At 48.7% G+C, this 141,439-nt stretch overlaps 4 protein-coding genes, 1 long non-coding RNA gene and 1 other non-coding gene across 11 annotated transcripts in view; 3 read left to right on the top strand and 3 right to left on the bottom strand.

The window, feature by feature from the left end:
• The window catches only part of PGLYRP1 (peptidoglycan recognition protein 1), a 42,985-nt gene extending 36,742 nt beyond the window's left edge, over positions 1-6,243 (bottom strand). The window contains exons 1-3 of the mRNA XM_041746357.1: positions 6,000-6,243; positions 4,757-4,807; positions 4,399-4,666 (exon numbers count right to left, since the gene is read on the bottom strand). Of these exons, the coding sequence (XP_041602291.1) occupies positions 4,399-4,666; positions 4,757-4,807; positions 6,000-6,024 (344 nt within the window). The 5' untranslated portion in view covers positions 6,025-6,243. The remainder of the gene's footprint in view (positions 1-4,398; positions 4,667-4,756; positions 4,808-5,999) is intronic.
• A 16,293-nt stretch (positions 6,244-22,536) lies between these two features.
• Positions 22,537-22,645, top strand: LOC121485920. The gene has a single exon (XR_005986424.1). It is a non-coding gene; the product is annotated as a U6 spliceosomal RNA (small nuclear RNA).
• A 5,640-nt stretch (positions 22,646-28,285) lies between these two features.
• LOC121485672 (prohibitin-like) lies at positions 28,286-29,289 on the bottom strand. The gene has a single exon (XM_041746364.1). The coding sequence runs from the start codon at positions 29,249-29,251 to the stop codon at positions 28,433-28,435; it is 819 nt and encodes a 272-aa protein (XP_041602298.1). The 5' UTR covers positions 29,252-29,289; the 3' UTR covers positions 28,286-28,432.
• A 50,945-nt stretch (positions 29,290-80,234) lies between these two features.
• HIF3A (hypoxia inducible factor 3 subunit alpha) lies at positions 80,235-110,031 on the top strand. Of its 5 annotated transcripts, XM_041746289.1 has the most exons (15): positions 80,235-80,284; positions 85,228-85,418; positions 86,633-86,778; positions 88,437-88,521; positions 88,813-88,925; positions 89,076-89,284; positions 91,225-91,331; positions 91,543-91,690; positions 95,096-95,214; positions 96,214-96,404; positions 97,536-97,640; positions 101,669-101,940; positions 102,904-103,021; positions 104,406-104,487; positions 106,636-110,031. In XM_041746289.1, the coding sequence occupies exons 1-15, from the start codon at positions 80,259-80,261 to the stop codon at positions 106,731-106,733; spliced, it is 2,010 nt and encodes a 669-aa protein (XP_041602223.1). In that variant the 5' UTR covers positions 80,235-80,258; the 3' UTR covers positions 106,734-110,031. The 5 variants fall into 5 exon arrangements, with proteins under 5 accessions (XP_041602223.1, XP_041602224.1, XP_041602226.1 ...); XM_041746290.1 differs by lacking the exon at positions 86,633-86,778; XM_041746292.1 differs by lacking the exons at positions 80,235-80,284; positions 86,633-86,778 and adding an exon at positions 81,571-81,658.
• Positions 97,968-111,439, bottom strand: LOC121485682. 2 transcript variants are annotated; one of them, XR_005986345.1, is made up of 3 exons: positions 111,411-111,439; positions 105,166-105,322; positions 97,968-101,343 (listed from the first exon to the last, which is right to left on the bottom strand). It is a non-coding gene; the product is annotated as an uncharacterized LOC121485682 (long non-coding RNA). The 2 variants fall into 2 exon arrangements; XR_005986344.1 differs by lacking the exon at positions 111,411-111,439 and adding an exon at positions 108,844-108,916.
• A 69-nt stretch (positions 111,440-111,508) lies between these two features.
• PPP5C (protein phosphatase 5 catalytic subunit) lies at positions 111,509-130,854 on the top strand. The gene is made up of 13 exons (XM_041746323.1): positions 111,509-111,708; positions 117,646-117,887; positions 123,674-123,821; positions 124,525-124,646; positions 125,478-125,543; positions 125,861-125,959; positions 126,773-126,878; positions 127,622-127,764; positions 127,913-128,000; positions 128,817-128,857; positions 128,948-129,126; positions 130,054-130,135; positions 130,330-130,854. Exons 1-13 carry the CDS (start codon positions 111,588-111,590, stop codon positions 130,390-130,392), a joined length of 1,500 nt encoding a protein of 499 aa, XP_041602257.1. The 5' UTR covers positions 111,509-111,587; the 3' UTR covers positions 130,393-130,854.
• The last annotated feature ends 10,585 nt before the right edge of the window (positions 130,855-141,439 follow it).

Here is a 141,439-nt window from a genome sequence, read left to right as displayed (position 1 = left end):
TTTTAAATTGGTCAGAGGAGGATATTTATTAATATTTTATTAAAGAAAAGTGACCAGGAGATTTCCAGGGATTTTTTTTTATCCAGGGACAGGGGAACACCTAGCATCACAAGGGGAAACAAAATGTAAAAAGAGGTGTGAAAACAAAAGCTACTTTGTAATTATATTCCATGAGTCATGCTTTGTTCATTAAAATGATCCCATTTAGGGATCCCTGGGTGGCGCAGCGGTTTGGCGCCTGCCTTTGGCCCAGGGCGCGATCCTGGAGACCCGGGATCGAATCCCACATCGGGCTCCCGGTGCATGGAGCCTGCTTCTCCCTCTGCCTGTGTCTCTGCCTCTCTCTCTCTCTCTCTCTCTCTCTCTCTCTCTGTGACTATCATAGATAAATAAAAATTTAAATAAATAAATAAAATGATCCCATTTAAATGCTTATTCAGCTTTATTGAGGGATGATTGACAAATGTTCATTTGGTATGTTTTAAAGTATTCAATGGCATGATTTTATACACGTATACATTGTGGGATTATTACTGAGATCTAGATAATGAACACATTAGTCACCTTACAAAATTTAACTTTTTTTGTGTGTTGTTGATGTGGGAAACAAAGGCAGAAGAGATATTATTGAATTTCCTTACTGCCTACAGCCCCTGACAAGTCCTTGAAACAGGCAGCTACCTTCCTCCAGGGACTCAGCTGCCTCGATGTTGACACTATGCTAAGGGCAAAAGACAGTCTTAGTCTGACACTCCCCAGGATCCTGTGAGTCTCCTTTAAACATATAGAAATTCCTTTGGAAACTTCCTTTGTCTCTGTCCCACACCCCCCACCAAGATGTATGTTGGCGCTTATACTCCAAGCATTGGCCAACTGTATACATCTGGAGGGTCTCATGACTGAGTTTTTACTAAACATTAATAAATGACCTTTTCCTAACAATAGCCAGCCTCCTCAGGGTCCTGGAAACCTTGTTTGCAAAATGCCTGGGAGGTTTGTGCTGTGGGTAACCCCCTTCCAACTTGAAAGTATATAATCAGTCACCCGTCACAACCCAGTGCAGCTCTTTTCTGCCTACAGGTCCTGTCCCCATGCTTTAATTAAACCACCTTTTATGCACTGAAGATGACTCAAGAATTCTTTGTTGGCCTTTAGCTCTGAACCCCAACACTTTCTACATCATTGTTAGCTTTAAAAATAGACTTGGCCAGTTATTTTATCAGCAGAAGATGGATGTATTGGGAGAATAAAAGAGAACTGCAATCCCGGACAAACAAGCAGTGGTCAAACTACAGGCATCTGGAATTCCAAGTGTGGTGGTTTCTCACTGGAGGAGCTGTTCCCTGGAGGGATGAGGAAAGCAGCTTCCTTCTGCTGGTAACTGGTATCCACGTGCAAGATAAAGTTCATCCAAGGTCAGGTTTCTCTCTTCCTGTTGGGTGTGCAATTGACTGTGAATGGTGGGACGTGAGAACTCCTCCTGCCGGGACCTCCCCACTTAATTTAATTTAATTTAATTTATTTAATTAAATTTTATTTATTTATTCATGAGAGGCGCGCACACACACACACACGCACACACACACACACACAGAGAGAGAGAGAGAGAGAGAGAGAGAGAGAGAGAGAGAGGCACACAGGCAGAGGAAGGAGGCTCCATGCAGGGAGCCTGACATGGGACTTGATCCTGGTTTTCCAGGATCACACCCTGGGCTGAAGGAGGCGCTAAACCGCTGAGCCGCCTGGCCTGCTCTCCCCACTTCATTTTAATGAGATTTGCTATTACTGATTTTCACAATATATATTTATAGTGGGATGATTACTAGATAACATCACCTCACACAAGACCTTTGTGTGTGTGTGTTTTCAGACTGCTTAAGATCTCATAGCAACTTTTAAGTATATAATACCGTATATATTATTAACTGTCGTCACTGTACTGTATGTGAGAGCCTCAGAACTTACTCTTTTTTTTTTTTTTTTTAAGATTTCATTGATTTGAGAGAGCGCATTAGTGGGGCAAGAGGCAGAGGGAGAGGATGAGGCTTGATCCCTGGACCCCAAGATTATGACCTGAGCTGAAGCCAGACGCTTAACCAATTGAGCCACCCAGGTGCCCCTCAGAACTTTTTTTTTTTTTAAGATTTTATTTATTCATGAGAGGCAGAGACACAGGCAGAGGGAGGAGCAGGCTCCATGAAGGGAGCCTAATGTGGGACTCGATCCCGGGACTCCAGGATCATGCCCTGGGCCAAAGGCAGGTGTTAAACCACTGAGCCATACAGGGATCCCCCCTCTCAGAAGTTATATTAGAAAAGTGTGTGGTTTTGACCTCAATCTTCATTTCTGCCTCCTCCCAGCCCATGGCACCCACCATTCTATCTCTGCTTTGTTTCTGTGAAATCAGCTTTTTGTTGTTGTATATTCTACGTATAAGTGATATTCTACGCTATTTGTTTTTCTCTGCTTGGCTTCTTTCATTTAGCATAATGCCTTCCTGGTTCATTGATGTTGTCACAAATGGCAAGATTTCCTCTTTCATGGTTGAATGGTAGTGCGTTGTATTTATGATGTATACCACATTTTCTTTATCTGTTCATCTGTCAATGGGCTTTTAGGTTGTTGGATATGGATATCTTGGCCACTGAATAATGCCACAGCAAACGTGGGTGGGCATCTGTCTCTTCAAGATAGTGATTTTATCTCATTTTGTAGGTAGTTGAAGTTAGAAATAAAAATATCAGTTATTTTACCAGCGCCCTCACCACCCATTTTTTTTTCGGGAACAGAGAATTGGAATCTGACACACATGAGCCCTGGCAAAACCACAGGCAAGTCCAGAAAACAAAGGGGAGACTCATCCTTTACAGAGGAAAGTGGGGAGGTGGGCAAGACTGTTATATAGGAGAGGCCCATTGGAGTAAACTGGGGGTTCTCAGTGCAGAGGCTTCTCATTGACTGCACTGTGACAGTCTCACTGGCTGGGTTCTTGCCAGGACAGAGTCTTCCTCTTGCTGAGGTAGTCATGTAGGCTTCTCCCAGTTAGTTCTGTGAAGGGTTGTGTGTGGTATAACATGAAAGTTTCCCCTTCTGGGCTCCTGACTCCATTTTTTTAAAAAAAGATTTTATTTAGTTATTTGAAAGAGGGGGAGAGAGCACAGTGGGGGAGGAGCAGAGGAAGAGGGAGAAGCAGACTCCCTGCTGAGCAGGATGCCCAATTCAATCCCAGGACCCTGAGATCATGACCTGAGCCGAAGGCAGATAATCAACTGACTGAGTCACCCAGGTGCCCCTCCTGACTCCCTCTTTTGTTTTTAAGATTTTATTTATTTATTCGTGATAGACATAGAGAGAGAGGCAGAGACACAGGCAGAGGGAGAAGCAGGCTCCATGCAGGGAGCCCAATGTAGGACTTGATCCCAGGTCTCCAGGATCAAGCCCTGGGCTGAAGGCAGGCGCTAAACCGCTGAGCCACCCAGGCTGCCCTCCTGACTCCATTTTAAGTGAGGTTGACTTTATTCAGTTTCAGAGGGGATTAAGACAGTAAGAAAATGAAAAGAGAAGTCTTGATTTTATAAATTCATGCAACATGAAGCCATCAGATCTTCTAGAAACAGCTTTCTAAAAATAACTAACTTGGAATAAATATTTTGCATCAGTAAAAAAAAAAACAGCTTTCTAAATTTCACAGGTCTTTGGTTGATTTGTTCTTTTTTTTAATTTATTTTTTCCATTTCAAGATACACATGCAAAATTTTCTAGAAAAGGGTTTTCATCTCATCCTTATATTAATACTAATACCCTAAAACTCAAATCCCAAGCATCTTCCTTACGATGCCTCAGCAGCTCAGGAAGATGGTATCATCCCTGTTTTACAGATGAGGGACTGAGGCACAAGGCAATGTAGGTCGTGAAGGAGTCTCTGAATGTCCCAAGATGGGCAGCACAGGGCCAGCCCACAATCAGCTTCTCTGTTTTCCTACCTACCCTGCCGAGGTGAGGGGGGCTAGTGGTGTAGGTTGGGGTGTCTGCTGGCATGTGGAAAACATCATCACATTTTCATAAGGAGCTCATCTAGAAAGGTTTCCTTCAGCCACAGAGAAAGAAAAATTAGGAAATTATGAGACACCGACAAGGAAAAGAATGGAAAGATTCCAGAAATGGGCAGAGAGAGAACAACAGGACAGGGCTGGGGCAGGAGAGGCAGTCTGGTTGGCTCAGTAACTAGAGTGTGCGGCTCTTGATCTCGGGGTCAGGAGTTCAAGCTCCACACTGGGTGTAGAGATTGCATAAATAAACTTAAAAAATTAAACAGCAGAACAAGGCATCCTCTTATGACCTTCTGTGTCCCTCATCCCTCCTTTCTTCCCTCAGTCATGAGCAGTTAGGGGCCTTTACCTGGGGCAGTTCGTGGAGATAGGGGATGAGAAGCATTGGGACTTGTCACCCAGTACCTTCAACTTCACGACAAACTTCTGGGAGCCGAAGGAGTCAGGACAGCAGAGCTCCATGCAGGGCCAGAAGGTGCAGTTGGGGCCACAGAGACGAGTCCGGTTCAGAGGCAGGACGGTGTCATAGTCACAGCACTGCTCCAGGGGGTTGTAGATCTGATCCCCACACCGGGGAGCAGGCTGGCACAGCCACAGCCCTGAGCCCACGGGGGCACCTGGTGGAGACACTGATGATGTGAGTCCAAGGAGGAACAGATACCCACTTTCCAAGGGCAGCCTCCTCCCTCCTCATTCTTTGTCCTTACCTGTTACTACTTGTGAACACTGGAGGAAGAAGAGTGCTATGCAGACAGGAACTGTGGGAGAAAGAAAAGGGGGCTCTTGCACAGTTCCCAAACTGAATTGCAACATGTGGGGGGCTTCCTGCACACACAACACCAAACAAGTTCCAAGGTATCAGCAGTGTCTGCTAATTCAACTCTATTCTGACACTGTCTGTGCAGAGATAGATTCTAACAGGTTAAGGGCTTAGTCCTACAAGACCATACCCCATAGCACCCCGCAGATGCTAGTTACAAGCCCCAGGCCAGTACCTCTGCTTCTGACCCATCAGCTACAGATTGGAGATTCCAGCAACCTTCTCCTTAGGTTCTTTCAGTTTACTAGAGTGGCTCACAAAACTCAAGGGAACATCTACCTACATTTACTGGTTTATTAAGGGATGTGATAAAAGATAGGAATCAATAGCCAAATGAAAAGATACATAGGGTGAGGTCTGGGGAGGGGTTGTGGACCATCCATCCCCCTCCAGATGCGCCACCCTCATCAGAGCCCATGGATTCACCAATCTGGAAGCCCTCCAAACCCAATCCCTTTGGGTTTTCATGGGGCTTCATTGAAAAATCATGATTGACAAAGTCATTGGCCATTGGCCGATTCAGTGTCTAGCTCCTCTCCCCTCCCTGGAGCTAGGGAAGGTGGGAATAAAAGTTCCACTCCTTCATGCACAGGGTTGGTCCTCCTGGCTACCAGCTCCCATGCTTGGGTGGGGTCCAAAAGTCACCTTCATTATTAAGGCACCCATCTCACCTTTATGGCTCTGAATCATTTTCAGGAATGCTAAAGACCAGATATACCATGGGAAATAGATTTTGGTTATCTCAATGACCAAATAAATATTTCTTATTAATCATATTGCAAGGTGTAACATGGGGTAGAGAAAGTGGTCAAGGGGTCCTCAGGGAAGGCAGATGAGTATGGAAGAGGCCCCAGGTTAGGGGGATTTAAAGGTGTGGATTTTGGTTTCCTCAGCCAGGCCCTGTGTAGCTGCAGCCTGCCAGGCGAGGGGCATTCAGGGAAGACTGAGTCCTCAGCCTTGGCTCCCAGACAGAAGGTTTCTGGATTGTCTAAGAATGGAGCGGTGAGGCAAGATGAGGTGAGATGCTCCTGAGGCGACCAGGGGTGGGGAGGAGATGGGAATGATGTTGAGATTTGGGAGCTGCACTGGGGATGGGGTGAGATGATGCTAGCATTCGGGGTCCTCCTTACCTAAGATGGAGCTTTGTGGTGTCATCGCTTCTGAAGAGGCTCTAGGACAGCGAAGGAGAGAGCGATCAAGTCTGGAATTTCTGTAGGCAGCTGCCCCAACCTTTTGTCACCAGTTTCTGATTGGGCATTCAGATCAGGCCACCCTTCAGCTAGCTCTTCAGATTCTTCAGGAATCACTAGCACATAGTTTCTCTAGGAGGGGACTGGCTGGTCTGCTCAGGAGGTGTGAGCTCCTGAAAGCAAAGTGTTCCTAACTGACTCATTGCTGCTTCCTGGTCTACTCGAGGCTTTCCGTGGCTGCAGCTTGGCCCTAACCCAGCTTGAGGTGCTCAAGAGTTTCCACCTGGGCACTGAATGGAGTGAAGACTCCCTCATAACAACACTCATTCCACATTCCCAGGCTCAGCCCCCCCCCTCCCCCAATTCAGTTTCCCAGCTCGGGCCCAGTGACATACACATCTTGGTTCCCACTCCAAAACTAATTCTCTAAATTAAAAAAGTCTTTAATTTTTTTTTTAATTTTTTATTTATTTATGATAGTCACAGAGAGAGAGAGAGAGGCAGAGACACAGGCGGAGGGAGAAGCAGGCTCCATGCACCCGGAGCCTGATGTGGGATTCGATCCCGGGTCTCCAGGATCGCGCCCTGGGCCAAAGGCAGGCGCCAAACCGCTGCGCCACCCAGGGATCCCCTTAAATTTTTTATTTAAATTCAATTAATTAACATATAGTGTAATTTTAATTGCAGAGAGAGGTCAGTGATTCATTAATCTTATGTAACACCCAGTGCTCATTACACAGTGTGTCCTCCTTAATGCCCATCACCCAGTTACCCCATCCTGCCACCCCTCTTCCCCTCCAGCAACCCTTAGCTTGTCTCCTATCATAAATAGTCTCCTTATGGTTTGTTTCCCTCTCTGATTCCATCTTGTTTCATTTTTTCCTCTCTTCCCCTATGATCCTCTGTTTTGTTTCTTAAATTCCACATGAGTGAAATCATATGATATTTGTCTTTTTCTGATTGCCTTATTTCCCTTACCATAATACATCTAGTTCCATCCACATCATTGCAAATGGCAAGGTTTCTTTTTTTATGGATGAGTAGTATTCCATTGTATATATACCACATCTTTATCCATTCATCTGTCGATGGACATCTAAGTTCTTTTCAGTTTGGCTTGTGGATATTGCTGCTATGAGCATTGGGGTGCAGGTGCGCCTTCAGATCAGATCACTATTTTAAAGATTTTATTTATTTATTCATGAGAGAGAGAGAGAGAGAGAGAGAGAGAGAGGCAGAGACACAGGCAGAGGGAGAAGCAGGCCCCATGCAAGGAGCCCGATGTGGGACTCCCATCCTGGGATTCCATGATCACACCCTGGGCCAAAGGCAGGTGCTAAACCACTGAGCCACCTAGGGATCCCCTGTATCTAAATGCTTCAAGTTTATTTTTTTAGTGATCTCTACGCCCAGTGTGGGGCTTGAACCCATGACCCCAGAGATCAAGAGTCTCACACTCTTCTGCTCTTCCACCTGGGCCAGCCATGAGTACCCTAATCCTCTAAATTTTAAGGTCAGTCATTTGCATAACTAACGTGTCAGCTCAGCCCCCTTTCTGGGCTGACTGCATCCAAGCTGCCTCAGACTTCTCCTGTTCCTCCTCCCCAGGAAATCACCACATTCCCTAGAATCTTAAACCCGTTTCCCCCAAGAGTGCTGTGCGTACTATCTCTCTAGCCAGAGGACTTGATTCCATCCTGGGTCCTCTCTTAACCTTTCCCTCCCTCAGGGTGGGCTCCTTGAGGGAGACCTCTGGCTGCCCTGTCAGCCCTACCTCATCCCCTCTCTTCTCCCACTGGCTCTCTCATTTGCTGTCTGCATTCTCATTCGCCTCTGCTCACGTGGAGCCCCATGTGAGTCCAGACGGGACTAGGTGGGCTGTGGCTCCCAGAGAACTCCAGGCTGGGGCCCTACTGTCCTGCTGCTTGGGCCACAGCAGCTCTGTCTCCTCCATTGTCCCTGATGAGCGCTCACCTCATGTTGTGCTAGCCACACATGAGATGTGGGGACAAATTCTGACTTCCTGTGGCACCATCTAAACTTCATCCCCGGTCTATTTCAAGCGATGCTGCCCCAGCCTTAGGTTTCCAGAATTACTTTTTATTTTTTTAATTTTTTTAAAGGTTTTATTTATTTATGAAAGAGAGAGAGGCAGAGACACAGGCGAGGAAGAAGCAGGCTCCATGCAAAGAGCCTGATGTGGGACTTGATCCTGGGACTCCAGGATCATGCCCTGAGCCAAAGGCAGACGCTCAACCACTGAGCCACCCAGGCATCCCCCAGAATTACTTTAAAGTTAAGATGAAGATTGCTCACTGTCCCCTTCCCCAATGGGAGGGTTTGTCACAGATGAGCTTGTGCTTAGAGTGCAAATGAGGAAAGATTCTTGGGAGATCTCTTTTAAGTGGAGACACCCTCCTCAGTCTGGATTTGCCCAAGGAGGAGCAGCCTTGGCTGGAGAGGGGGGTGGGATGCTGCTTAGGTATTGTGGAGGACATGACAACTGAATCCCTCTTGCTTCCCTATGGCCAGTGTCACAGAGGCCACAATCTGTAGCTGATCTGGAGGTACTTCCCTCTCAGAGTGGGTGGTCTTCGTCTCTTCCATTATCCTCCTTGGATTCAATTCTCCACAGGGTATAGGTTAGATGTTAATACTATCATTATGCATGTGTTGAGAAGGAAGACCTGCCTGCAGTGTTCTAGACGCCAGAACCCACGAGTCGGACAATTGTGTCTGCATGCGCATGCATTTCCAGCGTGGGTACCTTGAATCGCCTGGAGCCAACTGAATAAAAATTCCTATCCCAGTCTCAAGGTTCCAGGATCTATGCCCACCTCACTGATGATGTGGGGAAGGAACACATCCCTTAGCATAAGGTGAGCCCGAGACTCCAGGAGAATGGGACCAGAGCTACCCTTGGCGGGCATTGGGTGCAGTGCAGGGCTGCCTTGAGCGTGGACCAGTAAGGAGCAGCTGCCTTCGGAGAAACTGATATGTGTCTGGGTCCTGATGGTAAACATTAGGCCCATTCATAAAAACACGAGCTGTCAGGTATCTAGAGTGTGCCAAAGGGTTTAGTATCTTTTTAATTTTAATCCTCAAAATCCTGGAAAGAGAGGCTATTATTAACTTCATTTTACAGAGGAGGAAAAGGAGGTAAAGATGCGTGCCTACTGTTATGCAGGTGATAGGGGCATAGTCAAAGAGTCTAACCAGGCCTGGCTACTCTGAAGACAGGTACCCCATCCTCTTCACTCTGGAGTGTCACTATCCCTCAGCCTGCTCTTCCAGCTCGTCTAGGCCCCTTAATTACTCATCACTCACCTGGGAACAAACAGTGCCTCCCTTCTCTCCCCAATAAGGCAGGCAGTGGGATCTTCTGAAGTACCAATATGAACCAGTTCCTCTCCTGCTTATACCTGTCTGGGATCCCCAGGGCCTTAGTCTGGCATTCAGACCCCTCACTGTAGCCTCTAGGCTCTTTGTCATCTAATGTTTGCTGATCTGTCTCTTCTCTGATGGTTTCCACTTGTGCGATACTCTTTTTCTTCTAAGATTTCTCCAAAGCCGGCCTCTCTGCCACTTCAATTTACCATTAAATTTTCATTATGGATTCCAACAATACCTTGCACTTGGCTGGATTAATACCTATCCACTGACCACTCTTTCTATGTCCTGCCCTGTGCTGGGGGCGCAGCAGGGCCCAGGACATCCTTGGTCCTGTCCTTCTGGGGCTCACAGTACATGGGGAAGACAGACTCATCCCAAGACAGTGACAGCCCTGGATGGGTACCATGAGGGAGTCCAGAGGGTCAGAAAAGACTTCTAGAAGAGCCATGGGATTAGCATAAGCAAAGATGTGGGGGTAGAGTAAAGGGGACTTCGGAGATAGACCTCAAAGGTGTTGCGCCAGGTCAGACATTACCCATGGGCTGAACACTCAGTGAGGTTCCAGGGCATGTGGTGGGTACATGGCCTATGTCCAGGCCTGCCAGCTCCAGTCCCCGCTGAAACAGAGTTGACACACCACTGGGAGAGAACGCCAAAAACAAATAAATGAAGCAAAAGCAAGCCAATGATTTAAAAAATCAGATTGTAATAACAGCTAAATGTTGTGCCCAAGATTGCGAATCCGAGAAACCACCTAGGAACTGACACCGATGCAAACACACGAGGGTTTATTTACAAGCTCGAGCTTGGGTCCAAGTATACCCGACACAGCGGAACAGGGACTTGGACCCTGAAGTGGGTTACAGCTGGTTTTTTTTTCAGAAGGGGTGGAGGAATTTCTCAAGTTCTGTTTACATTCTGATGTGGGGCTTTCAAGGGCATTGAGCTCTGTTCTCATTCTAATATGGGACTTTATACCACAGGTGTGGGCTCTGTTGTCTTTCTGATAAGGGATTCTCTGCCAAGGGCAATTCTGAGCTCTGTTGTCTTTCTGATATGGGATTACTTGCCAAGGACATTGAGGACATTCTGCAGTTTTTTCTATAAAGTTCAGCTCTTATTCACAGGGGCCTAAGATGGCTGTACTTGTGCTAATGCTAAACTTGAGGTGGAATGGCCTTGATTTTTCTCGTCCTCTACACTAAGAAGTCACATGAGTGTGGAGAAAGAGCAAGAGAGAGACCTAGGAAGAGACCTAGGAAGCTAACGTTGTGGAGGAAGACATGGACGAGAGAGATCTGAAGAAGCCAGCCATGAAAAGGGAGTTCCAGGCAGGGGGAATGGGAACAGCAAGTGCAGAGTCCCAAAGTCTGGTTTGGCCATGCTGGGATGGCAGCAGGCCAGGGAGCCTGGAGCTAAGGGAGCAAGGGAAGGGGGCAGGGGGGCCACATAGGCCATGGGAAGGAGTAATAATCATTATTGAAGTTTGAGTACTTATACTCCTGGCCTTGCCCAGAGCATTTTACATGCATTACTTCATTGGATGCTCACAATCACTAAAAGGGCAGTACTATTTTGCCTGTATTTGAAAGAGGAGGTCACAGAGACTCAGGTGGGGTTAAGTAATTTGCCCAAGGTCTCACAGTCATGACATGAAAAAGCTGGGATTTATGCTAAGACTTTAGGACCCCACCCCTTGGTTACAATATCCTCAAACCTCAGGAAGCTTTATTGCCTGTTGTTTGTTCACTGTGGTATCCCCAACACCTAGAAGAGGGCCCGGTTCACTGCTCAGGACACATTTGTTAAGGGATTACGTGAACAATGTGCATTTAATAGAGAAGGAAATTAAAGTTGGATACATAAAGGTTTCCAGATGACACAAGGTCATAAAACACTACTAGGATTTAAACTTGGGCCTGCCTTATTCCAAAATCTTGGCTACCCTGTATCCCAGTGGGGAGGCATCATTTCCTCAGGGTAATCCCACTACTGGCAAGGCCCCTCTGGTTCTTCCTCTGGGTAAAGGGCACCACCCAAAGAGGCCTCACCCAAAAGAGGCCTCCTTGGGCCACTGCAAAGGTAAAGGTCGAGGAACAGAGCAGAAGGGCTGAGGCCCCCTCCAGTGACTGCTGTAGGAAGCTGCCAAGAGTGAGAAACTGCAAAACACAGTCCCCTTCCCAGGTGCCACCTCAGACAGGAACCTCTCCCTCCTCGGAGCAGACCATCTGGGAAGACCTGGGAGAGGGGCAATCTGTGGAAGTCCCAGGTCACTAATAATGTGATATCCATTGAAATTCCATTCCTGGAGTTTTTTGTTGTTGTTGTTGTTCAAAATGCTTCACTGGGAGCCCAAGAGTTTTTCAGCTAAAGCAAACAGTATATATGGAGGTAAGGGTTTTAAGCATGAATCTTTTTTTGCGTTAATTCTGATTTAAAAAATACGGCACTGATACATTACTGATCTTGATCGCAGAGGTTTTCTGTGGCACCTTCTTAAATTTTGCTCACAAAGTATATAACATAATTGCTTCTGTTACTGAATTACACTTGTCCTGACCCTGCATGAAGGCATTCTAGAATTATGTTTAAGAACATGAGCTCTAGACTTAGTTTGGATTCAAGTCCTGGTTCTGTTTTTCACTAGCTTTGTGGTCCTGGGCAAGCTGCTTAACTTCACTGTGCTTCACTCAATTTTCTTATCTGTAAGTGTGCTGTAAGAATTAGCACCTAATATAACCGTTTGTTGCAAGAATAAAATAAGATAACATGCATAAGAAAATTTAGGCAATATTTTACACATGTGCTTGATCCATGTTAATCATTAGTATTAGTCTTCAGAAAAAATTTCATGAATTAATTTATTACCTCTTTGCCAGTAGCCAACGTATAGGTAATGTTTTAAGAAATTTGTTGTTTTATTTTATTAAGATTTTATTTATTTGAGAGAGAGAGAGCTCAAGTGAGAGAGAGCACAAGAGGGGTGAGGGGTAGAGGGAGAAGCTGACTCCCCATTGATCAGGGAGCCTGATGCTGGGTTGGATTTGGGGGCTCCAGGATCATGACCTGAACCAGAGGCAGACACTCAACTGACTGAGCCACCCAGGCACCCCTTAATTTGTTTAAACTCTTCTGCCGCTCTTGCATGCTTTTCATTTTTCAGTCACAGTAGTTTTAGACTCTCAGCCTCTTGACAGGCAAATTAATAGTTTAAGGATTTTAAAATTCAGATAACAGATCTTGGCTTACAGTAATAGCACACTAAGTGATTTATTTTTCTTAAGATTTTTTAAAATTTGTTTATTCATAGAGACACAGATAGAGAGAGAGAGAGAGAGAGAGAGGCAGAGACAGAGGGAGAAGCAGGCTCCATGCAGGGAGCCCGACGCGGGACTTGACCCCAGGTCTCCAGGATCACACCCTGGACTGAAGGTGGCGCTAAACCGCCGAGCCACCCGGGCTGCCCACCCTAGGTGATTTAGATCAACCTTCTTGCTGAAGACAACATAAGATGCTGGACAAGGTATAAAAACACTTTAAAAACATCAAGCATCAAAGATCTGATAAATCAATGAGAAATAACTAACCAAGTTCCAGGAGAGGATGACAATTTGAAGAGTAAATCTTGGAATTTGGGGACACCTTTACCCCAGACTCATTTGCCAATTCCAAAGAGCAACACCCCTCTCCCCAAGAGGCTGGACATCCCCCTGAATGTCAGAGTTCAAGGCTGTCTAGGGTGGGGACCGTGGTAAAATTTCTATACTTTTGGTCCACCCAATCCTCATACATTTATTCTGTGGAGTTACTTTTCCCTGTGCCCTAGATGAAATTGAAGGTGAATCTCTATATGTATCTGGATCCTTTCAGGTCATAAAATGCAAGCTATAATTTAAAAAGTTTTATGTAGGGGCCGCTGGGTGGCTCAGTGGTTGAGCATCTGCCTTTGGCTTGGGCCGTGATCCCAGAGTCCTGGGATCGAGTCCTGCATTGGGCTCCCAGAGGGAGCCTGCTTCTCCCTCTGCCTGTGTCTCTGCCTCTTTCTCTTTGTGTCTCTCATGAATAAATAAATATTAAAAATCTTTTAAAAAACCCACCAGTTTTATATAAAGTGTCAAGACTACAAACATGATATTTAAGAACAAAACTTACCCTGTACCACACGGTTCTTCTGTAAGTTGGAAACATGGCTGTGATGGGAACATGGCCATCTCTGCACCTGACTTTATTCCTCCTCCTTCCACGTGTTGCCTGTGGCTTTGGTCTTTGGAAAATGGGGGAGGACAACTTCTTACATGACTGTCACCTTGTGAAGATCTAATAAGGTGTTCATTGATGTCCTATCATGGATGGTTCCCAAAGCTGGGTTCACGAGTGTGTGACCTGCACTTAAAAGGGCTTTGAGCTTGGTTTAATGTTTTGCTGTCATCATTTTGAACTTCTTAATAGGTTTTGAATGGAGGACACCACATTTTTATTTTTCACTGGGCCGTGCAAATTCTGTAGCTAGTTTTGCCCTCACTCTAGGTGCCAAGAGCGCTCACTTGGACTTTCCTTAGTGAGGGCAGATGAATCTTTATTCTGGAAGAGGCCAAGTCCTTTCTCAGCCCCAGGCAGCCAGCTGTGCTGGACTCTGCTGAGTGTCCTCTCATTTGCATGGTCTTCCAGGACTTGGCCTCATGTGTCTGTTTTTATTCATGGGCACATGTCTGGTCTAGAGGGATCACCCCACCCTCCCATCTCTGCTTAGAAATACTTGTGGCTGCAGGGTGCTCAGTGTAGCCTTTTCTTCCGTGGTCCACCGTACAAGTACCTACACAAAAACTTGCTTTTACGTTTTCTAGCTGCAAGTCAGATAGCAATCCACCATGTCCTAGGGGGCATACATTAAGTCCTTGAAGTCAGTGGGCACCTTAAAGTCCCATCTCTAGACTTCAGTGAACAGAGAAGCAACCTGCCAGCCCTTTCGTTTTGGAACTCACACAACACCAAAACGGTCTTCACAATTCCTCCTTCATCCCCAACTTCCTCTTCTTCTATGATCCCAAACTGAATAAATCCTTTTGTGGTTTCCTATCATATTTAAAATAGAATTTGGGGGTGCCTGGGTGGCTCAGTTGGCTAAGTGTCTGCATTCCACTCAGGTCATGATCCCAGGGTCCTGGGATCAAGCCCCGCATGCATTATGCTCCCTGCTCAGCAAGGAGCCTGCTTCTTCCTCTGGCCCCCACTCCCACTTGTGCACTCTCTCTCTCTCTCTCTCTCTCTGTCAAGACAAGATCTTAAAACAAACAAACAAACAAACAAAAACCAAAAAGCCAGAATTCAAATTTTGATCCCTGTCCCAAAGGCTTCTGAGTTTCCTCATACCCATTGCCCCTGACCTTCTCCTACCCTCTGCTCCTCCTTCTCTGACTATTCTGGCCTCCTCCCTACTCCTTATAATATGCCAAGAAAATATACTGATGTGCTGTATGAATTACCACTTGACAACAGCTGTATACATTGAAGAGTTCCTTGGAGTCTGCAATATTGTGTACATTTAGAAGTTTTCCTAATAAAGATATTTGGCCATGTCGGTAATAAGAGCATCCCCATCCGGCAGCCATTGCATGGTAACCCAAATAAGTTCCCGAATATCAAAGACAGAGCAGAGTATATACAACACAGAATAACTGGTCATTAGATGTTAGATGTTGCTGTGACAAGAGTTATTATGATCCCCTCAGCTCCCCATCTGTTGTTAGAAACAGTCAATCCCCAGACAGTATCTTTATCTCAAGAACAAGGAACACCTGGAGCTGGCAGCAGGCCAACCCCTTTCTGCTATGATCTGTGAAGAGAGTCCCCTCGCCACACCCTCACCAACAGAGAGGTCTCTCAGTTTTTCCACAATTCACCACCAGCCAACCAAATGCCACCTCTCTCCATCTCCTGTTCCTCTGCCAGCCCAGTTATCATTGCCTTCTGGGGCTCCCAGACTCCTACCTATAGAACTGAGCAGACAGAGAAAGATCAGAAACCACTCTAGGACTTCTGGTGGCTTAACAGAGGGACATCACACTGAACAGTCAGGCACAGGAGTCTCCCATGGGGAGTGAATTAATGGCAAAAAAAAAAAAAAGAGAGAGAATGTTTATTTTATTTTAAAAGATTTTTATTTATTTATTACAGACACAGAGGGAGAGAGAGAGAGAGGCAGAGAGAGAAGCAGGCTCCCTGTAGGGAGTCCTATGTGGGACTCGATCCCAGGTCTCCAGGATCATGCCTTGGGCCAAAGGCAGGCGCCAAACCACTGAGCCACCCAGGGATCCCGAGATAATGTTTATAAAAATGCACATTTTTGCCACGACTGCGGCCCTCTGTGCCCAGGTTGCAGCTCCATGGGTCCATCAAGCGTCTACCCCCTCATAGCCTGCTGCTTTCCTAAGGTGAGCTCAGGGCCCTTCTGACTGCATTTCCTTCTGGCCTGCATATGTCTTGTGACTCTCAGCTCACCCTCCCCATAATGAGGATCTAGTGCACAGTTTTAGGAGAACTTGGACTTTCCCAATGGACAAGAAAAGGCAAAAGTGTTTCTGCTTTCTGCCCTGCAGGAAACACCAAGGCATAAAAATACAAAAATGACTTGCTCCTTTCTGGAAACATGGGGAGAGATATATGAGAATAGTTATCTTACAAAATTACCCAGCCACACCAGGAAGCCACAAAGCAATAAGGAGACAGTTATTAGAATCAGATGCGTATTATAAACTAAGGGGAGAATGTGAGGAGTTTTCACCCCTGAGGCTGGTGACAGATACATTTTGTTTTCTGCAGTGAAGAGAGGAAGCAAAAAGAAAGGCCCATCGTTCACTTGAAAAGTTTTTCAGTCCACCTGCTCCTGGAATGGTGGGTGGGGACAGTACCTGATTCATCTTAGAACCAGATCTGGCTGCTGCCTCCTCACACAACTTCACTGGAGGGTTGAACCTCAGAGGGAGGAAAGGACGAGTGGATAATGCAGTCATGGGGAGGAGCAGGAGGCAGTAACAGAACTGGGGCCATGTTACCCACCCCCTCAGGAAGATTTCAGATCTTTTACTGGAGCCAGAAGGAACAGAAAACCCTCACGTCATTTTGGGGAAAAAAATGGATTCCTGATATATGTAATTTTTAGTAACACGCAATGTACATGTAGCAAAGTATACAAATCATTAAGAGTATAGCTGGATGAAGTTTTATTGTTTATTTACCCATTCTATAATAGGGGAGGAGAAAATGATTTTTCTTCTGAGTTCTGTGCTGAGATCCCTTTAAGAGAAAGGTTAACAAGAGAAAAACAGAAGTTTACTCAGGTGCACTTCATATGCAAATAGGAAATACCCAGGGGAAAAGTGGGTAACTCTCCAAAGTGACCAGAAATTTCAGGATTAAATACCATCCTGATAGTGAAAGGGGAGGAGGGAGGTAGGCCTGTCAGGGAAGAGTAAATGACTTTTTTAAGATTGATTGATTTTAAAGATTTTATTTACTTATTCATGAGAGACACAGAGAGGCAGAGACACAGGCAGAGGGAGAAACAGGCTCCTCACAGGGAGCCTGATGCAGGACTTGATCCCTGGACCCCAGGATCACGCCCTGAGCCAAAGGCAGATGCTCAACCGCTGAGCCACCCAGGTGTCCCACTCTTGATTTCAGCTCAGGTCATGGTCATGGGATGGAGCCCCAAGTCTGGCTCCGTCCTCAGTGCAGGGTCTGCTTGGGATTCTCTCCTTCTCTCTCTGCCCCTCCCCACATGCTCTCTCTCTCAAATCAATCAATCAATCAATCAATCAATCAATCAATCGTGGGAGCCACCCAGGCGCCTCCTTACTGAGGTTTTTTTTTTTTTTTCCTGAGGGGTTTTGATAGCACATTTGCTAGATGGAAAGCTGCGTGCCAGATACCACACTCTGTCTTGATTTGCTCCGTTAAAGATGTGGAGTATGGCATGGAAGCTGTGGCTGGGGTTCAGTCTGCCTATGTCTGGAAGGTCACTATCCCCTGCTGTTTTCTGTCTGCTTGCTTTTGACAAGAGTCAGAAGATGAACTGCATGAAGACACGATGGTACCTGTTAACCCTGAGTCATTCACATCCTCACCTCTGGGCCTCATATCTGGAAGGCGTTTCTGGAAAAATGTAGTTCCCAGACTCAGAAGGGAGTAGTGGTGGTATCGAGCTGAGCATAGAGAGACTGGTGCAGGCCACCCTACTGAAAAACAAGCATTTTTTCTTTCATAATTATCTTTTATAACCATCTTTAACTTCCAAATGAAGGTAGTGGCAATACCATTTTTTTAAAAAAGATTTCATTTATTTATTCATGAGAGACAGAGAGAGGCAGAAACATAGGCAGAGGGAGAAGTAGGCTCCTCACAGGGAGCATTGTGAAAGCCATCTTGATTCATGAGTCATATATGAAGATACATGGAGTTCTAAGTGCAAGTAGCTTACATGACCAGGATATTAGGAAGTAGGGCTAGAAACTCATCAAATAAACTAATGGCCTTTTCTCGGTACAGCAATAACAGGGTGGATAGCAGAGCAGAAAACAATTACCCGATGGCTAACTCACCTACAAGATAAAATTGGGTAAAATACAAATGGGAAGAAATCTTCAAGACTTCCAAAATCACCCCAATCATCCAATCCAGTACAGATTGGATTTCAGGCAGTTGAATTTAGTGGTGTGGAGGCCGAGAAAATTAAGGCCATTCCACTTTAAGTTCAGCGTAAGCACAAGTACAGCCATCCCAGGCCCCTGTCCCCTGTGATTAAGAGCTGAAATTTACATTACTTCCGTTACAGAAAAAAACAAAAACAAAAACAGTTTACAGCTTAAAGTCCTAGAAAGCCCCATATTAGAATGAGAACAGAGCCCAAGCCAAGGGCAGGAAGCCCCATATTAGAATAAGAACAGAGCTCAATGCCCTTGAAAGCCCCACATCAGAATGTAAACAGAACTTGAGAAATTCCTCCACCCCTTCTGGAGGTCCCCTACACCATCCCATAAAAACTAAGCTGAAACCCACCTCGTGGTCCAAGTCCCTGCACCACTGTGTTGGGTATACTTGGACCCAAGCTCGAGCTTGTAAATAAGCCCTTGTGTGTTTGCAAGGGTGTTGGCTCCTTGGTGGTTTCTTGGATATGTAATCTTGGGCACAACAGTGGATTAACCGAAAGAGAGAGGTATCAGTATTGTCTTGTTTGAATGCCGCATCCATGAAGATATAAAGTAAAGGTCACCACCTCTAAAAACAAAACTAATAAATGACTTCAAAAGCAGAAAGTGGAGTAGATCATTTCAAAGTGGGTACTTGAGGAAATAAATCCATATTGTTGGTAGAGCTGGAAACAGAACAGGAATAAAACTGGGAATAACTGTGCCAGGAAATGCGGGAGCGAGGCATGAGGTCTCCTTTTTCATTTGTACAAATTCATGCCTGTTCCAGTTCTTGAGTTAGCAGAGCCTATGTGTTAAGTCTGCTTTAGAGAGCTTTCTGGTGGGTTCAGATGAGAGGAAGGGAGGGAACACATTCCTTGAATGTGTTGCTGGTGGTTTCCCTGCCTAATTACTTCTGGAAGGATCTCCCTAATTGTGTAAATTAAAAGGTCAGGTTTCCTTAACACTGAATAATCCTTTCTGTTAGATCAGGTTTCCTTAACACTGAATAATCCTTTCTGTTATTTAACACTTGTGTGTGTGTATTGATTTTGTAAACCACAGTAGTTTTGTTTGTGATATTTTCTGTAGGATTTCTATATTCTGTTACACAGGATAATAGCCTAGAGCAGAGTTTCTCAATGGAAGTTTTTTTTGTCCTGCTTAAGTCATTTCTGGCAAAGGTTAGAAAATTTCCTACTCCGTGTGTCTCAAGCCCTCTCATTAATCACGATCAGCCTCGAACTCCTCTTATTGCCCTTGTACTGGTCCTCATTCAACATTTCCTGGGACAGGACTGGAATTACTACTATCCATCCCCTGTCTGGAAGCTGGAAATTTACAGGGCTGAAGAACAACTTCAAATTTAAGATTAATTCCATTAAGAGAATAGTAAGTTCAGGGACACCTGGGTGGCTCAGTCGGTGGAGGGTCTGCCTTGGGCTCAGGTCATGATCCCAGGGTCCTGGGATGAGCCCTGGCTTTGGCCTGCTCGGCTCAGCAGGGAATCTGCTTCTCCCTCTCCCTCTGCCTCGTGCCCCTCCCCGCCCCCCACTTCATGCTCTCTTTCTGGCTCACTCACTCTTTCAAATGAATAAATATCTAAAAAAAAAAAAAAAAAATTAAGTTCCAACAAGGAAAGGGAAAAAGAAAGGGTGGAGAAAAAATAAAAACAACCCAGAAAACCTAAAATAACCCAGAATTTTCAGATCTGGCCCTGGTTTGCCAGGAGCATCATTCAGGAGTGGGCGAGCTCAGCTGTGGATCTGGGGGCAGAGAGGGTCAGAAACTGAGGGAGAGATACTGGCTCCCCAGGTCCTGGCTGCATTCCTCCTCATGACTGGATGCCTGGGAAGTGCTATCCTTCCCTGTGCTCAAAGAAGCACTCTGCTGATGTGTAATGTAATGGTTCCTTGGTCCATGAGCTTAAATAAACCAGAACAGATGTTTCAAAATCCAAGACAGAAAAAAACTGATGAGCCAGAAATTCAAAACTGCTCACAAATAGAAGGTAGTTGATGATGGATTATTTCCAGAACAAGTGTTCTGCAAAGACTCTTGAGAGAGAAATGTCATACCATGGGGGAAAATGCATCAGAGCTTATTTTTATCTAAATGAGGGAGCAAGTGGCAAGTAAAGCAGGCCAATTCAACATCAGCAAGTAGTCAAATGAGTAAATCTCTATCAAAATGATAGAACTAGTCCAATGGCATTTCCAGAAGGGCTTAAAAAAGGATTATCTCCTTGAATAAAAATTGTGAGTTTTCCAAACTGACTTTTATGAACTAAACTACCTAAGGCATAGGGAGCTGTATTGCTTTGCTTGGGTGAAAAAATAGAGAAAAAATTAAGGAAGGAACAAAATAATCATTAATGCCGTTACTCCTCAAAATTTTACAAATTACAACTCATCAAAATGGGAAGAAGGAAGTCCTACAGACAAGCCAAGAAACCAGTATTATTTACAAGGCTCCAAACCAGAAAAAGTTACTGTTGTACTTTGAGGAATGTACCTAGAGCAGAGTGCTTTGGGGGTGGGGGGGGCAGGAGTGCCTAATTTTACTTCTTACAATTTGGTTCATCTTATTATTAGGCTAATCTCACACATTCCTGCCGCTTCACAGAATTGTTTTGGCCTCTACAAGTTGCTGTAAGCCTTCTGGAAGTTAGAGTGGGAGGCTAGTTCTCCCACAGGTCTTGCATTTAGACTCCGTGCAATGCCACTTTTTCAGTTGTGTGGATTAAGAAACTTATAGTCAGGGGCACCTGGGTGGCTCAATTAGTGGAGCATGCGACTTTTTTTATCTCAGGGTCATGCATTTGAGCCCCAGGTTGAGTGTAGAGATTTCTTAAAAATACAGTCTTAAGGGAACACCTGGGTGACTCAGTGGTTGAGCATCTGCCTTTGGCTCAGGGCATGATCCTGGAGGGATTCGAGATCGAGTCCCACTTTGGGCTCCTTGCATGGAGCCTGCTTCTCCCTCTGCCTGTGTCTCTGCCTCTCTTTCTGTGTCTCTTGTGAATAAATAAATAAAATCTCAAAAAAAAAATACAGTCTTAAAACAACTTACAGTCAAGTTGACTAAAGGGAAGCAATCCTTGAAGCTGAGAATTCATCCCAATTTATCATGGTGTTTGATAGTGTTGGATTATAGAATCAGCATGTTGATCATTAGATGTTCAAAAAGAATTCAAGGGGTGTCTGGGTTAAGCATCCAGCTCTTGCAGGTCTTGATCTGAGGGTCATGAGTTCCTGTGTGTCTTTTCTTTTTAAAAACAACCAGAGAGGGACGTCCAGGTGGCTCAATCTGTTGAATGTCCACTCCTTGGTTTTGGCCCAGCTCATGATCCAGTCATGAGATCCAGCCCTGGGTTAGGTTCTGCGCTCCACATGGAGTCTGCTTGGGAGATTCTATCCCTCTCCCTCCTCTACACCCCTAACCCCATGCTCTGTCCTATACATACATACATACATACATACATACTTTAAAAAAAACACAAAAAACCCTGAATAAATAGGTATAAATATAGTTACTGAGGTAAATGCAATATAAGGCAAAGGAAACCAAACCACATTATTATTTAATGAAGTATATAATTCAAAGCTATAATTTGCAGTTGGGGCAAAAGAAGCTCTTCAGATTGCTGAGTCCAATTCCTGAATAAGATCTACTAACATTAACAAGTCTTTAATCTGACAGTGTTTATAAATACAAAAACCTATTCCCGTTTACAGTTAGAAGAAACAAAAACAAAAACAAAACAAAAGTGTAACAAAACTTTAAAAAACTAGGGGCGCCTGGGTGGCTTAGTGGTTGAGTGTCTGCTTTTGGCTTAGGGCATGATCCTGGGGTCCTGGGATTGAGTCCTGTGTCGGGCTTCCAGCACGAAGCCTGCTTCTCCCTCTGCCTGTGTCTCTGCCTCTTTCTGTGAGTCTCTCATGAATAAATAAATAAAATCTTTTAAAAAGACTTTTAAAAACTCTGCCTTAAAAAAATGGGTCATTAAAAAGGATATTGTTACAGAGACATTATTTGCCTGAGTTGGAGAGAGAACATTGTAAGGGGACAGACTTTGGGTCAAGCAGAACACAGTAGTCTAGAAGCTTTCACTAAAGAGAGGTTTCTTTTTGTTGGTTCTCTTCTCTATAGTATAGACTGGACTGCAGTGTAAATTGCAGCATAGGCTGCATTCAGAAGTGGCTTCCAGAAGCTTTCAAGGCTATATATAATCTTCCTTTTGCACATTCCTCAGCAAAACGTGAAGCAGAGACTATACTCTGCCTATACTATACTCTCTGACTATACTCTCATTCTACCGTAACCTTTTCCTGTTGGTCACCTCACACACAAACTTGTGGGGATCGATTAAGTGTAAGCCTTAAAAAAAAAAATCTTGAGTGCTTGCTTTGGCAGCACCTATACTAAAATTAGAACGATACAGAGAAGATTAGTGTGGCCCCTGTGCATGAGGATGACTTGCACGTTCATGAAGCATTCCATATTTTTAATTTTTATTATATTTTTAAAAGATCTTATTTATTTATTCATGAGAGACACAGAGAGAGAGAGAGGCAGAGAGAGGCAGAGACACAGGCAGAAGGAGAAGCAGGCTCCATGCAGGGAGCTGACACAGGACTCGATCCCAGGTCTCCATGACCATGCCCTGGGCCGAAGGCAGACACACCCAATGGCTGAGCCACCCAGGTGTCCATATTTTTTAAAAATTAATTTTGAAATAAATTTAGCCTTAGAATTTCAAAAACGGTCAGAGTTTCCATATACCCTTCATTCAACCTCCCCAAATATGATCCTCTTACATAACCATAGTACAACGATCAGAACTGGGAAATTAATATTAGTGTAATGCTATTAAATAAACTAGAAGCCTTATTCAGATTTCACGAGGTTTTCCACTTGTATCCCTTTTATGTCCCATGATTCAAAATGATGCACTTCCTTATTACGTCTCCTTGGTCTCCTCCAAACTGGCAGCATCTTAGACTTTCCTTGTCTCCTGTGACTTGGACATTTTGAAGAGTAGGTAAGTCATCAGTTCTTTTGTAGAGTGGCTCTCAGTTTGGCGTGGGCACTGAAGTTCTCAATTTCTGGTGAGGAGATCCCAAAATTCATGGGGTTTTTCCTTTGCGTCACGTCAAAGGGCTCATGATGTTGCTGTTAGGTTTAATCACTATTTTAGGTGTTTTCTTTTCCAGATTTCTTCACTATAAAGTTACTATTCACTTTTCCATCACCAGGTAAATTGTGTTCTGCTTGTTTTTAATTTTTTTAAAGATTATTTATTTATTTATTCAGAGAGAGAGAGTGAGAGAGGCAGAGACAGAAGCAGGCTCCATGCAGGGACCCCAACGTGGGACTCGATCCCGGGTCTCCAGGATCACACCCCGGGCTGCAGGAGGCCCTAAACCGCTGCGCCACCAGCCTGCCCTGTGTTCTTCTTGTAAGTCGATTATTACTTGAGTTCTTTGGCTGGTGTGATGGCTCTTTTTTTTTGGGGGGGGGGGGGGGGGATGGCTCTTTTTATGTGTCAACTTGACTGGATCTTGGAAATGCCAGAGTCTTGGTTAAACGTTATTTCCACGTGTATTTGGGAGGGTGTTTCTGGAAGAGATGAGTATTTGAATAGGTAGACTGAGTGAAGCAGATGACCCTCCTCAAGGAACAGGATTTCTCTGGCCTCACCTTTATGATCAAGGACTAGGCAATGCTGTAGGTTGCAGAATTGCCTTGGAGCAGCCAAATGACCTCAGGGATTCTCTCGGGAATGCTGCCCATCTTGCAGTAAGCAGTGGTAAAAGAAAGGGGCTCTTCCAGCTGCTGGCTCAGCTTTAGCTTGGGGTTTAGGACAGCTCCTTTGTTCCAAGAAGCATTGAGAACAAAGACAAAACTCCATCCTTTGTGGAGTAGACTGGAATATAAAGCCCCATGACAGCAGGAGTTTTATTCTACCAGAGTCAGCTACAGAGGTACAGATCCTAATGGCTCCCCAAATAAGTACTTGGAAGTATTATGCATATCATAGGACACCTGATCCATGAACTGGGGTCAGGTAGTATGCGGTGGGTAGGAAGAATTGGGCCTCGGCCATCCTCTCTCCCTTTCTCTGCTCTATACTTAGGGGGAATGATACCTGCAGACTGTTTGCCAGGTTTCAGTGTCAGCTAGCTTTGGGTTTGAGTCAGCTTAAAGGGTGGGGTGGGGAGACATGGGCAGGAGGCTGGAAGAAGAGAAGAGAGAACCAGGGTATTGTGGGGCATCTCAAGTGGGTGGGGGCTGGCAGCTGGTAGCATGGATGCTGAAAGAATTTACCCGAGGAGGAACAAAAGAGATAGAGGTTTATTGAATACGCCACAAGGGATCAGTGAGCAGGATAGCAGAGGAGAGACTGTGTGCCGCGAGGTGGTAGTGAGGGGCTATAGTTATAGGACAGAGTGAGGGAGTTGGGAACAGATGGAATTTTTTCCTTTTTTGATAATCTTAGGGACTGCACCGGGTTGTACTTGGTCAGTTAAGGCCTATGGCTTAATGAACCTGTGCGTGTCTGCTCAGTGGTCACTGTGGGCCTTTTTGCCCTGCTCAGGTTTCCATTGGTCAGGCCTATTGCCTAAAAGCAGCTTCTACAGGTATCTATCTCCCCTGTCCTCCTGCCTTGGCCAGCCCCCATGGCAGGAACTGCACCTCCACCTCCCCAGCCTTAGTCCCCGCCAGTCAGACCTGCTGATTCCAGTTTTCTTTGGTGTTTCCTTCCCTGGGCTCTGAGAGCCTCACCTCTTGCCTTTTCTTTCCAGTAAAGGGGTGGGCATGGCTACTTTTTGCTGCTGACCTGGGGCATCACCACACGATGCCCTGCTCGACCCTCAGTGCCTCCATCCCGTTTGGCCAATTCTCTGTATTAAATTCCTCTGCTGTAAATACTCAAAGTAATTCCTGTTTTCCTGGAGAGAACCTGACTGAAACAGATATCTAGAAAGCCGAGATTCATGAAGCTGGCAGGTGTGGTGACACAATTAAGAATAACGTGTTTAAAAAAAAAAAAAAAGAATAACGTGTTTTAGATAATAGAGTCAAGGTAAATATAATCATTTTGTTTAGAAGCTTACTGGCCACCATGAGCTGGAGATGAGAGCCAGAATTACAGGGTCTCATTTACATACCCTTATGGAGGGAGAGGCTAAGAAACTCAATAACGTCAAAATTTATTTAGAGAACATAGGAGAAGAGACAGGGGTCTGTCAGAATGTGCCTCAGGTCTCCTAGTTGGAGTATAGTGGAGACCTTGGGTTAGGAGAGTAGGTAACCATCAGCTGGAAGCATGAAGGGGAATTGAGAAGAAGGAAGAGCATTACAGTGTCATAGTTTTTTGGTTTTTTTTTTTTAAGATTTATTTATTCATGAGAGACAGAGAGAGAGAGAGAGAGAGAGAGGCAGAGACACAAGCAGAGGGAGAAGCAGGCTCCATGCAGGGAGCCCGATGTGGGACTTGATCCCAGGACTCCAGGATCAGGCCCTGGACTGAAGGCGGTGCCAAACCACTGAGCCCCGGGGGCTGTGTGTGTCTCATAAATAAATAAAATCAATCTGTGTGTGTCTCTCATAAATAAATAAAATCTTAAAAAAAATAAAAAATAATAATTTTAACCAAGAGCAACCCCTTATTAACATATGAGATCAAAAGGGGAAAGACACAGAGGCAGGAATTTCCTGTTGAATCTCTTACTGAGGAATCACTGCAGTATAACATTTAGAAGAGGGTGCCTCTGTCAGGGCCTCTGAGAGAAAATTTACATTCAGAAAGAACCTATCTAGTATGTAATACACTATAACCCTGTTCTGCAAAGATCTCTACTCAATAGGCTGATAAGAGAGGAAGGGGCTGAGAGAAATACATGGTGCTCTGAGGTTGGTGCCAAGATAGGAGCAAACAGAGGGGGGAAACATAGCCAAAAAGAGAAGACAGGACAATTCTGTTGGAGGAATTTTCAGATGCAAGCATCAAGTGTTTGACTTGGGTGCCATCTACTGTGCAGATGATGAGGGACAACACAAGACGTTTCATTTCCCCCACTTTGTCCTGATCTGCATTAGCAAGATTTGTAGATTTTGATCTTTCACAAATTCCATTCTTCCCTATTTATAGTTTCTCCACCTTCTTTGGGAGATTTCAGAGTTGAGAATTTTAACACTAGGAGTTTGGCTTCATTCTATCTTCTTCCCCCCCCCCCCCACCCCTCCCTCCCTTCCTACTTCCCTCCCTCCCTCCCTCCCTCGTCTCTCGCCTCCTTTTTGTAACACACAGTCCTTTGGTGCTACTAGTAAACCCTGCACATTGTTCCTCGCTTGATGTAAATGGATTCCCAGATCCCTGGCAATGAGGGTGGAAGGAGTGGGGCAGCCACACCCATGACTTTGAAGACGGTCTTGGGTGCACTTCTCTTTCCGAGTTTCCCTCAAATGTGTCTTTCAGTTTTTCCTTGTGGACCTCAGATTGTTCTCCTTTATTTTCAATGGTCAGTTCGGGTCCTGTCAGTTTTTCTAGAACAGATTTTTTTAGAATACTTCTGGCTAAGGAGTCCCAAACCTGAATATAGCTCAGAGGCTGGCCATTTAGCTTCTGATGGCACCATTCTCAGAAGACAAGCTTGCATACAGTGTTTTATTAATAGCTACCCAGATAGTACTGTAGCTGCTTGTGCAGCTTCTAATTCCTCTAATTCCTTTGTAGATTTTGCTCATGTTATGAACTCTTTTGCCAAATTTATGAGATCCTCAGACATCCAAAGGTATGAACATTTACCATACACTCAGGGGCCTTCTAGTCAGTGAGCTGTGTTAAAGGGGTCAGTGCATTTAAAATTTTCCAGGTGGGGTGCCTGGGTGGCTCAGTGGTTGAGCATATGCCTTTGGCTCAGGTCATGATCCTGGAGTCCTGGGATTGAGTCCCACACTGGGCTCCCCAGAGGGAGCCTGCTTCTCCCTCTGCCTATGTCTCTGCCTCTTTCTCTGTATCTCTCATGAATAAATAAAATCTTAAAAATAAGTAAATAAAATAAAATTTCCCAGGTGCTAATGGATGGGCAAGTAAAGCTGTAGGAGGCCAGCCACCTTGACTTTAAGGTTTTATAACTTGACACTGGTCAAATTAAGATAAGGGTGATCTCCCATCCTGCAAAGCAGCCATTTGCCTCAGTGAAGCTACTTCCATTTCAGCAGAGAACAATGCAGGACTATAGTCACTTGATGATGTTTAAATAGTATAAGACGGTGATGGTGGGCAACCAATGAAATCAAGGATAGCTTTGATTTTTATTTATTTAAGTAATCTCTAGACCCAATGTAAGGCTCGAACTCACAGCCCCGAGATTAAGAGTCACATGCTCTTCTGATTGAGCAGCTAGGTGCCTCCTAGGATATCTTTGATTTTTTTTTTTTTAATTTCGTTTATTTAGAGAGAAAGGGAGCAGGGGAGGAATTGAGGGAGAGGTAATTTTTTTAAAAGATTTTATTTATTAAAAAATATTTTATTTATTTATTCATGAAAGACACACGGAGAGAGGCAGAGACATAGGCAGAGAGAGGAGCAGGATCCCTATGGGGAGCTGATGTGGGACTTGATCCCAGGACCCTGGGGTTGCGACCTGAACCAAAGGCAGACGCTCAACCACTGAGCCACACCAGCATGCCAAGAGAGAGAGAATCTTGAGCAGACTCAGCACTGAGTGCTGAGCCTGATGCTGTACTTGCTCTCAAGACCCCAAGATCATGACCTGAGCTGAAACTGAGAGTCAGAGGCTTAACCTACTGAGCCACCCAGGTGCCCCTGTATATCTTTGATTTTTAATCTAAAAGTTTATATTTGCCAGTTGTTTTTAAAAGGAAGTTGTTGGAAATAGATACTTACATATATGCACATATATACATAGACATACACATCATACTCACATATATATACTTAAAGTCGATCTTTACATTTTTCCTGGTATTCCTACGCCCCTTATCTTGGGCTTGGATGAGCACTTAACAGTCGACTAAAATCAAATAGGAGTTTTATTGAATTTGATAGACTTAACGTCCTTTATTTCCAATTTTTAAATGATTTTATTTTATTTTTATTATTATTATTATTTTTTAGAGATCTGAAGTGGTTTCACTTTTATTTCCTTCACTTTAAGCCAATCATGAAATTTCACAGTGATTTCTGGGGTGGGGGCAGAAGGATGGTGGTATAAAGAGTCGTCAGGGCTGTGGGGGCCCGAGGACAGGCAGGCCAGGCAGGGCTCACTGAGGCAGCTGCAGGAGCACAGACTGTCCAGCCGGCAGGTAGGTGATGTTCCGAGAGCGTGACAGCTGGTACGTGATGTCCTCTGCAGCCTCCAGCTTGCACGGCTCTATGAGGCCGTCACCCGCTGTGGCGAGTGAGTGGGCAATCAGCTTGGCTGCCTTGGAGTCGCCCTGGGCGGAGATGATGGCTGCCTTCTTCTGCTGCTCAGCTTTTTCCACCACAAATCTGGCTGTCTCTGATTCCTGCTGAGCCACCTGTTTGGCTTCTACTGCTTCTGTGAACTCCTTCCCGAAGGTCAGATGCGTCAAGGACACGTCATCCAGGATGAGCCCAAAGGTTGCTGCTCGCTCTGTAAGGTCATCGCTCACCTGTCTGGAGACCAGCTCTCTCTGGGTGATCAGTTCTCCAGCATCAAAGTGAGCCACCACCGACTTGAGGATCTCTGTAGTGATAGACGGTAGCACCCATTCATCATAGTCCTCCCCGATGCTGGTGAAGATGCGAGGAAGCTGGCTGGCGACTGGTCGGAAAAGGGTGCGCAGGATGCTGTTGACATTCTGTAAATCTTTGCTACCAGTGATTACTGGCACATTACGTGGTCGAGAGCGGCAATCAAAGATAATAGGTTTCTGTACCCAAGGGATGAGAAAGTGAGTCCCTTCTCCTACCACAATGTCCTGTACTCCACGGAACCGGTCAAAGATGACAGCTCTGTGGCCAGCATCCACCTTATACAAGGCAGAATTCACCACTCCTCCTGCAACAGCTAAGGCCAGGCTGAACTTGCCAATGGACTCAAACACTTTGGCAGCCATATCTCCTTCTGTTGGACCCACTCACACCTGCTTCCACTCTGACATCCACATGAATTCCTCAGCCCCAATTTTTAAATGATTTTAAAAGTGAGAAAAGAAAAAAGCCCTCTGCCCTTCCTCCAACATCCAGGAACTGACCTGCACTCCACCCAGGACTTGGTGTTGTCCTGTGAGCATAAAGAACTTTACAGATCATCAACATCAGGCAAGGCCACTCTGTAACTATGATGGAAAAAAAAAATCAGGCCACTCCAGAATCATGGCTGAAGAAAAACACATGAGCATTGCTCAAACCCCAGAAATGACCCCTCTGTCACAGCAAAGTGACTGCTGCTTCTTGGCCAGTTCCAGCTTTAACTTCACTCTGGTCTTGCCTCCTGGATAATATGGAGATCCTCAGTCAGAAAATGCTCCAAGCTTCCTGGCAGCACCCAACCCAGAGCAAGGCCTTGCTTCCTTATCCTCTTTTCAAAATAACCTAACACAGGCCGTATAAATCTCATGTTTAGGCTTATAATACATTTTAATTTCTTATCCTAAGTCCTTCTTAATGCCTTCTTTCTTAGATTCCCACAGTTGCTCACGGTATGTGCCTTCACTGCCGCAACAAACAATAAACTTAACTTGTTCAATCCCAGGTGTGTTCCTGGCATCCTTTGGCTGGCTGGCATTGCCACAAGAAGTGTCTTTCTTGGTCATTCTTCATAAATTTTACCAGTCCTTGAGTTACAAGCAGCTTTGGCATAGCTGGTGTTTTAGCACTAAGAAAGCTTGGATCTTGGGGTGCTTGTGTGGTGCAGTTGGTTAAACATCTGACTCTTGGTTTCAGCTCAGGTCGTGATCTCAGGGACTTGAGGTCAAGCCCTGCATCAGGCTCATCCATTAGCACCTGGGAAATTTTATTTTATTTACTTATTTTTAAGATTTTATTTATTCATGAGAGATACAGAGAAAGAGGCAGAGACATAGGCAGAGGGAGAAGCAGGCTCCTTGAAGGGAGCCCAATGCAGAACTTGATTCCAGGACCCCGGGGTCACAACCTGAGCCAAAGATAGATGCTCAACCACTGAGCCACCCAGGTGTCCCACCTGGGAAATTTTAAATGCACTGACTCCTCTAACACAGCTCACTGACTAGAAGGCCCCTGAGTGTATGGTAAATGTTCATACCTTTGGATGTCTGAGGACCTCATAAATTTGGCAAAAGAGTTCATAACATGAGCAAAATCTATAGTCTAATTCCTCAAGCCCCACATAGGGCTCTGCACCCAGCACAGAGTCTGCTTGGGATTCTCTCTTTCCCTTTGCCCCTCCTGCTCATGTACTCTCTTTCTAAAATAAATGAATAAGTCTTTTTGTTTGTTTGTTTTTAAAGATTTTATTTATTTATTCATGAGAGAGAAAGAGAGAGGGAGAGGCAGAGACACAGGCAGAGGGAGAAGCAGGTCCATGCAGGGAGCCTGACATGGGACTTGGGACTTGATCCTGGGTCTCCAGGATCAGGCCCTGGGCTAGAGGCAGAGCTAAATCGCTGAGCCCCCTGGGGCTGCCCATAAATGAGTAAATCTTGAAAGAAAGGAAGAAAGCAAGCAAGCAAGCTTGGATCTTCATTAGGGGTTTGGAATCTTATTCTCTACTCCTCTTTTCAATCCACTCGAATTATAACACTTGAGAAAAGAGAGAAAATCTCAAAGAATGGAAGAATCTTACCATATTCAAAGGCAAGCTGGTGACTTTTTTAAAAAAAAAATTATTTATTTGAAAGAGAGAAAAGCATGAGTGGGGGGCAGGGCACAGGGAGAGGGAGAAGCAGGCTCCCCACCCAGCAGGGAGCCTGATGAGGGGCTTGATCCCAGGACCCTGGGATTATGCCTGAGAGGAAGGCAGACACTTCACCATCCAGGTGCCCCAAGCCAGTGACTTTGAAGGAAGCCCTTTGTCTGGGACATATTTCCCTTCTCCGTGTTATAGTCTCTAGTTTGGATCATTGTCTGGAGATAGATTTTACAAGCTAGTCAGATCCCAGAAGAGGCATTCACAGTCTAAGGGTATTTCTCCCTCTATTTCTATTTTGTTTTGTATTCTTTGTTATAATACTTGGTCTTATAAAAATGTAGGAAAGGTTGGGCTCTGCGCTCAAATTTTCCTGGAAGCCTTCCTCACATCGTGATTTAGATTACTTGTGTATATCTGTAGAATTTTCCTATTTTTTTTAAATAAGGGAAAGAAGGACCAGTGGACATGTGTGGAGTTGCTCACAGACTAGCCAACAGGGCTCCCCAGCTGTCCTTCCTGGTGTTGTTCCACTTATCACCAGAAGGAGGCGCTGAGTCCCTGAGACCTGCAGCCTGTCCAGGCTCTCTGGTTTCCTAGCAGCCTGGGAAACAACCTGTGCCTACTTGGTCCTCATTTTCATGAAGGAAAAAACCACTCTATTTGAAACGGGAGTCTAGCCAGGCCTATTTCTGGAGAAGAGAGTTTCTAGCTCTTCCAGATGCTGGTGGTGGTAGCTGGTTAAGAATCCACCTTAATCTGTATCAGCCTTCACAGAATACAGACTGTGATTCCTGTAAGACAATAGAAAAGAACCCATATATGTATTTTTTCTTTCACAATTTCTCTCAGGTTTGTTCAGCAAAACGCCTCCTCGGTTGCTGTTACTTCAGGCTGAATGAGGAAGATGGCGAGGGCAGACCGCTGCGGGGGCCTACAGGCAGGTGGGTCGCCTTCATCTCACAATCAGGTGTCTCTGTCCTCAGCCCTCAGGTCAGTTTAGTCAATTGACTAAACTGGCCCTAGTTGTGTGTGTGGTGTATTTATTTACTTATTAATAATTTATCTTGAGCTGAATTTTTTTTTAAGATTTTAAATTTTGAAGTAATCTCTACACCCAACATGGAGCTTGAACTCACCACCCTGATGTCAAGAGTTGAGTGCTCTACCAACCTGCTCTACCAATCAAGCCGGCCAGGTGCCCCCCATTTGCATATTTAAATGAAACAAATCTCAATGTATTGGTTTAAATATGAATACCGGCAGAAACTTCAGCTTTGTATTTTATTACGTGGAAATTTTTTCCTGAAACAAATAAGCATTTATAGTACTTAACACAGAAATTTTCTTTTCACCATTACTGCCAAAGCAATAAGATACTAAAGTAAGAAAGCTAAGCAGAATTACACGTTTCTTTCTAGAACAGGGCACAGCAACAGTTCTAAGTTCTTGGAATATGTTCAGGACCACTTTGCGAAAATAACACTGCAAGGATAGAATAAATAAATTGACAAAGGAGAGAATCGCCTCATCAGAAGAGATTTTTAAGATTTCTATTGGAGGGACGCCTGGGAGGGTCTGTGATTGAGCACCCGCCTTTGGCCCAGGATGTGATCCTCGAGTCCTGGGATAGAGTCCCACATGGGGCTCCCTAAGTGGAGCCTGCTTCTCTCTCTGCCTACATCTCTGCCTCTGTGTGTGTGTCTCTCATAAAAAAATAAAAAAAATAATAAAAAAAAGATTTCTATTGCAGGATGCTATCTTTCCCCCTATGGCTCTACCTCCTTCATTGCATTCTGCTTTTAAAATTCTGAAGACTGGCCTTTTAATACTCAATTCTAGGGACTCTTGGGTGGCTCAGTGGTTGAGCGACTGTCTTCAGCTTAGGGTGTGATCCTGGGATCCTGGGATTGAGTCCTGCATCAGGCTTCCCGCAGGGAGCCTGCTTCTCTCTCTGACTGTTTCTCCCTCTACCTGTGTCTCTGCCTCTTTCTGTGAGTCTCTCATGAATAAATAAATAACATCTTTAAAAAAAAAAAAAAAGACTCAGCTCTAAAATGTAAGTACAGTTGACCTTTGCTTGAATGATGCTGGGGTGAGAAGCCAACACCCTGGCCCTGTGCAGTCAAAAATTCACTTATAACTTTGACTCCTCTAAAACTTCACTACTAATAGCCTACTGTTGATTAGAAACCTTACTAATAATATAAACAGCTAGCATATATATTGTATGTTCAGTGTTTTTATACTGTATTCTTACAATAAAGTAAGCTAGAGGAAAGAAAATGTCATTAAGAAAGTCATGAAAGGGGCACCTGGGTGGCTTAGTCAGTTAAGTGTCTGCCTTTGGCTCAGGTCATGATCCTAGTATCCTGGGGAATCAAGCCCTGCCTCGGGCTCCCTGCTCAGTGGGGAGCCTGTTTCTCCCTTTCCCTCTGCTGCTCCCCCTGCCTTTGTTCTCTCGCTCACTCTATGTCAAATAAAAATATCTTAAAAAAAAAAAAAGAAAGAAAGAAAATCATGAAGTGAAAAGACATTTATAGTACTGTAAAAAATCCACACACGGGCAGCCCCAGTGGCCCAGCGGTTTAGCACCGCCTTCAGCCTGGGGTGTGATCCTGGAGATCCTGGATCAAGTCCCATGTCAGGCTCCCTTCATGGAGCCTGCTTCTCCCTCTGCCTGTGTCTCTGCCTCTCTCTCTCTCTCTCTCTCTCTCTCTCTCTCTCTCTGTGTCTGTCATGAATAAACACATAAAATTAAAAAAAAAAATTCACACACAAGTAGACCTATGCAGTTGTTGAAGGGCTCAATTGCAGATAACTTTTTTATTTTTTTAAGATTTTATTTATTTATTCATGAGAGACACACAGAGAGAGGCAGAGACACAGGCAGAGGGAGAAGCAGGCTCCCTGCAGGGAGCCTGATATGGGGCTTGATCCCACGGCCTGTAGATCACGACCTGAGCCAAAGGCAGACACTCAACCATTGAGCCACCCAGGTGCCCCTGAGGATAGCTTTCAGTGCACAAAATCAGCAGGTAAGTTGTATTGGTAGAAATGAAGGAGAGTTTTCTGTATATAAGGTCATGGCATCTACACAGGCCATTGTACTTACTCCTTTCTGGTTTAGACATCCTTTATTTCTTTTTCTTGCCTAGTTGCCCTGGCTCAGACTTCCAGTACCATGTTGAATGTAAATGGCAGGAGTGGGCCTCCTTGCCATGCTTTTGATCTTAGAAGCTCTCAACCTTTCACTATTGGGTGTGGTGTTATCCCTGGCACTGTCATGTATGGCCTTCATTATGTTGTGGCACATTAACCTTGATACCTAATTTGTTGAGATTTTTTTTTTTTTTTGACCATCAAAGAGTCAAATTTTGTCAAATGTCTTTTCTGTTATCTATTGAGATGATTGTATGACTTTATCCTTCATTTTTTTTTGGGGGGGGGTGTGATGGTTACACAACAGTGTGAATGTACTTAATGTCACTGAACTGTATACTTCTAAATGGTTAAGATGATAAATTTTATGTTATCTGTGCTTTATCACCATAAAAAGAATCTGGGAAAAAAACTTTATTTTGAAACTAGGCTTATCTTTAATTTAATAAATTTAGATATGTTAATAGCAATATGTGATTCATTCTTTGAATAAACAAAGAACGAATCAAATGATGGATTTTTTGGTGGGAAATGAGGATGAAAGGATTAGGATTTTTCCTAAAATTATTTCACATTTGGCTTTTCTAGCCTAAGTCATAAAATTAATCTTTGCAAAATTATTCTAGGGTGTCAACGATGTCCCCAATGGCCTCTCTTACCCTTTCGATATTTGCATCAGACTTTTTTGAAGGCTCATCATAGCATTAACATTGTGGATGTTAATTTCTTTAAAAGTTAACTGGTCTATCTCAGATCCCAGTTGGTCAAGGGATTTGGATGGGATTCCATCACTTTCCCCCCGTCACTTACAAAGACTTTTTGTAGCCAAACATCTTTTGTTAGATCTGCAATTTCACCTTGCATCAGAGGGTCACAGAATGGCTGGCCTATGAGGAAGTTCCCGTAATGAGAGAGGATTCACACTAATAATAAGCAGGGACATGCTTGGTGGGGACTACCACATATTTTTTTAATAGTATTTTTGTGACAACAGCTTTAATTTCCCCTTGCAGTCTTGTAACTGCAAGACCCAGATAATGAACCCTAATAATGAGGACTCCTAAGCCAAGAACCTAATGGTTTGGTAAATGTTTGCTGCTGTTACAGCAAACAAACAAAGTTTGTGATAAACTTCACATACAACAGATTTCTCTATTAAGTTAAGCTGCAACACCAGTCCCTGTTTTTTTTCAATGCTAATTCTTTCTGAGTCCACTCCCATTTCCTACTGGTTACTTCTGTCACTGGATTCAGACAGGCCAGGCACAACTGCCTAAATAATTCCAAAGACCCTTTGAACCCATCCACACCTGTCACTTGGCTGGTAATACCCTATTCCTCATCTCTCCCCTGAGTCCACCCCTACACAGCAGCCAGAATAGTCACTTCATCCCACCTGAGTCGCTTTATTGGAGTCCCATTGGCTTTTGGAAATCAAACAAACTCTTTATCATCTATTTAGCATTCCACAGTGTTGGCAGATCAATAAATGTGTTGAGTCAATGAACTGCCTGCATTTTCCCTACCCAGAATACTAGAATAGATACATTTACCATGAACATAAAAGGAAAGAGCCACAGAGAATTAAGACCACATTTCACAAATGTATTATATGGGTGGCTGTCTCATTCTCTTGGCTCTGGAAACCAATGCATGATGTTTTGCAAGACTGAAACAGATATTTCCAGAATTATCCTCTTAAGTCTTCTAAGACAGGACTTTCCACAGTGTCTTGATACTTGTGACTCTGTTGAACCATTATTCCCACCAGGAGGTCTCTTAGAAATCTCTCTGCATGTATATGTGTGTGTGTGTGTGTATGTGTTTATTCTTTTTTGTCCTTTATTTTGTTAATGTGGTGTATCACATTTTTGAATTGAGTATGTTGAACCATCTTTGCATTGCAAAAACAAGTCCCATCTGGAGGTACCTGGCTGGCTCAGTTGGAAGAACATGTGACTCTTGATCTTGGGATCATGAGTTTGAGTCCCATATGGGATGTAGAGATTACTTAAATAAATAAAACTTAAAAAAATAAATCCCATCTGGTCATAGTATATGATCCTTTTTATATGTTGTCAAATTCAGCTTGCTGCTGTTGGTTTTTTTTTTTTTTTTTTTTTTTTTTTTTTTTTTTTTTTTAGCTTGCTGCTGTTTTGTTGAGGATTTTTGCATCTTTTACATCAGGAATATTGGTCTGTAATTTTCTTTTAGTTTCTGGCTTTGGTATCAAGGTTGTGCTGGTCTCATAAAGTGAGTTTGGAAATAATTCCCTCCCCTTCAGATCTTTGGAAGAATTTGAGAGGGGTAGGTGTTAATTCTTCTTTAAATGTTTGATGGGGCAGGGGAGCTGGGTGGCTCAGTCAGTTAAGTGTTCGACTTTTGATCTTAACTCAGGTCTTGATCTCAGAGTTTTGACTTCAAGCCTCGAGTTGGGCTCTGTGCTGGGTGTGGAGCCTACTTAAACAAATGTTTGATAGGCTTCACCAGTAAAACTATCAGGTCATTATTGATCTGTTCATCATTTCTATTTCTTTGTGATTGTCTTCGGGTTGTATGTTTCTAGGAATGTGTTAATTTCTTTTTGGTTATCCAAATTAATGGCATGTACTTATAAATAGTAGTCTTTTAAGAGCCACTGTGTTTTGCTGGTATCAGTTGTAATGCCTCCTCATTCATTTATACTTTTGTCTATTAGAGTCCTCTCTTTTTTTCTTGGTTAGTTCAGCGAAAATTTTGTCAGTTGTGTCTGTTTTCTGAAGAACCAACTTAGTTTCATTGATTTTGTGTGTGTGTGTGTTGTCTCTCTAGTCTTCATATCATTTATTTCTGTTCTGATCGTTATTTCCTCCCTCCTACTAACTTTGGGCTTAGTTTAGTCACCTTTTTCTTGCTCCTTATGGTGGTGTTAGGTTATTTACTTAAGATCTTTTTTTAAGATTTATTTATTTATTTGAGGGAGAAAAAGAGTGCTCATTAGTGGGAAGAGGGGCTGAGAGAGAGAGAGAGAGAGAGAGAGAATTTCAAGCAGACTCCTTGCTGGCCGATTTGCCCCACATTGAGCTCAATCCCAGGACCCCAAGATCATGAACTGAGCTGAAGTCAGACACTTAACTAACTGACCTACCCAAGCACCCAATCTTATTTTCTTAATGTTGGCTTTTATTACCATACACTTCCCTCTTAGAACTGCTTTTGCTGTTTCCATTTTTGTCAAATATTTAATTTTTTCCCCATTTTTACTGAGATATAATTAACATATATTGCTGTGTAAGTTTAAGGCATACAGCATAATGACATGGCTTGCATAATGTGAAATGATTACTCCAGTAAGTTTAGTTAATATTTGTCAAATCACAAAGATACGAAAAAATGTGGGTTTTTTTTTTTGTAATAAGAGAACTCTTAGGATCTACTCTTTTAACAACTTTCGAATACACCATACAGCAATGCTAATCATAGTCATCATGTTGTATATTCAAGATACTTTTTGATTTCTTCTTTGACCCATTGGTTGTTCAGGGTTGTGTTGTTTAATTTCCATATATTTTTTAATTTTCCAGTTTTCCTCCTGTTACTGATTTCTAGTTTCATAACACTGTGGTCAGGAAAGATACTTGGGGGCAGCCCTGATGGCGCAGCGGTTTAGCACTGCCTGCAGCCCAGGGCGTGATCCTGGAGACCCGGGATCGAGTCCCACGTCGGGTTCCCTGCATGGAGCCTGCTTCTGCCTCTGCCTGTGTCTCTGCCTCTCTCTCTCTAGCTGTGTCTCTATGAATAAATAAATAAAATATTAAAAAAAAAGAAAAGATAGTTGGTATGGTTTTAATCTTCTTAAATTTGCTAGGATTGCTCTGTGACTTAACATATGATCTGTCTTGGAGAATGTTCCACTTGGAACATACTTGAGAAGAATATTTTGCTGTAGATGGAATGTTCTGCATGTTTCTTTTAGGTTCATTTGGTCTATAGTATTGTTCAAATCCATCTTAGTTTCCTTAGTGATTTTCTGTCTGGATATAATCCAACCATTGTTGAAAGTGGGGGTGTTAATGCCCCCTATTATTATTGTATTTCTGTTTATTTCTCCTTTTAGTTCTGTTAGGATTTGCTTTATTTATTATTTATTTATTTTTAATGATTTTATTTATTTATTCATGAGAGAGAGAGAGAGAGAGAGAGAGAGAGAGGTAGAGATACAGGCAGAGGGAGAAGCAGGCTCCATGCAGGGAGCCTGATGTGGGACTGGATCCTGGGTCTCCAAGATCATGCCCTGGGCTGAAGGCGGTGCTAAACCACTGAGCCACCCGGGCTTCCCAACATTTTGTGGTTTTGATGTCATAGTTTACCTCTTTTCATATACTATATCCACTAACAAATTACTGTAGCTATTTTGTTACAGTTATTTTTAACACTTTTGTCTTTTGACCTTAGTGATTAACACACCATCATATTGCAGAATTTGAGTATTCTCAATCTCACTATGTACAGTTGACCCTTGAACAACATAGTTTTGTTTATTTGAGGGAGAGAAAGAGTGCTCATTCGTGGGAAGAGGGGCTGAGAGAGAGAGGGCACCTGGGTGGTTCAATTGGTTAAGTGTCTGCTTTTGGCTCAGGTCATGATCCCAGAGTCCTGAGATTGAGCCCCAGATCAGGCTCCCTGCTTAGTGGGGAGCCTGCTTTTCCTCTCCCTCTGCCCCTCCCCTGCACCTTCTCTCTCTCTTGCTCACTCTCTCTCTAAAATAAATAAATAAAATCTTAACAAAAAAGAAGTAACAGAGCCTATAAAGCTGAATAAAGCATTCTTTAAAAAAAAAAAACCAAAAACATAGGTTTGAACTGTGCAGACCCACTTATACATGAGTTTTTATTAAAAAAAATTAAAATAGTACAATACTGTAAATTCACTTTCTCTTCCTTATGATTTTTTTCCTTTTTAAAAAATTTATTTATTAGCAAGAGAGAGAGTGAATGCAAGTGGGGAGGGGCAGAGGGAGAGGATCTCAAGCTGACTCCACATTGAGTGCAGAGCTCCACATGGTGCTCGATCCCACGACCTTGAGATCACAACCTGAGCTGAAATCAAGAATTAGACTCTCAACCAACTGAGCCACTCAGATGCCCTTCTTCCTTATGATTTTTAAATAATATTTTCTTTTCTCTAACTTACTTTATTGTAAGAATACAATATATAATACATGTAACTCCCACAAAATATATCTCAATCAACTGTTTATGTTATCAATAAGGCTTCCAGTCAAAATTGGGCTATTAGTTTTTAAGTTTTGGGGGATTCAAAAGTCATACATGGATTTTCAACCATGAATGGATATGGTGCCCCTAACTCCAAAATTATTCAAAAGTCAACTGTGCTTATTTTTTCCAGGTGTGTTATATTTTCATATGTTTTTATATTACTAATTAGTGTCTTTTCGCTTCCATTTAAAATACTCCTTTCAGCATTTCTTGTAGGCGGGTCTACTGGTAATCAACTCCCTCAGCTTTTGATTATCTGGGAAAGTCTTGGTCTCACCTTCTTTTCTGAAGGACACATGTGCTGGGTAAAGTATTCTTGCTTGACAGGGTTTTTTCCCCCCAGAACTTTGAATATATCATCCCATTCTCTTGTGGCTTGCAAAGTTTAAGCTGAAAAATCTATTATAGCCTTATGCAATTTCTCTTATTTGTGAGGAATCTTTTTTCTCTCTTGCTGCTTTAAAATTTTTCTTTTTAAAGATTTTATTTATTTATTTATTTATTTATTTATTTATTTATTTATTTATTCATGAGACACACACACACACACACACAGAGGCAGAGACACAGGCAGAGGGAGAAGCAGGCTCCATTCAGGGAGCCCGGTGTGGGACTCAATCCCAGGACCCCAGGACTATGCCCTGGGCCAAAGGCAGGTGCTAAACCCCTGAGCCACGCAGGGATCCCCTAAATTTTTCTGTCTTAAAAAAAGAAAATAAAATTCCCTCAGTCTTTGATTTTAGGCAGTCTTATTATAATGTATTTTGGAGAACATTTCTTTAGGTTGAAATTTGGGGGTGGGGTGCGACTTAAGAGCTTTGTGAACTTAGATGCCTGAATCTCTCCCTACATTTGGGAAATGCTCAGCCATTATTTTGTTAAATAATTTTTTTCTCTTTCTCCCTCTCTTCTCTTTCTGTTATTCCAATAACGTATTTTGTTTTGTTTTGTTTTGTTCTGATGGTATCCCTTTGTTCAGAGGCTAGGCTTTTAAAACTCCTTTTCATTCTTTTTTTCTTCATTCTCCTCTGATTAGATCATTTCAACTGACTTGTCTTTACCTTTACAGATTTTTTCTTCTACTTGATCAAGTCTGCCATTGGTGCTCTCCATTGCATTTTTCATTTCATTCATTCACTTCTTCAGCTATGGAATTTGTTTGGCTCTTTTTTTTTTTTTTTAAGATTTTATTTATTTATTCATGAAAGACACACAGAGAGGCAGAGACACAGGCAGAGGGAAAAGCAGGGTCCATGCAGGGAGCCCGACGTGGAACTTGATCCTGGGTCTCCAGGATCATGCCCTGGGCCGAAGGCAGACGTTCAACCACTGAGCCACCCGGGCTGCCCTGTTTGGCTCTTTATGTTCCCATTTCTCTGTTAAACTTCTCACTTTGATAGTATATTGTTTTCCTGAATTCACTGAGTTGTCTGTGTTTTCTTGTAGCTCACTGAGCTTCTTTAAAACCACCATTTTGAATTATTTGTTGGATAAATTGCAGGTTTCCCTTTCTTCATTGCCAGTTACTGGAAAATCCCGTTCCACTGGCAGTGTCCTGTTTGCTTGACTTTCCATGTCCCTTGAACTCTTGAACCCTTGCATTGCTGGCTTTGCATTTGAAGAGGCATTCACCCCCTCCAGGCTTTACTGAACTGGCTTTGGGAGAGAAGTACCTTCCATCAATACTGTTAGGTATTCTGAGGCTTTCTCAGACCTTTTCTATGGATACTCCTGGTCCATACTACTTGTTCTCACTTTGGGTGGAATTCTTAAAATCGTGTGCCTTCTCTTGATACTGCTAAGGCAGGCCAGGTACTGATAGCCTTCTGTTTGTTTTTCCTGAACAGTGTTGAATGCCTAAGTTTGGGTGGTTTCTACCCAACCTGCAGAGCTGGAGCAGCTTTCTGCGTGTGCTCACTAGCTGTAGGCAAAGGCCTTCACTAGCTGCCCCCCAGGGCATATGTTGGGATGGATGTGGGAGGGTGGGAAAGGAGTAGAGAAGCACAGTGTTGGGGTTGCCTGTGGGCCACCTGGGGGGGTGGATCTACAGGTGAGGCATTCCTAGCAGCCTAGGGATGAACTTCCTGACAGTGTATGCAAAGTGATTAGTAGGATCTGTGGCACTTTTCTGCTCTGAAGACCCTGGATGAAGTTCTCTTAGCCACTCCACATTCCCCAGTCATACAGCACACCTTATCTTTCTGGGTGGGGTGAGGAAGAAGTTGATCTTTTGGGCAGCGTTCCACACAGCCTGGGGAGCCAAGTGCTTGCTTACTCACAGGCTTCCACTTTACCCATGGGAGAAACCACGGGTTGAGAAGTCTCTCTTGGCACTTAGCTGTGCCGCCTTGTGAAAGGCGTAATGAGAACCAGGTGAAACAGTTTTTCTTACACTTTGAAGTGTAGCCAATCTCTTTCTTTCTTTCTTTCTTTCTTTCATTCTTTCTTTCTTTCTTTCTTTCTTCTTTCTTTTTCTTTCTTCTTTTTCCTTCCTTCCTTCCTTCCTTCCTTCCTTCCTTCCTTCCTTCCTTCCTTCCTTCCTTCCTTCCTTCCTCCCTCCCTCCCTCCCTCCCTTCCTCCCTTCCTTCCTTCCTTCCTTCCTTCCTTCCTTCCTTCCTTCCTTCCTTCCTTTTTCTTTTCCCTACAGTGGCGTGCTGGAACCTCTCTGCTGACTCCCAGACTTCCACCAAGGCACCTTGTCTGTGGGTGTTACGATTTTATTAAATCAACAGTTGTTAAGTAGAGCCAAGAGGGCCAGATAGTGAGCCATGGTTCAATAAAAGACCACAAGAGAAAATGAAACAGAATTTGCTACTCAGGTCCATAGCAGGCTTCAAGAGACCACATGACACGGTCAGGGCAGGGAATAGGCAGAAAGAAAGAGAGGCAGGACTCAGGACACATGCTTTTATTTGGATCTGTGAATGGAAGGTTTTGGGCTCCTGTGCCAAGGCCAGATTGGTCACTTGAAACCATAAAGGGCAGTGTTTTGATAAGCTCCACAGGGTTCTTATCTCAGGGGCACACAGGGGAAAGCCCTGGGAGCTGGGGGAGACTGTTGATCCCAAGGGCTGTTAGAGAAGTCAGGCGCCTAGATTTGCTTCTGACTCTGTGGGCTTTTATCTGGGCATGCACTTGTAGCGGGGGGGTGGGGGGGGGTGGGGGGTGGGGGGGGTGGGGGAATGGGGGAAGTGTCAGCTTAAGGTCCCTGCAGGCTGCTTGCCTAAACAAAATGGATGTTGATGCACCAATACCATGGAATAGCTGAGCTAAACTCTTGAACAGTAGGTGATGGGAAAAATCAGTGCTCTGATTTTTTCTGAGGGGAAGATGGTAGAAAACTTCTGTTTCACCATTTTGATGACAGTTCTGTTACTTTTTTTTTTTTTTCCTAAGATTTTCTTTATTTATTTGGGAGAGAGAGACAGAGCAGGGGGAGGAGCAGAGGGAAAAACAGCCCAATGCTGAGCAGGGAGCCCAATGTGGGGCTCAATCCCAGGACCCCAGGATCATGACCTGAGCTAAAGGCAGACACTTAACCCACTGAGCCACCCAGGCCCGCTCATAGTTCTGTTATTCTTTCAGGTAACTTAAGGTAATTAGAAATCCTCTTTCCCAAGGGCTGTACACAGGACAATTTAAGTGATCTCTCTTGGGCATAATCTGTAAGGGTAAAGTCTATGAGCCTTACTAGATAGATCTTTATACTCTGATCTTGCAAGAGTGAGGACTCTTTCACATATGTCATTAGTGACTTGAAACATAATGAGCTCAGCAACTAGGAGTTACCCAACAAGGCCTGCTGGCATCGGTCATATCTCTTAAGTTAGAGGCCATATGGAAGTACAAGCAAGTCTGGTACATTCTGGAAAATCCTCTCTGGATAAGTTAGAGTCTGAAGAACATTTTTGCAACAGAATCCCATAGATACTTAATTGCAAAAGGTGTTTCACAGAGCAAGTAAAGAATCAAGGGTACCCTGTGGTACAGAGTGCCTTCCCAAGGTGATTGACTAACGTATCAGCCAGGGGATAAGGATGGAGGGGCAGATAGACAAAGAGCAAAGCCTGACACAATGGGCAGACCATAAACTGGAGCCTGGTGGCAACATCAGGTGGCAGTCAGATAAGGCCTTTCAAAGGTGTGAATCCCAGGCTCTTCACTGCACAGTCTCTGAGGCCTGCCCCAGCCTTCTTTTCTGAGCTGCCTTAGTGGAAATTTATTTTCTTCAGTTTCTTTCTCAATGAGAAAATATCTTTCTGCTGCAAAGAAGAAGGAACCAAGAAGTTACGAAGCACAGATGAGGAGATGAACATGAGAATTGAGTCACTGCTGGAGATGAAGTGGGCAGGGTTTCCTCAAAAGGAGTGGTCTGGACACCCACACTCCCTGCCTCCTTTCTCCCCACCCTCATCCCCACCCCACAGCCAGGGGCAAGGTCCTTACCTGGCACAGTCCCCAGAGATGGGGGAGGAAGAGCATCAGGAATTCACACCCAGAACCTTCAACTTTACAACATACTTTTTCTCGGGGCCAAAGGACTCAGGACAGCAGAGCTCAAAGCAGGGCAGATGCAGTTGGGGCCACAGAGTTTGGTCCAATTCAGGGGCAGGACAGTATCATCATCACAGCACTGCTCCAAGGGATTGTAGATCTGATCTCCACACCCGGACACCTGCTGGCATAGCCACACCCCTGGGCCAGCAGGGGTGTCTGAGCAGAGATCACTGGTGTGAGCCCACAGAGGACCAGGCACTAACTTCCCTAGTCAGGAGCCCTCTGTGAACCGTGACCCCACTTCCCCAGAGGAGCCTTGTCCCTCTTCACTCTTCACCATCCTTGTACTCACCTGTGACTGTCTTTGAGCACTGGAGGAGAAGGAAGACTAACACAGAGACAGGAGCTGGAGGAGAGGGAAAGGAGGTTGACTATGGGGCTGGAGTGTGGCCATTGGGCTGACTGACCTCAAGGAGGCAGGCCAGTATGGGGGAGTCTTAGCCCCAGATTTGCTCTACAGACTTGGGTTTGGGGCCATCTCTGCATAGGTCTAGATCCTGATGCAGGTAAGAGTCCAGTCCAGAGCATCCTGGGCCCTTTAAGGGGAGAGAATTCAGGGAAAACTCTTAGCATGCCATAGCTTAAGATTCTAAAAATGCAGCGCAGCTCCCCAGTTGGGTGTTAAAGGCATCCAGAGGGTGAAGAGGAAGAGGAAGGAAGCTGAGGTAGATTGACAAGAAGAGAATTTGGGGGCAGAGCTGCTTTGGGGATATGACTGGCCTTGAACGGGCCTTGGAGTTGGGGCTCCCCTTCCCTGAATTGCAGCTTCTGGGCCCCTGTGACTATGGATGGAGATGGAGAGATACAGGAGTTGGGAAAGAAGGAATAGGTCATGAAGGGTTTTTATAGATGCAGTCACATGCCTGGGCTAGTGATTCACCCAGTTCATGTATTCCACAGTTGTCCTTATTTTGAAAGCATGTAGGGGCTGGTAACAATGGGATTTCATGGATAAAACAGGATGCAAAGGGTATGGTTTCATCTTCTGTGCTTGCAAGTGGAAAATGCCCTGTTACTCTATAACCTCAGCCCCACCAGGGGCTACTGGGTATCAGAGACTGAAGGCAGCTCTGAGGTTCACTCCATGTTATGGTTCTAGAATGCTGCTGGCCTCCAGCACTACTGGGCATTGTCAGTTAATATACAGTCAGAGAGGGTGGCTCCCTCCATTTATTTTAAGCTTTCTCCCCAATAAAACACCTGGTATATCTGTATTTCCCAAGTACTTTATCCTTAGAAGTTTCAGGAGATTGTGTCCCAAACCACTTTGTTTACTCTGGAAAGCTATTTGGAATGATTCTCACAGTTGTCACATGATCTAGCAGAAGAGCACAGGCTCCATAAACTCTAGAAGGGAACCAGAGGAGAGCAACAGTTGCAATTTTTTTTTAAAGATTTTATTTATTTATTCATGAGAGACACACAGAGAGAGGCAGAGACACAGGCAGAGGGAGAAGCAGGCTCCCTGCGAGGAGCCCAATGCGGGACTTGATCCCTGGACCCCGGGATCACGACCTGAGCCAAAGGCAGATGCTCAGCCACTGAGCCACCCAGGTGCTCCAACAGTTGCAATTTCTTTTCAGGGGGTTGTTGTGAGGCTCCAAAGAGCATATGGTTCTAGAGGGCAGATCTTAATAATGTTAATAATAACAGGGTGCCTGGGTGGCTCAGTGGGTTAAGCATCTGACTCTTGATTTCAACTCAGGTTATGATCTCAGGATTGTGAGATTGAGCCCTGCCTTGGGCTCGGCACTCAGCACAAAGCCTGCTTGTCCCTTTCTCTCTGCTCCTCCCACTGCTCTCTCTCTGTCACTAAAATAGGTAAATAAAATATTTAATAATAATAATAATAATAATAATAATAATAATAATAATAAGATGGGTAGCCCGGGTGGCTCAGTGGTTTAGCGCTGCCTTCAGTCCAGGGCATGATCCTGGAGACCCTGGATCAAGTCCCATGTCCGATTCCCTGCATGGAGCCTGCTTCTCCTTCTGCCTGTGTCTCTGCCTCTCTCTCCCTGTGTCTCTATGAATAAATAAATAAAATCTTAAAAAAAATAATAAGAAGAAGTAGGAGGGGTTCCTGGGTGGCTCAGTTGGTTAAGCAAACGACTTGGCTTCAGCTCTTGGCATGATCTCAGGGTTATGAGATTGAGCTCCATGTCATGCTCCACGCTCAGCATGCAGTCTCCTTGTCCTTCTTCCTCCCTCTTTACCTCTCCTCTGACTGACATGCTATTTCTCTCTCTCTCTCTCTCTCAAATAAATAAATAAAATAAAATAAAAATAAGTAGCGGTGGTATGTGATGCAGTACTTGAGCGTGCAGCTCGGGTCAAGGGAAGTGCAGGGCAAACTGAGGTCATTGAATCTGGATGCTCCCAATGGGCTCCACCTGTCACCTTGTTTGTCTAATGTGCTTTTTAAATGATCCAGTACTAGAGGGGAAACTACCACCCAAAATCAGTTTGGGGAATAACAGCAAAACTGGGGGAGGATGGACCTTTACCAGATGTGGTCTGCTTACAAAACTTCAGGGAAAGATCTGAAAACCTTGTATGATAATAGTTTTCTGAGATTCATCTATTGAATTGGTAAAGTAATACCAGTGGCTTTTAATCATATCCCATTTCCCCTTAGATTTCACTTTATTTTTTTTAAGATATTATTTATTTATTCATGAGAGACACAGAGAGAGAGGCAGAGACACAGGCAGAGGGAAGAAGCAGGCTCCACACAGGGAGCCCGATGTGGGACTCGATCCCTGGACTCCAGGATCACGCCCTGGGCTGAAGGCAGGTGCTCAACCACTAAGCATGCACCCCTAGATTTCACTTTATTATTAATATTTTTAATTTTATTTTTTAATTTTTTAAAATTTTTTTAATTTTTTTTTTTTTTTTAGATTTCACTTTAAAAGTTTAAAACCCCCAATACTTTTTGCCCTTGGGATTTTTCTGGCTTCTGGTTTTTATTTTTTGTTTTTTTTTTTAATGTTTAAATATACATTGGCACAAGAGTTCAGTTCTTTACCAGTGACTTAATACAGTTATTGTCATTGAGATTTAGCGAGTATTAGTCATGCACATATGGGGAAATATGTTTGGGTATGATATTGTGAAATTGTAAGAACTAGTCCTGTTGCATCATGCACATGATTACTAATCACTTTTCTTCCCCTTTACAGCACAAATAAAGGTTTTGAGTTCTAAACAAACAAAAAAGATAGGCAGTTCAGCCAGAGAGACTTCACCACCCTCATTTTCCAGAATAGAATAAGGCAGATCGGTGGTCAAGAATATAGAATACTTGAAAAATCACTAGAAACCAACTAAACCTAACAGATATCTGTAGAACACTTCAAAATAGTAAGATACACATTCTTTCCAAATGCCCATGTAACATTCTACAATATATACCATATTCTAGGCCATTTTAAAAGTCTCGATAATGTAAAAGGTTTGAAATCCTACCAAGTATGTTCTCTGACCACAGAGGAACTAAATGAGAAATAAGTAACAGAAGGAAATTTGGGAGACTCACAAATATGTGGCAATTTAAAACCCAACTCCTAAGTAAAATAACTAGTAGGTCAAGGAAAAAAAATCACAAAGGAAATTCAAAAATATTTGAAACAAATGAAAATGAAAACACAATGCATTAAAACATATGGCACACAGCTTATAGCAAGGATGACAGAGAACTGCATAGACATAAACGCCTATGTTATAAAAAAAAGAAAGATCTCAAAGCAATAATTTAGTCTTCTGATTGGAAAAATAAGAGCAAATAAGTCCAGAGGAGCAGAACTAAGGAAATAATGAAGATACCAATGAAAATAAATGAAATGGGAGAATAGAAAAAAAATCAATATAATTAAAAGTATGTTTTTAAAAAATTAACAAAATTGGCAAACCTTTAGCTAAAATGAGCAAGAAAAAAGAACCCTTAAATTAATGCCAATCATTCATAAACTTAAAAAAAACAGAACTTTCCAACTCACTAATATTACCCTAATATCAAATCCAGACAAAGCAACATCTCTTATAAATATAAACTAAAAAATTCTCAAAAAAATACTAGCAAACAAAATCCAACAGGATATTTATATAAAGAATTCTACACTGTGACCAAATGGGATTTATCCCAGGAATGCAAAATTGATTCAACATATGAAAATCAATCAACGTAATACACCTTATTAGTAGAATATGGTGGGAGGGGGCATGATTATCTCAAATGATACATTAAAGGCATTTTTAAAAAAGATTTTATTTATTTATTCATGATATATATATAGAGAGAGGCAGAGACACAGGCAGAGGGAGAAGCAAGCTCCATGCAGGGAGCCCGACATGGGTCTCCAGGATCATGCCCTGGGCCAAAGGTAGGCGCTAAACCTCTGAGCCACCCAGGGATCCCCACATTAAAGGCTCTTAACAAAATCTACACTCTTTCATGATTAAAACAACAACAAAGAACAAACTGGGAATCAAGAGAGCTTCCTTTACCTGATAATGGGTCTCTATAGGGGATCCCTGGGTGGCGCACGGTTTGGCGCCTGCCTTTGGCCCAGGGCGTGGTCCTGGAGACCCGGGATCGAATCCCACATTGGGCTCCCGGTGCATGGAGCCTGCTTCTCCCTCTGCCTGTGTCTCTGCCTCTCTCTCTCTCTCTCTCTCTCTCTCTCTGTGACTATCATAAATAAATAAAAATTTTTTAAAAAAGGGTCTCTATAAGGAAACCCACAGATTACTGTAATGGTAAAAGACTGAGTGCTCCCCCCCAATGTCAGGAACAGGACAAGTACATTCACTCTCACCACTCAATTTAACACAGCATTGAAAGTTCAGCCCAGAGTAATCAGGCAAAGAAAGAAAAAGAAATCCGATTGGAAAAGAAGATGTAAAACTATTTCTGGGGCACCTGGGTGGCTCAGTCGATTAAGTATCTGCTTTCAGCTCAGGTCATGATCTCGAGGTCCTGGGATTGAGTCCCACCACCAGGCTCCCTGCCCAGTGGGGAGTCTGCTTCTCCCTCTCCCTCTGTCCTGCCCCACCCCCGCAACCTGGCTCTCTCTCAAATAAATAAATAAAATCTTAAAAAAAAATAAATAATAAAACTATTTTATTTGTAAGTGACATGATCATCTGGTACGTTAAAAATGCTTAAGGAAGCTACTAAGACCACTATAGTACTAACGGATGGATTAACCAAGGTTGCAAGGTACAAGACCAATATATAAAAATCTTGTATACACTAGTAAAGAGCCATATGATATTGAAATTAAGAAAATAATTCTCCTTGGGATCCCTGGGTGGCGCAGCGGTTTAGTGCCTGCCTTTGGCCCAGGGCGCGATCCTGGAGACCCAGGATCGAATCCCACGTCGGGCTCCCGGTGCATGGAGCCTGCTTCTCCCTCTGCCTGTGTCTCTGCTTCTCTCTCTCTCACTGTGTGCCTATCATAAATAAATAAAATTAAAAAAAAAATTTTTTTTAAAAAGAAAATAATTCTCCTTATAACAGTATCAACAGTAAAAAAATACTTGTTAATAAATTTAACAAAAGAAGCACAGAACATGTACACTGAAAACAATGAAACTGTTGAAAGCATTTAAAGAATGTGTAAATTAATTGTACCATATTCATGTTCATAAATTGAAAAACAATCTTATTCAAATGCCATTGCCCCCAAGTTTACCTATAAATTCAGTGTAATCCCTATCCAGCTGGTTTCTCTGCAGAAATTAACAAGCTGATCCTAAAATTCATATTGGAATGCAAGGGACTCAGAATAGTCAAAGCAAAGAGGAACAAAGTTGTTGAACTTTGTTTCATAATTTTAAAGCTTACTACAAAGCCTCAGTAGTTAATTCAGTGTGGTATTGACCTAAGGGAGGCACATATAGATCAATGGACAGAATAGACTGTCCAGAAATGAACCCGCATATTTATGGTCAGTTAAATTCCAACAAAGTGCTATGACAACTAAATAGGGAAAAGAGTAATCTTTTCAACAAATGGTCGTGGGAAAACTGGGTGTCTGTAGGCAAAAAGAGACTAAGAAGGACGTGAAAGAAAGAGAGCAAGAAGGAGAACACATTGTACACAAAGATTAACTTCAAATTGATCATAAACCTAAATTTAAGAGCTAACCTTTAGCAAAAAAAAAAAAAAAAACAATAAATCTTGAGGACCTTGATTTAGGCCATATTTTCTATGACATCAAAAGCATAAGAGGCAAAGAAAAAAATAGGATTTATCAAAATCGAAAACCTATGGACTGCACACAAAAATATTAAGGAAGTGAAAAGACAATCACATAATGGGAGAAAGTATTTGCAAATCCCATATATGGTAAGGGAGAAGTATCTAGAATATGTTGAAAAACTCAATAATGAAAAGACGCCCCAATTTAAAAGTGGAAAAAGTATCTGAAGAGACGCTCTTCCGAAAAGGAAACAGCCAGGCAGCACATGAAGAGATGCTCATCACTGTTCACTAAGGGAATGCAAATTAAAACTACATGATCTCACTTCACGCCCACTAGGATGACTATAATAAAAAGAAAAGTGGAAGATAAAAGGATTGGAGAGAAGGTGGAGAAATCTGAACCCTCCTATGTTGCCAATAGGAACATGAAGTGGTTTAGCAGCAATGGAAAGCAGTTTGATAGTTTCTCAGAGAGTTAAACATAGAATTACCGGTTCACCCAACTACTCTGCTCCAAGGTACATAGCCCATAGCATTGAGAACAGGTACTCCAATAAATACGCATATATGCATATTTGTAACAGCACTATTCCCAGGGGCCAGAATATAGGAACAGCCCAAAGGTCTATTAACAGATGAATGGATAAGCCAATTGTGTGGGGCCCCTGGTTGGCTTAGTTGGTTAAGCATCTGCCTTCAGCTCAGGTCAGGATCTCAGGATCTCAGGATCTCAGGATCTTGGGATGGAGCCCTGCATCAGACTCCCTGCTTAACAGGGAGCCTCTTCTCCCTCTCTTCTGACCCTCCTCCCTGCTTGTGCGCTCTCTCTCTGTCTCAAATAAATAAAATTCTTAAAAAAAAAAAAAGTGTGATATATATGCAAATGGAATATCTAAATATTCAGCTCTAAAAGGAAGGACTGATAAATTCTATAGTGTCAATGAACCTCAAAAATATTACCCAAGTGAAAGATGAAAGTAACGTAAAAGGTCACATATGGTAGGATTAGTTCCCTTTATACAGAATGTCTCAAATAATAGGAAAATCCATGTAGATAGAAAGCAGATTGGTGGTTGCCAGGGGTAGGGATAAGAGGGAATGGGAAGCAACGGGTAAATGGGTACGGGGTGGTCTCTGGCTCCATTCCTAGGTGGCTCAGGTAAAAAGCAACTTTGGAAGATGGTTGGGCTACTCTTCCTTCAACTTCAGAGACACAAGAAAAGAGGGGAGGAAGGAGAGAGGAGGGGAAGGGAATACAGGGAAGGAGATGAGAGAGACATAGTTACCCAAAAGGAAGTATTAGGAACGCAGCAGGCATTGCTCATCTGGATGGACCATAGATGACAAAACTCCATCCACTTCTCCTTCCTCCCTGAGCCTGGACTGGAATGGGCTCCTTGGGCACAGATCCTGGTGCAACTGAGCTTCATGCCTGAGACCTTCAACCTCCCAACCTCCTGATCTGAGAGCTCAAGGACTTGGGGAAATGGTGCTGGAAACAGAGTCAGAAGGTGCAGTTGGAGCCACAGAGGCAGGCCCATTTAAAAGGTAGGAAGGCCCCCTCGCCACCACTCTTAAGAGGTTTGTAGGACTGTCTATACCTAAGCACCAGCGGCTACATCTAGAGTCTAGTATCTGGGGGAGCCAGAGCTGGATTGTATCTAAATATTAGCCTAGGACCCCACCTCCATCCATGGTACCATCTCCTCCCTCCACACTACACCTGTTCTCACCTGCAATTCCTTCCACGCCTGAGCTCAGGAGTTCAAAATTGAAGGCAGCAGCTGAGAAGCAGAGGGGCATGAGAATGATGTTGAGAGTATAAGCATCTGGTCAGCACCAGGATACACAAGATGACGTCTCTGAGCTGCCTTCACCGTGGGCAACAGCTCAGAGTGGATGTTGACATTGAGGCAGGGTGGCAGGGAGGGGTCTGGGAAGGGCTGGGGATGATATTTGCAGGGCAGGGGAGAGGCTGAGATGCAGTCAGAGATCACCTGGGAGTGATTACCAAGGAGGAAGCCAAGAATTGAACAGGCAAGACAGCATGAAGTTTGAGGTTGAGAGGTGCATTGGAGATGCATCAAGACAGAAGCTTGGGGCCGGAGTGCCCTGCCATGGATCTTTACCAAAGATCCTGGGCTCCATGGTTCTCGATCCTTGGCTCCAGAGCAGTTGATAGTAGGGAAGCAGCAGAGCTGGGACTGGGACTTTATACCAGAACTTCGATAGACACCCTTACCCACACCTAGGGAACTTGCTGAACTCATGAGATGATAGAGGAGGCAGTGCTGCTGAAAGGGGAGGGGCACAAAGACTCACGGTTATGTTGAGCCTACCTTCAGCCTCCCCAGGAAACGCCTGGGACAGAGGATGTGAAAGCTGAATCCATTCTTCAGAAGAAGTGATGGGGCAGCTAAATCAATGGGTCTTAGGAAAGAAGAGCTGGAGCCCCTGGTGTTCCCGTGCTTATTAACCATTTGTATGTGACTCACCAGGAAAAAGTGACGTGACATCATTATATGGCTAACAGTCCAAAAGAAAGTTCAATTACCCAGTAATGGTCCAGATTCTCTGCAGTGCATACAATTCTATTTCTTGTGTATCCTCCTTGCATTTTTTTAAGTACCCATTATGACAAACTCATTGCTTTTACATCCCGAGTGAATGTCCTGATCCATAGTTTGGAGAACACTTCTCTACCTTGCAGCTAGTTGAGAAGAGGGGAGACCTGAAGAGCAGGGAACATGAAGTAGGGAGGGGAAGTGCTGTCCCCCCACCCCTTGGGCAGGATTCTGGTAATTACACAATTGTTTCTGCTTCAGAAACTTTCTCCCTGGTTTCCTGTCTCAACCCTCCTGTCTACCCCCCTTGCAGGAAACAGACACCAGGATCTTCCACAGACTCAAACCTCACCACTTCCACCCCTGCTTAGGGCCCTGGGAGGTTAAGTCCAATCCTCACTGAGGCCCAGAGGAGGACTGGCCCTGCCCTCCCAGGGCTGAACCCCACTGAAACAGGTCTTGCTCACTTTTTTTTTTTACTTTTTTTTTTTTTTAAGATTTTATTTATTTATAGAGAGAGAGAGAGCACGCATGAGCAGGGGTGAGGTGCAGAAGGAGAGGGAGAAGCGGACACCCCATTGAGCCAAGAGCCTGACTCAGAGCTCGATCCCAGGACCCCAGGATCATGACCTGAGCTGAAAGCAGATGCTTAACTACCTGAACCACCCAGGTGCCCCTCTTGCTCACTCTTAAAGTCAAAGCTCAGATGTCCCTTCCTCCAGGAAGCCCTCCTTGATGCCCTTGGCCCTCTTTCCCAGCCCTACTCACTGTGAATCACTATTGTCTGAGGTGGTCTATGTCCCCTTCTGGATGTAAAAACCAGAAGAACAGGTTCTGAGACTAAGTCATCACTGTGTCCCCAGCATCAACTAGCACAGGGCTGGTGACAGAGCAGATGCTTTGGGAATGCTGAATTAATGAATAGATGGATGGTTGGACAGATGGATGGATGATGGTTGGACGGGTGGATGGGTGGATGGATGGAAACACTGTGTTTAGCATGTATCTAACTCCACATGCCTGTCCTGACATACTGGCTTTCTGAGAACTGGTCAGAAATTGGCCTAAACACCCAGCCTCTCCGTCTCCAGGCAGCCTCCCTGTCCTTCCTGTGCTGTTGCTCAGCCAGGCCCTGTGAGATCTCATGCTCTGGGGGCAGCCTCAGGGCCTCCCTCTCCAGAAAAGCCTCCCTCAGAGTCCGGCTCCCCTGCTCCTCTACTCCACACACATCAGACCCAGCCCTGTGTTGGAGCCGGGAACCAAGGCTACCAACAGCATGGGGGCCCTGCCAGAACCCCCAGAGCCTTCTCTAGTCCTGATTTTACTAACCGCTTCCTGCACCTAGTAGGAAAAGTAGATATTACACCACGGTGCGGCTTACACCCAGTCTCAAAGTGAAAAGAAAAATAGGCAATAAACCACACTATCAGCCTCCCTCAGGGGAGTGGCTCCTTCACCTTCTGAACCCAAGTGGCTTCCCTTGGAGGAAGAACTATGCCCCCCTCCCTCGGATCAAGTGCATTCAACCATGAAGCAGATTACTTTTTATGAAGGAGATGAGTGCAAACCTTGTACCCATCCTTCCGTCCACTATCAGGGGGCCATGATCTACTCGAGGGTCTAGTGACAGGCTTTCCCGTCCAACACATCAGTGAACCAAGTATGATAATGACACTGATCTCACATCAGTCACCTCTGAAGTCACCAATCGCTCTCGTAGGGCCCGGCACAGCTTCTTCCCATTCGTGTATAGTCTTCTCTACTCTCCTGTGTCCCCCTGCCCTCTCTCTCCCCTCCGAACCCAATGAGAGTAGTGATTGCTGTGGGGCACCCTCCACACTGACCCTCAGATCCTTGAACCCTGCAATCAGTGCCTGGGATGTTACAAGTTGTGCGTCCTTGGATAAATATGGATATGGAGGTCGACCTAGTGTCCCTGTGGCATTTGAGTCCCGGGGTCTTGGTTTTACATGTGACTCCAGAAACCTGGCAAATTCTCCACTTTGCCAACTCAACTCAAATTGGAATGTCCCAATCTGTAAAGAAAATGTCGCTGCCTGTCACAGTGTCTTTCACCTGAAGGACATCAGCTGTGGTTAGGTGAGCAATTACTACACTCCGGTCCTTGGGCTGGGAGTGTGAGGCCGGGGAGTGGACAGGCCCTGCAGGAGGGGTGGACATGTACAGAAGGCCCCGGAGAAAGAAGATTTGCAGGGTCACATCGATTAGGCATTACTCACTATTTCAATTTGGAAGAGTAGGGATGGCTCTGAGGCTTATGCCATGCCTTCCTTTTTGCTCAAGCAGCCTTGTTACCAGGGGGTAAGAAGGAGGTATTTGGGGGACTAAAGGGGTCATCTGGCCTCTCCAGGCTCTTAAAGGACCTGACATCTGGTTCCAAAGTGACAGATGCCCTGTATGATGCCTGCCCAGCTCCAGAGCCAAGTGGTGTCCAGGGGGCCAGGGAGGAGGACTGTAGGGCCATTGCCACCACCCATTCTTCTCTAGAGACAAAGGGACTGGCCAAATCTGTTGCTTTTTCAAGGGCTAAACCAATGGCAACTGCAGAGACGTGGCTACCCCGATGTAGCCTCCAGGGTACAGAGGACAGAACCCCATCTCCAATCACAACCACTCCCGAGCAAATCTCAACTTCCACCCCAGTGCCTTCCTTTCCCTGCTCTCATCTCCTTCCATAGCAAGGCCCCATCCTCACCTCCAAAATCAATTTCATCTATTTATTAAGGTTATTGCTTCTTGGGGCACCTGGGTGGCTCAGTAGTTTAAGCGTCTGCCTTTGGCTCAGGTTATGATTTCAGAGTCCTGGGATAGAGTCTTGTATCAGGCTCCCTGCTCAGTAGAGAATCTGCTTCTCCCTCTCCCTCTGCCTCTTCCCCCTACCCTCTCAAATAAATAGAATCTTTTTTTTTTTTTTTCAAAAAAAGATTATTGCTTCTCAAAGCAGTCTACAGATTCAGTTCAATCGCTAGCAAAATCCCAATGGCTTTTTTTGGGCTACTTCTTCCAGAAATGTAAAAGCTCATTCTCAAATTCATATGAAATGTCAAGGGACCTTGGGTAGCTAAAAGAATCTTGAAAAAGAAGAACAAAGTTGGAAGACTCACACATCCTGGTTTTAAACTTACTATGAAGATACAGGAATCAAAACAGTATAACATAAGGAAAGACATATAGATCAGTGGAATGGAATTGAAGTTCTAGAAATAAACCCATACATCTGTGGCCAATTGATTTTTGATGAGGGTGCCAAGACCATTCATTCAATGTGGGAAGAATGGTTTTCAACATGTGGTATTGAGGAAAATGAATATCTACAGGCAAAATAATGAAATTGGATCTTTTTCTTTCTACCAAAAAAAAAAAAAAAGTGAAAATACAGCCCACAGAAAGGGAGAAAATATTTGCAAATCATGTATCTAATAGTGATCTAGAATATTGTATCCAGAATATATACAGAACTTGTACAACTGAGTAACAAAAAAACACAATTTAAAAATTGGCAAAGGACTCACATTGACATTTCTCCAAAGAAGATATGCGGAGGTCCAACAAACACGTGGAAAGATGCGCAAAGTCATTTTTATTAGGGAACTTAAAACCAAAGCTGCTAGGAATTATCACTTCATATGGTGATAATTTTATTTTTATTTTTTAAAGATTTTATTTATTTATTCATGAGAGACACACACAGAGAGAGAGAGGCAGAGACACAGGCAGAGGGAGAAGCATGCTCCATGCAGGGAGCCCGACGTGGGACTCGATCCCGGGTCTCCAGGATCATGCCCTGGGCTGCAGACTGCGCCACCGGGGCTGCCCTGGTGATAATTTTAAAATGAGGAAAAACGCGTTAGTGGGCATGGAGAAATTGCATGCCTCGTGCTTTGTTAGTGGAAAAGTAAAATGGTTACAAACCCCGTGGAAAACTGTCTGTTCTTCAGTATGTTAGACATAGAATTACCAGGTGAACAAGCAGTTCTACTCCTGGGTATTTACCTAAAACAATTGAAATAGTTGCTCAAACCATCACTTGTCCACAAATGTTCATAGTGGCATTATTCACAAGAGTCAAAAGGTGGAAATATTGGGCTCCTGGGTGGCTCAGTCATTTAAGCATCTGATTTTGATTTTGGCTCAGGTCTTGACTCATGGTCTTGGCTCAGGTCATGATCTGAGGGGTCATGAGATCAAGCCCCGCATCCGACTCCACGCTCTACAGGGAGTCTGCTTGAGATTCTCTCTCTCTCCCTCTGCCCCTCTGTGCTCTCACTTTCTCTCCAAAATAAATACATATATATTTTTAAAAAGGTGGAAATATCACAAATGTCCATCAGTTAATGGATGCATAAAGTAAATGCCATATATCCCTGTGATGAAATATTATTCCTCACGAGAAGGAACGAAGTACTGCTAACAAGCCGCAACACAGATGACTCTTGAAAACCTCGTGACAAGTCAAAGAAGCCAGACACAAAGCTGAGCACCACGGATTGTATTCTTCTGATTATACAAAAAAATCAAAGATGGGTAAATAGATCCTGTCTGGGTCTCCCTCCTCCTTCCTGCCCTTTTGTGACTCGGATGCTTTGAGACATGTGGCTCCACGCCCCAGGGGGACATGCTGGGCTCATCCCTCCTCAGAGACCTCTCCAGCCCTGTGCTGAGGGCTGTGATCTCTCCCCCTCCCCCTGGCTGGCTTCCATGTCTCTACTGCACTTGGGATTTGGTGGAGGCAACAGGGCCTATGTTTGGGTCGGCCCCACGTCTGCCCAGGAAGTGCACTGAATCCAGGCCATGAGAGATGGGACCTCAACCAGGAGACATGCCCGGGCAGCCCAGTCAGTAGCACTTAGCAAAGTGGAAAGGGGCCCTTGCCCAGGGCCTCCCCCATTCCTGAGTCTCTAACCATCTGGTTCCCTCAATTTACAGCAGCCCTGAGGATGGGTTTCAGTAAACAGCTTTTGATATGATTCCAAGAGGCACATAATAACCATTTTCTAATCTATTTTTTGAAAATATTTTATTTTTTCATGAGAGACACACACACACACAGAGAGAGAGAGAGAGAGAGGCAGAGACAAAGGCAGAGGGAGAAGCAGGCTCCCCATGGGGAGCCGGGTGCAGGACTCGATCCCAGGACCCCAGGATCATGACCTGAGCTGAAGTCAGACGCTCAACCACTGAGCCACCCAGGTAGGTGCCCCTTTTCTAACCTATTTTAATTAAAAACAATATCCTTCATGACCAACTCAGGTGGTCCTATGACCTACTAAGATAGTGAGAGCCACAGTTTGGAGAACACTGCTCTGCGTTGCAGCTGCTGGAGAGAGCGAACCAGCAACAGGGGTGATGTGGGGTGGGAGGGGAGCGTGTCCTGCTCGGGTCTCTCTTTTCCACTGCCCTGCCCACATTCTTTCTGTCCCCTGTCCCTCCATCTCTCTCCCACCCCCCTCTCAGTTTCTCTGTCCCTCTTCAGTGTCAGCTGACAGATGATCAGGTGATCAGAGGACCCATTGGATTCTGTTTCATAAATGAGCCTGGAGAGTGGGATCAGTTGTGACTTAGATCTGGGACATCGAGTGGTGTTTGAGCACAGGAGACACAGCCTGGATCTATCCTGGGTAGGGTGACTGGTCTCCGATCTATGAGTCTGGACAATCCTAAGGGGTTATTTTGCTCTGGGAAGTCCCCAGGGCCCTGACCCCTGACACTTACCCCTATAGCCAAAATCATTAGACACAATCTCCAGGCTGGCACTGGGGACACGTCTCTGATATATTTTTCATAACCTTAGGCCCTTTTCTTGCCAGATGCAAAACACAAGGCACTTCATAAATTTTGCAGGTTTATTTATTTTATTTATTTATTTATTTTATTTTATTATTATTATTATTTTTTTTTTTTTTTTTTTGCGGGTTTACATATAGCCTGTCATCCTGGGAGCTTGAAGGTTTGGGAAGCATCAGAAATGGTGGACATGGGGTCCTTTCTCTGCTTCCAGAGGTGGCAAGGTCTGCACGCTTTTCCTGCATATGAACAAATTTCAAAATAACCATAATCTCCTGGTTTCACTGGATAAAATCCTATCTCCCGTGCAAGGCTCGGGATTTTTGTGGTGACCTCACCAGGGTGTGGGACAAGGAGTTGGGACATGCAAACGATATACAGGAAAGGAGACGTCAGCCCCGAGCTTGAGTCCCACCTGCCTCCACCTGCACAGGGGAGGGAGGATGGGGCCGCTGCGTGTGGACCAGGTGGGAATCGCCTGCCCTAGAGAGAAAAAAATTCTCTTCCCTTGGAATCCCAAACCCAGGGCTTGTGCCCACCAGCCAGGAAGCAGTGGTGTAGGGGTTTGGACTCTCACACGGGAAGAAGGTACTCGCCTCCAAAATAATCTCTCTGAATAAACCAAACGTATCAGCATTATGGGATCCTGGAAACCGACAGCTCTGGACTTAGTAACAAAATAGAACAAGGTCAAAGTGGGCAATGCATAGGACTGATCCTCCCCCTCAGAGGAAGGATTGACTCTTAGGGCCCTCCTGAATCAGCTTTGGTGGATGGGAGGCAGGGGTGTTGGAACCTCCAACTAAAAATCATTTCCAGGTCAGGACCCCAGTATGGGCCACACCGATGACACCAGCATCTGGAGGGGGCTGGAGGCGCATATTTGCCTGAGGCCTGTTTGGGGAGACACACACTCCCATCAGTGACCCCGAGCACCTCCCCTTTCTGTCCAGTTTTGCTATAAAAGTGCTGAACGTGAGATTAATGCATAGAAAATACTTTCCATGTCTTTCACAATTTATTTTATTTATTTTTTTAAGATGTATTTATTTATTTATTTATTCATAGAGACACAGAGAGAGAGGCAGAGACCCAGGCAGAGGGAGAAGCAGGCTCCATGCAGGGAACCTGATGCGGGACTCGATCCCAGGTCTCCAGGATCAGACCCCGGGCTGCAGGTGGCGCTAAACTGCTGCGCCACTGGTGCTGCCCTCACAATTTATTTTTTAAAAAAGATTTTACTCATGTATTTGAGAGAGAAAGTGAGAACACAAGCAGGGGGAGCCGGCACAGAAAAGGAGAAGCAGACTCCCTGCTGAGCAGGGAGCCCTACGTGGGGCTTGATCCCAGGACCCCAAGATCATGACCTGAGCAGAAGGCAGATGCTTAACCCGCTGACCACCCAGGCACCCCTGTCTTTCACAATTTAAAAAGTGCATTAGGGAAGTTCACCACAAACCCTGGGAACAAGAAGGGAAGCGGCAGGAGGGTGAAGGGCCAGGAGAGGGGAAGAAGGGCCATTTCAGAGTGAGGAGGTGGATTTGGATAACCTTGCAACCCATTCCTCACCAGAATTCTACCCCACCCCACACCCCTGCCCTGGCCCTGGGGAGGGAGTTGGCTGCAGGTGCGGCTCTGCTCAGAACTGAGCTGAGAAGATCAGGGGTTGGGCACATGGGGGGTAGGAATGTGGGATGGGGGCTGGGAATGGGGCATCCAGAGTGTGGCCATACAGGTGGGCTCCTGACCCCAGTAAACATTGGGCCTGTTGTCAGACTAGTAGATCAAGGGCTGAGCAGACACAGGCGTGGGCCAGGTGGGCTCTGAGGAGACCGGGAACTGCAGAACCAGAATCAACTCCCCATATGGCCCCAAAATCTCTCTAGACTCTCTCCTTCTTTATCCTGCCATTTCTGTGACCTTCCCAGTTTCCTCTCGTCTCTTTTGCTATGTCCTCAAGTTCAGACCCACCCACAGTTCGTCTCACAACCAGTTTCCAGTTTCACATCAGAGTTTTGATACCGTCCCTGCTGGGTCAGCTACTGGGGGAAAGACTGTGCTGGGGTGAAGGATTGGCACTCAGTTCTCTTACTCTTTTCCTGGGGGTGGTGGTGGAGGAGGAACTCTGAACATGGGCTCCAGTTGGGGGAAGAGAGCTGTCCCCATTATTTCTGAAGTGGAGTGGGACTCTCCCTCCACAGCCACCACCAGTTCAGCTTAGAGAAGCATGACCCTGGGTGATAAATGTTCTGGTGTCTCCAGGCTTGGGACAGGACTTGAAGTGGCCTTGATTAGTACCTTTCTGGGTCTACGGGGCCATTAATAAGATCATGGCACAGTCAACCTTGTAGAGCTTTGAGATGATGAATTCATAAGGTTAGAAAGAAGATTCCCATTCACAGAGGTTGGAGGTGACTGTGAAGGAGATGAAACAAGGGAGGAGCTTGCAGTGCTGACCCTCCATTCTCCATTCACATTCCCATGATTTGGTCAACTCACGAGCTCCACAGCCCTCTCACTTGACTTCATGATAAAATTGTGGCCACTGGTGCAGAACATGCTTACAAATGTACTAAGTGCTTTATTAAAAAAAGAAAACCACTGGGTGACTCGGTTGAGCATATGACTCTTGGTCCCAGGGTCATGGGATCAATCCCCAAGTTGGGCTCTGCGCTCAGTAGGGAGTCTGCTTGAGGTTCTCTCTCTCCCTCTCCTTCCTCCCCCCGCCAAAGCTCGTGTGTACTGTCTCTCTCTCTCAAGGAAAAATAAATCTTTAAAAAACTAGGAAGGTCCTTCAGAGTTATTTTTATTTATTCATGAAAGGCACACAGAGAGAGGCAGAGACATAGGCAGAGGGAGAAGCAGGCTCCCTGTGAGGAGCCCCATGTGGGACTTGATCCCACGACCCCAGGACCACGACCTGAGTCAAAGGCAGATGCTCAACCACTGAGCCACCCAGGTGCCCCAGAATTATTAAAAAAAAAAAAAAATCCACATCTGTATATACAGAGAGAAAAGAGAGAACATTTCCCTATGCTTTGTATAAGATACCACATAATGTCCCCCAGTTACAAGGTCATGAGTATCTTAGCAAATATTTTAAAGTGTAGTATGTTCCTGGTTGGAAAAAACATTAATTTAGAAATTATTGTAGTCTGTGTGTGCACACATGTGCGTGTATGTGTGTATATCACATGTCATTTCAACCCAGAATTTTATGAAGTTGCAGAGTAAGATTCAGATTTTTTTTTCCTGAACAAAATCTATTCTTAGAGACAGGCAGAAATGTAGAATTAGGAACAAAAGAATATTTTCTCATAATACTAAAGTCAAGAGGCGCCTGAGTGGCTCAGTCAGGTTAAGTGTCTGCCTTGGGTTCAGGTCATGATCTCAGGGTCCTGGGATCGCCCAAGTCCCACTCCCTGCTCAGCAGGGAGTCTGCTTCTCCCTCTCCCTCTACTGTTCCCTCTGCTTGTACTCTCTTGCTCTGTCAAATAAATAAATAAAATATTTTTAAAAATCCAAATTAGGTCCAGATTGGGGTGGAGAAATTGGATGAAGGTGATCAAAAGATACGAATTTCTAGTCATAAGACAGATGAGTACCGCATGTAACCCACAACATGACCATAGTTATACGTAGTTAAACCTGCTGTGGTATATTTGAAAGTTGCCAAGAGAGTAGATCCTAAAATTTCTAATCACAAAGAAGACATTTTTTTCCTTATAAGAGATGATGTACCTTTTTTTAAAACAAAGTTTTACTTATTTAAGTAATCTCTACACACAACATGGGGCTCAAACTCACAGCCTCAAGATCAATAGTCACATGGTCTTCCAACTGAGCCAACCAGGGACCTAGAGATGATAGATGTTAAATAAGCTTATTGTGGTCATCATTTCCCAGTGCATGTAAGTCACATCATTATGCTGTATGCCTTAAACTTACCTTTTAAAGATTTTATTTAAACACACACACACAGAGGCAGAGACATAGGCAGAGGGAGAAGCAGGCTCCCTGTAGGGAGCCTGGTGCAGGACTTGATCCCAGGACCCTGGGATCCTGACCTTAGCCAAACTTGAAGTGGCCTTGGTTAGTGCCTTTCTGGGTCCATGGGGCCATGAATAAAATCATAGTACAGTCCACATTGTAGAACTTATGAGACGCCCAACCACTGAGCTTGTGAGGTGCTCAACCACTGAGCCATCCAGGCATCCCTTAAACTTATTTAAACAGTGCTCGAGGGTAGCCCAGGTGGCTCAGCGGTTTAGCGCCACCTGCAGCCCAGGGCCCGATCCTAGAGACCCAGGATTAAGTCCCACATCAGGCTCCCTGCATAGAGCCTGCTTGTCTCTCTACCTGTGTCTCTGCCTCTCTGTCTTTCTCTGTGTGTCTCTCAAGAATAAATAAAATCTTAAAAAAAATAAAAAAGAAACAGTGCTCGAAGTCAATTATATCTCAGCAAAATAGGAGAAAGTAAAAAGAAAAACCCCACCCAAATTAGGTTCAGACGTGGTGATTGAAAAATATGTTTCTTAAATGCCTTTTATTTTTTAATTTAAAAAAATTTTTAATGCCTTTTAATCTATCCACTCCCCCTGCATCTTTTTTGTTTGTTTCCTGGTAGTTTATTTAGTGAAGGAACGAGGTTGCTTGTCCCGTGGTTTTCCACAGTCTGCACTGTGCCTTTGCCGACAGCCTGTCCACCTGTCCCCCCAGTGGCTTAAGGCTGTTCCTCCTGTTTCCAGTGAGTGGATAGAGGGACTCATCACATGTAGTGACGGACTTCCACCAGGAGGCACCTCACACCACTTGCCTCCCAAGCTGCAGCTGGCAGCCCTTAAGGGTGGCAGTGAGCTACTGCCTAGATCTATTCATTCATTAGGGTAAAAAAATGATCATAATACAACTCTGCCTCTTTTTTTTCTACATGTATTATTCAGACTACTTCTGCGAAGAAATATTTGTCTTTCTCAACTAATAACAGTTCTTTTTCTTTTTTTAAAGATTTTATTTATTTATTCATGAGAGACACAGAGAGAGAGAGAGAGAGGCAGAGACATAGGCAGAGGGAGAAGCAGGCTCCATGAAGGGAGCCCGATGTGGGACTCCATCCTGGGTCTCCAGGATCACACCCCCGGCTGCAGGTGGCGCTAAACCCCTGTGCCACCGGGGCTGCCCACAACAGTTCTTTTTTAAATTTATTTATTTATTTATTTATGAGAGAGAGAGAGAGAAAGCGTGCACAAGTGGGGGAGAGGGATAAACGGAGTACCCGCTGAGCAGGGAGCCTGACAAGGGGTTTGATCGCAGGACCCTGAGATCATGACCTGGGCTGAAGGCAGACCACCAATCAACTGAGCCACCCAGATGCCCTTGAAGTCCAGTTCTAATGTGAAAGGCAGGACGAATGCTTGATTCATTATCCTTTTTTTAAAATATTTTATTTATTTATTCATGAGAGACACGTGATGGAGAAGCAGGCTCCCTGCGGGGAACCCGACATGGGACTGGATCCCGTGACTCCAGGACCACGCCTCGGGCTGAAGGCAGGTGCCAAAACCGCTGAGCCACCCAGGAGTCCCTCCTTTTTTTTTTTTAAACCAATTTTCATAATATTGACCTGGTTCCTCGATCCTCTAACAGGAAGAGGGCTTGTCTAATCCTCTCCTGTCCCCGAAGGGAAAAAAGTGTTAAGAAACAAAATACAACTGAGAAGATTTCAAAGATTGTATGGGCTTTAAGCAGTGATTCATAAATTGGGCAGCATCCCATCTTGCAGGTGCAAAGGAGCCCCAAAAAGCGATACAGGGGGGAGCAGTTGTACAGACAGAAGGTGCAGGAAGAAAAGGCAGATGGATATTGCAAGGTTTCTTTCCTTTGTAGGGATGGCAGGGCTCTCATCTAAAAGATGACCTAACTAGTGCTGACCAGGTGATCCCTGGTTTAAGACTCTGTTTCTGCGAAATCTGAAACTGTCATTTAGTTAAGTTTTGCTTTGGTGACATGAGGCTCAGTTAGCACAGGGGCCTGTTGTCTCGTTTATAAGAGAAGAGAGGTATCTCCAATCACCACCCCGAGAAAAAATAAATCAGACCTGTCCTCACTGCCCCAGGTGCCTTCCACCTGGGCTCTCACAGGCTCTGTGTCCTTCCTCAGGTAGCCAGGGGTCACCCACCAAATTCAACACGGCAGCGAGAGGGGATACAGTCAGAAGAGTGGCCGCTGAGGCAGCACCCACATCCCTCTGAGCTAGGTGCCCTGGAGGCCACCTTAAAATGGGCTGTGATGGGACACCTGGGTGGCTCAGTGGTTGAGTGTCTGCCTTTGGCTCAGGGCCTGATCCCAGATTCCCGGGATTGAGTCCCGCATCAGGCTCCCTGCATGGAGCCTGTTTCTCCTTCTGCCTATGTCTCTGCCTCTCTCTCGAATAAATAAATAAAATCTTTTTTTTTTTTAAAGGGCTGCGATGATAGCTGCGATAGAGCATTCTTTTTTTTTTTTTAATTTATGATAGTCACACACACAGAGAGAGGCAGAGACACAGGCAGAGGGAGAAGCAGGCTCCATGCCCGGGAGCCCGATGTGGGATTCGATCCCGGGTCACCAGGATCGCGCCCTGGGCCAAAGGCAGGCGCTAAACCACTGCGCCACCCAGAGATCCCAAAGAGAGCATTTCAAGCGGTGCAGACCTTGACCCTAAGATCAAGGGCCCTTCTTCATACGAGGCTCTTACACTGACTCTACCTCCAGAAACCTGGACCCCTAGAGTCCTCCCCAGTTCTCAGCAAAGACTCGTTCAGTCTGCAGCATCCTCTGTGGCAGGTGAACCTCCACTCCTCTCCGGGGAAGATCCCTCAAGTGGCCACCCGGTTTTGGTAGGTCCTGTCCCCTCTGGGAAGAAAGGCCCCAAGTCCTGATGCCGAGGCTCCCCATCCCGAGATGAGGTCAGGGCAGGGTGGCATCCCAAGGATAGAAGCTAAAAGCCCAACACCTCAGGGTGACCCTGCCCACCGGGTCCTTGCTGTGGGTCACAGTCACCCACAGGAACCTGGAGGAAGACAAGGCACAGTGCAGGGAGGCTGAGGATCCTCCCTCCATCCACTTCAAGGAAAACAGCTAGAAGGTAGCCCGCCTGAATCGCCAGTGCGCATGCACCTCCAGCTACCCCCCCCCACCCGTCCTGCCCCCCTGTGGTCACACATGTGGGAGGCCCCCCTGTGCTGCCCCAACAATCTCAGGACCCTCCAAGGGTGTCAGGCCCTCATGCACCTGGAGAGTCTAAGAGGAGCTGAACTCCCTGCTCCTGGGGACCAGCAGGTCCACCTGGTGCTCCCCTGAATCCTGCCCTGAATGCGTGGGCACATGGTATGAATGAATTTGTGGGCACTGACAGGACAGAGGGGGCTGCTCTGGGCCACAGGGGTTGAGAATCTGACCTGAGTGTGCTGCACCTCTTTCTTGCCTGACAAAATCAGCTCCGCAGGCCCCAGGGGGTGGTGGGGGGACTGCCCACAGGGATGGCCAGCCCTGATTCTTGTGTCCTGGGCCTTCCTTTGTTTTTTGTTTTTTTTTTTAAAGATTTTATTTATTTATTCATGAGAGACACACACACACACACACACAGAGAGAGAGGCAGAGACACAGGCAGAGGGAGAAGCAGGCTTCATGCAGGGAGCCTGACATGGGAATCAATCCCGGGTCTCCAGGATCACACCCTGGGCTGCAGGTGGCGCTAAACCGCTGCGCCACCGGGGCTGCCCTGTCCTGGGCCTTCCCTTTCATGGGGGACCTCTGGCTGATTGTAGGTGTTCTCCTCCTGCCCACCAGCATCCCAGAACCTTTTATTTTCTGTCATGAGACTAGACAAGGAAGAAACTTCCGTCTAGACCTGCCCCAAAAGAAATAGCAGAACGAACGTGGAATGGCCCCGGTGGACATGATTTTGGGTGGTTTGGGTTTGAATATGTGAGCCTCACGCTCCAGGGCTGGAATATTTTATGTTCTGTATGAGCTGCCAGCCGGGTTGGCCCCATCTTAGTGCCTCTAGCAAGGAGTTCAAACCGAGAGATCTCCCCTCCTCAAGGTCCATATCCCAGAAAATAAGGGTCTTGGAGAGAAAATGTTTCTCTCTCCTGCTTGCCTGTGGCCTGAGGTCCGAGACCCAGGTGCACACCTAGGGGCCCTCTGCTTCTCCAGGTGGAGGATCAGCAGTGGGTCTGGAGGACACTCCGACTCACCCAACCACGTGGGTGTGACCTTAGGCACCCACCAACAAGTCAGGACTCAGCACCTAACCTAGTGCCAGAGGAGGAGAGCCACTCAGAGAACAACAGGAAAGTTCTCATCCTTGTAGGAATCAGGGCAGACTCAGTGGACCCTCCTCCTGGGTCCACTGTCCCTGCAGGAGGCCAGCTATCTAAGGGGTTGGGCAGGACAAGTCTCAGGCAGGAAAGCCTTGACCAGATCAGCCCTGAGGCCTTGTGTCTCCCAGAGCTTCCTGATGTTGGAGAAGAACGCACCCACCATCCACACGAGGAGCCCTAGGGCGAAGGTGAGGAAGTCCTGCCCGTTGTAGTCCAACTGCTAGAAGCTTCTAGTACTGAGGCCCCCCTAGAGCTCAGAGTCCAGTGTTGCCTGGTGGGAGTGAAGGCCTGGCCCACTCCAGGCAGTGACTTGTCACCTCCCTGTCCCTAACCTCCTCAACCCTACAAGACTCCATCCCTGGGGCACCTGGGTGGCTCAGTGGCTGAGCATGGGCCTTTAGCTCAGGTTGTGATCCTGGGGTCCTGGGATCGAGTTCCGCATCGGGCTCCCCATAGGGAGCCTGCTTCTCTCTCTGCCTGTGTCTTTGCCTCTCTCTTTGTGTCTCTCAGGAATAAATAAATAAAATCTTAAAAACAAAACAAGACTCCAGCCCAGAAGGGTGTGTCCTCTCTTCCACCCAAGCAGGGTGGGGGGGTATCTGGGGCAGTCTCACGGAGGCCTCACCTCTGTACAATTCCAGCATTGCCGCACCCTCCCATCCCCCAGCTGCAGGGTGAACAGGGCAGGGACTGGAGCTGGGACTCACATGCCTCTGGCCCTGCCCCCCCCCCCCCCCCCCCCCCCCGCCCCCGGCCACTATCTCTACCAGACTCTGAGCTACTGTTCATTCTCCTTCAGGTCCTGGGTCTCCACTCCTAGGTCCTTAGACCCCGGGGGCTGCCCTGGCTCTCGCTTATTATAGTGGAAGAAGAGCTCATCATCAGAGTATCCCAGGGCCAGGGAGGGGAGGCCTCCCAGGCCCACCCAGAGACGGAGCCATGAGGTCCTAGTTGATAGTGAGGGTTCCCGAGCGGGAGGGACACACAGGTGATTGCCCCGGGCAGGTTCAAAGTTTCTTTTCTTTTCTTTTTTAGGATTTTATTTATTTATTTTACACACACACACACACACACACACACACACACACACACACAGAGAAAGATAGCATGAGCACAAGCAGGGGGAAGGAGAAGCAGACTCCCCGCTGAGCAGGAAGCCAGAGAGCTGGATCCCAGTTCCCCGGGATCATGACCTGAGCCAAAGGCAGCCGCTTATCCGACTGAGCCACCCAGGCACCCCGAGTTCAAAGTTTCTAACAGCTGTCTCCCTCTTGAGTGATTTAAATCAGACTGTTCTGTCCTGACTTGTTCCAAAGGCAAGAACAAGGACCCCAGTTTTGTACTGGACAGGTTGAGAGAAAGAGAGGCGCGGGCAAGATCAGGGTGGAAAGAGATTTGAGCGGCCTAAAAGGTAGAAGAGAAGTCACAAGCACACATAGGGAGGAGCGGGCCTTTGTTTCCAGCAGTTACGCACCAGAGATTCAGAGGTGAGGTGATGAGGCATGACACTGGCCACTTACCCCCAAATGGCTCAGGACACAAAAGTGAGGTAATGATATTTACTCATAGGATAGATGTGAGGATCAAGTTGTGTGATGTGAAATAGCTTGTTAACAGTCCCTGGCATGTCATCTTTGAACGAATCAATAATTAAAATGTAAAATCGAGGGGTGCCTGGCTGGCTCAATTGGTGGGGTGTGGGACTCTTGATCTCGGGGTTGTGAGTTCGAGCCCCATGCTGGGGGTAGAGATTACTTATTTATTTATTTATTTATTTTTAGAGATTACTTTTAAAAAAATCCTTTAAAAAAAGTAAAATCAAGCCACCAAAAATATTTAACTGATGGGACTTCTCTGTGTTGCCATTTCTTCATAACCACACAAACACACCCCCCCCCACCCCAGATGTGGATGTTTGAGTATGTAGATCATCATAACCACCCTAATTTTTACCAACAGAGGGCACCTCAGGTTAGGTTAGGGCTCTACTGGTTTTGTTTAGCTAGACAAGTGGTCCTGAACTTCTTTATACCCTTAATAACTATTGAGGACCCCCAGAGAGTTTCTGTTTGTGCAGGCTGTATATGGTGTGGTGTGCTGGTGAACCAGCTGTCTGAAGGAAAAGTAACCCCGTGATGTGGTGTTTCCGTGGTGTAAGTACTCCCCCCATGGCCCATTTCAAGCCACCAAAGTTTTAACAACTGGCTCAGATGATCCTGAAAATGTAACAGTTGGATCCGTGTGTCTGTAGGGGCTGGCACCAGTGGCCCTGGATAGCTAGCCATATTTACCTTACGTCAATTTACGCAAAATTTTTTTTTTAAGATTTATTTATTTATTCAGAGAGAGAGAGGCAGAGACACGGGCAGAGGGAGAAGCAGGCTCCACACAGGAAGCCCGACATGGGACTTGATCCCAGGGCTCCAGCATCAATCACACCCCAAGCTTCAGGCGGCACCAAACCACTGTGCCACCGGGGCTACCCTAAGCAAATTTTTTAAAGATTTATTTATTCATTTTGAAATAGCAATAATAAACCCATTACGTGTTATCAGAGCAGTGACATCATCACATATCACATAGCCTCTGGAAAGCTTCACTGTGCCCTGGGGAAAATAATGGGCAAATAACATCTTAGATTTATTATGAGAATCGTTTTGATCCTGTGGATCCCATGAATGGATATTAGAGACCCCCGGGGTCTGCAGACCACACACTTCGGGAACCAGGGGCTTCGAATTTCAGTTCTCAACTCCGTTCAATCCAATACCCCTCTTTAAAAAAAAAAAAGATATTTTATAATACCCTTTTGTTATCATGAAACAAAATTCGTACACAGCACACCTTACCCGCGCCTAAAATCTCTAACTGAAATTCACTGTGATACGTTGTCTGTAATATAGAGAAGAAACAAAGGAAAAAAAGGACAATCTGCTGTCCTTCACCAGACACATGAGTTTAAGAATCGAGGAGGTGGTTAGATCTTGGAAAAGTGACACGCGTCCATGGCACCTAGGCTGTAACAGCCCAGCTAGGGTCAGGGTGGCTCTGGAAATCAAACATTTCAATATTAATGCAGGGAAATGCGGGCTCTTCACATCAAAGTGGGCTGAATACAGATTATCAAGAATAGCCTGTGGCAGGCCAGGCTTTGTCATCAAATTAAACAACACTCTTTCCTTTTCAGAGTTATTTGGATCTTGGAATTATGAGTGGCTGATGGAGAGCCTGTAATTTATGAGGAATATGAAGTGCTCCGTTAGGTCAGTGCTCACAGATATAACCGAGCCAGATGTTCCTGCTTTGGGTGAATTATATGTTTAGATTTAAAGTAAGACAAGATTCTTTTTTTTTTTAAATTTATTTATTTATGATAGTCTCACACACACACACACACACACACACACACACACACACACACAGAGGCAGAGACACAGGCAGAGGGAGAAGCAGGCTCCATGCAGGGAGCCCAACATGGGATTCGATCCCAGGTCTCCAGGATCGTGCCCTGGGCCAAAGGCAGGCGCCAAACCGCTGCGCCAGCCAGGGATCCCAGTAAGACAAGATTTAATCAATGTCTATTTTTCTTCATCATTGACATTATTTTGAATATTTTATTTATTTATTCATGAGAGACACACACACAGAGAGGCAGAGACACAGGCAGAGGGAGAAGCAGGCTCCACGCAGGGCGCCCGACGTGGGACTCGCAGGGAGCCCGACGTGGGACTCGATCCTGGGTCTCCAGGATCACGCCCTGGGCCAAAGGCGGCGCTACTCTGAGCCCCCTGGGCTGCCCTCGTTGACATTCTGAAATAAGGGCTAACTAAGAACATTGATGTGTCCATGTGGACTACAAGGGAAGCCAAAGCAGAACGGCCAGCTAGATTGGCTGGGGTTCAAATACCACAATGAGAGAGACGTCGATGATAGGATTCGGATTCTCTGAAATGGTGAACACTCCCAACGTCTGCCCCAAACAGAGTATGATCTTCCCTTGATTCACCTGGACTTACTTTTCTGGAAAATTCAGAGCAGATTAAAATAGTGCAGAATTCTTGCTGTTTGGATATAAAATGGGAGTTGCTGTAGCCTCTGACAGTAAGCAGACTCCTGCAGGACCCAGGAAACCCCTCCTTGCCGGGCGGTGCAGTGCATCAGAAATGGCTGGGGTCCCTGGGCCCAGCCACCAGTTGCCAGAAACCTGATTTGCATACACCTCCTGGGGACACTCTGGCTGCTGAGGCTGCTCACTGAGCTTTGAGAGGTATGAGCAGGTGAGATGGGGGCTCAGGGCTCTGAGACTCCCTGGCTTCGCAGAGTCTAGTGAGAGATTCTCTTGCAGGGGGCACCAGGGGACTTGGGCCACAGCATCCACTCCATCATCTCACTGTCCGGGGCACGTACTTGTGCCACCACAAACATATACACCAACATCTGTACAGGGAGCTATGGCATGCGTGAGACCTTCACACACCTGCAATCATGGACATGACTGTGAGCTTTCGCCTGTTTTATTTATGACCGGTGCCCTTATTTGCAGAACCCAGATATGCCCTGGTGCCAACATGCATCCATGTGCCAACATCAACAAGCGTGCTAATATCACTGTGTGCCGAAGGCTAAGATACAGATCTGAGGCTTACGGTATGACACGTGTATGTGTCAGAATCCACATGGGTTGATACTGAAACACCTTAACAGCAGCCTGTTTTGTGACAGGCACATGTGTGACATCAACACACACATGACATATATACATGTGGACATGTGGATAGGGACAGTGCCTGTCTGAGTCTTTTCCATCCACCCTTCAGGCTGGAGCCCCTTGGCCAGCAGGGGCAGTTCTGGTGAAAGTCTATGTCCCTTCCATCAGGCAGAGAATAGATGCATCATAAACACTCGAAGGAATGCGCAAGTGAGGGGATCCCTGGGTGGCTCAGTGGTTTAGTGCCTTCCTTTGGCCCAGGGCGTGATCCTGGAGTCCCGGGATCGAGTCCTGCGTCAGGCTCCTGGCATGGAGCCTGCTTCTCCCTCTGCCTGTGTCTCTGCCTCTCTCTCTATATATATATCTATCATAAAAAAAAAAAAAAAAAGGAATGAGCAAGTGAATGGCACATGATCCTGTGAGCTTACCGTGGACGGCCCTGCTCTCATTAAATCCTCTCCAGTCTCAGAGATGTAGGGACTATTATATCCCCACCATACAGAAGAGGAAAACTGAGTCATCAAGACACTGTGTAACTTTGGGGTACCTGGGTGACTCAGTCGGGTAAGCATCTGCCCCTTGATTCCAGCTCAGGTCATGATCTCAGGGTCGTGAGATTGAGCCCCACATCAGGCTTGGCTGGGCATGGAGCCTGCTTGGGATTCTCTCTCCCACTGCCCCTCTCTGCTCTCACTCTCTTTCCTTCTCTGTTTAAAAAAAAAAAAAAAAAAAGCAGACAGACCCTGGATTTGACCCAGGCCTCTTAAACTCCAAACCCAGTGTTCTTAACCACTGGCTTGTTCCAATTATGATGGGACAGTCCTCTTCTCCAATTCTTGAGATACATTGCCGTCCTTCCAGGGCAGGCACTCAGCAGGCTAAAAGAACAGAAGGCAGTCTCCTATCATCAATTCAGAGAAGAAAAGAGGTAGACACAGTTTAATCACCATTTAATCCAGGAACACCTGGCCCTGTGCGTGTGTGCATGTGTGTGTGTGTGGGGGTGTCTAGTGGACAATTAACCATTAGGCAGAAGAGGGGTTCCTTCTCCCTCCCCTATCATCATGGGTCCACAGCCCTTATGCTAGTGAGGATGTGGACATGTTGGAACACTTGTTCATTGCTAGTGGGATTATAAAGTGGCATAGCCGTGGTGGAAAACCGTTTGGCAGTTTCTCAAAAACTTAGATTTACCAGCAATTCCACCTTCTAGGCATATACCCCAAAAGAATTGAAAACAGGTGTTCAAACAATACTTGCCCATGAATGTTCACAGCGGCATCGTTTGTAACAACCACAAAATAGGATCAAACCCAAATGTCTATCAGCTGATGAATGGATAAGCAAAAGGTGGGACAGCCATCCAGTGGAGTAATGCAATAACACCCATGCAAAGAAATGAAGTGGGGATACAAGCTGCACAGTGGGTTACCGCCTGAACCTTGCAAACATTGTGCAAAGTGAAAGAAGCCAGACACAAAAGGCCACATGTTGTACGATTCCATTTATATGAAATGTCTAAAGTACGTAAATCCACAGAGACAAATGTAGGATGGTGGTTGCCAGAGGCTGGATGAGAGTGCCAGGTTTTCTTTTGGGGTGATGAAAAGGCTTTGGGACTGGGCACAGGTAATGGATGCACACCATCGTGAATGTACTAAAGGCCACTGAATTATACACTTTATTTTTCAAAAAGATTTTATTTACCTATTCATGAGAGACACACAGAGAGAGGCAGAGACACAGGCAGAGGGAGAAGCAGGCTCCCTGCAGAGAGCCCGATGGGGGACTCGAACCCTGGACCCTGGGATCACAACCTGAGCCAAAGGCAGATATTCAACCACTGAGCCACCCAGACCCCTCCAAATTATACACTTTAAAAAGGTTTATTTTATGTTATATAAATTTCACCTCCTCAATAAAGAAAAAAGAGCTACACCGGGGCACCTGCGTGGCTCAGTCAGATGAATGTCTGACTCTTGCTTTTGGCTCAGGTCATGATCTCAAGGTTCTGATCTCAGGGTTGTGAGATCGAGCCCGACATGGGCTCTCCGCTCAGCGAGGCATCTGCCTGGGGACTTCTCTCCCTTTGCCCCTCACTGCACTCTCTTGTGCTCTCCCCTCGCCTCTCTTTCTAGAATAAATAAATAAATCCTAAAGAAAAAGAAAGAAAAGAAAAGAAGGAGCTACCCTAGAAGCTAAAAATAAAGAATTCGTTCCTCAGTCACCCTACACACATTTCAAGGGCTCAGGAGTCACATAGGGCCAGTGGCTACCATACTGGACACCACGGATATAGGACATTTCCATCATCACAGAAAGTTCTATTGGACAGTGCTGGTCTAGGGTTTCCCACAGTCTACATCTGGCTGATTGTTTCTTCATAGTGTGTTTCATGTGTTCTTCTGTCCACTGTAAATGGATAGTGACATCCGGAAACTTTGCGAGATTCAGTTTTGTTACTTTGGTGAAAGTATTTCACTGATGCTGCTTGTCCTCCCTCCAGGAGGCACATCATCAAGTTTGGTGGAGTCTTTGGTATGTGTGTGTGAGATGACAGCAGCGTCTGTCCCCCTCTCGTTGGCCGAGTGATGTCACGTGACCAAATGGGCCTGGGACTGTATCTGATTTATTCAGGATGACCTCCACGGGCACATAGTGAAGTCGTGGTTGTGGTTCTAGAACAAGGAGGAAATGGAGAGAGGGGGAAACAATAATCCAATTTACCCCGGGTGATAGTGTGTGGTTTTGTTTTTTTTTTTAATTTTATCAAATGCATTTTTCAGAAATGATTCTGAGTCACAGAGAAGTTAAATAACTTGCCCAAGATCCCATAGCTGCAAACGAAGGATCCAGGATTTGAACCCAAGCAGGCGGCGGGCTCCAGCACCCCCTGTATCGTAATGCTACACTGCAGGGAAAGAAGGGAGCAAAAATTAATTAATTAATTTAAAAAACAAAAACAAAAAACAAAAAACAGGCAGCTTGGGTGGCTCAGCGGTTTAGCACCACCTTTGGCCCAGAGCATGATCCTGGACACCGAGGATTGAGTCCCGCGTCGGGTTCCTGCGTGGAGTCTGCTTCTCTCTCTGCCTCTCTCTTCTCTGTATATTCTCATGAATAAATAAATAAAATCTTAAAAAAAAAAAAAAGGGAGCGTACCTCATGGGACTGGCGTGATGTTCTAGTAAGAGCAGGAATGCCAAGGGCTTAGTACAGCGCTTGGCACAGCCCCCGTGCATGATACTTATGGCCCGTGCTGTTTATTTCCATCACCTAGTTCCAGGTTAGTCTTGGCTTGAGTATGGAGGGATTTTCTGCCCCTGGCAGTGTTCCAGGAATGCCAGCTGGCCTTTATAAACCCCTATGATCAGGTGTCAGAGTCCGGGGAAGGGAGAGTGGAGATAGAATCAGATCACAAGAGGTAGCTGTAAGGAGGTTAGGAGCAACTCCCTCCCGTCTCTGGCAGCAGGGACGGTGAACATAAGGAGGTGAATACTAGGGGTGAAATGTCTGAGCAGGTGTACAGGCGACAGTGGCCGGGGATACCAGATTTGGGTGCATGCACAGTTCCGGGGACGCTATCCCTCTGTCCCTTCTCCAGAATCTCAAGACTTAAGACTCCACCCCACGGGCTGCTCCTAGGCAGAGCTCCAAGATCCTGTCTCGCGAGGAGTGTGGCAGATATTCCCCCATACGGCCACAGTAATATTTTGAGTCCCGCACACACTTCATTGCACGAGCTTGCCAATTCCCATCAGGAAGTGGAAGCCGAACAGGACTCATGTCTGATTGGAGAAAGGGGGATGGAGGACTCCTGGGGCTCAGTGGTTGAACGTCTGCCTTTGGCTCAGGTCGTGATCCCAGGGTCCTGGGATCGAGTCCTGCATCAGGTTCCCCACAGGCAGCCTGCTTCTCCCTCTGCCTGGGTCTTTGCCTCTGTGTGTCTCTCGTGAATACATAAATAAAGGCTAAAAAAATTTATAATAAATACATAATTTTTTAAAAAGGGGGTGACACAGCATGACTTCCAGGTCCAGGTCATCAAGGAGACACAGCTCCTGCCTATTTCCTTGCTCACTTTTCCTCTCCCTTGAGACCCAGCTGCCATGATGTGAGAAAGCCCAAGCAGCCACGGGGCAAGGTTGCATGGAGATGTCCCAGCCGCAGCCCATCGCTGAGGCGCCAGCTGATAGCAGCAACAAGTGCCAGGCAGGTGAACGGGGGAGCTGCAGCTCACTCCAGCACACAGCCCTTGAGTGGTCCCTGCTGATGCCAAATAGGGTGGAGATGAGCTGCCTGCATGGAGCCCTGCCCAGATGGCAGTTCTTGAGCAAAATAAATCTCTTCGTGGGGTGGTTTGTTTTGTTTTTTAAAGATTTTATTTATTGGGGATCCCTGGTGGCTCAGCGGTTTAGCGCCTGACATTGGCTCAGGGCATGATCCTGGAGTCCTGGGATCGAGTCCCACATCAGGCTCCCTGCATGGAGCCTGCTTCTCCCTCTGCCTATCTCTGCCTCTCTGTCTGTGTCTCTCATGAATAAATAAATAAAATCTTTTTTTAAGATTTTATTTATTTATGAGAAGCACAGAGAGAGGCAGAGACACAGGCAGAGGGAGAAGCAGGCTCCCTGTGAGGAGCCCGATGAGGGACTGGATCCCACTACACCAGAATCACTCCTGGAGCCAAAGGCAGGTGCGCTTAAACCACTGAGCCACCCAGGCGTCCCAAGGGGTGGTCCATTTTTTAAACTAGAAAGCTTCCAGTTCTTTCTCACCTGAAGGGAAAGAGGACTTCATCCAAACCAACTTCAATGTCACGTCCCCGTTCAAAAGCCTCCCAAGCTCCCATCTCCCTCAGAGTGAAAGCCAAAGTCTACACATAACCTAAAAACCCATCCTGCGTGATCTTCCCACACCACTGCCCCCCACTGCCCCCCACACCACCTCTCTGACCTCATCTCCCACTCTCCCCATCCATCTCTCTGCTCTAGCCATACTGGCCTTCTTGTTGACCCCTGAGCTTACCAGGCCACTCCAACCTCAGGACCTTTGCGCTTGCTGTTCTCTTTGTTTAGCGCACTCTTCTCCCAGAAATCCACAGGGCTTCCCCCCTCATCTTCAAGTCTTTGCTCAAACGTTACCTCCTCCTCAGGCTCTTCCATAACCAAACCATTTAAAATTGTAACTGCTTCCTGCCCCAAATCACGGTGCCCCTCCATTCTCTGGGTTACATCTCTCTATAGCACTTGTGACAATATAATGTGCTATATACTCCACTCGTGTTTCTGTGTGTAGTCTGTCTGCCCAAATAGAGGGTAAGTTCCACGAAGGCAGCTCAGGGCTCTTTCCCTGCCTTGTTCATCACTGGATCCCAAGCGCCTACAACAGCACCTCGCGTATGTTTGTCCCTCAGTCCCATGAGTCCTTCTGCCTGTCTATCAATATTTGTTTGCTCTTCATATTCTCCATCTTGAGGCAAAACTGACAAACAAGATGCACAAATCTTAAGAGTACCATTGGCTGAGTTCTGGCCAATGCATATGCCTTTGGAACCCAAACTCTAACAAGATAAGGAACCACTGTCCTGATTTCCCCCACACACGCCTGGCATCAGCCTTGCCCGTTCTGGAACTTCACGCCATTGAAACCACACAGCATATTGTCTTTTGGGTCTGGCTTCTTTCCTCCACCATAATGATCTTGAGATTCATCCATGTGTATCAATAGTTCGTTCCTTTTTCTTGCTGGGTAGTGTTCACAGTACGGGTGTTCCACAGTTTGTGATTCGTATCAATACATCGATGTGCTGATATGTGAACCTCAATATCTCTTCAATCTGTCTCCTCTCGTTCACCCCCCATGGGCAAAGGGGTCTCCCCCCCGACCCCGGCCCAGGTTCTCTTTATACCCAGCCTCCTTCCTGTTCTCTGACCTCTTGTCCCATCCCATAGTTCACTCTCCACAGAGGAACCAGGGGAATCTTTATAGGGCACACATCATGTTCCTGTCCTGCTCAAGACTCTGCCATAGCTCCCTAGTGACCTCAGGAGGTCGCCCAAACTTCCTTAACGGCTTTCACCTGCATGCACCACTCCGCCACCACCTCTCACCTCTTCTCTTTACCCTCCAGGTTACAGGCAGTCTACTTCTTGGGTCCCTCGCGGTACCAAGCTCTCTTGACTCCACACCATTATATTCACTTCCACCTGTCCAGAGTACCTTCCCCTAGCCCTCCCTTTACCTTCCTCTCTGCTGTTCATCCTATTCATTCAGATGTCTCCTCCCCAGGAAACCTTCTTGACGTCCTGGGTGAGGAGGCACCTCCACAGAGCTCCCTGGTGGCTCACTCTACATTTTAATAACGAGAAGGTATCCGCTGAACTTCAGTTCCAGGAACAAACCTTGTTTCTCGAGGCAGACGAGAACTTACCCATTCAGCAAAAATTGGAAACCATTTCAACAAACACATTTCCCCTATTGCCTTAGCTGCCAGGAACCAGTGAGTGAAGTTTAATGCTAACCCAGACCGTAGATGCCCGGCGCATCCGTACATATTTGTGAATTCCGTTTTGATGTGTGTTTAACACGTGCCAGGTTTCCTCGGATGCTCACACTGGCTCTCTGCTATGACTTGCATAGCCTCTGCTTCCTCCTGTAGGACACCTCTTCCCCTGCAGCCCTGTCTAACTTAGGCCTCTTGTTTTCTCATACTCCACATGCCTCCACGCTGGAGCTTGGGAGATATTTCCTTTGTTTAATCAAGATTCTTTCTTTTGGGTGAAAGCAGATGAAACCCGACTCATACTAATCTAAGCACAAAGTAAATGAATAAAGTAATATTTATTTAACAACAGCAACAGCCAAGAAAAGCCAAAATGGTTCTGATATTAAATTGGAGTTTAGGTATGGCTGGATCCAGGTACCCAAGTGCTGATGTCAGGACTATCTTTCACAAAATTTCATTTCTGCCTTCTTCTGTATTGACTTTTTTCTTTTTTTAAATTTTTTTTTTATTTATTTATGATAGTCACACAGAGAGAGAGAGGCAGAGACACAGGCGGAGGGAGAAGCAGGCTCCATGCACCGGGAGCCTGATGTGGGATTCGATCCCGGGTCTCCAGGATCACGCCCCGGGCCAAAGGCAGGCGCCAAACCGCTGCGCCACCCAGGGATCCCTTCTGTATTGACTTTTATCTTGTAAAGCCACTTCTTTCCATCAGTTCCAGGCTCACCTCCCACCAGCTGGGCAACTCTGGTAGAAATAAAGAATCTTTTTTCTTTAGTTGCAGCAAATGTCTCAGTCTGCAGCAAATGGTTCTCACTGGGCTGGGTTAGGTCACACATCTTCCCTGAACCAATCTCTGTGACCAGGGAAACAGAATAAACTGATTGGCTGGGTTTGAATCCTATGTCCCTGGAGCTGGTGCAGGGAGGGTTATGGTCAGCCCTATTTAAGTTAAATAGAGTAAAACAGGGGCACCTGGGTGGCTCAGTGGTTGAGCATCTGCCTTTGGCTCAGGTCATAATCCTGGAGTCCTGGGATCGAGTCCTGCACCAGACTCCCTGCTCAGTGGGAATGAATGAATAAATAAAGTCTTAAAAAAAAAAAAAATGACAACAGAATAGAACAGAGAGAAGTGGTTCCCTATAAGAAAAATGAGTGAGATACTGGAGAAGGCAAATCCTACAAACTTTGGCTATACTATTCTTTTCCCTGTTCAAAGCTGCATCCAGACTAAGGGTGCCCTGTGGATTAGTAAACTGTTCCATACACACACACACACACACACACACACACACACACACACACTTTTCCCTAACCAATCCTAAGGCTTTAGCCACTCCTTGGTGACCTTGTACCTTTCTCTTCTTACTTCCCTAGTAGAAAGATACCATTTCTCTGCTCTTTTCAAAAGTGGGTGTGATTGGGTTTGACATATTTACTTGACATAAACGTAATCATTCAGCTGTTGGAACTTGAGAAGGGAGTTAGGGAGGCAAGGAGGTGGGGCTGGGGTGCAGGGGGTGCCAGGCTGGGGAGCAGGAGCGGGGTGAGGTGGGAGTACTGGCTGCAGGGATGGGACCGAGAGGGAAAGGTGGGGTACGGAGGGGGAGGGATTGGAGAGCCGGGGTGGGGTGGGGGTGGCGAGAAGCGGGGGGATCTCAGGAAGCGACGGAGGAGGCAGAGCTGTGCGACTAGAAGGGCGTGGGACTGGTGGTCCGAGGGGCCCGACCGGGGGCAGGGAATGGAGGGGTGGGCCGGGGCGGCGGGGTAAGGGTCAGGGCGGCCCGGCTGGGTTCGGGAGAGCGCTGGTGCGGGAACTCCGCGCGAGGGGCCGGGCCAGGAGGCGAGGAAGTCCGCGGCGAGGGGTGTGGCTGGGGGGCGGTGGACGCCGCGGTGCCCCCCCACCCCTGGAGCTCCAGGTCCTCGCCTCTGGTCCCGCCTCTTTCTCGGAAGTGACACACCCGCCGACCAACCGGAGCCGCGGGCCGGGCGCGGCGCAGCCAATGGCGCGGCGGGGGCGGGGCTGGGGAGGGGGCTCGCAGGGCAGGGGAGGGGGCTAGGGGCCTCGAAGGGCTCGGGAGCGGCGACGGCGAGCCATGGCGCTGGGGCTCCAGCGCGCAAGGTACCGGGGTTCGGGGCAGGAATGCTCGGAGTCGGGGGGCTCTCCTTCCAGGGACCCCTGAGCCGGGCGGGGGATGCGCGGGTCCAGTCGAGGACGCCCCAGGACGCGCGGTTGGAGGCCCGTCCCCGCCGCACCCTCCAGCCTGCGGATTGCAGGGGAGGGGGATTGCCCCGCCCCTCTAGCCTGGAGTGACTTCAGGGTGGTGATCCCCAATTTCCTGCCGCTCCGGGTTCGCTTTCCCTCCTGGTTCCAGGGTCCCCACGGAATTGGGGGTGCCCGGGCTTCTGCGGGAGCGGGCGGCATTCTCCTTCCACATCCTGAACCTACTGGCCTCCGAATTCCCAGCAATGAGGTTGTTCCTTGCCCCCGGGCCCCTGGGATCCTAGGGTTCATGGGATACCCCCAAACTAAGCCTTCCCAGATACAGGGACTCCCTTGGAACGAGGAGTCAGATGCTGAGTTCGGGAGAAGAGAGATGCCCTATAACTGGATGCTCTCCGACAGTCTCTCAAACCTTGGGTTCCCCAGACATAAGCAGAGGGGGTCCCCTTTCAGAAGCTACCTGGGACCGTTCCCAGGGACCTTTTTGTACCCTTTTGAAAGGTGGAGTCACCTCTTTTATTAACGGAGAAACAGCCTGACCCTCTTCCCACAGTCTAGTCCCTTATCTCCCTCCCCACCCCCACTCAGGGCCGGGGACTGGGGACAGGAGCGCCCCAGCCAAGCCCTATTTGGGGAATCCCCCATGGAGGGTGCTGTGCCTGGTTCAGTGCAAGCCTTCCTGGGAGCACCTCCCCTGCCAGAGTGTTCAGCTGGGTCCTCCTGACCAGAGGGTAGGTTTCTGTGATCACCTCCCAGCAGGTGCAGATGTGCTGAGTGCTCTGGGTCCGATGCCAGAGGGTCTATCTGGCTATGTTTTCGTGGGGCCCCGGAAAATCCTGCAGGCCCTCGGTTTCCTTGTCCAATCTGAGGCATCCAGTAAGCCTCACCCCCTTCCCTCCTCCCTGGCTTCACAGGTCTGATTGGATCTGTCCACAACACCATGTTTTTTAGCCCCCACCCCCCGCCCCTGCCTCACTGTTCCCCCCTTCAGTTCTATTCCAGTCTCTGGCTCCTGGCCTGCAGGGAACTCCATCCCATTCCTTCTGGGCCAGCCTCAGCCCGGCCCCTCCCAGCGCCCCCTCCTGGCTGGGTGGGGGCCCCTCCTGGCTGAGCTGGGGCGCTCCCCCCTCCCCACCAAGGCCAACCCTTTCCTGTGGTGTCATCCCAGTGCTGCGCACCACCCACTCATAACTCGCACCCGGATCCCAGCCACGCTCCGTCCCCTCCTGCACCCCTAGGATGGCACTTGGGCCAAAGGGGGCCTGGGTGATGGTGAGTGGGCCCCCATACCTCCTCACCCCCTTCCTTTCTTCCAGCTCAGGCATATTGCCATCCCACCCCGGGGCAGGGATGTTCTTAGAAGGTCTCTGATGGGTGTAAGGGCCCCGGGTGCCCCCCAGATCAGAGGGTTCCCAGAGAAGATGGGACTTTGGGTACAGGCACCCCACTGGATTACCATATCCTTGGGAATGAGCAGAGGCAGAGGCAGAGAGATTCCTCCTGACTGAGCCCACCCAAGTCCTTTCTCAAACCCAAACCCTGCCTCTGGCCTTGCAGTGCCAAGAGGGGTCCATGCCCAGATACAACCTAAGGCCCCCTAGATCCCCTACACTTTTTTTAATGACACCCTCCCCCCCAATATCCAACTCAGTGTCAGAAGAGAGAGGGCCAAGAGCAGCCCCGAGTGTGGCTCAGGGTCTTCCTACTTTATCTATGCCTTTGCTCTCGGGTGGCAGGTTCTTCAGAGGTGGGCTTCTCCCTCTCTTAGTTGGGGGATGGGGGGCACCACGCCCCAGCCCCCATTCCCAAGCCTCACCCTGGGGCCTCCAGACCCTGGTCCCGCCCCCTGTTCTCTGCTGGAACACAGAGGAAGGGTGGCAGGGTTCCAGCTGCACGTCCCAAGCTGGGCAGAGTGCCAGGGGGCTGGACCAGGGCTGGGCATGGGGCCAGCTGGGGAGACTGGCCAGCTGGGGAAATCCGGAGGCAGCAGAGGTGGGACAAGGGGAAGGCATGGAGGCCACCGGGCAAAGAGGGGCAGGGTGGAGACCCCTGGCGTGGACGTGCCACCCAGGCATGGCAGTTAAGAGCACTGACTGCAAAGTCAGGTTCAGATCCCAGCTCATCTGCTTCCTGGATGTGTGGCCTTGTGCCAGTGACTGCCTCTCTGAGCCCCGGTAACATATCCTAGAAGATGGGGGTCATACCTCTCCTTACCCAAGAGGAGGAGCAGTGAGGGAACTGATCTTTAGGGCAGGATACCCAACAGGTGTGCAATAAGCTTGGTAGCAGTGTTCTGGGCAGAAGTAGATACACAGTCAGTCGGACTGGGGTGTGGTTGGAACATGGGGTGGTTCTGGGGTAGAGGGCCCCACTTGGGTTACTTGGGCCAGTGATCCCATTGCTCTGAGCCTCAGGTTCAGACCCTGGGAAAGGGAGATCACTTTTCCTGCTGCGGAGGGCTATTGAGAGGATTGAAGGTGGTGGTGGGGGGGCGGGGGCGGTTTCTAGCTCCTTGAGTGCTCAGTACAGCAAAGTGATCATTAATCTTACTGTCATGATGGTTTGGTCTACTTCCAAGGCACTTGTGCGAAAGTCGTGTGTGTAATTGCACCCACACCACTCCACAGGGTCACCACCAAAGCCCATGGGGGTCTCCAGGGAGCAAAAGACTCCTGAGCCTTCCATTCCTGATGTGGACAAAGAAGGAATAATGAAAAGCTTAACCTTCTCGGTGGCACTAATCAACTGCCAGGCCCTGTTCTAAGTCCTTGACGTATATAAATTCATTTTAATCTTTAAAACAACCCTGTGGGTTTGTGGTGCTATGTTCAGGGAAGCCCTGTGATTTGTCCCAAAGTTACACAGCTAATAAGTAGTGGAGTGAGACTGGAACCCTGAACCAGAGGAACTAGTCCCTACTCTGTTGAACGAAAGGCTAGAGACCCAGGCGTCTCTGAAGCCAGTGAGAGGCCCACACTTCCTGCCAGAAGAGTATCCAGAGATCAGGCTGGGAGCTGGAAGGAGGGTCCTGCTGCAGCCACCAGCTGGCTCTTTCTATGGAGGGAGAAGCCACGGAGAGGATTACAGAGCCCAGCTGCCCAGGGAGGTGGGGGGCCGGCCCCACCCCCATTCGCGTTCTCACTCCCTCTTCCCTCTGTCTGGGCCCCCAGCTCAGTGAGGCCCGCCCACCCCCACCCTCTGGGCAGGAAGACAAACAGGGCTGGAACAGAACAGAACAGGACAGGACGGAATGTCCTCTGGGCAGAGCAGGACTGGGGGCCCCTGCCTCCCACCAGCCAGGGAGGAGGGGATGGGGGTGATCACTGGCTCCCTCCACTGTTCCACCCAGCCTGCCCCCTCCTGTGCCTCCCAGTGGTTGCACTGAGTTTTTTCCCCTCTGCAGCCTGACAGGACAGTCCCCTCCCCTCTCCGTCATGTCTGGGGGTGGGGCTGCAGGTCTGCTGTGTGCGAGCGAGGTTGATACCATGCCCAGGAGTGGCCTCTGGTTTTTGGAAGGGCCAGCCTCCCTTCCTAGAGTTCTGCTTCTCCGGGGTGGGTCACAAGGAAGGAATCAGAAGAAGATGGAAGGCTTTGGAACCGCACTCCCTGAGTTCAGATCCCGGCTCTGCCAATTACTAGCTTTGTGACTTTTTGTGACCAGGGACTTTACCTTTCAGAGCCTCCGTGTCCCTTTTGTGAAATGGAAGTTTAAGGTGGGATTGAATGAGTACTTAGTGCCAGACACGCATGTGCTGCTCAGCAAATCATAACTGCTTGTTAATGGTTTTATCAATATTATTAACATGGAGAAGATAACACATACTATACTATATATAATGTACTCTAATTTTTTCTTTTTTTTATCAAAAAGCCATGTTGTTTGGTCTTGGACATTTAAGACAGTGAGAAGCACTAGCCTGGAGATACACCCAGGACCACAGAACAGAGAAAACTGAAGAGTTCAGGCAGACAATTGTTCAAATCTGACTTCACTCCTTAGGGGGCAAGCACTGCAACCTCTCTGTGCCTTGGTTTCCTCATCTGTTCAATGAGGATAATGTTACTACCTTCTCTCTGGGATTGTCTGAGCTCTAAGGGGGTTAATGTAAGTTACCCACTTGGCACAGGGAACTGATGGCAAAAAGCTGGATAAGTGACAGATATTTCTGACAAAACCGTACCCATCCTTCTCCCAACCCCACACGTAGAAGTCAGGCATTTGAAGCAGATTCAAGGGCAGGGGTGAATGGTTAGCTGTTGGCTCCACAGAACACTGGGGTTCGTTCGCTGTGTCACATTGGCAGGGCCCTTGTTGGTGGGTGGTTGGACTTTGAGATCTGTGTTCTAAGATTCTGAGGATTCAGCTCAGCTGAGGAGGGGAAAGGGCAGGAGAGAGGGGGTTCTGGGAGGCTGCAGAGCAGGGGGCCAGGAGGCTGCTGACATCTTCATGTTCCCTCCCTTTCCTGGCTTGGGGCCAGCTCGGCCAGCCCCCTCCCAGCAGGAGGCCTCCTGGTCCCCTGGCGTCCCAAGCCCGGGGAACAAACAGCAGATAAGTCAGGGAGGGGACAGCGGCCCCGGCACGCCTCAGAGAGCGAGGCGCTGGGGGCAGCCGGGCAGGCCCGGGGACAGATAAAATCCGTGGCTAGGAGCTGCCCCAGAATATAACCGTAGCAGGGCCCAGAGAGCTCCGGGAACTCGCCCGGGCCGCACAGCGAGACGTGCGCGGTGGCGGCCCTGCCGTCCGCGAGCCCGGGCCCCATGTGGCAGCGCCCCACGTGCAGGTCCCACGCAGCTCCTTCCGTCCCGCGGGCGCCGCCGGTGAACGCTGCCGACGCCCGCAGGTCGAGCACCGAGCTGCGCAAGGAGAAGTCCCGGGATGCGGCTCGCAGCCGGCGCAGCCAGGAGACCGAGGTGCTGTACCAGCTGGCGCACACGCTGCCCTTCGCGCGCGGGGTCAGCGCGCACCTGGACAAGGCCTCCATCATGCGCCTCACCATCAGCTACCTGCGCATGCACCGCCTCTGCGCCGCAGGTGAGCCCCGCCCCCCGGGAAGTCCCACCTTGGAAAGGCCCCGCCCCCTAACGCCTTCCCGGCGGAGCCCCTTCCCCTGGGGGCCCGCCTGCCCGACGAGGCCCCGCCCCCCGCCGGCTTTCGCGGTGAGGCCCCGCCCCCTGGGGAAGCCCCACCTCTTTCGAGTTAGACTTCTAAGGACTAGGAGGAGGCGGGCTAGCTCCCTTAGCGCTTCAACCCTCAGGGTTTGGTCCCCAGGGAGAGAGACCTTCTTGCAATAAATATCCCTGGGAGGCTTAGCTGCCCAACTTTTTTTTTTTTTTTTAATTCTATTTATTTATGAGAGACACACAGAGAGAGGCAGAGATATAGGCAGAGGGAGAAGCAGGGTCCCCGCCGGGAGCCCGATGCGGGACTCGATCCCAGGGCTCCGGAGCACGACCTGAGCCAAAGGCAGACGCTCAATCGCTGAGCCACCCGGGGGTCCCACTGCCCAACTTTTAATGACTACTTAAGAGAGTCCCCTCCCAAGCTCCCTGGGTCCATCGCCCCTCCCCTGAGTAGCCATCCTCGTGAATTCCCACACCGTTGGAAATCTATCCTGCAGGGGGGTTTTACACACACACACACACACACACACACACACACACACTGTAGAATCTCCAGGACCCTGAAAAAGATTTTATTTATGAGGGATGTGGAGCCATCTTCTGGCAGGTTCTGCCCATGAGACTTCCCTGCCCCATAGAATTTTCCTTCTCTGGGAGGCTCTGCCCCTTTACTATTCTGTCATCTGGGAGTCCCTGCTTCCTTAGAATTTTGCCCATCTACAAGGTGCTGCCCCCAAAATTCTGAAATTCTGAACCCCTGGGAGGCTTGCCCCCCCCTTAGAATTCTGACTCCTTCTAGCCCCTGGCCCCTTAAATTTTGACCCCTGGGAATCCCATCCTCTTAGAAGTCTGCCCTCCATCCAAGGAGGCCACCCCCTTTGAATTCTATTCTCCTGGGAGACCCCCACCTCTTTAGACTTCTGTGCCCCAGAGAAGCCCTGTCCCCTTACGATTATAATCTATGGTGGCCCTGCCTTCCTTGGAATTCCCAAGCCACTGGCATATGTTCTTGCACACCTGGGGGCATCTATAAGTTCTACTAAGTGAGGGAAGGCAGAGGGAGGCTAGCCAGGGTGGATCCATGGCTGACTAGAGACACCCCATCCACCGTGGCCTGGACACCAGGGGAGTGGAACCAGGTGGGAGCAGGGGGCGAAGCTCTGGATGCCTGCTACCTGAAGGCCCTGGAGGGCTTCGTCATGGTGCTCACTGCCGAGGGAGACATGGCTTACCTGTCGGAGAATGTCAGCAAACACCTGGGCCTCAGTCAGGTGAGAGGAGCTGCCAGCTTTGTGCCTGGCCCTGTGCAGGGGATGCTGGGTTACAGAGGCGACGGAGACTGCCTGAGCCCTGTGGCTCACAGCACAGAGGGGAGACAGATGTGTCATCACACAGGAAGATTCAGAACGGCCAGGGCTGGGAGGGGGCAGCCTAGGGGGCCCCTTGGGGAAAGAGGGTTACCTGAGCCAGCCTCAGTGGGGAACCAAGGGCTTCCTGGGAAAGAAGACATCTGAGCTGAAACCTGAAGGCCTTTAGCCAGTCAGAAGGTATGGGGAATGGATGGGAACAGCAAAGACTGGCAGTGTTCATGGTGGAGGGAACAGAATATGCAAAGACCCAGAGGTAAGATAAAATAGAGAATTTGAGGTAAAGAAAAAGGTGTGTCCTGGCTATGTGCTAAGTGCAGTGGGAAAGGAGAGAGAAAAAAGTTTAGAGAAGTCAACAGAGCTAGATGCCTTAGGGCCAAATCAGGTTTATTGCCAGGGCACTGGGGAGCCATGGAAGGATATTCAGCAGGGGAGAGACTGCGAGAGAGGTAGAATCGGATTTAGGATTTGGAGAGCTCCCTTGTGGTGCACACAGAGGTAGAGTTGGAGGGAAGAGACTAGAGGCTTGAGGGTCCATTCACAGGGAGGGGTGTGGGGCCCTGGGTGGGAGAAGAAGAATCCCCAGAGGCCTGGGGATGGGAAGGCAGGAGACACAGGTGGAGAGCTGAGCTCAGCTAATCCATACGGCATGCCGCACAGGAGAGTTATCCTTCTTTTTCCTATGTCACACAAATGGGCTCCATAGTTAGCATCTGTTCCTTTCTCCTGCCTTCTTATCCCATTCCTGGCACCAATTCCTCCATTAGCTTGAGCTCTGGGGTTCAGAGAGGTGAATGTCCCAAGGCCCCAAAGCTAGGAAGTGGCAGAGCCAGGATTTGAATCCAGCTACAGGAGGTGCTGTCAGAGGAGAGCGAGCCTTCTTCCCCTAGTCAGCACCGCCACTGGACTGTGAGCTGTGTGGGCCCCCTTCCGTGTGAATCCCCTCCTGCCAGCACCAGGCTCATTTTCTAAATTGAAACAACAGGTTGAATCTTTGGCTTGCCAAACGGGTGGGATTTGAATGGGGTCTCACCTCAGGGCCTTTGCACTTGCTATTCCCTCTTTCCAGAACACTGCAGAGAGCCACATGACCACCTGGCTTGGTTCAGCAGTTCGTGTAAATATCACCTCAAGACACGGACTCTGACCATGGCCTCTAAGATAGCATCCCCTCATTTCATGGCCTTACACTAGTTTTCTTCATTTCCTTACCATATTGTTTTATATCTGTGTTGTTTTGTTTTATTTGTTTCCTTATGGACCATCTGCCCCGCTAGCCAATAAGCTCTGAGAAGCAGGGATTTTGCCTGTGTGGCACAGCTTTGCCTACCATCTAGAAGAGGGCCTGGCTATAGCAGGTGCCGAAGAGATGGTTGCTCAGTGAGTGTGTGAGTGAATGAATGAAGACAAGTGAATGAATGAATGAACTAGTGAAGTAATCCAGGCTCATGAATTTGGGCATGGATGGTGAGGATGGGTAGGAGGGGGCGGGTCAGAGGCCCTGGTAAAAGCGCTCTTCCTCTTAGACACCCCCTATATCCTCCCCCCCTCCTCCCTGGCAGCTTGAGCTCATTGGACACAGTATCTTTGATTTCATCCATCCCTGCGACCAAGAGGAGCTCCAGGACGCGCTGACTCCGCGGCAGAGTGAGTTCCTCCGAGGCCTCTGACCCTGGTCATAGGTGCCAAGGCTCCACCCGTCCCTCAGCACATCCCCTCCTCCTCTGGAAGCCTGGACTGAGGGAGATGGGAAGAGGGGGACACAGCCCTGCCCTGGGGTATCTGAGGGAGGATTCCCTACTCCTGGCGGCCCTTGCTGGAGGCTGCCACCTTTGAGGCCGGGGAGATTTTAGTAAGCAGGATTTTGGAGGGAATTGGGCCCTGTCCAGAGCCACCTGGTGACCTGCTCATCCCCATCCCTGTGGCCCCCCACCCCAGGCCTATCCAAAAAGAAGCCGGAGGTCCCCACCGAGCGCTGCTTCTCCCTGCGCATGAAGAGTACTCTCACCAACCGTGGGCGCACCCTCAACCTCAAGGCAGCCACCTGGAAGGTGTGCAGGGCCTGGCCTGGGGTGGGTCAGGGGTTTCTCCTTCTCAGCTTCTGGGGGGAAGGCAGGGGAGGTCCCACAGAGACATACCTCCCAGCCCTGTTGGGAGCCCTGGGCCCACGTGAATTACCGCCTTGTCCCCGCCCAAACTAGGTGCTGCACTGCTCTGGACACATGAGGGTCTACAAGCCCCCTGCACAGGCTTCCCCAGCGGGGAGCCCCAACTTGGAGCCTCCTTTGCAATGCTTGGTGCTCATCTGTGAAGCCATCCCCCACCCGGGCAGCTTGGAGCCCCCACTAGGCCGGGGGGCCTTCCTCAGCCGCCACAGCCTGGACATGAAGTTCACCTACTGTGATGAGAGGTGGGCAGGAGTCCCATGGCCCATCCACCCCCCCTCCCCCCCCCCCCCCAACCTCCACTGGCCCAGCTCCTCCTCTTCCTTTCTGCCCCTGTCACTCGCTGGTCCTTTTCCTGCCTCCCCACCCCCTCCCCTGGTTCTCCATCTGATCCACTTCTGTCTCTCTCTAATGCTATCTCTCTCTGTCTCTGTGTGGCTGTCTGTCCTTGAATTCTCTGTGGGTCTTTTTACCTTGTGTTCTCTCCCTGTGCTCTTTGAGTCTTCCTTACTCTCTCTCTCTCTGTCCCTCTGTCGCCTTCCCTAAATGAATCCGTGCATTTGAAGCAGTTAGCGCAGTGCCCAACACGGAAGGCAGCACTCAGCACACTGCCCTAACCCACCCCCCCAGCCTTTCCTTCCTCTCCTTTTCTTCCCTCTTCCCCTCTCTCCCATTGGCTCTTCCTGTTCCTGCATCTTCCTTCCTTCCCTCCGTCCTGGAGTCGCTTGGGAATGGCAAGTCTGGGCTCCGTTGTCGGGCTCGGGTTTAAAGCCTGGCTGTGTACCCTTCGCTACACGCCGGCACCTCTCTGTGCTGTGCTCTCCCAGTCTCTCCAGTGGAGTGAGAGACCAGAATCTCCTTAGAGCAGCTGTTCTGAGCACTCAGTGGGTTGCCCAGTGCAGAGCGCTATAGATGTGTGTGTGTGTGTGTGTGTGTGTGTGTGTGTGTGTGTTGTAAGATTTTATTTATTCATGAGAGACAGAGAGAGAGAGGCTGAGACACAGGCAGAGGGAGAAGCAGGCTCCATGCAGCGAGTCTGATGCAGGACTTGATCCCAGGACCCCGGGATCACGACCTGAGGCAAAGGCAGATGTTCAACCACTGAGCCACTCAGGCACCCCTAAAAGTGTGTTTTTTTAAAAAAATCTTTTTTTCATTAAGTGGGGCTTTAACTTGTGACCCTGAGATCAAGAGTCTCCATGAAGCATGCTCCACCAACTAAGCCAGCCAAGAGAATATGAGAGAATATTTTTAATCATTATCATCATTATTACTTTCTATTTTATTCATTTTTTCCAATCTTTCATTTTGTGGTTTTCTTTAGTCCTTTCTCTTCCCCGCTTCTTTTCTCTCTTCCCTTCTTTACTCTTCCCATCCCCACCACCCCCATTCCTCTCCTGCCATGCGGCTGTAGCAATCACCATAAGCCAAGTGGCTCAAAACATCACAGACCTCTGGAGGTCAGAAGCCTGAAATGAGTTAGATTTTTTTTTTTTTTAAGATTTTACTTATTTATTTGAGAGAGAGCCAGAGAGCACAAGCAGGGGGAGCAGTGAAGGCAGAGGGGGAAGCAGGCTTCCTGCTGAGAGGGAGCCTGATGTGGGGCTTGATCTCAGGACCCTGGGATCATGATCTGAACTGAAGGCAGATGCTTAGTGGACTGAGCCATCCAGGTGCGGCGCCCCTGAAATGAGTTTATGGAGCTAAAGCCAAGAGCCTCATTCCTTCTGAAGGTTCCTTGCCTTAAAATCTTCTAGAATTTTCCTACATTCCTTGGTTTGGAACCCCTTTCTCTATCTTCAAAACACAAGGCCCTGCCCTCCGCCTCCATCAGCACCTGTCCTGTTCTCTGTATCCCTCTTGTGAGGGCCCGTCGCCACACTGGGCCCACCTGGCTCATCTAGATGAAGCTCCGCATCTCAAGATCTTTCACTTAATCAGCCACCCATGGTCTCATTTGCCCTGGGAGGTTGCAGTAGTCACAGGTCCCCAGCATTAGGAGGCAGACCTCTCTGGGGACCATTAATTCAGCCTATCATAATTACCCTTTTCTATTTCTTACTCTCCCTTTCTCTCTGTTACAACCCCGTCTGTCTCTGTCCTGGCAGCTTCATCCCCATGTTCCCTAGCCCCACCCTCCACCTCAGCCAGTTGAACTGACCAGGCCCCACTGCACCCACCCCAGGATCGCAGAGGTCGCTGGCTACAGCCCTGATGACCTGATTGGCTGCTCTGCCTATGAGTACATTCACGCTCTGGACTCGGACGCCGTTGGCCAGAGCATCCACACCCGTACGTGAGACTTCCTGGCACTCTGAAACCAGCCCCCCAGCTCCCCATGCTCCAGAGAGCCTTCCCCCCAAACCCGATCCCGGCTCCCTGCTCCCCACACCCCAAGGAACCTTCTCTTTCCTGGTCCCCATACCCAAGTCCCTGCCCCCAGCACCTTCTTGCCCCATTTGTCCCTTCTGGGGCCCTGACCCCTCCCCGTCCCCTTCCCCAGTGCTGAGCAAGGGCCAGGCAGTAACGGGGCAGTATCGCTTCCTGGCCCGGAGTGGTGGCTATCTGTGGACCCAGACTCAGGCCACAGTGGTGTCAGGGGGCCGGGGTCCCCATTCTGAGAGTATCGTCTGCGTCCACTTCTTGATCAGGTAAGTGTGAGGGGGCGTGTGTGGGTCTGATCTGTGTGTGTGTGGATAGGTGTGTGTGCATACAGCGTGCATGTGTTGTGCATCCAACTCTGAGAGGGAGTGTTCACATGTGCACGTATGCAGAGCATGTGTGACTAAATGCACACAGATGTGTCTGCATGTACACATACATGCATGGGTGTGCGCACACCCATGCACATGTGTGCACTGTTCACTGAAATGGAAAAGGACTCTATATTCAATTTAAAGTGAGAAATACAGCAGAAAAAAGAAGAAATACAGCAGAATCGTGGGGGCTTTTTAAAAAATTAAAGTGTAATTTACATATAATGAATTCACTTTTTGGTATACAGCTCTCTGAGTTTTGACAAAGATGTGGGATTGTGAATTGCTTCTACAATCAAGGTATAGAGAATCACCCAAAAACATTCTGTCATAGTGAATCCCACCCCACCCCCCATCCCCTGGCCACCAAGAGCTGTTCTCTGACCCTAGGCTTTTGCCTTTTCCAGAATGTCAGGTTCATGGAATCCTACAGTATGGAGCATTTTGAGTCTGGCATCTTTCACTTAGCATAATATATTTAAAACATATCTCTGTTGTGTGTATGAGACGCTTCTTTTTAATGCTGAGTGGTGTTCTATGGTATGAATATGAACAGACCAGAGTTTGTTTACCATTTACCAGTTGGAGGACATTTGGGCTGGTTCCTATTTCGGGTGATTACGAAAAAAGCTACTGTAAACATTCTCATAGAAGATTTTGTGAGATCATGTTTTCATTTCCCTTGGGTAAACACCTAGGCATGGAGTGGATGGGTCATATGGTCAGTGTATATTTAACTTCACAAGAAACCACCAGGTCATTTTACAAAAAGGCGGCACCATTTTGCATTCCCACCAGCCCTGCAAGGGTTCCCGTTCCTCTGCATGGCTGCCAGCATTTTGTATTGTCTGTTTTTGTCTTCTTTTAATTTTAACCATTCTAATGGATGTGCACTGGTAAATCACAGGCTCTCCTCCACTGCATTAAGCATATTAGAAGTTTTCACCATGACAACATTGTGGCGAGGGCAGCAAATTACCACAGAAGACAAAATTACAGCTTTTCTTTGCAAATTAACTTCCAGGACATGGTATCAATTTCTAAAGCCTTAGGAATTTTCTTACGTCTTTTTGATCAAGGACAGATTCTTTCTTTGTTTAAGATTTTACTTATTTATTCACGAGAGACACACAGAGAGAGGCTGAGGCACAGGCAGAGGGAGAAGCAGGCTCCTTGCGGGAAGCCCAATGCAGTACTCAATTCCAGGGCCCCAGGATCATGACCTGGGCTGAAGGCAGATGCTCAACCACTGAGCCACCCAGGCACCCCTGATCGAGGACAGATTCTATTAGAAAACAGAAATGGGTAGAGGCGTCTGCGTGGCTCAGTTGGTTAAGCATCCAGCTCTTCATCTCAGCTCAGCTCTCCATTTTGCGGTCCTGAGTTCAAGCCCTGCATTGGGCTCCATGTTGGGCATGGAATTTACTTAAAAAAAAAAAAAAAAAAAAAAAAAAACCAAGTAACAGGAATATCCATATGAGTCTTTGTATTGCACAAGAAAACAAGACTGATCATCTAGGGGTTCTCATTTTAACACCTTTCCGAATCAGAGTCTTTGAATAGCTTGTAGAGGTGTCAAGAGGCCTCCCATTGCCATTGTCACTACAAATGAGAGGGGGCCTATCCCCACCCCCCCTTCTGGAAATGCCTTTCATTCATTGTGAGGATTTGTTTTTCTATGGCCGGGCCATGTGATTTCAGTCTTCTTTACTCAAAGCAAAGAGCAGGCCTGGCAGAAATGGGTGAGGAAAGAATAGGAGTTTACTTAATGATAGTGAAATAAGGAGTATATGGTGTTAATTGCCCTTGTTCTGTGTACTTGTTGTGTGGTGTGCAGTTGCATGGCTATCTGTGTGTCAGGTGGTAATACTCTATATATAAGAACCCCTCCTCTTCCACACCTGAGCCTCCGTCCATTGCAGTGAGCAATTGCTTTATAAGGAAAAAAACTCATTTACACGGGCATTGCTGAATCTTCAGCACCCAGAACAGCGCCTGGCACCTAGTAGTTGTTCAATAAACAAAAATTGCAAATACTTACATAGAGCTCACCATGTGTCAGGCATAGTTCTATGCATTTGATGTGCATTTGCCCACTTAGGCCTCATAACAACTTGGGGAGGAGGTATTATTATATTGCCTCTTTACAGGGAAGGAAAATGAGGCACAGAGAGGTTCAGCCGCATGCTCAAGGTCACACAGCTCAAAAGTGGCATGGTAGGGATTTGAACCCAGGCCACTGCCTGCAGAGCCATTGCTCTTAGCCATCAGGCTGTACTAGTTGTCTAGGAAATGTTTATGGAATGAACGAATGAGTGAACTTCATGTGCTGAATATGCACATGTGTGAGCGTGGAGAGCATGGATTATGCATCCATATCTGTCTGTGTATACACTTGGGGGTATATGAGCATTGCTGTTCTCCTGTGTACCATGCGTGTGTACATGTGTGACATGTGCGTGCTTGTGTTTTTCAAAGGGGATGGGGTGGCTTTGGTCCAGCCTAAATTGGGATGTGTCCAGCCCAGAAGGGATTTGGTGAAGGTGGGGAAGGGGTTGTAGCTTCTCAAAGAGCAGGTGGGAGGACCACCCACAGGCCCTCCCGCATATTGTTATGCAAATGAGATGCAAACAAGGGTCTGGTCTTCAGCCCCCAGACCAATTCTCCAAAAGCCAGTTCCCTTAGCGAACATTTGGGTTGTCTGAGCAGCTAGAGACTGGGGGGAAGGGAGGCGCGGGGGACATAAGAAGGATATATTTATAAATCCATTCCCTTGAATATGAAAAATGTCTATGAATAGAAACTTCATAAATAAAATCTTATTCATTAAAATATATCCCTCTGAATTCTTCATATTTGGTAATGTAAGAATGTTAAATATATATACTTAATCAGTCATTTCTAAGAATATGTTTATAAGCAAATATAAAGAGAATATTTTGTTCTTATGCCTTTTTATTCTCCCCTTCTCTGTCCCTTGTCACCCCCGCCCCCACCCGTCTCCCCTCTCTACCCAGGCTGTGCTAAATGCCAACTCTTTTTTTTTCTGTCTCCTTCCACAGAGAGAGCTTGGGAAGACACACATAATTTTATTTTAAAAGCTATTATCATAAAAAGCATTCAACAAAAATTAAATCCTTAAAGGCAACAAGTAAATGTGGCACATTATTTTCTGCACAATGCCCTTCTGCCCCTGAACGAGATCGCCTCCTATGACAGGACGTCATCTGAAGGGGCTGCCTGGGCTGGGGGCCGAGGATGCTCCCTGACTTCCACTCCCCTTTTTGCCCTGTACCCCAGCCGGGTGGAAGAGACCGGAGTGGTGCTGTCCCTGGAGCAAACGGAGCGACACTCTCGCAGACACTCTCAGCGGGGCACCCCCTCTCAGAAGGACACCCCTAATCCCGGGGACAGCCTTGGTATGGGGCAGGGCCGGGACCGGGAGGGGTTGTGGCTCCAGAAAAGCCCAGATGCCTTAATAAAGGGCTCACCAGGCCCTGTGTGACCGGACTCCTGTCTCCTTCCTCTTCTCACTCTCTGAGCGGCACCAGATTCCTTAGTTAGCCCTCTTGGAACATGCTAGACTCTTATGCCTCAGGACCTATGCACTGGCAGTTTCCTCTGCCCAGAATGCTCTTTTCTCTGCTATCCTTCCTCTTCTCCTGTGTCCTTGGGATGATTCTTTCAGTCTTGTGGCTCCTCTGCTCTGAATCCTGCTATGGCTCCCCATGGCCCCCACACTTCAGCTGGTTGGTTCCCTGCTCCCACCTCGCTGCTCCTTGGCATCCAGGAATCTTGACCCTCCCAAGTCTGGCTCCTTTCTCGGTGACTCCCCAATCCTGGACCAGCTTCTCTTCCTGTTGGTTCTTCAAGGCCAATCACCTTCTCCAAGCTGTCACTGGCAGCCAGTGCTCCTGGGTGTGGTATGGGGTCACTGATATCCTTTCCTTTTCTGGCTCAGAACTCCCCTCCAGGGACCTTAGAACCTCCTTGAGGGCCCTGGGCCAGTCTTTTCTCCTAACATGCAAGCCCCCCAGAGCTGAGTGGCTGATGGCTGTTCTGTGTCACTGGAAAATAGGGTCAGTCATGGGCCTCGGCCCAGCCGTGCTGATTTTAAATAGTAAAACATTTCCCCATCATTGAGCAGTTGCTACTATCCCGAGCCTACTGTGTGCCCCCACCCTGCACTGCCCCCCCCCCCCCCCAGGACCCTCCGGTCTCACCACAATCTGGCAACGGAAGGGATTAGACCTGGTCCAGCAAGCGTTCTGCAGAATTTAGCTCCGCAGCACGTGAATGGCATCCCCTCTGATACTTTGTTGAAAATGTCAATGAGGCTCCCTGGGGTTGGTGTGGAGGGCTCTGCCCCTCAGCCCTGGATGATCATCCTGTGTCCTCCCCATCTCTGCATCTCGTAGATGCCTCTGGTCCCCGGATCCTGGCCTTCCTGCACCCCCCTGCCCTGAGCGAAGCCACCCTGGCCGCTGATCCCCGCCGCTTCTGTAGCCCTGACCTTCGTCGCCTCCTGGCACCAATCCTGGATGGGACTTCAGTAGCCGCCACCCCTAGCGCACCCCTAGCCACACGGCGCCCCCAAAGTCCTCTTCCGGTAAGCAGTTCCTCCTGAGTAAACCCTCAGGATCCATGCTGCTTTGGCTTCTGGCTTTTGAATCTTGCTATTCTCTGGGCCTCAGTTCTCCATCTGTGCAATGGGAAGGCTGGGGTGAGATGGGGTTTGGGGTTCCCTTAAGACCTACATCTCAGATTCTTCAACTTTTATCTGGACCAAAACCTGGGATATTTGGGACTGGCATGGGTGACCCCCTCCTTGCTTTGTGACCAATCATCCAGGCTCTCAAACAGTCAAGAATGTCTAATGTCTTAAATTACACAAACCAGGATTCAAGTCCTGAATCTGCCACTTACCAGCTATGCTGTCCTGGGCAAGTGGGCTCTCCATGTCTTTATATATATAAAATTAGGATCACAGCAAGTAGCTATCTCATTGATTGTTTTGAGGGTTCATTGAGATCATTCATGGGAAGTGCTTAGTAGACACCTGATACCTAGTAGGTGCTCAGTATACCAGAGCAGTTACATTTTTTACGTGAGTTCACATAGTGTGACCTTTTTTTTTTTTGAAGATTTTTTTATTTATTCATGAAAGACACAGAGACATAGGCAGAGGGAGAAGCAGGCTCCCTGCGGGGAGCCCGATGTGGGACTCCATCCCAGGACCCTGGGATTATGCCCTGAGCCGAAGGCAGACGCTCAACCACTGAGCCACACAGGCACCCATAGTATAACCTTTGACTCAGGGGCCCATATTATATGATGTTGACTTTCTCATCCTTACCCAACCCCCCCCCCCCCTAAAATCTTTTCTCCACCAGCAAAATAAGATTGTGGCCTTTGACCTCACCTGGGAGAGTGGACTCTGCATCATTTTTACCCAGACTTCAGATTCCAAGACCTTTAACCCTAGAGGGCCTGAGTACCTTGGCCTCAGGCTTTAGTCTTTTAATCTTTGAGTTTTCCCTGTCAAGCTATCCCCAGCTTCTTCCACCTACTGAACACCGGGGTCTTGAATTCATTCGCTTTTGCTGTTTGACTTCCTTGGTGTCCCAGCCATCTGACATTTAGCCCTCACTTCTACCCCTGAGCTCAAATATCAGACTATCTTACTGTTAACATTTCCTAGGCTCCAGATTTCCTTTAAGTGGTTACTCTCTCCCCACAGGCTGATCTCCCAGATGAACCACTCATGAACATGGAGAATACACACAAACTCTTGGCCTCAGGGAAAGACCTTGAGGCTGTGGAGACGGATCTAGATATAGCTCAGGTAAGGGATGGCCTGGAAGGAACAGTCTTTACCTCTGTGCTCTGGGGACTGATATATCTGAGCTTTAGAGAGGGTGACTGAATGGTTAAGGGCATGAATGGATGGATGGATAGAAAGGCCACTGTATTCATTAGGTGGATGATGGTCGATAGATGGATGGATGGATATTGGATGTTTGGATGAGTAGTTAGATAGGCCACTGGTTCTTTGGATAGATGATGGATGGATGGATGGATGGATATTTGGATGATTGAGTGGCTAGATAAATGACAGTGATATGATGTATTATCTATTGCTGCATAATAAATCATCCCCAAACAGAGCACCTTGAAAGAAGTAACATTTATTTAGTCACACTATTTCTGAGATTCAGGAATCTCGGAGCAGCTCAGCTGGTTTTTGCTGAGTCCCTTGTTTGGATGAAGTCAAGTACTCCATCAGGGGTTCAGTCATGTGGGGCTAGAGGATCCACTTCCAAGCTCATATACATGGTTGTTGACAGGCATCAGCCCCTCACTGGCTCTGGCTGGAAGCCTCAGTTCCTTACCACATAGGCTGGCTCTCCCCAAGGCAAGGAATCCAAGAGATAACAAGAGTGAGCCCAAGACAGAAAATGCAGTCTTTTATAACCTAATCTCAGAAGCAACTATATTGTATTGGTCATACAGACCAACCCTGATACAATGCAGAAGGCATCTGCATACACCAGAAAGTGAGGATCGTTGGGGCCCCCAATAATTCATGTCTCTCCCTCCTGCAAAATATACTCACCTCCTCCCAAGTGCCCGCAAAGTCTCTTCCCATGACAGCATCAGCCTAAAGTCTGGAACCTCATCACCTACATCGGGTCTGAGAGTGGTGAAGCCCTCACTCTGTTGGCCTGTGAACTAAAGAGACAAGTGATGTGCCAGCCACATGCCCTATATACAATGGTGGGACAGGCACAAAGTAAGGCCATGTGTTCTCCTATTCAAAAAGAGTGAGAGGATTGGAGGGTGTACAGGTGTCACTGGTCCACAGCAATTTTGAAATCTGGTTGGACAACTGTGGGAAGTTCCTTGATGAGAACTTATTCCTACTACTTTCTCCATGGTTCTTGACTCCACCCTCTAGACTAGACTCCTCGCTTGGAATCCTCCTTGCTTCTTCATAAAAGGTAACGTTTTTGCAGCTGAGAGGGTTTTCATGACCTGCTTTCTTGTTAGGGGACTTTGGTGACCCAAGGGTCTTTTCATTTAGTAACCATCTCTGTCCCTTCCAGTCCAAGCTGACAACATTTCTGTTTATATATTAATCTGTACAAAAAAAAAAAGTGTGGGTCTTATGTGAATCTCTTTGGAGTTCACTCCATTACACAAAAGTCATGCCCATGATCTCTTTGAGATAAGCCCCTACCTTGGGGCTTTTACTGAGATGCTGAGTGACAGTGCCTGGAAGTTTAATAGAAGCCCTTTTGTCTGATTGAGAAGACACATCCTTAAACTCTAGAGCGCTGTTGTCTGACTGAAGGATACTCTAGGCAACACCTTTGATCTTTCCAAAGCCATCACCAAGAATTTTATAGTCACACCTTGGGCTTCATCTTTAGACCATGCCTTCCCAAGAGTGCTCTTTTTGACTCAGGTTTAGCATCCTTTGCCATCTGGGCAAACACAAGGTGAAGGCTGCAGTCCTCCTGTCTGCCAAGTCTATCCAAGACTCCTGACATCAGCTACAAGCTTGGAAGGCCCCAGGGCCATCCTCACTTCAGATTAGCTGCCTACAAATTCAGAGATTCCCACTGAGTCCCTCAGTTTCAATAATTGCTAGAAGTAGCTCTAGAGAGACACCCCTGGGTGGCTCAGTGGCTGAGCATCTGCCTTTGGCTCAGGGTGTGATCCCGGAGTCCTGGGATCGAGTCCCACATTGGGCTCCCCATGGTGAGCCTGCTTCTGCCTCTGCCTATGTCTCTGCCCCTCTCTGTCTCTCTCTCTCTCATGAATAAATAAATAAAATCTTAAAAAAAAAAGTAGCTCTAGAACTTAGGACAGCACTGGACTTATGATAATAGTTTTATTATAGCAAAAGAATATTATAGCCAAAGGAAGAGGTGCATAGGGTGGAATCTGGGACCGGGAGGGTCCCACATGCAAAGCTTTCATGACCCCAGAGACATATCACGCTCCTGGGAGCATACATGGTGTATCACCACACCAGGAAGCTCACCCAAGCTGTGATGTCCAGAATTTTGTTTTTTTAATGATTAATTTATTATTTATTTGAGAGAGAGAGAGAGAGAGAGAGAGACTATAAATAGGGGGAGGGGCAGAGGTAGAGAATATCCAGACTCCTGCTGAGCACGGAGTCTGACATGGGGTTCGATCCCAGGACCGTGAGGTCATGACCTGAGCCAAAACCAAGAGTCGGATACAACCAATTGAGCCAGCCAGGTGCCCCAGGTGTCCAGTTTTCACTGAAGTATCATTATGTAGGCATGACTGGATTATTCCCCATGTAGTTAACCTTAATCTTCATCTTACCTCCCTGATACACACGCTTCCCCTGGAGGTCAGTCTGATCTCACGTGGCCCCAACCCTCCCATCACATGGTTGGCCATTCGGGTATGACCAGCCCCCAGCTTGAGTTGTCTTGTTGGCACAGTATCAGATATGGCTCCAGGGGCTCACCCCAAGGAGCAAAGACATATCTGGCCACTCAGGAAATCCCAACGAGCTGGGGCAAAGACCACACCTCATTTTGGGTAAAGTTGATTCTTCACAGGGAGGTTGAGAATCTTCCAGACCTTCAAGTTTCAGCTCCTTCTGTTTAACATTTCTCTTCTTAGGGCACCTGGGTGGCTCAGTGGTTAAGCGCCTGCCTTCAGTTCAGGTTATGATCCTGGGGTCCTGGGATCGAGTCCCGCATCAGGCTCCCCACAAGGAGCCTGCTTCTCCCTCTGCTTATGTCTCTGCCTCTCTCTCTGTGTCTCTCATGAATAAATAAATTCTTTAAAAAGAAAAGATTTCTCCTCTTGCCTTTACTCTGAGTGGCAAGAAGAAATCAGGCAGCCGTTTGGCATTCTGGCTGGCAATCTCACAGGTGGATTGCCCGGCTCACTAGTTATGTGTTCTGAGTTCCACAAAACTGCACACAACACTGGTGCTAAACTTTAGTCACTTCACAACAAAAATCCCCTTTCCTTGGGCTTCTGGTCACGTGTTCCTCACCTCCCTTTGTGCCCTCACTGGCCAGCTCCTTGTGCTTCATGTTTCCATTAATAGTTTCCATTAATGTTTCAAGGCAATCTAGGCTCTGACAGGCTCTTTAAAGCCCTTCCAGCCCCTGCCCTTACCCTACTGCTCAGTGCCAAAGCCACTCTGCATTTTAGGCTTTTTGTTAGGGCAGCGCCCCACTCTTGGGATCAAAATTTTACTTGCTGTTTGTTTCTGGGTAACACAATCCCCTAAAACTGAAAATAACAAGCGTGTATTAGCTCACATAATTTCTGGGGATCAGGGGCCTGGGAGTCACTTAGCAGGGTGGCTTTTGCTCTGGGTCTCTTGTGAGGTTGCAGTCCAGATGTCATCACCCAGGGCTGCGGTGACTTGAAGGCTTGAAAGGGACTAGAGGGTGCACTTCCAAGATGACTCGCTGGTTTGCTGGTGGGAGGTCTGTTTCTTGCCATGTGAGCCTCTCCGTAGGGCTTCTCACAGAGCACGTGACCTGAGAGAGTTTGCAGCAGAAACAGAAGCCATGGTACCTTTATAATCTGATGTCCAGAGTCCCACACTATCATCGCCTCAATATTCTATTGTTCCCAGATCAACCCTGGTCACCGTAGTAGGGGACTATACTAGGACACGAACACCAAGAGGTGAGGATCCTTGGGAGCCACCTTGGGGACTGGCTACCAGAGTCCTTCCACCCATTCTACAGACGAGGAAAGTGAAGCTCAGACTCTTGATGTCAGCCACACGGGCACACAACTCAGAGGTGGTAGAGCTGGGACTCAAGGCTCTTGTTCTTAACCTCCTTCTGCTTCCCGCAGGATGTCGATGCTCTGGATTTGGAGATGCTGGCCCCCTACATCTCCATGGATGATGACTTCCAGCTCAGCTCCAGTGAGCAGCTACCCAGGGCCTTCCACAGACCTCCAGGAGCCATCCCCAGGCCCCGTGCGCGGAGCTTCCATGGCCTGTCACCCCCAACCACTGAGTCCTCCCTGCTGCCCCGCTGGGGGAGTGACCCCCGACTGAGCTGTTCCAGCCCTTCCAGAGGGGACCCCTCGGCCTCCTCCTCCATGGCTGGGGCTCGGAAGAGGTGAGGATATAAGGGGAGGGACCCCCTGTCTTGCTTCTACCTCCTGTTTCAGCCCCATCCCTCATCATTCCTCCTGCTGGCCTGCTGGCCTCTGCTCCAGCTGGGCTTTCGGTGTCCCCAGCCCATGCCATGTTCGTTTCAACCTCTGTTTTTGCCTCAGCTGTGCCCCCCCATCCCACCCCAGAGTGCCCTCCACTGTTCTCTTTGTTTATCCAGTCCACCAGAGCCCTCTCCTTTGGAACAGATTTTTATCTGGCCTAGTGATGATTTTTGTCACAGTTAAAAGGACATTGCAAGTGTCAAAGCAACTGTCTAAAACCAAGTTTCCTAACACCTTTGAGAATCTGTGGAAAGCTATGGACTCTTTCCCAAGAACATTTACACACACATACAGGCGCACAATTTTGCATATAATTTCAGAGGGTTCATGTCTGCCTTCCAGAGACATTAAATTACTAATACTCAAGTTTTTACTTTCCACGTTGTAGGCATGTGCCCATTTAGTGTCCAGAATGGTCCCTTTACTATCTGTATGAGGCTTTATGGATACATCTCATTATTTCCCAAGGCTCTCAGCTTGGTGCTGGATATGCAGGGGGTGCCTAAATAAAGACTTACTGAACAAGGGAGGGAGGAAATTAATAAATACAGCAGATGGATGGATGCTGAGTGGGTAGGTGGTAGATGGGTCACTGGATGAATGGGAAGATGGATTGGTGGATGGGTGGGTAGATGGGTGGATGGATGGGTGGATGTATGATTGGTGGATGGAGAGATGGGTAAGTGGGTAGATGGATGGATAGATGACAGATGGATGGGTGGATGATGGGTGGATGGATGGGTGAGTGCATGAGTAAAGGAATAAACAGGCACCTGGGAAAGTGAATGAGTGCTTATCACCTGCTTACAGTGGTGCCCACACCTGCTTGGGTTGTTGTGTTCTGAGATTCTGTTTCCCTCCAGGACCCTAGCTCAGAGCTCAGAAGACGAGGCTGAGGGGGCGGAGCTGCTGGGAGTGAGACCCCCCAAACGGTCCCCTAGCCCAGAACCCGAAAACTTCCTGCTGCCTCCCCTCAGCCTGGTATGTTGGGTGACTCATGTGATTCTCTGGCCCTCAGAACCTAGTGGCCTTAAGCCTACTGTTTTATGGGTGGGAAAACCAGAGAGGGGCAGGTACTGGCTGAAGGTCAAATGGAAGGTCAGTCATCCAGGTGAGGCTAGGACCTTGATTTGCTAGCTCAGGTCAGGGGTATGGAAGGGCTCTGCAAATTTATGTAAGTTGGTGGTAAGTTCTAAGAAGAAAAATTAAGCAGGGTGAAGGGGAGAAATGACAAATGTTAGTAGGTATAGGAACCTCCTCTTCTCCCGAGAGCCTCCCCCCAAACCTAGACAGTTCTTGGCCTTGGATTATTAGTGTAGCATTAAGAGTCCAGACACTGGAGTCAGACTGACTTAAGTTCAAGTCTGCCACCTAGTAACTGTGAGACCATCGGGCAGGTGGATGGGACCACTGTGAACCTCAGTTTCCTCATCTGGGAAGTGGGATGGTTACATCTCACAGGACTCAAGAGAAACAAATGAAATTAGGCCCATCCTTAGTGGCTGTGATAAATAGTATAAAAACAAGCAAGCAAAGGCAGCATCCCGTATCCCGCCTTCCCCCATCTCCCTGCTTCCATCTCACCTCTGCTGTCCTTTCTGCCCTTTCCAAAACCCATCCTAGGCTGCACCACTTCCTCCCTCCAGGATCTTCCGTGGCTCTCTGGCTCCTCACTCAGAGCAGGGCTATTTGTGGTTAATAGTATCAACAGCTGATATTTACTGAGTGCTTACCTTGCAGCAGACACTGTACTAAGTGCCTTGCATGATTAAGTTATTTAATCCCCATGACCACTCTTAAGATGTTGTTACCATGATCGTTACTATTAGCATTCACATTTGCACATGAGAGGACAAGCAACTGCATGGGTCAGTGTCTAGGAATCAGCAAGAGGTGGTGCATCACCATGGGGCCAGCAGCATGGGGAGCTGGCACTGTCCCTTGCCTGAAGGCACACGGCAGAGGGTGGTCACTCGATCCTGGAGACAGTAGGTCTTGTGAGAGCCAAAACCTTCCATGGCGGGACACAGCCAACCCAGGACGACCCAGCAGAGATGCAGCTAGATCAGATACCCTTGCTTTCTCGTCCATCGTGCTGGCATCTCCCGTTAACATGAACATGTGGAGCAAGGCTGCATGTTGATTGGGTCCATGTGCATGGTCTACCTGCTGGGGCACAGGTGAAGGGCAGGACGGGGCTCTGGAGGGACACACGGAGGAGATATAGGACATTGGCTTAACCCACAGTCACATAGCCCATAAGCGGCCGCTGGACCGTGCAGAGCTCTTAACCACATTGCACCATCCTGTCTCCTGGGATATTGATGACGATGATGGTTGTGGCAGCTTTGTCTCTCTCCTACAGAGTTTCCTTCTGACAGGAGGGCCAGCCCCAGGGAGCCAGCAGGATCCCAGCACCCACCTCCTGGAACTGAATGAGCCCCTGCGTGAGTAGCAAGGCCCTGGATCCCTCTCTCCCCAAGAAGGTGCCCCAGATGGCTGAGGGGGGGGCAATCCAGAAAGTTGGGGGCAGCTGTCAGTGCCTGTATGCAACCCTGGTAAAGACAGACATCCCCTTTCTGCTCTCAGCAGCACTGTGAGGAGGAAAGAGAGGCCCTGAGGGGTGGAAGGCAGAGGCTTCCCAGAGCTGCCCTTTGGGGTGGAAGCTGAGCCCAGGCTCAGTCTAGGCTCCCGAAGCCTGTGTCTGATTATGCTTTGGGCTTGTCCTGCCTTGGTCATTCCCAGCTACGTGGCTTTGGGAAATAGTTTTTGCTTCTGGAGCCTTGCCTCCTCCGACAGATGTGTTATAATAGTTCTAACCTTAAGGAGATGTGTGCAGGAACTGTGGAGGGGCAGCACAAGGAGAGCCCAGCACAAGATCTGATTGGTAGTAAACACTCAAGAAATGTCTGCCCTCACGCCATGTTGGCCCCACAGCCCCGCCACCGAGCCACAGAGCGAGACCGGCGGCTAGGCTTGTTTGCGCTACCATCCTCACCTTCCAGCACTCCTGTCAGTAGCCAGAGCTCCACTCCAAACCTCCACACATCTGACCCAGGCCTCCCTCCACTCCAAACTCATCCATGGCTCCCTAGTGCCCTTCCGAGAAAGAACAGGCTCCTCACCTTGTCCTCCAGTCTCTGCGGAGTCTGACTGCTGCACATCCTCTGTTCCAGCCACAGTTACGGTCTTTTGTTTGGTTCATTCTGTCCTTCAGACATGAAACAAAGATTTACTGAACACAAATAAGTGCCAGGCACTGTCCTGGGAGCTGGGACACAACTGTGAACAAAACAGAAATCCCTGCTGTCACAGAGCTGAAGGGAGGCAAGAGAGGGAAACACATGCTTCTGGGAAAAATAATGCATGCAAAGGGAAAAGGAACTCTGGGGTGGGGGGAGGGGGGTGGGATTTCAATTTCAAGTAGTACAGTTAAGAGTGGTCTCATTGAGAAAGTGACATTTGAGCAAAGACTTGAAGGAAGTGAGAGAGTAAACCATGAAAATTTCTAGGGGAAGAGCATTCGAGGTGGAAGGAAGAGCAAATGCAAAGGTCCTGAGGTAGAAGTGTATCTTAGCTGGGGGAAGCAAGGCCAGTACAACTGCAGCAAAGAAGGAAGAAGGGTTGGGGGACTAATTACATGGGGACTCCAGAAGGCATCCTGCTGACCTTGAAGCAATCTGGCTTGAGGAGATAGCCTCAGGGCCTTTGCATATGCTGATCCTTCTGCCTGAAATGCTTTTCCTTCTATTCTTTGCCTAATTACTGCATCCTTTAGATCTCAGATCAAATATTACCCCTTCTGTGGAGCCCTCCCTAACTTCCTAAGCTCATGGTGTTTGCCATTTGATTTTTGGCTGTCCTCTCCCTGTGGGTATGAGCCGTGTGAGGGCAGGGGCCAGGCTTGTCTTGTCACTGCCATACTCTACAGTCTGGGTGAGGCAGGGCAGTGGCTGAGCACAGAGCAGGGCCTCAGTACATGTTTGTAAAGGAAGAACTAAGATTTATCTAGCACTCACTCTGTGCCAAGTTTTGTGCAAAACCTACTGTATACATGACCGAACTGACACCCCTTGCTGGAACTCAGGACGGGGAGTTTCGTCTGTCCCATTACCTGCCCTGTCCCCCGTGCCTGGCACACAGCAGGTGCTCAATAGACATTTTCCGAATGGGGTAGGTATAAGTAAGTACGCCTGTTCCCTCAATGACGACAGCTCATTTACTGAGCGCTCACCAGTGCTAATTATTGTTCAAAGCACTTTACAGGGATTCACTGGTTTACTTCCCACGGCAGCCCTGGAAAGGAAGTAGCAGTAGCCCATTTTGCAGATGAGGTAGCTGGCGCAGAGAGAGGTGAAGTCACCTGCCTCGGCTCACACAGCAAGTAAAGAGCGGCAAACTCAGGCAGCATCTGGCTCCAGCTGCCTTAAACATCCCGAGCACCTGAGGTTCAGAGATTAGAACTTGCCCACGATTTTCCTACGATGTGAATCCAGGCACGCCTGCCTCACCACCCACGCTTTTAACTGTCATGAGGGGAAGATGGGTTTGGGTAGTAATTCCCCACTGGCTGACCTTCCCATCTTCCCCCACAGGCCTGGGCCCCTCGCTGCTCTCTCTCTACCCGGATGAGGACACCGTGGAGCCCAGGAGCCACTTCCAACCAGCGGTGGGCTTGGCCCAGGCCAACTGAGCCAGGCCCTGTTCCCTTCTCCCTGCCACTCCCCAGAAAGGACCTCAACCACACTCCACGCCGGCAGCCAACGCACAGGATGGGGGTGCCAGGAGAGGGGTTCCCTCTCTCTTCTTGGTGGCCCCTGCCCATCTTGGGCCTACCTCAGCCCTCACCCCTCTGCCCCCGACATCTGGGGGCTCTTTGGGGTGGTCTCAGCTCAGTGACCTCTGGGAGGAGGGTCCCTGGAGCCCTCCTCCTCCTTCTCTCAGGACTTCCCTTGGGGTTCTCAATACTGCTTACCTCATCTCTTTCTCCAACTCTCCTGGCTCAATTTTGGTAATTGGGGGGGGAGGTTGGGATTCAGACCTGTGTTTCTGGGCTCTGGGGAGTATTGATAACCATGATCACCTTTCTTTCCATCCATCTTTCTTTTATTTTTATCTTTGTTGTTCTCATGATGTTTTTAATTGCTATGAATTGCCTGGGGTCCATGAGAATGCAGGACCCTGATCCCCCCTCCTCCCTCAGGTATTAATGGGGAGGGGCCTCTGGCGCAGACTTCACCCCTAGCAACTTCTGATCAATCCCTTAGCCTCCCAAGTGGCCACCCCGCTCCACTCGCCCCTCCACTTGGGACTTCTGTAGCCCCCAGCCTTGCCGGGACACTAGCTCCATTTACGGGCTTCCTATTACCAGGGGTAACCTGCAGCTTCCTCTGCTCCCGGACCATGCAACCTCGAGCTCTCTATGCTTCTAGACCACACAACCTCAGACCTTCTCTAGTCCTAGACTGCACAGCCCCCAGCAGGTTGGGTTCAGACCCCATATCCCCCAAACCCCTCTTCTCGTCCTGGACCCACCACCTCTAGCGCTGTCTCTTTTCATACTTCCGTGGTCTCCTAAGTTGTCTGGTTCTAGGTCTCACAGCTCCCAGGTCCCTCAAGCTCCAGAGCCTACACCCACCAGAGTCCTCTGGTTCTAGAACTCACTCTGACCTCCTCTGGTTCCAGACCTCTCTGTAAATAAGTCTCCCTTGTACCAGATGTCACATGCTCCAACTCCTGCTGATTCCACCTCTTACAACCAACAACTGCCTCTGATTCCAGACTGAACCCACAACCCAAGCTTCGTATTGGTTTTAGTCTTCCTCATGTGTGATACATTTGGCTCCAAACCCAGAATTCCAAATTTCTAAGTCATTTTGGTGGTACACTTCACAATGCCCAGCTCATTCCTTTTCAACTTTTTACACTCAACACTTGCTTTTCCAATCAAAGAGGAGTGAAATGAGTTTTATGTCACTCTTACAACCATTATAGTACTTCCAGGGCAGACACCGCACGCCAGGTCTCTTCTGCTCTAGACCTTGTGACCTCCACCATCCACTGGTTCCTGACTACATCACCTTTAGAACTTGCAGTTCCCAGGACCCTGTGATTCCAGAGATGATGATCTCTTTTCTCTGATTTTTGAACGTGGCTTCAGATGTCTTCTGATTCCAGACCACACCCTGTTAATTCCTGTGGTTCTAGACCTCACAATCTCCAGTTTGCTCCCCAGATCTTATGACTCCAAATTACTCTAGATCTAGAACTTAGCTTTCAGACATCTTCTGATTATAGACCTTGCCTTTATACATTTTTCTGGTTCTAGACCCTACAATGCCCAACTCCTGATTTTAGATCTAGATCTTATGACTCCAAAATCTCTCTGGTTCTAGAACTCAGTTCTTAGAGTTTTGTGAATTCTATTCTTGCTCTATAGATTCCTCTGGTTCTAGGCCTCACAGCCTCCAGCTATCTCTGACTTCAGATCCAAATTCTTTTGGCTCTAGAACTTAGCCTCCAGGTGTTCCTGATTCTACAATCTGGATGTCACCCTGTGGATTCCTCTGGTTTGGATTCCTCTGACTCTCTGATTCCAGACCCCATCCTCATAACTCTATTCTAGGCTTCCTATCCTACTCAACTTGCCTCACTTCCTGTTCTGTCTCAAGTCTTCCCATTCCAAGTCCCTCTGCTAGGGGACTTCATGCTCAAGCCTCGCCATCCTCAAGCTCATACCTTACAGTTTCCCTGTCCTAGAGCCACCATCACTGCCCCCCTTAGCTCTCCAGGGATGCACTTACCTTTAGTTTACCCCAGGTACCTGGGGGACCTGGGGCTCCCTTTATAATCCAAGAGACTTCCCCAGCCGCACAGAGACACGCACAGCCCTATCTGCATATCACAGGGTGGGGAGAGAGGCCAGGACTCCTCAGTCTTCTACGACCACCTTTGTGTCACTCTTACCCTCCAAACCTATTTCTACGATGGTGCTACTCTGGGTCTCCCACACAAAAAGGCCTCCCTCTCTCAGCTCAATTCACCCCCTTTTTGGAAGGCACTTCTCACTGTTTTGTCATGGGATGGCCTATCCAGATTGGTGCTATGGGGGAAGAGGGTCTGGGCCCTCTCTCCCTCAGGGGGTAATCTGGGCCCTCAAATTAGGTTCCGGGGAACTGGGCTGGGTTGGGGAGGGGAAGGGACTGGACCAGCCACTCTGGCTCTGAAACCCACTAATTTCTACACCACCATAAAGATCTTGCCTTGGTGGGCACCAGAGCTCCGTGTGTTGACTCATCTGTGGGGTTGCTTCAGGGTATGTGGGTACACTGGCTGTTCCATGTCGCTGTGAGTGTGTGTGTGTGTGACTGTGTTCCTATATGGGTCTATGTAAAGTTGTATGCCTGGAGATGTTTTAAGTCTATTTATTGTGACATTTGCTGTGACATAATTCTGTGAACCTGTGAGGGGTGGGGAGTTGTAATTCCTTCTACCTGTATGTTAGTGTCTGAGTGAAATGATTCTGCTTTGTGTTTCTGGTTACTTTGGGTTTCTGTGTTCCTGAATGTGGGAGGTTTTGTGGTGTTACAATTATGCTTACACATATGGGACTGTTTTGACACTATCATTCTGTATACTGGTATATGTATGACATGGTTCTCTGTATTTGAGTGTGTGTGTGTGTGTGAGAAAGAAAGAGGGAGAAAGAGAGACTGTGTGTCGACAGATTCAGGTGCAGATGGGTGTGCCTGTTCTGTCCCATCTCTGTATGACTTTTATAATAACCCTCTTCCTATGTTCCATGCAGGAATCTTTTTTTATTACTACTTTAAAGTTTTTTAAGTAATCTCTATACCCAACGTGGGGTTTGAAATCATGACCCCAAGGTCAAGAGCCACATGCTCTACTGAGCCAGCCATGACCCTATCATGTAGGAATCTTTTTAAAGAAATAAAACTTTCAGGCCTCGTTGCTCCCTTGCCTAAAATGCTTTTTTCTTCCTTCCTCCTTCACACTTGGTTATCTCCTACTCATTCTCAGCTCTTGGTTCAAACATCCCCTCCTCCAGGAACTCTTCCCTGCTTGTCCAACAGGGTGAGCCCCTCCTCTCCCCTCTCAGGTCTAGGTACTCAATACCACTCTGAGTATTTTATCGGAGTGTATATAAAAAGTGCTTACTCTGTGTTAGGCCCTCTGCTAAATACTTTATTCCTATGATCTTATCAAATTTCCTCTAATCATATATAATAAGCACAGTTATTGTCCCCATTTTACAGAAGAGGAAACAGGTTCAGAGAGGATGATCACTTGCCAGGGTCACACAGCAGGGAAGGAGTGAGCTGGATTCGAATCAGGGATTCAAATCCATCACAGCAGCCTTCCCATACACACTTCTAAAAATCTCAAAAATCTAGAGTCTAGGGACAGTGGAGCAGGGCTGAAGAGCACAGAATCAGATGGGACAAGGTGAAGTCCTGGCCCTGCCACTCTCATTGTATGACCTTGGGGAAGAAGTTGGTTGACTTCTACAAACCTCGGTGTCCTCAGTGGTAAAATGGAGCTGATACTATTATCTACCTTCTAGGCTGATTGTTGGCTATGATACGAGGTGGTGGGATCCGGCTGTCAGGACAAGGCAACTGAGAAGTGGGACAGCTGTGGTTATAAGATGGGAGCCCCAGCAGGTCCTTAAATGATTTAGTGCCATGGTTCCACAGGAGGATCAGTTGAGGGCTTGGAGAGGATGGTCTGCTAGGATGTAATGGTTGGGGTGGGGGGGGTGTGCGCGCGCGCGCGCGCGCGCGCGCGCATCTGGAGATGTTGCCTGGGGCTATCCTATTCAGTGTTTCCTAGGTAATGCAGTAGAAAGAGTAGGTTTTTCTAAGGGCACTGTGGTAGGCTGGGGACTAGGGGATGGGATGAAGAAAGGAGATGGTGCAACAAACTTCTGAGCCTTGCTCAGGACTAGGGCATCCAGAGCGCCTTCAGTTAACAGACAGAGATACAGTTAACCTTCAGGGTTGGAACTTTAGTCTCTTGGTTTGAGAATCCAAGCATTTTTCAGAGGGGGGTAATTGCCCCTAATTGCTCAAGGTCACCCAAATAACCGGCCGTAGGGCTAGTCTCCCGGCTCTGGTTCTGCGTGGGGCACGGGGCTGCCTTGCAGCCACACCCACCCACCCACCCAAGAAGACCCCGGGGAAATCGCTGGGGAACCCCCCTCCAGAACTTCGGCGGCCTTCGAACACGGCAACTTCGCGAACGCGGGCCCAGCCAGACCTTCCCCGCTCGCCCCCGCCCGCGCGGCCCCCTTTCGCCCTCCCCATTGGCTCGTTCTACGAAGGGCGCTGTCTAGGGGCCCTCTGGTCACCTTGTCCTCCGCGCGCTCTATGGCGAAAGGGCCCTGCGCAGGCGCGCGAAGGGAGCCTTCGGGGCCCGCGCTTTACGACACTTGTGCAGCAGCGGCCGCAGCAACTCGGCACTCCTTCGCGACGATTCGGCCGGGTGCCGCTGGCGGCCGTTGCCAGGGTGGGGGTCGCTTTGCGGCATGGCGATGGCGGAGGGCGAGCGGACTGAGTGTGCTGAGCCCCCCCGGGACGAACCCCCGGCTGATGGCGCTCTGAAGCGGGCAGAGGAGCTCAAGACGCAGGCCAACGACTACTTCAAAGGTGCGCCTGCCCCGGAGGGGGCCAGGGAGGGTGGAGAGCGGCCCGGGGCAAGGGGTGCCCGGCCCGCGCGGAACCATGGCAACGCGGAGCGGCAGCCTGGGCGCGGGGCAGGCACTACCAAGTGACCCGGCTTGGGGAGGCCCAGGATGCCGCTACCAGGGCCCGACAGGGGGGGCTTCTGACAGGAGGGGTGATACCTAGAAGCGGCATTCGGAGCGGGTGCTACTAAATGGGGAGACTGGGGAGGGCGCTACCAAGTGTGCGGCGGGAGGGGGACGGGAGCGAGGGCATTTCCGAACGTGAGGTCCTTGAGAGGTGCTAGTTGTGGTGAGACCTGAAGAGGGCGCTGCCAAGTAGTGACAGAGGGCCGGGGAGTGATGGTGCTACCCAGTGGGGAGATGGGCGGGGGGGGGGGGGGGGGCACTGTCCCAGTAGAGTAGGGAATTGTAGGGGTGGGGAATAGATGATTAGATGGGAGGGCAAGGAGATTGGGGGTTGCACGAGAAAAAGGGATGCGTGGGAGGCCCTGGGAGTAAAGGTGGGGAAATCCCAAGAATAGTATGACATCCGATCTTGGGAAAGAGTAGGATGTGGGGGCACTCATTCATTCAGTAATTCATTATGTTTCTAGAGCACCTGCTTTGCGCTGAGGACTGTGCCAGACTCTGGGGATTTAGCAGGGAATGAAGCAGATGTGGCCCTGCCCTTTTATAGCTTGTAATTCAGCAGGAGAATAAGACATTGAGCAAAAACACAAGAAATAATAAAATGCTTAGAAGTTATGAAGAATGCTTTGAACAAACCCCAACAGGGTGTGAAGGAGAGAATGAGGGCTGGAGGCTACTTTATAGAGAGCGTGGTCAGGGAAAGCCTTACTGAGAAGGCATTTGAGAAGAATCGTGAAGGAGTGTTTCAGGTGGATGCAGCCAGATGTGCAAAGGCCCTGAGGTAGGAAATGAAAGACTAGTGTGGCGGAAGCTTTAGCAAGTTAGCAGGGAGATGGATACAAGATAAGTTTAGGGCCAGACCAGGTGGGGTTTTATAAGTCATTGCAAAGCTGGTTTGGATTTTACTGGGCTATTCAAGAGGAGACATTGAGTAGACAGATGGGCCAGTCTGGAGATGCAAGGAGAGGAATTTGGGCCTGATCAGCCTATGTATGGAATAGAACACCTGCGAATGGATGAGGTCATCTAGGGAGAGAAGGGGCTGAAACCTTAGGAATTCTAATGTTTAGAAAAGAAGAGGAAGAGGCTGAGGAGGAGTGGTCAGTGAAGTGGAAGGGAAGTTGGGAAAGGTGTCAGGAAAGATGAGAGAAGAGAGTGCTTCTAGAAGGAGGGGGGCTGTGCCTTGGGTCGGGTGCTGCCAGGGTGAGCACTGAGCATTGACCATTGGATTTGGCTTCACGAATGTTGGTGGTAGCCCTAAGAAGGGCAGTTTATAAGAACAGTTTTGGGCAACAATGAAGTTGGTAATTAGCTAAGAGAACACCCAAGGGTGAACAGGAAGTGAAGTAGAGACAGCAAATGTTGACAAAGTGGTTCGAGTATTTTGGTCCTAAAAGGGAGTGGAGAAATGGAGAGAGGGAGGTGCTTGCTTTCTTTCTCTTAAAGGATGGAAGAGTCCAAGAGTCTGGTCCAGTAGAGAGCTGGAATTGATCCTACAAGAGAGATGGGAGACTTACGGCAGCAAAGCTGGGGAAAAGAAATGGAGTTGGAATCTAGAGCCTTAGCAGCCTTCAGTTGGCCTTCAGTGGAAGCACAAGGGGATTCAGAGCGGGAACATTTGGTCAGGCTGCAGCCACGAGGAGAGGACCAGTGAGAGATGAAGCGGAGCCTTGGAGGCCAGTTCAGGGAGTGTGGATGTCATCCTGAGGGTGGTGGGGAGGCATGGTAAGATTCCCCAGCTTCCGGGCTGAGATTGGATGCAAGGGCAGAGCTGGAGGCAGGAAGGAGAAAAGGATGGTGGACAGGTAGATGAGAGGTGTCTGGTCAGAAACCAACAAGAAATGTTTCAGAGAGGATATGAGGGCTGGTGACATGGAGGAGGGAATGCCAGGCAGAAAGAACAGGATGGCAGAGGCCTATCCTGGCAAAGGTGAGCAGAACCTAGCCTCAAGGAAGTAAGTGGGGCCGGAGTGTAGGAGGCAAGGGAGGATGCTGAGCTTTCTACTGTGGACTCTGGGGAGCCATGGATAGTTCTGAGAAAGGGAAGGACAGGGTTAGGTTTGTGCTTTAGCTGGACCCCTACAGAGAGGCAGGACTGGAGGCTGGGAGAGCAGGGAGGAGGCTGAGGCAGGAACCCAGGCAGGCGGACAGATTGAAGGCCAGACCAGGGCAGGGCGGGGCTGGAGGGATGGAAGTGGATGAATAGATCTGAGATGTTCAGGAGGCTGCCTTGACAGAACATGGCGACTGCCTGGCTTCGGGGGGTTGAGGGGTCGGGAGAGGTGTCATCGGGAGAGGTGTTCAGGATGAGGCATGGTCTCCAGCTGGGGATTGGCTGTCCCTGAAATGGGGCTGAGGAAGAGCAGCAAGTATGAGGGTTGATGCTGAGGCGAGGTAAGAATTCTGAGAAACCGTAAGCCACGGGGAGGGGCCCCCTGCCCCCCAGGACCTGGGCGCTCAGAATCCCTGAGGCCAGGCATGCAGCCAGAGGTGCTCGCATTGAGCTGGCACAGAGGAGAAAGCTACTGGTCCAGGCCCCTCACTGTCTGGCAGGCAATGGCAGGCACAGAGCCCCAGCCTCGGGGGCTGTGGGAATAACAATAAAAAGAATAATTACAGCTCTCTTTAATTGAGCCCCTGTGGTGGCCAGGTACACCACTTTGCTTAATCTTCCCCCCCGGGCACTGAGAGGTAGGTAGGAGCAGCCCTGTTTGTTTTATAGAGGAAGCTGAGGCTCAGAAGTGAAACCGCTTGCCCAAGGTCAGAGTGTGAGCAGCAGAGCCCGGATATCCCCCTTCCTCACCACGTGCTCCCTTGTTCAGAGTCCTTACCTGCAGCCTGCAAGGGGAAGAGGATATCCCCCTGCCAGCATGGCTGGATCCCCTCTACGAGCTCAGAGCCTGGTCCCTGCTGTTGCTCTGCTCTCCGGGCCTCATCATCCCCCATTCTATAAAATGGGAGGGGTTGGATTTAACCCCCAGAGAAGCCTCTGGGTCTAAGATTTTGTAGACATGGTTAAGAGCTCAGGCTGCCTGGATTCAAATCTTGTTTATTTCCCTTATGTGCTGTGTCACCCCCCGGGCAAATGACTTAACCTCTCTGTGACTTCCTGTCCTCATCTCTAAAATAGGGACTGTCTTGAGGATTAGATGCACCGCCAGGTGCATAGAACAGGGCCAGGATTTGGTGTCGTTGGGTAGATGCGGGAAGTACAGTCCCCTCCCATTTCCTCTGCCTGATTCTCCTCTCCTTTTCAGTTAGTCATATATTCACTTCTTTTGGAAGTATCTGCTGATGGCTTTCTCTGCCGTAGCCACATTTCATATGAGAGTTTATGTAGCCCTCACAGCTGGGTGAAGCAGAGAACGGCTGATCGTCATTCCTGCTTTTTCAGATGAGCCAGTGAAGATGCAGGGAGGGAAGGCTGTTTGCCTGAGGCTTCGTGGTCAGCATCCGCAGAGCGAGGTGTCAGGCTCCAAGACACCAGGCTCCCCACCCCAGGCCAAATGGCCACTAGAGTAACACCTCAGCCATCAAGAGAGCTGGCCAGCTGGCCTCTGGAACTCAGCCAGGTGGCTGGAAGTAGTCCTCGAAGGCGCTGGCATTCCAGGGAGGGTCCGGCAGACTTAGGCTGTCTGGCTCTGCCCTTGCTTGTTTCTGGGAAGTCTGTGGGGCCTGCCCTCCGGGACTCCTAGTCCTGAAGAGACACACCCATCACCTAAAGGTGACAAACCCAGAAATGAGCAGGGCTGGGATAGGTTAGCCCAGAGGCCAGGGCAGCCCAAAGGAGTGCCCGACCCAGCCTTGGAGTCAAGGAGGGCATTCCAGAAGAGGGGACATCTGAACCCTCTTTGAAAGATAGTGGGTATTAGCCTACAGGAGGTATTATTTTGTTCCTGGCCGTCTCCCGGGACCTGACTTCTCCTTTTCCTAGTGTCAATCTTTCTGTCTCTGTCTTCCTTCCTTCCTTCCTTCCTTTATTCATTGAAGAATTATTCATGGAGCTTGGAACTCTCTTCCGTTTTCTTCACCTGACTCATTCTTTTCTCACTCTCCAGATCTCTTGCTCTGGCATCTTCTTGGTCTGACCCCCGTGCTAAACGCTCATCAGTAGTGTGTGTGTGTGTGTGTGTGTGTGTGTGTGTGTGTGTGTGTGTTTGTCGCCCACTGGACTGTGAGCCCCAGCAGGGCAGGCCAGAGCAGAGGGGATGCTGTGTCCTCAGGGCAGGGCCCTGGCCCCCATAGAGCTTAGGTTCAAATTGGGGAAATAGATTATAAGCAAATAAAACAAAGGAAAGTTATGGTTTATCTGATGCCGCTGGACAAAAATGAGGTGGGAGTTAGGGCAAGCATTCCCATTTTAGGCCAAGTGCTGGGAGAAGGACTCTCAGACTCAAGTCCAGAGCGGGTAACATAAGTTGCCCAAAGACACCCGGCAAATAAGAGGTGAAGCCACGGATTGGGCTCAGGCCACCCGCGCCTTGTGCTGGATTCCCTCTCAGGGGCTACCTGGCATGGAGAATGAGAATGGGAATGTTTGGTCTTGGCTTGGCCCACAGTTCCTGTGTACCATTTGCCTTGTGACCTCAAGTATGAGTTTCCCTCACTGAGCCTCAGTACACTCATCTGGAAAATGGGGCTAGTTCAGTTATCCTCAGAGGTGTGATGAGGGTTCAGGGAAGGGACTCATGTACCAAGAGCCCTGCGTAGCACTTGGCACATCATGGTCCCCCAAATCAGGCAAGCCCCTGAGCCATAGCCTCCTCTCTATTGAACGGGCACATGGGAAGGGTCCAAGCTTGGCTCCGCAGACACAGCCTGGGTGTCTGACCTTGCACAAGACCTCCGTGGCTCATCTGTAAAGTGAGCACCAGACAGTGCCTATGCCGTGGAGATGTGACGGTTCCCTGAGTCAAGATGTAAAGTGCAAGGCACAGTCATAGCTCATTTCCAATAAAATGAACCTTTTCCCATTGGCCAGATGACACATCCTGCTGCTCTACACTTATACCTCAGTGTCCACACCCTACTGTGGCAGTGGCCTTTGGGATGTGTCTTGTCCTTGCCCTCACCCTTCCATCCTCCCACTCACTCTGCAGCCCCACCAGCCTCTCACTCACTAATCCTAAAATACAAGGCTTATGCTGGCAGCACACTCCCTCCGTCCTTGCCCGGGGCCTTTGCTGGACCCCCTGTTCCTTCTCTTGGGAATGCTTTTCCTCTTGTCCAGTTCTTTTCTTTTGGGTCTCTGCTAATATTTCCCCTTCTTGAGGCCTGAGTAGGTCCCTTCTCTTTTCCTACTTGTTCTTCTACTAGGCCCCTTCTTTGGGCTTGTTTACTTGTTTTGTGGGGCTGGACATCCAGGGGGCTCAGGGCGGACTCAGATTTGCTGATTCACAACATCTCCGCTCTGGCATTCTAATATATATCCTCTCCAGGCCATAGGACTGGAGTAAGACCCTCCTGAAGTCCGGGAAGAAGTATCCAGGTTGGGGCCATAAGGGGTGATGGCATGGCTGGATGATTATGTGGAAGTGACTTTGAGTCCTGGGGATTGGAACCTGAGGAAACAAAGCATAGGACAGTTGGGACAGGGAGAGGAGGTAGGCTGAAAAGACATTGCTGAGCCCAGCTGTGGACTTCAGTTTCCCTATCCATGAATGGGGAGACTGGGCCATTACCCAGCCTAGGGCCTGTTCTTCCTGGGTGGCAGCCGCTGTTCCTCATGCCGACGCTGTGCCTCATGCCACCACCTTCTCCATCTCCACAGCCAAGGACTACGAGAACGCGATCAAGTTCTACAGCCAGGCCATTGAGCTGAACCCCAGCAATGCCATCTACTATGGCAACCGCAGCCTGGCCTACCTGCGCACTGAGTGCTATGGCTACGCACTGGCTGATGCCACGCGGGCCATCGAGATCGACAAGAAGTACATTAAAGGCTACTACCGCCGGGCCGCCAGCAACATGGCACTGGGCAAGTTCCGAGCCGCCCTGCGTGACTATGAGACGGTGAGCCGGGCCTTGGAGGGTGGGCCTGGGGAGTAGACCAGCTGGGGAAGGTTGGCCTCAGGGTGCGTGGCTGGCTTGGGAGGGTATGGGTGGCCATTCATGCATTCAACCACCCCTCACCCATCCAACAGATAAATGCCTGTGAGGCCCCTTGGCCCGGAGCCCTCTTCAGGGGTTCACATCCCAGCTCTACCATAACTTGCTTAGTACCTGGCCTCTCTGTGCCACCTGTTCCACATCATGAAATGGGGAGAACACTGAGACCTACCTCTGAGGGTTGCGGTGAGGAATAAATGAGTCTCTGGAGGGACGGTGATTAACTCCATTGTGCAGATGGGGAGGCTGAGGCCCAGGGAGTTAAGTCACCTCTCTGTCAGCATGCAGCTGGCAAGTGACAGAACTGGGATTCGAACCCCTGGCACCCATGCCCCCTGAGAGGAGGGGTTTTGCTTGTTCTGTTCATTGGGTCATTGCTTGGCACCAGCAGAGGCTCAATCAGAATGTGTTGCATTATAATTCTGACCCCCCCATTCACCCCCATATTCCCTCCTTTTGTTTCATTCACCATACTGCGATGAGCAACTTCTGTTGTGTGGGGAGGGGCGCCTGGGGCGGTGAGAGCCACAGGCTGCTGTTGGAGGGAACGGGGCTGGCTGCTGGCCTGGGGTGGAGGGTGGATTTCAGGTCAGGTAAAGTCTTGAGCCAAGTCGTGGGTCAGGAGACACCTGTGTCAGGGTGGGGGCAGGGGCATGGAATAGGAGGTAATTTAGAGACTGGGGGGCAAAATGGAGGAGGAAGCATGGTGATACCTGGGAGGATGGGGGAAGGAACTGCAGAGCTTCAGGTCCCAGGGCGTTCCCTAGTATAACTTCCCCCTTGTTCTTATCTAGAGAATGGTGGCAAGAGGAGTGGGGTGGCTGTGGGACTCTGGTGAGTGGAGGTCATTGGGGCACAGGGTCCATTAATGAGTAACCCAGGAGGGCACTTGGGGTTGGTCGGGGGCAGGGTTTTCCTGCTGAGCTCCCAGTGCAGGGGGAGACCTGGGGGAGACGGGGCAGGACAGAGGACCAGAGGGCCTGAGCACAGGTCTATGGCAGGGCCTTCACCATGCCTGGAACTGTAGGAAAAAGTCTTTCCTGGGGTGAAGACTCCTTCTTCACAGGCAGGGCCTAACCCCACATACTCCATGAAGCTGAGATGGTCAGTTCCAGCCATCTTGTGGACATAATCACATCTGAACTTCTTCCTTGGTCTTTTGGATGTCATGGAAGGCTGGTGGTAGGGATCCACAGCCTTTGGGAACCACCCTCAGGTGGGGCCACACTCAGCACTTAAATTGTCACAGCCTTAAAAAAAAAAAATTGTCACAGCCTATTTTCCCGTGGAGTCTTCAGCCAGGAGCCGTGGGGAGTCCCCACATGAGCCTGAGATCCTCGCCCATGTGGCTCCTCCCCCAGCCTGCGGGGTGATCTGCTTCTCTGCTGTGACACATTTCATCAGGCTCTGTGAACTCCCAGCAGGCAGCAGGGCTGCCCATCCGCGTGCGCTACCTTCTGCCCCTGTGCCTTGCAGATATGCTAGAGCTTCAGGCCCCCTCTTGGATCACAGCTTCCGTGGAGGCGGAGCCAAGACGTGACCTTGGATGAACACAGGCCTGAGGCTTTGCCTCTCAGCAGCCCTGGCCTTAAGTCCAAGGGCCTTTGCTTTCTTGGCCTCTGTGTCCTCATCTACATGCTTACCGTGGGCCTCGTGAGCTCTTAGCACGCATGAATTCAGTCCATCGTACAGGCAGGAAACTGAGGTCTGGAGGGGGAAACCCCTCCTCCAAGGTCTCCTAGCAGAGCTAAGACTAGGACCTGGAGTCCCGTCTTGTGACTTAGTGGTTTGAGACCAGCACATCTGTCTTCCTCAACTAGAATAGAAAAAAAAGTAATTCGTTTAGAGGAATTGTGTATGTATTTGTGAAAAAAAAATTCTCATTTATGTGGATATGGATGTGATATAAAATGTGTATTTCCTTACGGTGAGTCATAATCAAAAGCCTCAAGGTCACTAATGTAGGAGTTGGCACCGGCAGCATGGTCAGGACACCCAGCCATTGGTTGGGTAGCTCTGAGTGCTTTGGCTCTCTGCCCTCAGTGTCCTCCTCTGTAAAAGGGGAAGAACACTAGGGCCTGCCTTAGAGCGTTCTTGCAAGGAATAAATAAGATAAGTAAATTGAGAGTGGGGCCTGCCCCTCCTTGGCACTTGCTGCCATTTCTCCAGGAGGGTGTTGGGGGGGATGGGGGGGAGAGCCTGTGGCCCACAGGAGGGGCTGGGTGCAGATGCCGGTGTGCCCCTCCAGGTGACTGGAGGTTCTGCAACCACAGCCCGGAACACTTGTAATTATTAGGTGCTGATTGGACTTGTTGGGGGCGTGACATCATGCGTGGCATTTCCCGGTTATTACACAGGTGGCCTTCCAGTGTCATGGAGGGATCACAAACCTGGGTTCCTGTTTGATCAGTTTGAGCATGTGGCTCTTGCCTGTGAGCATTCCCAACTGAAGGTGGCAGTTGTCAAAAGCAGCTCTTGAGAGCATCATAGCTTCACATGCAGTTGTAAGAAGTGAACAAGTGAGACCTAGCTCCCTGGTTACCCCAGTGACACATCTGCGTTAACTATGCAGACACCATAGTCCGGATCCGGACCGGGATACAACTCACATACTACTTTCTAAAGAAGAGTCCAGTGTTGAGTTATCTCTCACAGGCCCCTCCAGTCTGGAGCAAATGACCTTCCCCAGGAGCAGGGGGGGCTTGGCAGGGCCACCTCTCCTTTGCCGACCCGTAGTGAGTCCTAGCAGCAGCGCCAGCCACCAGGCCTGGAATGAGCACTCGCTGGCTGCCAGTGCCTGTGACGGCCCTCCACTGGCACCCTGCCCTCCTGAAAGCTGAGGGGAGCTCAGGATAGAGGTGGCGTGGCCCTGCAACTCCCCAGAGGGTATACGAGGTGCTGTGGGGACAGGTGGCAGCAGGCCAGGAGGGAATGTGTCCTAGCTTGCATGGTGGAAGACTGGACCCTAGGCGGGAAGAAAACGGAATCCTGGCTCCTTAGGCCTCATGTCTCTGGGCCTCAGTTTCCACATCCATTAAGTGGGGATTGTGGTAACACCTAGTAGAACCACTTTGAGGATAAAATGAGCAAGTTCAGTGCATACAATGATGTCAGGCACGTAATAAGTGCTCCAAAAATTACTTGTGTATTGTTACTGCTCCTTCTCCCCTTTTCCCTGCCTTGTTAGTATTTATCCCTGTCCTCCACCCACCCTAGGAACTCTCTGAGAACAGGGGACTGGCCAGAGGAAATGCTTAGTGGTTCATCCATCCCCTGGGAGGCATTCACTCCCTCTTGGGGCACAGCCACAGCCTCACCTTCATGGGGCCACCTTCCAGTGGAGACACCCATCTCCAGCCGTGCTTAGGACTGGGGCAGGTGAGCCCCGGGGTCTCGACCCAGCCAGGGGGGTAAGGGTGCTCCTGGAGGAGGGGCGGCGGTGCTGACAGCTGGAGGAGGAGGAGATGCTAGGAAGGAGTTGGAGGTGCAAGTGAGGTGTTCTGGGCTGGGGGCAGCCCGCACCAGGTGACAGGGAGCTGGCACGTTGGACTTGTGGGTTTGGTTTGGCTGGGTTGTGCTGGGCAAACAGAGAGCAGAGAGGTGGGCAGGCCTGTGTGGGCCAGGCCAAGTGGCGGTTTGGACTTGATCCCAGGGTGTGGACTCATACCCTCCCCAGTGGGAAGGACTCCAGGTGGTGTCTGGTGCCGCCTACCTCCCCGAGCCTCACACCACGCCCACACCCCAGGTGGAGCTGCCTGGCAGGCTGCCCTAGCCGAAGCCTGCCCAGACAGGGAGGAAGCCACCGCGTGCCATGACCCAGCTTCCTGCCATCCACTGTGTCTGTGCACCCGTTCCCAGAGTGAATGAGCCACAGTGACCCATGGTTTTTTTTTTTTTCTTTTTTTGTGGCTTTTATTCTTTTTTTTTTTTTAAGATTTTATTTTTATTTATTTATTCATAGAGACACAGAGAGAGAGGGGGGCAGAGGAACAGGCAGAGGGAGAAGCAGGCTCCATGCAGGGAGCCCGATGTGGGACTCGATCCAGGGTCCCCAGGATCACACCCCAGGCTGCAGGCGGCGCTAAACCGCTGTGCCACCAGGGCTGCCCGCACGGGGGTTGGCAAGTACCTCTGTACAGGCTTCTGACTCCCTCTGCCAGCCTTTCCCTGGGGGCGGTGGCATCCCGCACTTGAGGGCTGGCTCTGGCACCTCTCTCTGGGCCCCTGGCACAGGAGCTGCAGGACCTACTCGTTGGTCGATCCGCAGGGTGGGCGAGTTGGGCAGGGTCTGAGCATAGCAGTTATAGTTACAGATAATGACACTGAGGCCTGGGGGCATGACGTCCTTGCCAAGATGACACGGTAAGGAAGTGACAGAGCGGGATCCCTGGGTGGCGCAGCAGTTTAGCCTTTGGCCCAGGGCGCGATCCTGGAGACCCGGGATCGAATCCCACGTTGGGCTCCCGGTGCATGGAGCCTGCTTCTCCCTCTGCCTATGTCTCTACCTCTCTCTCTCTCTATCTCTCTCTCTCTCTCTCTGATGACTATCATAAATAAATAAAAATTAAAAAAAAAAAAAAAGAAGTGACAGAGCCGGGGTATGTGGCCTTGTGTGCTTCCAAACTGGGAGGATCAGAGTTTGTGGGAAGTGAGATAGAAGGTGGTGGAGTGGTGGAGGGTGGGGAGGGATCAGGTGCCTTTATTGCACACTTACTGGACCTCACAGTCACGTGCCTGGGGCTTTTTGTGTGTGTGTGATCCCATTTCTAGCATGGCGGCCCATGAGAGGAGCCACGAAGGGCAGCCTCCGCTTGTGTGGACTTTACTCTTGCTGGCACCACCGTGCACACTTTGTGCATGTTCACTCCTGTGAGCTGCTGCCTCTTGGGCGGATACTGCTACAGTTTCCCTCTTGCAGAGAGGCTGGTCCTGGGTTACTCAGCTGAGGACTGGTGGGGCTGAGATTTGAACCCAGGCGGCCCACAGCTTTTACTGCCCTGCAGAGGAGGACACCAAGGGGACGGCAGTAGGTGCTGGCTGCGACGTGCCGGGCCCTCTGTTACCTGTTCTTCCCCACGGCCCTGTCAGGTGGAGCTAGTCGTGTCCCATGTTGTCACACACACACCCCACACCCACACCCCGCCTTTATAGGTGATAAAAACGGTCCCAGTCAGCCAGCAAATCATTGGTTCTGTTGCATCTGGGGCTGTTCGTGATTGTAGACCCAGCCCATCCTTTCCTTCTAATCCTATCCCCCTTGGTGTTGACTCTCATGTCAGTAGAGTGAGCCTCAGCCTGCTGTGGTTCCCACAAGCAGCCAAAAGCTGAGCGTGTACTCCTCAGCCGGGACGCTTATTTTAACGACAGAGCTGATTTTTGTAAGAAATCCCCGCTTGCATGGGTTCACAGTGTTTACCAAACCCCAGGACAGCCCTCTTTGTGCGGGCAGCTCTCTTTGCCCTGTTTTGGGGCACACAGGCTGGAAGTGAGAGAGTGGAGGGGTGTGCCAGTGGTGCGTGGAGGCCGGTGGTCTGGCTTCCGTGTCTGGGGAGCCCAGCACCAAGCAGGCTGAGCGCAGCCTCAGTGTCCCCACTTCCTGTCTGCTTCTCTGCCCTAGGCCAGCTGTGCCTGGGCCTTGATGCCTCTTTTCTTCCTTCCCTCGCTCCCTCCCTTTCTGCCTGCCTGCCCAGGTGGTGAAGGTAAAGCCCCACGACAAGGATGCCAAAATGAAGTACCAGGAGTGCAACAAGATCGTGAAGCAGAAAGCCTTTGAGCGGGCCATTGCAGGCGATGAGCACAAGCGCTCCGTTGTGGACTCGCTGGACATTGAGAGCATGAGTGAGTCAGGCCTAGGTGCCCTGCCACGCCCAGCCCTGAACGCACCACATCCTTGCCTGGGCCTTCTCCACTCCCTACGTGCCTATACTCCTGTCCCCAGCCCAATGTCTGTTGCTCCTCTGTCTACGCTCCTGGGAGCGCCACAGTTCCATGCCGAGGTTTGCCAGGGTTTGCGTTCCCTGGTTCAGGCGAGGTGGGCGAGTCCCTCCTGCCCCGTGCCAGGGCCCAGCTTCCTACTGGCATCTGTACAGCCCACCCCACCCTCAAGGGCCTCCCCATGGGATTTGTCTCAGTCCCCCGGGTGCTCATACAATTCAGTCACTCGTTCTACAGATAACTACTAGGTGCCAAACCCTGTTCTAGGCCCTCGGGATACAGCTGCGATTAAAATAGTCTCTGCCCTCATCAAGCTGATGGCCTGGTGGGGAGAGAGATGATTAACAAGTAAACAAATGAATTAACTGAGTTAAGTGCTATAAAACCGAGTAGGCAGCAGGGGAGAGGGGTGCTGGAAGAGGGAGCTCACTATACAGAGAGGTTAGCAGAGCTGGCCTGAGCAGAAGGGAGTGGGCAGGGGAGGGACCTTTTCCCTCCCTCATCCTCTCACCCCATGCCCAGGAGCCAGCCGCCCCTCCATGCCCCCACCACCACCTTGAGGGCTGCGGCCACTGACTCTCGCCCCTGCTTTCCATTCGCACACCAGCCATTGAGGATGAGTACAGTGGGCCCAAGCTCGAGGATGGCAAAGTGACAATCACCTTCATGAAGGAGCTCATGCAGTGGTACAAGGACCAGAAGAAACTGCACCGGAAATGCGCCTACCAGGTAAGGCCTGTGTCAGGCACTGCTCACACCTGTCACCCCACGATAGCATCGCAGCGCTGGCAGTGCCCAGCCTCAGCCACGGAGGGCAGGTTGAGAAGAAGGGTGGCCACGGCAGACGGCACCGCCGAGTGGGGAGTGTGCTGAGCAGTGCAGAGGAAGGCTTTATTTCTGATGCTGCATTTTCGTTTCTGGCATTTCCATCTAGTTATTTTTATTAATAGTTTTCATCTCCCTGCCCCATATGTTCATGCACGTTGTCTTTTCCACTAGATCTTTTACACATTTATCATAGTTATTTTAAAGTCTCTGGTAATTCCACCATCTGGGTCATCTCTGGGTCTGCTTCTGTTGTCTGTTCTTCATGCGTCTCATCCTTTTTTAAATCGTATGCCAGACATTTTGTGTAAAAGAACAGTAGAGACTGAGCTGAGTAAGAATTCTCCGCCGAAGATGGCGGCCCCGTCTTGTGTCGGACCACTGGTGTGAGGGGCTGAATCCCGGCAATCTGCAGTTGGCGCAGCTCTTGGCGGTCACCGCTGACTCGTGGTGTTTTCACACTGGAATCAGGACTCTCCTTCAGCCCTGGTAGCATCCTGGGAATGTCTTTAAGTTGTGAGGTCTCCAGCTTCCAGAACTGTGGGAGCACTCAGATTTTCAGCCCCATAGCCAGATTTTTGGGCCGCTGGGGGAGTTCTGTGCTCTCCAGTTTTGCCCCCACTTTTCCCTGCTCTCCACTCAGTGGTGCCTCCTGGTCAGCCCAGGCTCTCCGGGACCCGGAATGGGCAGCAAGCAGTCCCACCGGCTGCGCTCACAGCTTGCCCTCCCTTCCAGATCCTGGTACAGGTCAAAGAGGCCCTCTCCAAGCTGAGCACGCTCGTAGAGACCACACTCAAAGAGGTGCGCGCTGTTGGGTGGTATGTGGACCGGCCGGGGGTGGGGGGCTCCCTGGCTGGGGAGGGGCTGTGGAGCTCAGAAACTCACAGATCCACCTGGCTTGGTCTGCCTTTCCTCTCCCCCCACCTCCTGCCTCTCCCCTGAATGTCCCTCTCCCCTCCTGGTCTTTGTCCCACCTTCTCCATTTCTGTGTCCCCTGCTTGTGTCTTTTGCATGCCTCTTCTTGGTCTGCTGTGACCTCTTGCCCCTCCCCTCACCTCTGCCCCCTCCCCACGTCTCTCTCTGGGCCCCTCCCTCTCCGGTGGCCTCTTTTCTTCCAGACAGAGAAGATTACGGTGTGCGGGGACACTCATGGCCAGTTCTATGACCTCCTCAACATATTTGAGCTCAATGGTTTACCTTCGGAGACCAACCCCTATGTATCCTTCCTCAGAAAAGCACACCCTCCCCTTCCTCCACCTGGATTTGAGAGAGGCGCTCCTGCCACAGAGCAAGGCGTGGACCTGCAAAGGGAGAATCCTGACCAGTTGCTCAGGCACAAGGATGTGGTGCGAGTGGCCGGCCAGCACCAGATAGGCCAGGGCTCGTTCCCTACATGCTGTGTGACCTGGGCAGGTGGCTCAGTCTCTCTGGGCCCCAGCCTCTCTTCATCTCCAGATGAGGCTGCTATAAGATCATATGTGTAACAATACCAGGCATCGCCACTTCCCAGCTGTGTGACCGTTAGCAATACCTCCTCTCAGTGCCTCAGATTCCTCGTTTGAAAAATGGGGATCGTAGAGTCTGCCTCATTGTTGAGAGGGTTGCAAAGAGCTGAGGCTCTGAGCCTCACAGTCAGAGCTGTATAAGTGTTTGCTGAGGTTATGACAATTGCTTGATTGATGGCCACCGTGTGGGGCCACCAGGCCTGCACAGTATGGGGTGGGAGGGTCTGTGTTCCATTTCCCCTGTGATTTTGGGCTTGTATTTGGTTGAGGAGGGGGAGCAAAGAGAGCTGACCACGTCATGTCCCCCTCTACCATCTGTTTCCCTGAGAAACAGGTGAGGTGGGGGATCTCAGGACTGTCCTGGTGAGGCTCAGATAGGCCCAGCTGCCGGGCCAGAGAGAACACCCCAGATCCTCCAGGCTTGCTGACATCCCCACTCCTAGGAAGGAACCGGGAGCCATGGGACCTGGAAAGGCAGGGGAAGAAGGCAGTGCATGCCCCACCTCGTTTTCCTTAGCAGAGCAGATATTTAATGGCGACTTTGTGGACCGCGGCTCCTTTTCTGTAGAAGTGATCCTCACCCTGTTTGGCTTTAAGCTCCTGTACCCAGATCACTTTCACCTACTTCGAGGTAAGCTGGGCAGCAGCAGGGTTTGGGGTCAGTGTGGCCTTGTGCAGGATGAGCTCGCCAGGGAACAAGGAGCCCCGGGGGGGGGTGGGTCCTGACCATTGAGAGATGGAGGGGGTAAGGGTGGGCCGGGCTTGGGGCTCCCAGGGGTCTGAGCACTAGTGGTGGCCAGGTTCATGGCCAGGTTCGGGGGGGTTCACACAACAGCACTTGGTACACGGTAAGTGCTCAGTAACCACCTGCTGTGGGCTTCTCTGTAGGAGGTGGTGAAGAGGTGGGTCTAGCAGAAGATTTGACTAATCCAGACTCAGCAGACATGGGGGCCTGGGCAGCTTCTTTATCTCCCTCGAGCCCCAGGAACCCGGGAGGGGAGAATGAGGTTGTGTGTGGGAAGTTGGAAGCACAGCACGGGGCCAGCCCACAGTAGGTGTTCTGTAGCAGGCCCCTCCTTGGTCCTTCTGGCTTACAAGGCACAAGGCTTCTCCAAAATGAAGCCCAAGGCTGAACCAGGCCTGCACCTCATGGCCACACACCTGATGTGTGCTTTTCAGACTGTTTCTCCCTCCAGAAAAGGGACCGAGAACAGTGTCTGCACCTTGTAAGGTTTCTGTGAAGGGCCAACAAGCAGAGGTGTGAATGTTGTTGGCTTGGGGCCGCCAGGCAGTCACCCTAAGCCCCAGGATGTGGGCCCCAGGGGCGCCCAGGCAGGGGATGCTGAAGCTTCTCTTCGTTCTGCTGCTGGCCAGGCAACCACGAGACGGACAACATGAACCAGATCTATGGCTTCGAGGGAGAGGTGAAGGCCAAATACACAGCCCAGATGTATGAACTCTTCAGCGAAGTGTTCGAGTGGCTCCCACTGGCCCAGTGTATCAACGGCAAAGTACTGGTGAGGGTGGCAGACAGGACCCCTCAGGCTCCTCCCACCCCTGCACCCATGGGGGCCACATGCAGACAGATATGCTGGTGAAGCAAGTTGGAGGGGTAGGGTGTGGCTGGCACCTCCACTCACACAGCTGTGTCACTCCCACATCCAGATCATGCATGGGGGCTTATTCAGTGAGGACGGCGTCACCCTGGACGATATCAGGAAGATCGAGCGGAACCGGCAGCCCCCAGATTCAGGTGACCAGGGCGGGCTGAGTGGCAGTCCCTTTCCTTCCAGGGCTGCAGCATCTCCAGCAGAGACAGGTGGCCCTGCCCCGGGTGGGCTTCACACCCTCGGCAAGGACAGCAAGGCTGAGCCTCCGTGTCCTCTGGTTGCCGCACCTCCTTCATGGGGCTGGGCTGGTGAGGGAGCATTTGTGTTCACGGGGAGCACACATCGGTCACTCATTTGTGAGTTCAGCTGCTGAGCCCAGAGAGTGACAGACAAATCAGGGCTCCTGTTCCAGCAGTGAGGACCGACGGAGCGTTCTCATGCACATGCACACAACTGTGGGAAGTGCTGCCCGGGCCTGAAGAGGTTAGGATGGCCTCTCTAGGGATGCCACATTAGAACTCATGGGGAAGGACCCACCTGCCACATAGAAGATGTCTGGGGCAAGCACAGGGGGCCCCACATCAGGGGTGAGTTTGCAGGTGGGAGGAACAGCTGGCAGGCCAGTGGTTTAGGGGTGAGCCAGGATGTACGTTAAAGGGATTAATGAGGCCAGACCCCACAGAGCCTCACAGGCCTGAGTGATGAGCTTGGGCTTTGTTCCTAGGGCAGTGGGGGCCACAGCAGGTTTTGAACAGCAGGGGTGTGTGATCTGAGCTATACTGTTAAAAGTTCCTCCCATTGTGGGGCCATAATACATTGAATGGGTCTGGAGGAAGCGGAGGTCACGAGGCTCAGAACCCTATTTCACATGCCCCTGCTCAGGGATGCCCTGCCCAGCCCCCACCCCACCTGTACTGTGGGGTGGGCCAGTCCCTGACGTCCCCTCTCCTCCCCCCCAGGTCCCATGTGCGACCTGCTCTGGTCAGACCCACAGCCGCAGGTCAGTGTGCGCAGGGCTGCGGCCGGCAGGTGTGGGCTGAGGGCAGAGAGGGGTGGGGCGGTCAGCACCCTGAGCTCCCTGTCTCCCCAGAACGGGCGCTCGGTCAGCAAGCGGGGTGTGAGCTGCCAGTTTGGCCCTGATGTCACCAAGGCTTTCCTGGAAGAGAACCACCTGGACTACATCATCCGCAGCCACGAAGTCAAGGCGGAGGGCTACGAGGTGGCACACGGTGGCCGCTGTGTCACAGTCTTCTCCGCCCCCAACTACTGGTGGGTCCCACCTCCTCCGCTGATCTGGGCTTCTTTTTCCCACCCACTGATTTTTTTTTTTTTAACTTTATGATAACATTTCAAAGACAGGTAAGAGTAGGTCAAATAGTATCAGGAACACCTGCGTGGCAGTCACTCAGATTCAGTAGTTACCAACTCCTGGGCTCTTTTAAAGCAAACCCTAGGCATCACCTCTTTTATGCACCGACACCCCCTTATGTTTCTGAAAGAAAGGACTCTCCTTTTCTCTATGCAAGCAGGGTACCACTGTCCTACTGTCAGGTGTCAGGAGAAGTCACCTGAATGCAGAGCTCTGTTTCCACATGTCTCACATAAATGTCTCTTTGCAGTTTGAGTTCTTCCTAGTAGGACCCGAGTAAGGGCCCCATTCTCAGTGTCCTGGTCTCCCAGTTCCCTGTCCCTCCTTCCCTGCCACTTGCTGGGTTTTGGTGGAAGCAACCAGGCGCCCTGACCTGCAGGGTTGCCTGTGCTCTGGACCAGGCCACCCATACCCTGGGTGCCAGTCACACGTTCCTCTATCCTCTATGTCTCCGGGTGGTCAAGAGTTCAGGGTTTGGCAAGAGCCCTGCCTCCATGGGGCTGCTTGTGCTCCCTGTCAGCTCAGGAAGGCCCTCTACTGGCCCCCCATCCTACCTTCCTCCTCCCTCCCCTCATCCTCCCTCCTTTCCCCAGGATCCCTGTGTTTCTGCGTTGGCCTCTTTCTCACTTACATGTCTCTGTCCACCTGTGTCTGTGTTTCTCATCCTCTCCTGGCTCTCAACATCTATGTACCTGTTTCTGTCGGTCTCCGATGGACTCTGACCGTCTGTCTCTCCCTCCTTTCTTGGACTTTCTGCCATCCAGCCTCCTTGGGTCTCTTCTTCCCCCATCCCATCCCTGACTGGCCACTCTGCCCTGTCCCCACAGTGACCAGATGGGGAATAAAGCCTCCTACATCCACCTCCGGGGCTCCGATCTGCGACCCCAGTTCCACCAGTTCACAGCAGTGGTGAGTCACCAGCTGGGTCCCCTGCTCTCCCTGGCCTGGACATAGGGAGGACCAGGCTGAGAGGCCTAGTCAGGGTCAGGGCCCAGTGCCCAACAGCTCTTGCAGGGAGGGAGGTTCTCTGCATCTAGTGCTCAGACTCCCCCTGAAGCCGCCCCATTTCTGTCTCCCTTGTCCTCTGTGCTCTTGCTCCCCAGCCTCATCCCGACGTCAAGCCCATGGCCTACGCCAGCACGCTGCTGCAGTTAGGGATGATGTGAGGCCCGAATGTCCCAGGGCCTGCACCCCATGTGACCCCAGGCCCAGCCCAGGGCAACGTTGGACCCCTTTTACTTTGTAAAGTTTGTATTTATTCCCCTATAGGTTTGCAGAGGGGGTGGGGAGCCGACCAGAGGGTCCGCTCTCCGGAGAAAGAGAAAGGAGGTGGAGAGGCTGGGGTTGGGGCACATCCGGGCATTGCAGAGGGAGGGAGGCCACTGCATGTGGGGTGGGCGGGGCCCAGAGGTTTCCCCGCCTCCCTTGTTTGCATGGCCCCTCCCCCTGAAGCAATAGGGCCCCGCCATAGGAAGACCCCCCCCCAGAAGGAGGGTCATCAGGGAGGCCTCGCCTGCATCCCCCCCTCCTGGCGGCCCCGAGATGGGGCGAGGCTGGGGCTCACCCCCTTCCCCAGCTATTTTATGTCTGTAATTAAATGTTAAAATAAAGTCATTATTGTAAGTCAACTGGTCTCGGTGGAGCTGCTGGGATTGGGATGAGCACAGCATCTGGAGGGGTCGGGGGGGGGGGGGGGTGCCACAAAGCTTGGGGTACCTTGGGACTGGACCAGCCAGGCCACCCAATGTCTGCCCTTCCCACGGGCTCTGGAGGGAAGACCCCCCACCCCCACCCCAGCAGTGGCCCAGGGTGCACACCAGGAAGCAAGGCGCAGGCTGGGCCGGGGTGGCCAGGCCAGAACAGAAGCTGGAAAGCCTCGTCCTTCCCTCTAACGATCTGGTCAGCAGGTCCTCACTGAGGCTACCGCCTGCCCTCAGCCACTCAGTGTCCGCCAGGGCAGACCCCACTCTGGCTCTTACAGCACCCAGTGAAGCAGACATTTCCCCCCGCCAAGGAAGACCAGAGGTATTTTCTACTGTTGTTCTTTCATTCTCCATCAGAGATGAGTATCGAATCCCGTCCAGGCTGCTATGCCTGGCTCTGGCCCTCTGGAGACATTTTTGTTTTCAAGTTTGAGCTCCTCTGGACCCACCTTTTCCTGGGGAGATGTAGACCTGGGTTATTGTCTCTGTAGGAGAGTGGGGTCCTGTGAGCACGTTGACCCCCTGGGTTGCCTCCCCTGGGGCAGAAATGAGATGGCTGTCCTGATTTCACTGTGGTATTTGGAGAGGCTCCACTTTAGCAATGTGGTATGGGAACCTCCTTCCTGGGGGTTAGCATATCCTGAGGAGGATAGGCACAGATCCTGATGTGCCGAGTCCCATTTACTCCCCACAGGAAGGACGTGTTCTGAGGAGGCCTTCAGACCTGCATGTGGATCAGGCCTGGTGAGAAGCTGCAGTCTCCACAAGCACACTGGGGTTGTGGCTCTCCAGCAGCCGTAGCCAAGAGGCCCCAGACCACCTACCCCTCCTGCTTGGTAATTTGCTAGGAGGACTCATGGGACTCAGAAAAAGCGGTTATGGTTAGTTTATTACAGCAAAAAGATTAAAATCAGCAGAGATAAGGGACACACAGGGACGGGGACAGGGGAGCAGGGAGTCCAGGAGAGACAAGGCTGGAGCTCCCACTTGTCCTATACACAGGAGAGTCACACACACTGATTTCTCCCAGCACAGAAGCAGCTCACTCAGGCCTTGGCACTCAGGGTCTTTATTGGGGTTGGTCACTTTGACTTCCTCAACTGCGGGCTGACCCTTCGTCTCCAGAGACAGGCTGGTGTCATGTAGCCCAGAGTCCCCAGCATAAACCACCTCAGGTGGCCCAAGGCCCTCAGTAAACAAAAACCCTCATCAGGGAGGATGTTCTCAGGGCTTCAAGGTCCCCTCCTGGGAGCTGGGCAAGGGCCAAACCTTTATTTAGGCAAGGTGAGTCCTTTTGCTACACAACAAACAACTGCCTTTAGACCTGTGTATTTGTCTCGGTTCTGTGGGTTGACTGGGCTTCACTGTGCGGTTCTCACTTGAGGTCTTAGGCATTTGCTGTCAGGTGACATCTGGGGTCAGAGTCACCTGGAGACTAGAAGACTAGCCTAGCTGGACATTTATGGTGGCTCATTCCGAGGCCTGGAAGCTGGTGCAGGCTGGGAACTGTCACTGGAGCGTCCACACAGGGCCTCCATGTTGCTTGGGCTTTTCCCAGTGTAATTGGGTCCTGGTGCGGCAGGGTGTGGGATGGGGGGTGTCGGGAGGGTGGTATGGAGAGGCACCCTACACACTGGGTGGGAGAGCCCATAAGTCCTCGTGACCTGATCATGGAGATCCCACAGCATCACTGCCACCACATTCTGCTTGTCAAGCAAGTCACTAAGGCGAACCCAGATAGAAATAAATATTTATTTGTGCAAATTTCTGATTCAAAGTACAGTTTTGGGTTGATCTCGAGAAGCCAGATTCTTTTAAGCCAGGAGATGATGCAGTTTTTCTATAGAAAGAGGCCTATAGCAAGCATTTAATTTGTCGACTGCTTGGCTTTATATGTTAAGGATGTCTGGATTCTAGAATGTATATTGCTGGCATTCTTCATAAAATCCTGTTGGTTTTTTTTTTTTTTTTAACTTTTTATTTGGTAACAATGTTAAACTGAACAAAAGCCCACAAGAGAAGTACAAAGAACACTTGTATACTTTTTACCTAGATTCACCAAGGAACAAAGCATTTCATTTCAGTTCTGTTTGCTTGACACACTCGGTGTGGGGCGCGCATGCACACACGCACACAAGTGTTTCCTGAGCCTTTAGGAGAAAGTTGCAGAGCATAGGTCATAGCCCATTAGCCCTGTGTCCTCCAGTGTGTTTTTCCTGAGTAAGGATAACATAACCACACTACACTTACTAGCCAGCCTCACAGTCATAGGATGTTTGTATTTACTTCCAGCCACCGTGTATATCAATTCATGTCAGTTGACCCAGGCATGCCCTAATTAAATTTAGTTGTCCTGTCCCCTTTGGTCTGCTTCAATCTGGAATGTTTCCTCACACTCTTTGTCTTTTATGACATTGACATTTGTGATGAATGTGATCCTTCCTTTTTAAAGAATGCTTATTTGGGGGGTTGGTCTGGTGTTTCTTCGTGAGATTCTTGTGGACCTCTAACTGGAACAGCTTGTAAGGAATGTATTGGAAGCCCTCTGCTTGGGAAATAGGCTGCAAATAAGTTTTTTCCTGGTCTTTCCTTTTTTATTTTTTAATTGTAAAAATTTACACAGAACATAAAACTTATACTCTGTGTTAGTCTTAACCATATTTCAGTTTATATGCCAGTCTTTTCTCTTTAGACTTTGCTTGTGCCATGCAAAAGTCTATTTTGATGAAATCGAATGTATGGGTTTTCCTTTCATGGTCTCTGCATTGTGAGTCAGGGTTAGAACTCTATACCCAGGTTTCACAGAAATCCCCATAGGTTTTCTTCTCTTTTTCTTTCTTTTTTTTTTTTTTTAAAGATTTTATTTATTTATTCATGAGAGACACACAGAAAGAGTGAGAGGCAGAGACACAGGCAGAGGGAGAAGCAGGCTCCATGCAGGGAGCCCGACGTGGGACTCGATCCTGGGTCTCCAGGACCAGAACTTGATCCTGGGTCTCCAAGATCAGGCCCTGGGCTGAAGGCGGTGCTAAACTGCTGAGCCACCCGGGCTGCCCCCGACAGGTTTTCTTCCCACGTTTGTGCAATTCCTTGTTTTCCATGTAGATCTCAGGTCTGTTTGGAGTTTGCTTATTCTTGTATGTGGGGTGTTATCTTTCCCTGAGTGGCTACCAGAGGAGTTTTTTAATGAAAAGAGAAACCACTTCAGGAGATGCTGGGAGGGGCAGTTCCAGTGATCAGCACCTCAGTAGTGTTTATGTCTTGACAAAAAAAGGAATTAAGGAAGTCAGGAGATATACCCCCAACAAGAACTAACACTAAACATCCGCATGAAGGAGGTTGGGTGGAGGTGCAGGAAGGACAGGGATAGGGACCTGTGAGGGGAAGGTCGCCGTATGTCCGTAAGTTTTACAGGTACCAGTAGGGACGGATCTGTATGAACATAAGGTTCAAGGCAGCTAATTGAACAACAGCAAAAACAACCAATGTCTAAGTACAAGACTAAATACTAAAGGGAATTTGGCCAAGAGATGCCCATGAAAACAGGTAATTAAGATGCAAGGTTACAGATGCTGGGATGGGGGCTCCCCTCCCCCAGCCTTTAGAATTTAGGTCAGGGTCACCAAGCTGGGGACATGAGAGGTGCACAGGGTGGCTGAGTGGGGAGACACTGAGGTCAGGTGTAGACACTGTGATGCATGGTCATGTCAGAAACCATTGGAAGTTCTTGGGATCTGAGCAGGAACAAATGTGGAGGTTGTCAGAGTCCGGGCATGAATGAGGGGCCCCTGAGATACCCTGCTACCTGAGGAGGGCCTGTCAGAGTTCGGGACGGCTACACAGGAGAAGCTGGAGAACCAGAAGGGGTCTCGGAAGCTTCCCTCCCCAACTGCTGTGATGGACCCAGGCAGCTGCCCCATGACAGAGCTGAGGCTTGGAAGTAGCTGGATCTGGGCCTCTCTCTTCCTTTGAAGCTGCCTTTCCCTCCACACCTCCCTCCACAACCCCACCCAGCCTGTCATTGGCATGTTTAGTCAGGTCCTGGGCCCAAACTGGCCACCAGGCAAGGAGAGATTACCAGCCCCATTGCACAGGCTGGGGGCACCCACCTGTCGGGGGATGTCAGGTGCTTGGCAGCCAAAGTGACAGACGCCTACTGCTCCCTGACCACCACACGGTGCACCCGTTGGTCCCTCTGCCTGTGACCCGCCTGTGGTTCCCATCTCTGTAAAAGCCAGATTCCTTCAAGCTCCTTGGTGTTCTGGAACCTTAGAGGCACACCTGCCTTTGCATCTGTTCTAGCCTTTTCCATGTTGCCCCTTCTCACTTATTAAATACCTCCTGCCGGTCCTTCAGTCCCTGCTCAGAGAAGTCTGCCCAGAGCGCACGCACCATGTCACGTGGCACAGCACTCTTCCTCCAGAGCGCACACCAGCTCCCAACACATTGTCCAGTGTTTGCTGCTCATGCTCATTGCTTGTGTCCCCACTAGAGTCCTGGCCTCCGAGGGCAGGGGCTTTCTCTGTCGTGTCCGCAGCTGTGTGTTCAGTGCTGTAAACAGCCCCCGGCACGGTGCGAGTGCTTGCAGTGTGCTTGCAAACCAGCCACTGCCTCCATTCATGCACCAGATTGCTGTCCTCATTCTGTCATGACCCGGCTTTTCCATGGTTTCTGTGAGAGGAGGAAACAGGTGAAGCCATTTGCCCTAGGGCACACAGCAGGGGGTTCAGGATTTGAGCCCCAGGCCTGCCTAAACCTGGAGTTAACATCCACAAGGCCCAAAGGGTGAAGGGAGCCAGCTTGAATTTGAATTTGAAAACGAACCTGGGTGGAAGCAGTGCAAGCCTGGTGGTGCCAGGAGGGGAGGGTGAGTGTCCACCTCAGGATGAATCGGGGCAGCTTTCAGGGTTCTGGGAGCTCGAGCTTCGCAGCCTATATTCTGAATCACAGTCATGTAGGAACTGGAACCCTCCAACATTGCTGGGGGAATGTAAGGCGGTGCCACCCCTGTGGGTGTCAGTGGTTCCCGACATCCAGCAGCCCTCTCCCAGGTGACTTTTCAGAAGGAGTTAAGACAGGTCTTCAAACACTTGTACATGAATGTTCACAGCAGTGCTGTTCACAGTTGCCAAAAGGCCAACCCAAACGAATGTCCGTCAGCAGGTGGGTGGATGGGTAAACAAAATGTGGCAGATCTAGACAGTGGTAGGATTCCAGTAATACGAAATGCCCAGGAGGGCACATCCGTGGAGACGGAAAGCAGATTAGTGGTGGCCAGGCTTGTGGGAGGGGAAGTGACAGTGGAGGTTTTTTTTTTGTTTTTTTTTTTTAAGGATTTTATTTATTCATCAGAGAGGCAGAGACACAGGGAGAGGGAAAAGCAGGTTCTCCATGGGGAGCCCAGTGTGGGACTCGATCTCTGGACCCTGGGATCATGACCTGAGCCAAAGGCAGACACTCAACCACTAAGCCACCCAGGGGGACGGGGTTTCTTCAGGGCGATAGGGATGCTTTGGAAATAGTGGTCTGTAATAGTTGTACAACACTGTGAATGTACTAAATGCACTCAAATTGTGCACTTCAAAATGGCTGAAATGGTAAATTTTGTGTGTATTTTTACTGCAATATAAAACAAACACACGGGGCCAGCATTTGCTAAAAAAATGAAACAGGCATGCACTTAGAAAAACAGGGATGTGGGATGTTGCGGAGCGGGGAAGGAAGTCCAGCGGCTCAGCGGTGCTGAGAGGGGATGCCACTCCCCCTGTCCTCACAGAGACCCCGGCTGGGACAGCAACCTGGCCAGAACTGGGGCTCTCTCCCAGCTCGCCCAGTCCTCCCTGAGAGAAGACCTTCAAGGGGCATCTGCACCCATGCTGTCTGCCAATGGAGACCTTAACGGTCAACTCTGAGAGAGTAACTGCACTGGCAGCGCCTGGCTGGCTCAGTTGTGGAGCATTCGATTCTTGACCTCAAAGTCGTGAGTTCAAGCCCCATGATGGGAGTGGAGCGTATTTTTAAAAAAACAGGTAATTGCTCTATGCCTGGTTCTGTCCTAAGTACTTTACCTGTATTAACATTTCATTCTTGGGGCACCTGGCTGGCTCAGATGGTTAAGTGTTTGCTGTTGGCTTAGTTCATGATCCTGGGGTCCTGGGATTGAGCCCCACAATCAGGCTCCCTGGTAGCCAGGAGCCTGCTTCTCCCTCTCCCTCTGCCTGCCGCTCCCCCTGCTTATGCTCTCTATGTCAAATGAAATCTTAAAAAAAATTAAGTCAGAGCTGTGAGGTAGACACACTTTTTGGTGGCCATTTTCCAGATGAACAAATTGCAGGAAAGAAAGGTTACGCTCCATGCCCCAGATCACCCAGCCAGCAAGTGGCAGAGCCAGACTGTGAACACCAGCAGGCTGCTCGAGAGTCTGCGCCCTTAGCCAGGGCCCACTTTGTGTCAGGCAAGTTCGCAAGCACGGGCACACTGGCTGCTCACAACCTGTGGCCCGGTGTTACAGGCGAGGACACAGGCACAGGGGCAGCAAGCCGGCTGCCTGACAATAGCGTGAGGAAGTGAGCCCTGAACCGGGAAATTAGAATCTTGGATGCAAATGCTAAAAGTAGAACATCTGGGGGAGACTTTGTGGCCCTTTCAGCACACAAGAGACATAATTTTCAGGGAAGTGCCTCTGTAAAGGGAGTGACTTTTTCCTAATCCACCTGATTTGTCCTACTAATCTTCAGGATTTGTACAGGATACACATATTTCTAATTGATGTAATTTGGTTCCAACTACCAATCTTAACAGAGCCTGAATCAAAGTATTTGTGGGCTTACGCTTTTCTATTTTTTTTTTAAGATTTTATTTATTTCACAGAGGACACAAGCAGGGGGAATGGCATGCAGAGGGAGAGGGAGAAGCAGGCTCCCCCAGGACTCCGGGATCATAACCTGAGCCGAAGGCAGATGCTTAACCCACTGAGCCACGGAGGTGCACTTCTGTGTCCCCTTCTATCTGGGCCTTAGTCTTCCCATCAGGAAGGATGATGGGTATTTAAAGGAGTTTTGGGAGGAGGAGGTCTCTTTCCCATGACGCATGTGGGACAGTTTCTGTCTGGAGAGAGAAGCTGGTTTAAAAGCCCTGGCTGCTGGATCCCCAGGTGGCAGGGTGCATGCTCCCCTCCTTTCCTTCCTTACTGGCCCTGCCCTCCCTCCCTCAGCCCTTTCTAGCTCCCTCCTCTTTCCCAGGCTCCAAAGCCCTGATTCTAAAATAGTTATGGGCATGTGAAGGGGAGGGAGGTGGCCACTGGACCGCTGTCAATGCGCAGAGGCAAACAGGATTTACACGAGAAAGGAAAAAGTGAGAAACCTACAGAGAGTCTGGGAACCGGATTTGTTTTTACATTTGGGGGGACAAAATGATTATCCAGAAACCAGGAATGAGCAGGCTTGCAGGGGGCACTAAAACGATTACAGGATGTGTGGGATTTTCCAGAAAACCTTGAGAGTTCAGCTGCAGAGCGTGTGGGGGGAGGCTGTGCCTGTGACATCTGCGGTGGCCTCCCTGTGGCGGCGCCCCACAGGCAGCCCGGGCTGGCTCCGGTCCTTCATCAGAGCTTCCTCAAGACCTGGGTTCTGTCTGTCTGTGCCGGCAGCCACAGTGATTATTATGCCCCTCCGTTCCTGCACTGACAGCCACGTGCGTGCGCATCCGCAGCCTCCACCTCATCTGGATCTGCATCCGCAGCGATCTCCTTGCCGCCTTCCAGGCCCATCTGTGTTCCTCTCCTAGGGCTGCCCTAACGGATCCCCACAACCTCAGTGGCGTAGTCACAGAAATGTTTTTTTTTTTTTTCTTTGCTCCCAATTCTGGAGACCAGAGGCTCTAAATCAGAATTATCAGCAGGGCCACGCTCCGTCCCGAGGCCCTAGGGGACAATCTTGCTTGCTCCTTCCAGCTCCCTGGGGCTCCTGGCATTTCGTGGCTCCCGCCTCTGCCTCTGTTTTGTCCCCTCTTCCCCGTGTCTTCTCTCACCCATGATGACGCTGGTCATTGGGTTTAGCCCCCACTCTCATAATCCAGGATGATCTCATCTCAAAATCCTTTATTACATTTGCAAAGACCTTTATTCCAGATGAGGCCCCAGTCACAGGTTCCAGGGGTTGGGTTAGGATGTGGACATATTTTCGGGGGGATCAACATTCACCCCACTATAATAGCTATGCTTCTGTCTGTAGCAGCATCTACATCCTTCTGTGTATCCACATGCACATCCACGGCTGCATCCATACCTCTGAGCATATCCTTACCTATGTGCGTATCCCTGTCTGCACCTGTATCTATACCCCTGTGTCTGTGTAACCAAGATTATACGTATACAATCAAATAACAATAGGAATTATTTTATGAAGAATCCTAGCTGATTTTTTTAAAGATTTTATTTATTTATTCATAGAGACAGAGAGAGAGAGAGAGAGAGGCAGAGACACAGGCAGAGGGAGAAGCAGGCATCATACAGAGAGCCTGACCTGGGACTCGATCCAGGGTCTCCAGGATCACGCCCTGGGCTGCAGGCGGCGCTAAACCGCTGCGCCACTGGGGCTGCCCCTAGCTGATTTTTACTTTTGTATTTATCCAAATCCTTTCGAAGAGCGTAGATTAGTTTATTAGTTGTGATAGAAAAGAAGAAATCTATCACCATTCTGAGGAATACAGGGAAACCTTCATAAAACCAGCCTATTACCCTCTCGTCCCAAGCCTCCTCCTGCTGCTCTTCTGCCCATCTCAGGTGGCTGCTCTGTCCTCTCTGTCACCCAGGGCATGTCCTGGCCCCTCCCGTTCCCCACCTCCTCCTGTGCAGGTGGCAGGCCACCATTTTACCCACGTTCTCCCAAGGTGGGGCTCAGCACCTGTCACGCTGGCCAAGATTTCAAGTCTTCTGTGCAATGGAGCGCTGCTGGTGCCCTTCTCCTGTTCTAGGCAATTCCATGCCCCACGGCATTCTCAGGATAAACCCCTAGCAGGGCCCAGAAGGACCGGCACAGTCCAGCCTCACCCTGACACAAACCCCTAATTATAGCTAAATTCAATAACTTGAGTCTTTTACCTCTATGGCTTATTTAATTTTAGGCTTTATAAAGGTTCTCTGCACACCACATGTCCATATGCATGTGTTTGGGTATATGAAATATGGGGGGAGTGCAGAGGCGTGAAATCCATACAATTCAAAATGAAAGCAAATAGCACTTAAAATAACAGTAGTTAGAGAAATGAATGAGAGCCAAAAGTCCACGTGTGGGAACAATCCGACTGGTGAAAAATACCTGTAAAAAGTCAAATAAGTGTTTAGAGATTCAAGTGACAAACCAGCAGCCCCGACCTGGTCAGACTTTGCAGAGTCCTGCTGGGTTTCAGGCCCGGGAGCCAGGACTCATAGCTTCTTGGAAACCGTCGTCCTCTGCTGTGGATGGAGAGGCTGCTCTCAGGCTGGACACTTGCAGGGCAAGAGTCGAAAGACTCCGCAGTCACTGTCACTCTCCTGTCATGGGATACGCTTGGTGACAACAGTCCACCAACCCCTGAAGAAAGTCAGATCTAGTTTCCCCTCTGGCTTCAGTCAGCAAAACACTTTCTTGTATCTTCTACACAAAATTTCAAAGGAACACCTGGGGAATCATAAAGCAAGAATATAAGGGAAAAAATAATCTGATTAGAGAACGTCCTGAGGCACACCTGGGGGGCTCAGTGGTTGAGTGTCTGCCTTTGGCTCAGGTGGTGATCCCAGAGTCCCGGAATGGAGTCCCACATCGGGATCCCCACAGAGAGCCTGGTTCTCCCTCTGCCCGTGTCTCTGCCTCTCTGTGTGTCTCATGAAAATAAATAAAATCTTTAAAAAGAGAGAGAAAAAAAAAAAGAAAAAGAGAGAAAAAAGAGAGAGAGAGAGACAGACCATCCTGGTAATGAGAGATCACGGACTCCCAGGTGAATGGAACCAACCAACAGAAGACTTGAAACAAATCCACCTTTTTTTGATCCATAATTATCCTTTGGTTGCTAGCTGTCTGGTTGAAGAAGTGAGCACAGCAGTCCACCGAAGATCTTGTTCTGGCTTTTCATCAGAGCAACCTTACCCTTAATTATCTCTACGGATTCTGATTCAAGCAACCTCTCCCCTTAGTTTATTTTTTTTAAGATTTTATTTTATTTATCTATTAATGAGAGACACACAGGGAGAGGCAGAGACAGGCAGAGGGAACAGCAGGCTCCATGCAGGGAGCCCGATGCAGGACTTGAACCGAGGACCCTGGGATCACGACCTGAGCCCAAGGCAGACTCTCAGCCACTGAGACACCCAGGCACCCCCAAAATTACTTTATTAATAGTAAAACTATAGCGAGGGGAGAAAAAACTATGGCAAAGTTCTCCCCTTATTTCTCCCCAGGAGGGATGCTGAGCTTTCCACAGCTATGAAAATCAAACCCAAATTCACATACTTAAGACATTTGCGTTGAGTTGC

The sequence above is a fragment of the Vulpes lagopus genome, chromosome 2 (genome assembly GCF_018345385.1).
Source record: "Vulpes lagopus strain Blue_001 chromosome 2, ASM1834538v1, whole genome shotgun sequence".
Lineage (NCBI taxonomy): Eukaryota > Metazoa > Chordata > Mammalia > Carnivora > Canidae > Vulpes > Vulpes lagopus.
Note: the sequence above shows the minus strand (reverse complement) of the source record. Positions and strands in the feature narration are given on the sequence as shown.

What these genes read in the sequence shown, in the direction of transcription:
- HIF3A (XM_041746288.1), top strand. Translation starts at nt 85,145, where the DNA reads ATGTGGCAGCGCCCCACGTGCAGGTCCCACGCAGCTCCTTCCGTCCCG. An exon ending in CGGATCTAGATATAGCTCAG is followed by an intron (nt 97,641 to 101,668) that starts GTAAGGGATGGC and finishes TGCTTCCCGCAG; the next exon opens with GATGTCGATGCTCTGGATTT. An exon ending in TGCTGCCTCCCCTCAGCCTG is followed by an intron (nt 103,022 to 104,405) that starts GTATGTTGGGTG and finishes TCTCTCCTACAG; the next exon opens with AGTTTCCTTCTGACAGGAGG.
- PPP5C (XM_041746323.1), top strand. Translation starts at nt 111,588, where the DNA reads ATGGCGATGGCGGAGGGCGAGCGGACTGAGTGTGCTGAGCCCCCCCGG. An exon ending in CCCTGCGTGACTATGAGACG is followed by an intron (nt 117,888 to 123,673) that starts GTGAGCCGGGCC and finishes CTGCCTGCCCAG; the next exon opens with GTGGTGAAGGTAAAGCCCCA. An exon ending in TCACTTTCACCTACTTCGAG is followed by an intron (nt 126,879 to 127,621) that starts GTAAGCTGGGCA and finishes GCTGCTGGCCAG; the next exon opens with GCAACCACGAGACGGACAAC.
- LOC121485672 (XM_041746364.1), bottom strand. Translation starts at nt 29,251, where the DNA reads ATGGCTGCCAAAGTGTTTGAGTCCATTGGCAAGTTCAGCCTGGCCTTA.